This window comes from Populus trichocarpa, chromosome 15, assembly GCF_000002775.5.
Source record: "Populus trichocarpa isolate Nisqually-1 chromosome 15, P.trichocarpa_v4.1, whole genome shotgun sequence".
NCBI classification, from domain to species: domain Eukaryota; kingdom Viridiplantae; phylum Streptophyta; class Magnoliopsida; order Malpighiales; family Salicaceae; genus Populus; species Populus trichocarpa.
The window spans coordinates 4,289,117-4,393,206 of NC_037299.2; the positions used below are offsets into that span (position 1 = coordinate 4,289,117).

Here is a 104,090-nt window from a genome sequence, read left to right on the forward strand (position 1 = left end):
ATACTTTATTATATATATATACACACTAAATAATTTTCAATTTATTTTTCATTATACAACTAAATATATCAATAGATTTTACTTAAAAATACTTAACAGGGATATATGTCTATAATGTTATACTTAAATTATTAATATTATATGACCATATGATATAATAAAAACAATTTAACCATTACACTTTTTATATTTCATTCTTTTATTGTAAGATGTCAAATAGTTACATTTAGTGTTATGATAGATAAACTTGAAAAAATATATTAAAATATTAATAAATAATTCTTCAACTTATTTCTCATGTGATAGCTAAATATTGAAAAAACATTTCTAACTATTTTCATAACATTATAAAATATAAAAAATTAATCACTTTTTAATAAATTTTTTTTTAAAAAAGTACTTTATAATAAACGAACAAGGCATTGCTTACCTAATAATAATAAAAAAATCTTTCCCGCATAAGTAGACATGTACATGTTCAACAAAAAAAAAAAAAAAACAGAAATATTAAAAAGCTTACATGTTTCGATGTAGACATGCACATGTTAATCTCCGAGCACTCGTGTTCGATGCTCGGTTCCTATATAAGAAATGGTCCAGAGGGTCTCTTTTGGGCTTGTGTTGAGGTTCTTTCATTTTGGAAAACTGGTCAAAGAGCATTTAATTAACAAGCTGGTTTGTTGGATTGAGAACTATGTATAACCGCAACAACAAAAAAACAGCTAACAAATTAAGGTTTGTACTTTGACTGTTTTGGAACGCCATCCAATTCTTGTTTTTAAAATTATTTTTTTAAAAAAATAAATATTTTTTTAGTGTTTTTGGATCGTTTTGATACGCTGATATTAAAAATAATTTTTTAGAAATAAAAAAAATTATTTTAATATATTTCTGAGTGAAAAATACTTTAAAAAATAACCACAACCACACTCCCAAACACACATCTTGCAGCTAGATTGCCAATCTTATCAACCAAAAGAAAGAATATTAATTATAGTTGAAACGAAATATTACTATACAAAATAATATTTTTAACGAGGTTCATTCATTATTCCATGAAATTTTCTTTTTTTTCAATTGCCGAAATCTTTGATCCAATAAGTAAAATATTTTACTCAATTTATTCATTTTATCTAGAGTTCAATGTTTAAGAAATTATCAAGTATAAAACTAAAAGGTGTGAGATTGAAAGAAGAGGAACCAAAATGAAAAAGATATCAAATATGGATGGCGTACCATAAGTTTCGTAAAAGATACATTTTGATCCTCGAACTTAAAAAATAACACCGATTATACAATTTCAGTACCTCAATATTTTTTAAATTCAATTTTAGTATAAAATTTCATTTTTATTTTTTTTTAGTCCCTGGTTGAGAGAGAGAGAGAGAGCTGAATTCCAATGGTAGAGAGAGAAACATGTAGTTGGCATCGATATAGACTACCAAAACAGATGATATTTGTGTCAAATAGTTTCATTTGACGAGGAAAGTTCATATTAGGTGTTTTTTTACCTTTAAAGTTCATGAAAAAAAAAAGATTTGAGCTTGGGTTGATTTTGGTTTTTGGAACGGTTTTTTGAGGTCATATATAGATTTATCACGATTTCTAAGATGTTTTGGGTTAAAATTGGGTTGAAAAACAAGTTTTGGGGTAAAAAAACTTAAATCTTGATTTTCCGGACACCATAATCTAGGCAAATTAGATGACGTGTTGCCTGATTTTTTTTTTCAAAAAAATTTTGGGCGGAATAAAAAAGAAGGCCCCGGTCGCACATGCCCTAACAAAATAGGCCAAGCGCCAGGCCCATCAGCGTCTGGTTTTTTTTCTATATTCTTTTATATAGTTTTTTCTCTAAATTCTTTTAATTTATATTTACATTAGTACACATTCTCTCTTTCATTTTGTTTAGAGAACCTTTTTTAAATATCATTTTTTTTTGTTATGCATTTAAATTTAAAGAGTTTTTTGTTTTAAATCTTTTGTATGAATGAACTTTATTTGTCTTATTTTTTTAGATTAAAAATCTTGATTTACACTTATCTCTTGATTTTTCAAGTTTTATTTTTAAGTATTGTTAATGATGTTTTATTTATTTATTCATATACATAGTTCTTCATTTATTTGATTACATGTATGCATAAAATTTTTGATGTGAACTTAAATTTCTTAAACTATAGAAATGCATTGAAAAAAACCTGCATATACAATTTGTTTTATAGAGAATAAAAATATTTGACCTATGGCAGAGTACAAGTCACATAACTAGTAAAATATACTAAAACACATAGATAAAATATTGTAGCCATCCACAATAACCCAATTTATTTTTATTTTCATCCTTCAACATATTTTTTTTTTCAAGTACAACTTTCTATGTTATAAATTAATGTCCAATTTATTAAAAATTATCAAGGAAAGAAAAAAATTCAAAAAAGAAAGATTAAAGTGTAAAACAAAGAGAAATTCTATGACCAATCTCAAATTTGCTAAAGAAAAGTTAACAGTGAAATACTAATATCATGTCTGGAACCTCTGAATTGAATTTAATTTAGAAGTTTTAATGAAATTATAAGTTTGAACCATTCTAAGTGTCAAGAATAAAATTCCAAATGGATTCAATCTCTAAAAATGGTAAAAAAATAAATCAAAGGCCAACCCCTTTGATCTACTACACTAAAAGAAGAAATTAATGTTAAAACTAGCTTCCTTAAAATACTCATTTTTTTTAAAAAAAGATCTTTAAATAAATAAGATGAAAGTAAAAAGGGTAATATAGAAAAAAAAATGAATTCAATTCTATCTCTTTCAAATATGTAAATTTTATTTATTTATTAATTAAATTTAAATAAAATACTATAATTGAATTTAATTATAGGAGAGGATTAATTATATATAGTATTTCATCTCTCTTAAGTTTTGTTAATAATGATGACGGAACATTTAAAGGTAAAGGTGACCTTGAATGAAGAAAAATGGAGAAAAATGTCAATGCTAGTACAATGGATTCATAATAGATTTGCACTAATTATTTGACCCACGATTCCAAGTAGGTTAGATTTTTTTTTTTTGATAAAAAATAAAATAAAATACATAAGCTTTTTCAATGTTTGTTTTATAAAAAATCCTGATAATAAATCAAAAAATATATATATAAATAGAAAATTATCTATGTTAATAAATACAAAAAAATATTAATCTGTCTAATCAACTTGTCTCATTATGAGTCAAATAATTGTTTTTTAATACAAAATAAATAAATATGTAGGTGTTAATAAAATGTTTTTTAACATTGAATAAAAAATATAATTGTGAGTCAAAAAGTCAATGCTTACTTATAATAAAATAAAATGAAGATTATATGCATTAATAAAAACATATAAGATCTCAAGTTAATTTTTAACATAGTAGAAAAATAAAATTATATTACAATTGCTTTAGTGAAACACCATTTTGTTTTATTCTTTGTATAATAATTTTTTTTTAAAAAAAATGTAAAGAAACAAAAGAAAGAAATTACAAAAGAATGAAGATAAGAACAAAAGAAACGGTTTAAATAGACTAAATATAGTGTGATAAATATTCCAAGCGTAAAGAATAAATAATAATAATTTTTTCAAAAAAAATGTAAAAAAAAAAGATTATAAAAATTACAAAATAATAAAGATAATATCAAAACAAATGGTGATAAATACACTAAGTATAAAGAGAAAGAATCCAAGCAATTTTTTAAAATAATTAAAGATTTGCCACCATTATAAATAAAATTTACAATAATACAATTTTTTCACGAAAACACAGTTTTTAGTTTTGTTTTAACAGTAAGCTATCTTTGAGGCAATTTTTGTATATTAAAACTAAATTAACATAAATAATAAATTCTATTTACCATTTATTTGAAAAATAAATAAAAAAAGCATCATCGTATATCACAAGCCTCCAATATCTCGATATGGAATAGAGCTATACTTGCATCTTAACATTTATATTTATTGATATGATATGGTTAGTACATCACATATTAACTATCTATCAACAAAACATGTTAATATAAAATATTACTAATTATTATTAAATTTTAAAGAATAATTTAATTGTTCAGATTTTATTTTTAATTCCTAAAAATTATGAGTTTAAATATCTTCAGGGCTACTAAAAACCTACATGGTCGTTAATTTTAGAATCCGTAAAATTAGTCAAAATACACATAAACTAATTTGAATATCAATATTAATAAAAATAAAAAAATTACTAATTACTATATATCAACATATCTTTCAATATATTTGTTAATGTGTTACTCAAGAGAGATTATTAATAAAATTGATATCTTTATTATTTTTAATAGATTTGGATGTTATTTTCTCTTTTACTAAATAAATATAAATATTATTCATTGACTATTTTAAAATATCTAAGGGGAAAAAAAGAAGAGGAAAGGGAATGTGGAATAGGCGAAGCCAAGCTGAGCGCAGAGCCGCAGACAGTGTAGGGTTGTCGCTGCAGTAAACTAAAAACAACAGAGATGAGAAACCCTGAAATCTAAAACCCTAAAGCAAGAAGAGAGGAAGGAAAAATGATGAGAAGATTTCTACCAAGAAATGTCACTCTCTACACTCGCCATCTCCTTCAGTCTTCTCCCCACCCCAACCCCACAATCCCCAACCCCTCCCTCGCTGCTTCAACACACCCCAGACTCAGGTTCTACTCCGACTCGTCCAACAATACCCCTCCTGAACCACTCCCTGAATCTTCAGCTCTAGCGGAACTGAGAAAGAAAGATGATTCTGATGAAGTTAAGGATGTGAGTAACAAAGGTAAACGCGAAAAAAATGATTTTTTAGTGAATTTTGTTGTTGTCTGTTTGGGCGCTTGGTTACTGAGAAAATGAATGGAAAATGGAAGTTTTTGTTCTTGTATTGGTGTTTTGGATTTTTTTTTGGGTTTGAATTAGTTAGGGACCTCAGTTTAAAAAAATTCAGATTTTGTAGAATAATTTAGATTCCTTACCCATGTTTTCTCAGAAATCAAAAGTTTTTTTTTTGCTTGTTAATGTGTGAATGATGGGATAACATAGCATCCTAATTGGGGGCTTTTAGAGATAAATCATTATGATTTTGCATGATTTTGATAAATTGTTGGGAGATATATGAATTAGTGAATTTTTTTCAAGATCAGATTTTTGTTTTTTGTTATGTTCATTCATTTATATGTTATTTACTTGGCTGGTTTCTTTATGGCAGAGCTAAGAGAGATGATGGATAAGTACTTCAAGGGCGACGGGGAAGTGCTGCCTTCGATAATGGAAGCAGTTTTACAGAGAAAGTTATCGCGGAAGCATGAGGAGACTGATGATGAGTTGATGGAAGAACTTCGAATGAAGCCATTGAGTGATGTGGATGCTGAAGAGTTTCAATCGGATTTCGATGAACTGTACGAGACTGATAAGGAGCTCAATGATTTGTGTGATGCTAAAGAATATGTGGCGAAGAAAATGATGCAGGATCAATACTTCAATATGGATGACAAGAAGTGGGATGAGATGGTAAAGGAGGCGATGGACCATGGATTTATAAAGGATACAAAGGAGTGTGAGGAAATTCTGGAGGACATGCTTAGCTGGGATAAGCTTCTTCCAGGTATGATGGTTTTACAATTTGCTTCTTTCTTTTTTCTACATCTTGTGAATTTTGTTATGGAGTTTGTTTGTTATTTCATTCTGGTAGTAATTTATTTGTTTTATTATGTGCAGCAAACTGCAGCCATTGTATTTTTTCTTTTTGGGTTTTCAGTTGTCATCAGTTGCATGATGCTTTCTAGATTCGATCATAATTTCTCTCTGTTTAATTGATTAGAATTTTGAAATTAGATTCTTAGTGCTTCAAAATTATTACTAAGAACGGTTATACCTACAGTCTTTAAGTATTTTATGCATTAATTTGCAACTGCTTATGGTTCCATGCTGCTATTATTTGTTAATCATGCTTGTGCAATCATAAGTTAATTGATACAATCAATAGCCATGGACATTACCTGATGACATATTTGTTGGCAATAGTCATTGGTTTGCTTATGGACTAGTTAAGTTATGTATCTGTATCTGTGAATAAGATTTTTATTATAATTATCCTTTCTTTGGAAGAAGAAAAATGAGAATAGCATTTGGGCGGATCTGTTTTGCTCTGCTCAGCTCAACTTAGTCATTTGGAGCATGTCTTAGGTAAGTTGAGTTAAGACATATCTGATGAAAAACTTATGGAATCATATTATTTGGACTGTTCTGGGATTTTCCTTTGCTAGCACTACGGATATTGAAAGTCTTTTTTTTTCATTAACTAAAAAGCTCCTTAGAGTTTGCTAAATTTGCTATTGGACAAAATTATCAGAACAATAGAACTAATGAGGATCTACTACATATTTTGGGAAAAAAAGGATTAGATGCTGTTGGATTGTCATTTTTTGTTAAAAAACCTCTATCGTTGGAAGGTTACAGGTTGATGCTGTTAAGAACTCTTTCTTTTAATGGGTTTCCTTGTTTTTGCTCCCCTAGCCTTTTCACCTTTGCCTACTTTCAGACCCCTTGCCCATCTACTTCCGTAATCTTCCCCCAAAGCTGATCCAAGACTTCAGCAATTAGAGTTAGAGTTATCTTCCTTCATTCTGCGACTACTGAGTGTTTTTTCTCATCCCATAGTGTAGCTCAAAAGTCCATTTAGACTTTCCTCAAGTGGAAGGCATGGAGAAGTGACCTAGAATTCAAAGTATCGTTTAATTCTTTGATAACTCAAAATTCAAAAATAAAATAAAATATGCTCTGTGATTTCTGAAGCCTGTAGTTGATGAGACATGTTAGCCTTCTGTTCCAGGAACATTTCTTTTGCTGTGTTTGAATGTCACAATATGTATTCAAGTACTTTTTCTGAATGTCATATAAGAATGTAGGGACTAACACAAAGGTGATACACACTTTCAGCAGGGTTAATGAACATTTCCCATGTACATGTTATAAATTTGCAATAACCTTATGGTGGTTTTTTTATTAATGGTTTTGCTGTCGAGTTTCTTCTGCTTGGTTGCTGAAACTAGTATATTTGAGTTATTTTGGAAAATTTGTAGTATACCCAACAGAAAATTTGTAAGAAGCCAGAATTTTATTTTGATATGAATGATCTCTCTAGCCTCATATAATATGGCTAGAATTCTGTGCTGGGATGGTATTGTCAAGAGAGGTACACCATAAACTTTACATTCAGATGAGCAGCTACAATTGTTGCTGAGCATAGGAGCAGTACTTTGGGTCGTGACCAGTTGCCAATGAGATGAAATAAGAGGATGCTATCTGGACTTACGATTTAATAGCAACAGTGGAAACTAATGAAAGTTTTTAAATTTATGGACCTTTCTTCTGTGTCATGACCATTTTGCCAATGAGACGAAATAAGTGTGTTTTATTGCACATGTTGATGATCAACTTTATAAGCATGATTGAATTCTCACTCTCATATGATGTGGTTTTGATATGGACTATTTTGCTACAAATATATGTATTTTCTGGAAAATACCTTACTCTTGTAATTCAGAGTAAGAGTATGGTGTGCTGATAGCAATTTCTTGCATCAGCACGGAAAAAGCCCATTAAATCCAAGCCTCCTTCTTCTAAGCAAGTTTTCCCTAAATAGGTTAAGAAAACCCCCTGATCAGATGTTGGTGGATTGTGTAATCAAGTTCCCATTTCCTCAAAGTCTCCTTCTATTCAGAAAGATCCCTCTTTACACCTCCCCTAATTGGAAGACCCACCTATTCGCAAATCAATCAACTTGACCCCCCACCCTTGCAAACATAGAAGACTCATGGAGGTCCGCCCATCCCATCGAGGGTGTTTGGCATTGCGGCCAAAACGCTGTTTGCCCAAAATTTGATTTTTTTTTGCTTAAAATTATTTTTTTTAGTGTTTTTGGATTGTTTTGATGTATTGATGTCAAAAATGAATTTAAAAAAAATAAAAAAATATTATTTTGATGCATTTCTAAACGAAAAACACTTTGAAAAGCAACCGCTGCTGCAATACCAAACGAGCTTATCTGCTCCACTACAGAGTCCACTTCCACTACAAGCCCTCTTCCATTACCATATGTTAGCTATAATTTAAATGGTGGTGAATATTTGCAACTTCAATCATATTTTAGGAAAAAAGCCTATCAAGAAAGCTAGGAGTTTTACCTGTTGAACTGTTGCTGTCTCTGCCCAAAGATTTGCAATGTCTATATGAGCTATATAATTTCGTAATTGTCATGGTGTCATTTTCCAATCTCAGTGGTTGATGTCTATGGGTGTTTACAGCATTTTTTTCTGAACATCCATGATATTGTAATTACTCAGTTCAAATTTTCCTGCCATCTGTTGCTATCTTTGAATTCTTGTTGTTTTTATTAGATGACATAAAAGAGAAGGTGGAAAAGAAATTCAATGAACTGGGGGATATGTGCGAAAGAGGAGAGATTGAGGCTGAAGAAGCTTACGAGCTGTTCAAGAAATTTGAGGATGAGTTGGTCATGGATTATGTAAAGAAAATGGAAGCTGAAGGCCCACCACAGTTTGATGAGGCTACTGTTCCAGACAAGAAAAAGCACTTAGATGACCCACCAGGTGTGGGGCCAATTATTAGGTGGCAAACACGGGTAGTCTTTGCTCCAGGTGGTGATGCATGGCATCCCAAAAACCGAAAAGTGAAAATGTCTGTTACTGTCAAAGAACTTGGGCTTTCAAAACCTCAATTTAGACGGTTGAGGGAACTGGTTGGAAAAAGGTACCATCCTGGAAGAGATGAACTTACAATCACCAGTGAGAGGTAAAGCCAACAAACAATTACATATTTTGATTTTCTATATTTTATTGATTGCTAGATTTTCAATATATAGATTTTATAGGGTCCCATGTATTCTGTCAAGTGCTTGTTTTCATTTTGCTTTGACTTATTTTTCTTGAATCTTCTTTCAATCTTGGGAAAAAAAAAAAAAAACAGAGAGAGAGAGAGAGAGAATTAAAGAGGAGAGGCTTTGCACTTTTAAGCTTTTTTCGGTCCCATAATCAGCTGATTATGATTTTCTCATGTAATTTCCTTTCCTCTTGAGGTAATAATATGCCTGTGTTAAAAGTCTTCTTCCTTTCCATCTTCCAGCTCCCCTGTCCTATAGAATAGAACTTTCCACTTTGTGAAAATATGTGCAGTCGCTGAGAGGTCCGTTATTATGTACACAACCAGAATTATATTTAATTATGTGGTTGTGTTTTGGTGTTTTCAAGGCTGTGGATGCAGGCTCACTTCTGATTTTGCTTCCTCTTTTCATTAACTATGCACCGGATGCACTCCTTGTGACTCAAAAAATATAAATGATTTCCCTTCTACAGGTTTGAACACCGAGAGGAAAACAGAAAAGATTGCCTTAGGACTCTCTTTGCACTCATCGAAGAAGCTGGGAAAGCTACCAAATTGGCAGAAGAAGCTCGAGTTTCATATTGCAAGGACAGACTTAGAGCCAATCCAGCTTTCATGGTGAGGTTGCATTCCAAGATCACTGGGCAAGGATCTAACACCATTTCTGCTTGAGAATTCAATTACCAACCCCAGGCTTATACAAGAATGAAATTTGGGGTTAGGAAAACAAATCTTGGGTATCCATACGAGCATAGAACTTTACAAAGAGCTACTTGCAGGTCATCACAAATTTAGGGGAAAACATGCGTGGTTGATTGATTCCACCAATCGACAAAATGCCATATTACTGAGAAAATTCACCAATGTTATTTTAGTTGTCTTTTTAATTTATTGCCAGCGGTTCTATGATTTTTGTTACTTTTTGAACAGAGTTAATAAATTTTGTTGTTGTCCATGATGCAATATCCTATTAGATGAATGGATAGACGATGTCGCATGCCAACTCTTTCAACATTTATATTTTGCTACTTTGCTGCTTGAAACGGTTTGGAATTATATTCCACTTCTGTTAAAAACTGATGATTCTCGTCTGATGTTCTTCCATATTTCTCTTGAAATATTCTTAAACGTTCAGTTATCTTGCATCCTTTCAAAACAAGTTATTAGAGGATAGTTATGTTGATTGGTCCTGTCCTCCTTTCAAAATCTACTTCTCTCTTGTAACCTTAATTTTAATTTGAATAAGAATATCTCTGTTGTGGTAGGCTGTCTTAGACGCCAATGCTGAATTTAGACAATTCATTGCAACTCTTCCCCATGATGAAATAAGAGTAAAGGAGGTAAATTTAGTTAGTTTAAGAAGAAGAAGGGGAATTTTAGTCGGGGAGGATCTTCTGCGGGGTCATTTCAGAGTACAGTTGGGGGATTGACTGGGGATAGTTAAGTTAGAAAGTTAGTTTTAGTGGACGAACTTCGGAGCCGAAAACTAATGTATACCCTAGTGTGCTTGCTACGAGCAGAGACACCCTTAAAATTGTTCTGTATCGCTAATTTGATGCTATGTGTAGACATGAAGGGCACAGGTGGAGAGAGTGTTTTATCTGAGTCGTGATGCCATTATTATGGAGAGAAAGGACATGTGAAGAGAGAATGACACAGAGCCAGTGGCAATTTGTCACCATGGACAGACCTACCAGGCCAGCTTAGTCTGGAGCTAATGGCTACCGGAGATGACCCAGGACTCATGGAGATAGGACACAGGGTAGGGTATTTCACATTATGGGGATGTCAGAGCTACCCCAAACATAGTGGCATTAATTGACCCCGATGCCACAGTGAGTTGTAGCAAATGAAATAATAGAGAAACTTGGGAGAGCTCCTAGTAAGGTAGAAAAGGGATTTATAATAAGTATTTCTTTAGAATCAATAAATATTGATTACGTGTATAAAAAGGTAAGGGCTAGTATAAAGGGGGTTGACATGGGAGTAGATTTAATACTATTGGAATCACATGATTTTGATGGATACTCTTTGAGTACTGTGTGACAGAAGAGGAACATTTAGGAGAGAAAGAAATGTCATATTAAATTGTATAATTTTGGTAATGATCGCTAGGAAATTAATGGGAAAAGGGTGTGAAACTTATCTTACTTGTATAATAGACACCATGAGTGATAATATTGAGCTATCAAAACTTTTGATAGTAAAAGAATTTCTAGAGATGTTTCTAGAGGAGCTACAGGGATTATCTCTAGAAAGAGAAGTTGAGGTTTCCATCGATTTATTGCCCGGTATCACTTCTATAGCTCAATCACCATATAGGATGACTCCCATAAAGTTGGCTGAATTGAAGATTAAACTACATGAATTATTTGGTAAGGGGTTTATATGCTTGAGCAATTCACCATAAGGAGCATTGATACTATTGTAAAGAAGAAGGACAACACCCTTAGACTTTGTATCGATTGCAGACAGTTAAATAAGATGACGGTAAAAAACAAGTATCCATTATAAAGGATAGATGACTTGTTTAATCAATTAAAAGGAGAAAAAGTGTTTTTAAAGATAGACTTAAGGACATGGTACTACCAGTTGAGGATAAAGGAGCAAGACATCCAAAAAATCATATTTAGAACTTGTTATGAGCACCATAAGTTTTTAGTGATGCTATTTGGACCGACTAATGCTCCAACAATGTTCATGGATTTGATGAACAAGGTATTTCAAGCCTATTTGGACATGTTTGTTGCGGTGTTCATTGATGACATCTTAGTGCATTAGAGTTCATTCTTGGAACTGTTCCCCTTCCTACTGGCACTGTTCATGATGTTCATTACACACGAATATACGTATAAGTTATGTCCGTTGGTATATTCCAGAGGTAATGAGAACTGTTCCCTTTCTCTCTGGCACTGTTCATAGTGTTCATTACACAGGTATACTGATGGGCTGTGTCTGTCGGTATATTATGGAGGCGATGAGAATCGTTCCCCTTCCCAAGACATTGATTCCAATTAATGATTTTATTTTTCCAACAAAATCACCGACGGAACGCGCTGACAATTAATGCACTTACTGACTGAGGTACATGTTGTTTTACAGATTTCCCAACAAAATCACCGTTGGAATCAGAATTCCAACATGCTGGTAATTAATGCATTTCTGACCGTTGACTGTGTTCTCTATTACCGAGAGAATTAAAAAAACTGGAGGAGTTTTTGAAATATTTAGTGTGAATTGAAAATTTCAATTTAACTTTACAGATGAAATCATCGACAAAATTTTTAAAAATAATAATATTTAATTGTCCGTTAGGAATTCCGCCTGTAAAACCTAATATAAAAGCTACATGGGCACAACAAACCTTCAATTTGTTCTCTCTTCTTCTCTCATCTTGAAAACTCAGTTCTTCTCTCTTATTTTCTGTGGTCTTCTCTTCTCCTTTGTCTCTCAAACATCAAAGCTAGAAATCAAGCTTTCTTTTTCTCAACACAATCAACATGTATTTATGGGTTAACTTTTTTTTTTAAAAGTATTTTCTTCTTATTTTTTGGGTTTATTAACAATGTATTTTCATTTATTTTGGTTTTTTTTGTATCACACCCAGTTCAACTTCGAAACTAAGCACGCCATTAAAGTAAGAATTGTTCATTCCTTATCCATTATTTTTTCTTTTTTTTTTGTCTTTGTTTTTGTTCAATTATTTGCTCTTAATAATTTTATGAATTAATAGTTGTGATGAATTTTAGTTGTTATTGAAATAAGTTTTCATTATTTTATTGAATTTTAGTTACTTTTTTCAAATTTATTGTTCAATTTCAATTAAATGTATATGATTAAATTTAATTATTATTTTGTATTGTGTTCCATTTAGAATATGTTTTTTGTGAATTTAGGATCACAAGTATTACCACTTAGAAATAATTGTGTTGAATTGTAGTTGTTATTGAAATAATTTTTTCATTATTTTGTTGAATTTTAGTTATTTTCTTTGTTTATTTTTGTTTTTAATATTTAATTAAATGTGTAGGATTAATTTTAATTATTATATTGTATGTATTCCATTTAAAATAAATTCTTGTAAATTTAGGATTAAAAATATTATCACGTAGAAAATGAGAATTTTCTATGAAATTGAATTATTCAAAATTATTGGTAGAAATTAAATAAAATCAACTGATTTGTGACATATATATTGTGTATTTACAAGATTAAAAAAATTATGCAGCTTCCCATTCAGGAGAGGTGCTGTCGATTTTTTTTTAAAATAGAAATGGTTTATTTTTTTTTCCATAAAGTTGTGTAGATGCCTAAGAAAAAATCAATTGCACGTCGTGAGGACAAGATTGTTGATAGTTCTTCTAGCAGCGATAATGACAACCACGAGTCATTAGGTGTTGACTTAGAAGAGACACTTTAGGTACAAGCATCAACTCACGTCGCTACCTCATTGAGTGCGATGCCACAACATAGAGGGGGGGTCCTTTCACAATGGGGTCCATTCACCTGCAAGTATGAGGCGCAGTGGAAGAATAACCTTTCAATGTAAGTTTGTTTTGGTTCACAATGACATGTTTAATAATTTTTGAAAAAAAAATAATATTTCTTTAAATTTATCCAATTTCAGGTTTATAAATATTGAGGTTGCCCGAACAATCACATCGGCATTTAAATCATCAATGAAAATTCCATTATTTCAATGGAGCCAAGTTTCCAAACATCTTGAATGGAAACCGCATGTCGATGTATGGTTTTCAAGGTTTAAGGTTAGTATTAACTTATTTTTTTATTATATTAATTTGTTTACTTTATTGAAATTACTAATTTTTTTTTATAAATTTTTATTGCAAGAGAAAATTTGAATGTGATAGAGCTAATGATAATGCTACGAGGAGGGTTTGAGAGAATCACGTTGCAACTAGGTAACATCAAAATCAGGATAATTGTTTTTCCAAATATTAAAATTTCATTTGTCATTTACTTATAGATAATTTGTTTGTACCATATAGGTTGCATGATTTTTGTACGAGACACAAAACGAATCCAAAAAATATGCGAAAGAAAGTGATCTACCAGGCTGAAATGACATGGCAGTTTGGAAGAATTTTAGACCGCCATACATCTCGGAGACTACATGAGCAGAATACATTCATCACATGATGTCCACACGTTTCACGCAACGTTCACAGTTCGATGCGGGGAACTAGAGCTGGAAAATTCACGGTTCTGTGACCACGCACACTGGTGGCTCCGTTTCGTTTGTTTTGCATGCGAAATAGATGGTAAGATTTTTCTTAATTACATCCATTTTTTTAATTTGTTGTTGTTTATAAAATATATTTAATTGACAATATTTCTATCCTGATGGCTATGGTTCTTGGACGTGAGCCAAACCTAATGGAGCTTTTTGTGGAAATGCACATTCGGAGTGATGATCACCAAAAAGGAGTGCATCAGTTCGTGGATAGTCGAGCTCAATAGTTTATGGTATGTTAGTTTTCAACCATTTTTTTCTTAAGTTATTATTTACTTAAATTTGATGAATTTATTTTTTATTTCCAGGAGACATATAATAGCCAGTTGAAGGAGAGATACGCGGACGATCCTTCGACCCACCCGAATATCGATTTGGATTTGTGGTTAGAGGCAGGATCGTTCGGTGGACCTGATAGAAATAAGGTGTACAGACTTTCTAATACTACGATCGAGAACTTGCGGATGACCCATAGTGTTTTGACCGTTGGATGCTCGCAATCAATCTCGAGCACTCAATCTTTGGAGTTCGCGACCTTGTTAGATCAAGGAATACAAGAACATACGTCCCATCTTAATGAAAAATATGACCCACTCTCTGTGAATTATGGAGAACTTTGCCTAGTGGTAATGAAGATGAGATTACAGAGGGGTGGTATATGTGCACCCTCTTAGTGGCCCACGGTCCTGGGAACGACTAGTCTCCTTCTTCTCCTCCAGCGCCACCTCTATTCTAGTTTTATTGTATTTGAACGTACAAATATTTAAATTTGTAATAAATATTTGATTAATATTAAGATAACTTATTTTTAAATATTTGAATATTCTAGAGAGTTGGAAAAGAATTACAACAAATATCAATGCTACTGTTAACTCACCGACAAAATTAGTCCGTCGGTATATTACAGAGAGTTGGAAAAGAATTACTGCAAATGTCATTGCAACTATTAACTCACTGACAGAATTACATACGGTTCTCCTGTCGGTAATATGTTAAATCGTACCGAGGGAATTACCAACGAAAGGAAGCAGATAATTTTTTTTTGCCGCGCATGTTTTGTCTGTAAAGCCTTCAGGAAATTTAGTAACGATGGACTTACTGATATACCATAAATTACCGATGAGCGTTTTTCCAACATATATTTTTCGTTCATAATCTCGTCGGTAAAATAATCACAGACTGTTAGTGTAAATACCGACAAAAATTTCTGTTAGTTAAACTATTAAATCTAGTAATAATGTGTAACCAACTAATTGACTACAGAGCATTTTAAACTAATATAGATAGCATGTGAAAAGTATTCCAAGGCATATTCCAACACAGGATAAAAAGAAGGAAAGAAAGAAATGAAGGTCTAAAGGAAGGAAAAAAGAAGAAAGTAAACTACCAAAGAAAGTAGGTTGATGATAAGGTTTAAAAAGATCAATGGCTTAGGTATCTCTTTATTGAGTTGTACTATTTTCCGATACAAAGCAGTAAAATATCATCGAAAGCTAGGTTTTCTTTCTGATCTCCTTCAAGAAGAAGCAAATACGAAAAGCAAACGAAATGGAGGGAAGGGTTTTGTACTTCCACTTCTTCTTCTTGCTTTTTCCCTGGGAGAAAAGATTCAAAATGTCATCATGAAGCTATAGAGTTTGCTTGCAGTACATGTTTATTCTGTGTTTCTTGCCCACTTTCTATTGTTTGGTGTTGCATCATGTTGCCTTGCAAGATTGGATGTAAAGCTGCTGGGCAAGCAAGGAAGCGGCTTACCTGTTGTCGTCATTGTGGATCAGAGAAGAAAATCTACTCATCATTTTCGGACATAGATGATTCAGATTGTCGGCCAAGTCGTCACAAACACTCTTTTGGGCCATCAAGAAGTAGGATGTCACACAAGGGCAAGGCTAATGATTTGCAATCTAGAAGGTCTGAGAAAAACCTGAAATTTTTGTATATGTTACCTCGGCCAGCTTGCTGATGATCTCTACTTCAAATTAAGTTGCTTTCTCACAAACTTTGATGGTTATTTTCTGCTTATTGAGTGCTAATATTGTTTAGAATCTGGTTCTGTCGAATGCTTTGCTTATTGATTGACATCTTGTGGCTGATTTGGATGTCTTCTGAGGGATCAGCATCGTATCTAGCAATTTTTTTTTTTAAAATCTTTTTGAATTGTCTATTATATAAACAATTTTGACAATTAAATTAATATTCCTTTCATTTAAAAATAAATTATTTTTCATTTTACAAAAACATCTATCTATATTTTTAAAAGACAACTCTATTTTGAAACATGTTTTTTAAAGAGATTATATTTTTCATTCATCCTAACAATCACTTACATAAATAGAAATTATTTGATTAAAATAAATTACAAAGTAGACATAGGAAAAGAAAAGACAACAAGAATGAAATTTCTTAGTATTGGGTGATGTAACCTTTGATTTTGAATATCCTTCAGTAAAAGCTATCAAATTCACTCGACTTAAAAGGGAAGATGATTCAATAAACTATTTAGCTTTTTATGTGTATCTAGAAAATAGAGATCATCCAATTTCTCTTTCTATAATTTTGATTCTTATGATTGTGGCTATTTTGATCTCAAATACATTTTGGATTCTATAAGTGTTCTAGAAAATTTAATATTTTTTTTAAATTCTCATAGAAGTGGCCTTATTTGACACTCATTTAGGTGATTTCTTATTAATAATATCCTGCAATACTCCATTTGAGTTTCTGAAGATATAAGAATAATTTTAAAAGGTTCACTTATTTTGGTTTTAACTACAAGAATCATTTATCAAATGAATATATAAGAGTGTTACAATTAAATTGACATATGATTTGGTTGTTTCTTTAAACCCAGGTCTTATAATCTCTAGTAATCTTGGTTGAGTTGGCAACTTGGTAATTCTTTAAATATGAGCTTCGTCCCCCTCAATGATTTATCAACTTGCTCTCTTATAATTAAGTCTTTTATAAGCGAATCCCACTACTAAAAAATTGATAAACATTAACAAAATATTCTGTCAATGTTTATGCTTGACATTCATTGACATTTTAATTACCGATGATATTGTTGATGGATTCATGTAGTTGGTTAGCTTATCATTGGGGATTTAATGTGTGTTGATGAATTAAAATACTAATAAGATATTCACACATTTTTTTTATCGACCAGTGGTCCTTGACAAATCTATCAGTATAATAATAATTGATTAAATATTTATTAATTTTTTTTATTTTTCTTCTGTCAACAATTCCACCGGAAATTACCTGTGAAACATGTTTCATTGCTATTTCCATTAAAAATATCCAACACAAATGTTCTATCACTATTTTCATCGGACATTACCAACAAAATATTTTTTGTCGATAATTCTATTGCTATCTATTAATTTTTTAGTAGTGTCCATAATATTATTCTTTGACTTTATATAGTTAATATAGATAATCTTATTTAAGAGCAATTGTTTTAAGTTATTGTGTATTCAATGAATGTGTCAAGATTTACCATATTATATAATTTCACGCTCTATCAATAGCAAATTGCCTATCACAATGTGTGTGCTTGCGTGTGTATGACACAAGTTTTGACCAACTTGAAATATCCTTTAAAAAGTTGCAAATCTACTTTATTTTTTCTATGACTTTGTTTAAAGTTATAAACTCAAACTCTAGTGGAACTAGCTATACATAGTTCTATTCCAACCTGTATTTTCATGTATTTATAGAATGATCTTCTACTATTCTATAAATCACATAGTGTCTTGTCTTATTTTTTATGAGTCATTTTATTCATAATATAATTTTGTAATGAAATAGCCTCTAATGATCAATCCTTTAGTCTCAAAACAGTTTAGAAAAATTACATCCAGTACATATAATTTGATTTTTTTTCGTGTTGCTTTTATATTTTAAAAAATTACATTTTGCATTATCGATAAATTTAAAATTTAAAATAATATAAAAAGATAGATTTACTCTTATATATAATACAACATAAATATATAGATGCCATGTCAAATTTTTTTTTCAATCTTTTCCCATTTTTCTCTCCCTTCTCTCATTACTTCCCTTCTCAATTAGAGTTCTGTAACCAATGAAAATGAATTTGGGTTTTTTCTCTGGGTCTTAAAAAATCCCATGACAACACATAATTTTCATTGAAACAACCAAACCTACCAAGAAAATCACTCTCAAAACCTTCAGACGACCAGATCTTTGAAGTAGAAGAATCTGTAGACATGGAATTTGCGACGGTGAAATCGTTCTTTGAAGACTAACCATCATCAACCGACATTGTGCCCTTCTCTAATGTGTCAGCCAAGCCATTGTCCCAAGTTATTGAGTTATGCAATGAACAAACCAAGTATACAGCAAACCCAGATGAAGCAGAGAAGAAAAAGCCCAACACAGAGTTTGCCAGAGAAAAGACTAACGAAGATTTATTTAGTGGAGATGATTCACGTGGCTAACTATTTAGAGATTTAAAGATTTGTTTGATGTGCTTAACCAAGCTATTGCTGAGAGGATTCAGAACAAGAGCGTTGAATATGTGAGAAACGTTTTTTCAAGAAGAGGTTGATCTTTGTCAAAGAACCATCTCAACCCAATAGCTTAAGCTGTTAGGTGAGGTCCCAGGATATGATTTATATTATTCTCTAACACACCCCCTCAAGTAAAAGCCCTTTGGGCTTGAAACTTGCACAGGCCCACATTACCTTGTGCTTAATTTTTATCAAATAAATGGGGATTGTGAGATTCGAACTCGTGACCGCTTGGTCATCAAGGCTCTGATACCATGTCAAAGAACCATCTCAACCCAATAGCTTAAGCTGTTAGGTGAGGTCCCAGGATATGATTTATATTATTCTCTAACAATTTTCATGAAGAACATGCTTGGGCTTTTGAAGATTTTGATGCAGACTAATAAATCAAAAGCATTATAAAAGAAATTAGGGAAAATTTATGTTGTTTTTTTATCAGATTTTTAAGATGAATAAATAAATATATTTGTCAGTTGATGTTTCAAATTTTTGTTGGGTTTGAGCATGGTAGAGAATGGTGGCTAGAATTATATTTGGCAAAAGAAGAAGAAGAAGAGAGTGATAATTTTATTCTTTTAATAAATCAAAGATTTTTTTGTCATTAATTGAAATAAAATGGAAATTATATAAACTTTGTTGCTTTTTTTTTTATAGATGTAAAGTATAATTTTTTAAAATATAAAGACAAAATAAAAAATCAATAAAATTACGAGTTACTTAATTTGACAAGAGAAAGAGTAAAATAAAAAAGGTTTTAATAGCCAAGAATTGATGTGAATATTAAAAACATTTTGTATTTGTCTATTTATATATAAATTTCTGAAAATTAATTTAACATTCATTTTATTTTTTTATTTAACAAACACATTTATTTGTTTTAAAAAGATATAACTCTATTTTAAAACAATTTTTTTAACACAAGCAATTTCTTATTCACCCTAATATGTCCAAGCATCAATATTACTACGTGTGTTTGATATTATGGTAGCTATTGTGGTTGTGGTTTGAAAAAAGTTGTTTTATAAAAGTATTTTTAGTTGAGATTGATTTGGAAAAATATATGTTTGGTTAAAATTGTGGTTAAAATTGAGGTTGAACAAAAAATAGTTTAATGTATTTGGTTAAGAATGCTTTTCAAATTAAGGTTATAAAATAACAAAAAAAGACATATATTAATATTGATAGTTTTTAATTGAAATGTTGTACATTTAACTACTGTTATTACATCATGAAATAAACAATACTTTATATAAAGTATTTTTTATTGTTCCATTAAATTATTTGCAATTCCATCACATAGGAAATCCATCCGACAAGAACTACAGTTTTCATGGCTTCCTGAGCGTGCACAACATCAGGTAAAATATCATCAGAAATAAAATTGGGATTGCGATCAAATTCTGCAAATGTTACGTCATCATGCGATCTCCTTTTAATATAATTATGTAGTGTCATTAAATAATAATAAACATTAGTTTTTCAAATAAAACACAATATCTGAGAAATGTTTTTAGATTTTTTTTATTTTACTGGGTTGGACCTAGACACGGGCATTTAGGTTTGGGCCGGACCCGGTCCGGCCATGAATAGTGGAGCATACAAAAGGAGAAGGGGAAGGGGAAGGAGAAGGAGAAGGGAAGAGGAAGAACAGTGGCTGGCGGTGAAAACGACGGAGGCCGGTGGTGAGCTGCTCTTCACTGTTCACATTTCACGTGAACAGTGGAGAATGCAGAAGACGAAGGAGAAAATGAAGGGGAAGGAGAAGGGGAAGGGGAAGGGGAAGGGGAAGAGAAGTGGCTGGCGGTGAGCTAAGGGAGCTGCTCTCCACTATGCTCTGTTTATGTTCCAGCCACCTTCTTCTTCTTCTTCTTCTTCTTCGGTGCCTTTGTAAAATATTGTGTTTATAAACACAGTTGCAATAAACAGGAAACGTAACATTGCGAAAAGCATGCAGTTTCTGCTTCAATAAAACTGAGTTTTGAACGCAGATAATGGTGGGGCCCATGCATGAAAATTGCGGCTCGTTTTGTAACCAAACGATATGTTGCAACTATTAAAAAAAAAACGTTGCCACAAACACTGAGCCAAACGAGCTCTTAGAAGGATGCGGATTGATGACGAGATTGTTGAATTTATTATTATTATTATTATACTTTTCTTTCGTTTTTTCTTACGAACAAAATGTTTGCCAATTTTGATAAAACAATAATAAGAAGTGATTAGAATTGGGATGTGGTTATAGATCCAAATGTTATAAATATCAATTTTTTGTAGGTGTAATTAAAAGGTTGTGTGGTAAGAATAATTGATCTTTCCGTAAGGGAAAAGAAGAAGAAGGAGAAATTCTAAACTTTAGTCGACTAGCCTAAGAAATTCACGTGAAGGGGAAAAATAGGAAAAATATATTGTCAAGAATGGGATTCGAACCCATGCCCTTTCGGACCAGTACCTGAAACTGGCGCCTTAGACCAACTCGGCCATCTTGACATTATTGTTTATAGTTCGATTATACTTGAATATATATAATATATAATTAACATAAAGCTACCGCCGAGTTTGGATGAAAAATAAGCCTCCATTCTCATGAATTGTATTCAAAATCAATGCACAACTTTTTTTTTTTTTATTTAACACTACATTGATAATTTTGTTGGTTAAGGTTTTGGAAGTGGAGTAGTGATTAATTTTTGTTTGAAAATATATTAAAATATTTTTTTTATTAATTTTTAAAAATTATTTTTAATATTAGTATATATAAATAATTTAAAAAATAATTTTAAATAAAAAAATTCAAAATTTACCCAATATGTGTTTGGAACGCTATACCAATTCTTTGGGTATAACTTTTACCTCTGAGCAGAAAAATTCAAAAGTACCAATTATTGATTAAAGCTACTATAAATGGACTTCAACATTCTTTTCCATGATTGGTGGGATATCTCTGTAACATCGCCAAGACAACGAACAACTGTTGCTTTGAATTTCTGAACATAGCCCAGTCGATCAATTGACCACTACAGTGTACAAAAGCTGCAAGGTTTTCTAGGTTTAATTGCGGTATGAGAAAACAGAAGTAAGAACTGTCATCCACCACAGGCGGCTGCACCACATCCAGCAGCACACCCTCCACCATAAATGGCCGAATCAGCTTCAGATGATTTGTTCTTTGATGCACCATCTGCACAAGAGAAGACTATGGCTGAAAGTAGACAAAGGGTTAGCAAAACTGCTCGCAAGAGCACTACTAGCTAGACATGAACCATCAATGCCACCACTTCCATCCTCTGTGAGCACCTCTGTCAAAGGCCTCGCCGTCGATCTCTCAATTCCTAGCTATATGGGGTACTGTATATATGTCTTTTGGAGTGGGAAGTGGGAATCAAGCACAGCGCCAAGAGGAATACTTTGTGTTGCACATGCTCCCACTCTTTGTTCTCATTAAGATCGATGAATTTGCTGAAGAACTATAACATCACAGCCAATTTACCACATAATTTGTGACAGCTAAATCCTGATCGTGCAGTCATAGTGAGGTCTGTGGCCTCCACTTGCCCTCTTCAAATTGGGCATCAACTTTCACTAGCTAAATCCTGATCGATTAATTTTTTTTTTTTATAAAAATCAAATCAAATCGAATTGAAAATGATATTAGTTGGTTCTCAAGCATTAAATAATTTGGATCATTTCCTAGCTACTATTATGTTGATTAATGCATTTTTCAAGCATTAGCATGCATCTTGTTAATTAGTTGGGATTTTTGAGTTCAAACGTTTTTGTTTTAGCATTTTGATACATACCTTTTGTCCCTTTTGAATGAAAATATCGTGAAAAATCCAAGAAAAAATCAGAAAACATAAAAACATGGAAATAAAAAAAAATAGAAAACCAAGAAAAACAAATTGTATTTGTAAAACCAAGCCTTGTAAATAGAAATATGCTCATGCCAATGAAATAGGTTAATTTTGCAGGATGATTTTCTAAGTTTTTCAACTTGCTGGTTTTTCAAGTTTTTGTTAAGTTCTTCAAATTAATTTTTTAATTTTTATTATTTTAAAAATTAATTTTTTTTTGGTCTAGCAATCTTTTTCACGAGCAATAAAATTTACTTCTGGAAAAAAAAAAAACGAATATACAAATACTTATGAGAATGAACAATTAAAAGAAAAAAAGAGAAATCCCAACTTTTTATTGCTGTTCATATTTACATCACACAAGGAACCAGCTTTGCAAATCTATGATAACAAACTTCCACAAGCATACATATAAATTAAACGAAGCACCTTTTTATTTACACATTTTCATCTTCGGTGGAAAGAAATGGCATTTCATCTGGTTTTCTTCTCTTTCGCAGGCCCTCTTGGTATCTTGTTAAGAACACTGGAATCAAACCTCTTAAACATTTTCTTAGCTCGTCGAATCAATTTCCCAGCATACCTGTCAACCTCATCCTCATATTTATTATAGAGAAATGGCAGAGTTTGCAAGCAAACAAAACCTTGACACACAAGAAATCAACTCGTTAGTCCTACAATTTGCATGGATGGGGCAAGTATATGTTTGATTAAGAAGGCAGTTGCCAGAAATTTCTTACTCACATAGATACAGGAAATTCAAGAAGGTGAAATAGTTTCCAATCACAGATAATATATAGAGAAAGAATATTGCCTGATAACAGATACACGAGAGATAAAAAAAAAACAAAGATTAATGTTAGTCATGTGCCAGTAATTGATCAAGAATTTGTTTCAAATTAGAATGATTGCTGTTAATGAATGGCAAGTATACCATGAAGAAGAGTGCTGGTTCTTTTCCACGTGCGATGTCCATGAACTTTGACAAGGCCTGATTGGATCTTCCATGGAGGGTTGAAGCGAATTCCTGGAATGTAGATTTGTCTAAAATACTTGTTGGGAGTTCGGGATGACTCCTGAAAAGTAGTTTATGATTCAATCCAATTAATGCAGTGGCTAGGAATTAAGTAAGAACATGTAAAGATATTATTGACTGGGATTTAGGACTGCAACTTTGTGATCAAGAAAATAATATAATTCTGCTGGTAAATATAAGCAAAATCATATATACGGGCGATTAATTATTTACCAATTGAAGAAATCTGCGGTGGTAAACCATATGAATACAATGAGCATTGTAGCGATGGAGATGTGACTGAAGAGAGTCACAAGATTGTACTCCGCAACCTCGAAAAGAAGCCACAATACAGTCATTCCAACAGAAAGTGCCGCTGATACTTTTTTGTTTTCCCATAATAATACATCAGCAACTGCAAATTCCAAGAGCAAAGTTTAAGAAACATGATATATATATGCCGATTTTGCAATGAAACAATGAAGCTGAGAATATAATCTAACATGAGTATGTTTGTCTTACTACGTACTATAGCTAGATTGGACACATAAAAACATGCTGTTACCTTGTCCTCCTCCTAGAACAGAACGTATCGGTCTTTGCCTCCCAAAAAGCTTTGTCCGCGGCGTTGTTTCATTTTCCGAATCCGATGAATAAATAATCGGCATGATTACGATCCTTAGGACTGAATATAAGAACTCCCCCTTTTGTTTCTATAAAGAGGTAAGATGATTAATGAATCTGTGCTGGTAAGATTTGCACCAGCTGCTTATATATAGATGCGCATGCATGATCGAAAGGGTTCTAAGCTTTGTGGTAAAGTAAGGTATGGACGTAAACAAGCAAGGCATGGCTTGGGGCTTGGCCTTGAAGGTTGCTTTGCATGGCCGCTACTGCTATATATTAACAAGAAATTTGTTTTTAATCTTATCATGTTATTTGATTGTGCTTTACCTTACAAAGAAGAATCCAGTTCCTGGCTGCCAGGGCATTCAACTACGAGAGCCACATCATTTTCTACCCAAATTTCAAGAACTGATAAGCATCTGCCAGCCATATTCTGCATGATGGAACTCAAAATAGACCACATATGCACGCACCTGTTTGCAAAATAATTGGTTTTTTTTTTTTTTAAGAATAATATAAATTATATCTTGAGATTTAATTTAATATTTTAAATTATGAGGCTAAGATGATTTTTTGACATGATATCAGAGCTTTAATAACCAAGCGGTCACGAGTTCAAATCTCACCATCTCCATTTATTTGATAAAAATTAAGTATAAGATAATATGAGTTTGTGTAAGTTTCAAGCCCAAAAATTTTTAACTTGAGGGGATTTGTTAGAGAATAATATAAATTATATATTAAAATCTAACATAACAGCTTAAACTATTAGGTTAAAATGATTTTTTAACAAGCTTCAATTTATTATTTTATTATTATTATTTAGTGCAAAGTTTAAATCTAAGATGCGTAAGAAATAGAGCATATCTTCAATAGTGATTTGATTATTGATTGTTGTAAAATAAGTTTATAATTTATTAAATTTAGAGAGTTAATTTATGAATTATAAATTAGAAGGATTAAAGTGAAATACTTACTTAACTACGAAGACTTAAAAAGAATTTTATCCAACAGGAAATGAAAACAAACAGATGAAACAAAAACACATGAAGAAACAACAAAATAAAAAAAAAATTATCTTGAATTAAAAACACTTTAAAGTTACAGTAAATTTCATCCTCCCACTTCGATTTCATATTCCAATTAAAAGTTTAATTTTTAAAATATTATTTTAAATTCATTAAAATAATATTTTTTATTTTTTTAAATTTATTTTTAATATAAATCCATTAAAACAATTTAAAAATACTAAATACAAAAATCAACCAAATAATTATTTTTTTAGTTTAACGTGGGTGTCCGGACCAGCTTGCGCGCACCTCGACTAATCCCACGAGCCCTGAAGTTAACAACCATGTAAGCCTCAAGTGGCCATTATATGAGCAACCACAGGGCTCGAATCTGAGACCACAAAGGGAGCAAACTTCTTGGTCCCAAGGTCTTATCACTAGACCACCACCTAAATGGTTAAATCAACCTTATTTTATTTTAAAAAAACACTTTATTATAATAATAATAAAAAAAAAAAAACCAACCACGCTAAAACCCCAATTCTCAAAACCCCAAATCAGTACTAAATGCTTTCAATGGGGTCTCTCCATCTCTCCCTTAAAACCCCTCCAAAACCCTCGAAACCTCCAGATCCCATTTGCAAGATTTATGCAACAAAAGCAATGGCTGGATCAAAACCCACAAAAGTTTCAAGCTTTCATTTTAGGGACTTGACGGAGAGTTTTGCCATGGATGTTAAGAGGGCAGAGAATAGACCATTGATTGCACCTTTTTACAATAGCCTCATCGAGGCTTGATAAAGTAGAAAATGTGGCAATTAGGATTGATTTGAGCGATGGTTGTGTGGGGTGGGGTGAGGCACCGATGTTGCCATTTGTTACTGCAGAGGATCAGTCCACTGCAATGGTTAAGGCTAGCGAGGCCTGTGAGTTGCTGAAGGACAGTCCATCGATGACGCTGGGCTTGGTTTTGGACATTCTTCCCGGACACGAGTTTGCTTCGGTGTGTAGAATTGAGGGTTTTAGTTGTTTTTTTGGTATTCGGGATTTGAATTACTTGAATTACTTGTGGTTTTTGTTATTGGTTATTTATGGTTTTGTTAATTTGGTGATTGCATGTTTTATTGAGTCTTTTAATTAGGAAGTGGACTATTTGGTTTATTGATTTTCTTAGATTGGATTTTTATGATGCCTGTGTTACTATATATATATATATGTATATAAAATCTTTTGTCTACATGCTTTGATGATGCTAAAATACAAATATCTGGTTAATTTTTGGGACTGAAATGATGCTAAGGTTTTTGGTGTAACTTCATGAGTATTTTTATGTATTATCTTGAACTGGAAATATTTAACATTTGTGAAAAGTAGTAGAGGATCGAACTGTCGCACATAAGAAGCGTTGCAATATGATCTGGTAAACCTGCTTCTGCTGATAGCCTTTAGTTCCTGATGTTTAATTATAATTCTGATAAAACATATAAAAATAGTTGTTTACTGGTATTAAGTTTGATTCAACATCCATTGGATATGTGATACTCGCGTGCAAACTACATGTGGTAACAATGTGGTGGAAACGTGCCATTCTTAATCTGTTTTTTTCTGTTAGAATCTTCACCTTTCAAGTAAAAGGGGTTTCTAGTGCTCATTGAACTTTTTTCTGCATTTGAAGATTAGGGAAGGAGTTGAGATGACATTAACTGATGCAGTGGCTAAAAGCATTGGTGTACCTTTGTGGCGATTGTTTGATGCAGCTTCTGATAGCAAAACAACTAAATAACAGTTCAGTGCATTCTTGGTGATTCTCTTATTATTTTGGTTATTGATAATTTTATCCTTTTTCTTTCTGTGTTTTAATATACATTTGTCCTGCAAAAGCAACTCGGGGCTATCTGAAAAGTGGGGAAGGGTGTGTTTTGTCTCTTTCTCCACATTCTCTGTTTTACCAGGTGTGGTGTGAAAAAAAGTGGTTTTTGTTGTTTCCCTGTGTGTGCAACACAGCTTTTTGCTGCATTATGTCCATTTTGGAGCACATGCCAAATTGATTCGAACTGCAATTTGTGGTTTTGGCATACTGAATGCATTGGCTATGAAATGTGGCCTCATTCATACTACTTACATATGCAGATTCCAATCGTATCTCCTGCAGAAGCTGCTGAATTGAGAATTGGCTTCAAAGTACCCAAAACAAGGATTCAAAACTTTAAAGTTGAAGGTGGGAAAGAACCCGAGGGAGGACGTAGAGGTTCTTCAAGCTATTCGTGCGGTTCATCCTGATTGCTTATTTATCTTGGATGCTAATGAGGGTTATAAACCTGTAAGCTATTGAAGTTTTTGAAAAATTGCACGGTAATTACTCATTGATGTTGGCTTCAGCTTATCAACTGACTTGATATGAAGAGGGGATTCATGGATTGTATCTGAATCCCTCTCTAACACCCCCAGCCCACCCCTCTTTCCAATAAAATTGCATTCAATTTCAAGAATTTAGGCTTTTCTGATCACTGAAACTAATTTAAATTGACTTGTTTCTTTCAGAAATGGGTCCAAGTCCAATTTTTTTGTTGAATAACCAGTTCATAGAGATGATTGGGAAGGACTTGGTCATGTTACCCATATTGCGAAAGGCAAATATGGGGTATCTGTTGCAGCAGATGAGAGTTGTCATAGTTTAGTTGATGCGAAGAGAATAATAACAGGAAATCTTGCAGATGTCATTAACATTAAGCTTGCCAAAGTTGGCATTGTTGGGGGACTTGAAATTATTGAGGAGGCAAGGACATCAGGATTGGATCCGATGATTGGTGGAATGGTTGAGACCAGACTAGCCATGGGCTTTACTGGTCATCTTGCTGCTGGATTTGGCTGTTTCAAGTAAGAATTGTGATGTTATGGTCCTTTGTTGAAAAACTTTACATAATTAGTTTAGAGACCATCTAGATTAAGTCATTTCCTGCTTTTTATTTAGCTGCAGATGCATTGTAATATCAGTGAATCATGTTAAAAGGATGATGGTCGCTTATCCTTGTCTTCAATTTTACCATTGTCTCTGATATTCATGAGTTACATATGAGCATTTTGCTAAATCTATTGGAATATGGATAGTTTTAGTTCCATCAACTACTTTTGCTTAGAAGCAAGTGCAGGTGTATGACTTAGATTCCTACATCACCCAGATTACTGAAAAATCACTTAAATCTGTTTCTCCTAAAAATAAAGAATAAAACAACAAACAGCATGTTATTGCAAACTAGATTCTCTTAACGGTTGCAATGCTAAAATCACTTCTTCTTTTTCTTGATCTCTTTGGCATCTAGCGTTGCCCTCTCATAAGTTGCATGATGCCTTTTTATCTCCGAGCAATACTGCCTCTGCAACAAAATGTGTGTATGTGTGCTGTGGGAAGCATCACAAGCTTTCTTGGATCATAATACTAGTTAGCTGTATGTAAGGGCACGCATTCTGTTAATTCATTTCAGCTTTGATTTATTTGGTTCATTTTGAAAATCTCAGCATTGCTCATTTACAGAACTGGACCAAACAATGGGAAAGAGAACAGAATTGATCGAAGCAGTTTGGTGTTCGGTTTCTCATAAAAGAACAAAAAGTTAGTTGAATATTTAGAATCTCACATCTGCCCTTGAATGTAATGAGTCACCTCCACAATACTCTTTGCAAATGTTTTACTATGTTGCTTTAGTGGACAAATTGCAGAGAAAACTACATCTCATAAAGAAAATGATAAAACCTGATTTACACCTTCAGATCACGATATATGCCTAATCTCTTTTGCTATATTTCTTCCTTTCCGGGTTTGGGGTTTAAATGTGTGTAATTGTTATTACTTAGGACTTGATCTAAATATGACATTACTAATTATCAAATGCAAGGAACAAATTGTGCATTGCTTTGAAATAGAAATTTTCCTAATGTCGGACTTAAAATAGAATATCCATTTCTTCCAAGATTGCTCTCATGCACATCAAACCATATAACATGAGAGATGGAATGAAATTCTCTGCTCTTTCTATCTGAACAGACCGAAGCTAGACTAGATTCTTTGAGTGCTAATCAAAGAGAATTGAAGAAAATACGAGGAAACTGCACACGTAGTGTAATTTCATTCAACTTAAATCTACCTTCAAGGATGAAGATGGAACAAATAATTTCACTAAATGAAAAAGGTTGAAGTACAAATACAAAAGAGGTTCTTTCTCAGAATTCCAAAGCCATATCTAATCAAATTCACAAATTTTCTTAGCTTTTTTGGTACAAAATCTTTTCCCTCTCTTGATGGGGCACACTCTGGCAGGACAAGAGTTTCTGCTTCCTTTGCTTTCATACTTGCAAGTTCTTGTGCTTACTAAAACACAATAGTTATCTATATGTAGGTGAGGCGTGCAAAAGTTTTATGGATAACTGGTAAAATTTCCTTTCACATCATAATGCATTTTTAATCCCTTAGCAAACCAAACATGCGTAAGAAATCCTATCTAGAGCTTGTAAAGATGGGCTGGTGATTAGCTTTCAGCAGTCAGCACATGAATACTTCACTTCAACTGATTCCTATTACATGCCGCCTCTATACAATTACAAAAGACGTCTTTTTTCATGGGTGTTGTTTTTGTTTTATTTCTAGTCTATTGTCATGTGTATTTACTCGTACATTGCTGTAGTCAACTGATGTCTCTCCTGTTTGTATACCTGATTTTAAATCAAGATAAACTTAGGCTAGAAGAACTATATTACTCTGGTGCACATATGACGAACTTTAAATCAAATGACGTGCAAGGATAAAAGTGTATGCTATTCTACGCTTGCATGTTACACACATGATTTGGTTTTTGTCTCCTATTGCTTTTGGTGTTGGTGTAGACGTTGTTGTGTTGGGGACCAGAAACTATTGATATTAGAAATGTGCTCTCTGTGAATTCTCCTAATGTTGTTTTTGTGAGGTGAAAACGATACTTCGTAGGACCACACCGAACCTTGCTTAGACCCTTGGCCAAGGTCCAGAGAATAGGAAATTCCATGGTTTTTGTGGTAGACAACTGTAAAATCCGTGGAATTTGTTAAAGTAAGCTAATCATTGTGAAATCCTTATCCTTATTCAGTAGAAATTTTTGACTGGAGTTAGAAATGATGTAAAGAGCTTTAGTGAACAGTGAACAAGCAAGCATGAAGATTGAAAGGGGAGTGCGTTATGATTTTTAAGGACCCACATAATGATTTCAAGCACTCTGATCCTTGACTCGGAGTGGACCTTGTAATCCTAGTAGGACCAGCGAGGATTCATTAACACCAATCTGTCACTCTCGTACTCTTAAACATGGTAATAGTATCATACTTCACTATAGAATTGAAAGGGATTATGAACATATTTTGGCACGCTTAGAAATGATTGAGCACAGGGTCCTTGTTGGTTATTGTTAATGCGTTTCGTCTTCTTTAAACTACTCTTATGTGATCATTCTACGGAGAAGGATAAATTACTACATTTGCAGGATTCATCATGTTTAGTTTAACGACTGTGCATTAACCTAAAGTATAATCATGGCAAAAATAGTTGCAGATGCAACTAAGGGTTGATTAAAGATTTGTCTAACTGTTTTTTACTGTCGTGTTTTTTTCAGATGGCTATCTGACATCATCCTGTCATGATTTTGTTTAGTAAGAACTCTTGAGTTAGGATTTGCTCAGGAACATCTTTTTCTACTAGTGGGCTTGACTCCATGCGTTGAGGTACTCTTTTTTTTTTTCTCTGGTAAAAAGATTAAGCATGCTTAACAAGACAAAAAAGGGGCCAAAAAAAAAGAGAGAGGTCATGACTGCCTTGGCCATGCCAATATGTTGCTCATCTCGGTCCGATAGCTGATAAGCCTGGTAATGAGGTGATAAGTGATTGGTGCAGTGAATTTTTGTTAAACCACTGCATTTAACCGAAATATTCAATGATTTCCGAAAGAAAGGTAGATGTGTAAGCGAGACACCTAAGGAATTATCCAGCTATTATTAGTACTGTATTTGTTCAGATGTTTGAATTTCTGAATACAGCCCCCCTTTCAATTGGTGATCTTATTTGGTGTAAACAAATTTTTAATTGGCATTGCTTGCTGACATCCTTTTCTACAAATGGGTTTGATTGAATTGTGAACCTTAACAAAGTACTCGCCCTCCAACATTTTAGGGTTTGTATGTGATTGCAATCAGCTATAAGGTTGATTACAATATATTATGAAGGGGATTGGTGAATCATTTTCTTTAGTAGTTGCAAAGATTTGCTTTTGTCTTCCACCGAAACATAGAAAACCCTTTATTCATTTCAAGAAATCTGAGATAAATCCTGTGTACCTCAGCTAAAAGGAAAGCTCAGTGGCAAAAGCAGGCGCCTACAAACGCCAAAGGGTGCATGCTTTACGCTTACTGATTTGCACTCCTTTTACAAAGCCTCGAGATTCTTATTGTTGACAATATTTCACCGTGGCTACTTCAGTTCTATCTATGCTTCTCGTCTGTTTTTTTTTTTACTCTGTTAAGTTCTCGACTTTTTTTTATATATATATATATTTTGACATAGATAAAACTTAGTTATAGCATGCAATCAGTGGTTAGGAATTCAATGAGTTATTGTTAGTAGCTAGTAGTTAATAGTTTGCAAGGTAGTGGAATCTTATTGCCAATAGGGATGGGTATTCATGTGTCGGATGTTTTGATATTCATATTTTATATAAATTATTCATTGGGTTTTGGGTTTTTATATGATTATTTATTATTTATTATTCAATAAAAAAATAAAATAGACATATATATATATATATATATATATATTAGAATTATTTATATGTGTATTAAATGATTAAATGATAATAGTATACATGTATAATATGTTTTATGTCAATATTGAGACATGTATATATCATATTATATATATAAAAAAATCTAAATGTTCTGCAAATATATCTATATAATATAAATATATATTTTGGGTTAAGTTCGAGCAGGTTTCAGGTCAGGTTTGACAATATCTATATCCTATCTATTATCCATCGGGTAAAGTAAATATCCAAAAAATACTTATTCATTTGGGTTGAATCGGTATTTATTGGGTTCAGATTAAATTGTCACTTCTAATTACCAAGATGGATTGAATTGTCTAATTCTGCAAAGATAAGGGGCTATTCTAGTCTATGTTTGTAATGGAATATTTTTTTAAAGTTCATTAGATAAGTGATTTTTTTGCTAGTTTAATTATTGAAAGTCACATTCAAAAATAAAAAAGATTGGGTTTGCCTCTTTACTCGGAAAAAGATTGGATTTGACCTTCTAATTGCAAGAAGATTGTGTAAAGATTTGGTTTTACCTATTAAAAAGACCCGGTGTATGATAGTGAAATTTTTGAATGGAAGTTCAAAGAAAGAAGTAGGTGATTTGATAAACCTTTATAAAACTTGGTGTATTTTTTCTAAACTTCGATTCTTTAATTATAGTATTTATATTGTTAATTGCTTGCTTGAATGTTTTGAATTGTATGTTATTAGATAAAAAAGAAAGAAAGTTGTAGCTTTACCTTGCATGTGTAATTCACCTCCTTTTAGGTTCACTTATGCCATCCCTCTCGGTTCTAATGAAAGCAGCATGGATTAGGAAAGTAGGTGGCAAAATGCGCATTTTGAATGTTGTTTTTGGAAGGAATCAAGTTAGACAAGCTTTTTGAAATAATCCATGCATATAAACAAGCAAGAGGCATGCTCTAAAAAGAAAGGAAAAGGGCATGAGCACGAAGCAACTTTCTGCCATGGTACCACAAAAAAAGAAGGAAACTTTGTGCTATAGCAAGCATACATGATGAAGTGTGATAACAATGATTGTTAGAGATAAAAACAATGGTTACTTGGACGTGGAATTCTAAGATCCAAGTCAAACAAATGATGAGAGCATGTGGCAGCGCAAGGAGATATGTGAAGAGGGACAAAAATTCTCGATCATCACAAGAGAAGAAAATGATGAATTACATTTACAATAATTGAAATGAAGCTGAAGATATATCTTTAACTACTAGCAAGGACATGCCTAGCTCAGTGCCTAAGTGCCATGACTTGAACACCAAAAACCACCGAAAGCCGAAAGGCAGAATTAAATGATTAGGTTTAATTGGATAGGTCCTCCATAATCACGCTTAAATGATTAGATTTTCTCAGCATGGATGGGTTAAATAAATAAATGAACCTGAGAAGTATAATTTAACTGGTTAGATTTTTGGTTTGTTTATTAAAGATTACCAGTTTGAGTATCGTAAATCTTATATAATTGTTAATTTCAAGATCTCGGAGAATTAATCGATATAGGTGTAAGCTGGTTTGGACATCCACGATTATAAAAAAAAAAAATGGAAAACTTATGCCATCCTCTCCTCCGACTTCTTTAAATAGAAGGCAGCCATGTTTATAGTATTTGTGTTGCATGAATCCCTCCATGTTTTTGAGAATCAGATACATGCACCACCATCGATCAACATGCCCATGCGTGTGATCTCATGCCAAAAAACCTCCTTTCACAGGGTCATTCTTTCTCGTCCTTGATGTAAATGGAGGAAAACCCATTAATATATTGCAGGCAGACAACATAATAAGCACAAGAAATGACCTTTGTAAAAGTCTTTGGTTTAAGCGGCTGATCCATTGGTGTTCATGATGATCTCTTGTTGAAAAGATATTGAACTTTACTACTACATGAATTTTGAAGTGATCTAGACCACCATCTATATATATGAACTTTATTAGTACATGAACTTTGAAGTAATCGATCCAGCTAATAAATGAATTAATTTAGTCTTCGTTTGGTATTGTTTCTGTCAATGCATTTTGGTCTAAAAATCAAAAGCAAAAGCAATACCAAGGAGGTAATTAGTCTCATAATAACATTTCTCTATTCTCAATAAGGGAAAAGAAAATAGGGTTTGAACTTGAAAAGAGAAGTATTTGGTATTGTTGGTGTTTGAATAATATATCTTATAGTCAATCAGTTGGTTATATATGGTATTATTATATTCATATAAATACATATTTAATATTAATAAAGACTTAATTTATCTTTAGTATTCATATAATATTAGATTAATGAATCTAATATTTGATTTATGAATCTAAAATATATATATAAAGCCCATGGGACAAAATTGTTTGAAAAAAAAATTATAAAGTTTTTCTAATTATGAGATTCCTATTGCATCAAAGTATTGTTCCTAAAATATTCTTATTTTATGCTCTCTTAAATACTAGACATTTATTAGAGTCATAGAGACTGATACATACTATGTGTTTTTCCCTTATAAAAAGAAGCAGTTGTTCTCATAAGTTGAGGTATAAGAGATACCTAGAACTAATATGTAGATGCTTGTCATAAGACATGTACAATGAACTGACCCGCATGATAATTTTATATGGAGATATCACTTATGTCTATGAAAAAGCTCACGTGACGGTTGTATAAGTGATCTTTAAATTTGAGAACACTAAGTTATTTTATATAGAGAGTGATATATTTTGATCATGTTATATGTTATCTTGGTTTAGGTAACAAATGGACAGATATTGGATATAACATAAACTATATAAATGTATTTGAGTGATTAAGAGAGGATTTGTCACTCTAGGTGAATTAAGAAAAATGTTCCACATGTTATAAACAGTATTGATTGTTAAATCCTTGCGCGAGGTGAAATGAGATTTGAAAAGAGTTTCAAATCTTATTCAAAGGATCAATGATTATAATGCTGCGATCAAATATAATTTGACATGACAGACACACTCCATACTAAAATGTTTAAATTGAAACATTATTGATGAAGAGATAATAATTACACTTAGAAATCAGTCATTGATCAAAGGTTAAGTCAAATCATTTATGACTTTCCTAATATTTGGGAGATCATGACACGTTGCTAGACGGTGCACTTGATCTTCAAATATAAATTAATCAATTATTGAATTGATAATAAATTAAATTGTTTGATTTATTTAATTCTATTTATTTAGAATTATAATTTATATTTGGGCCAACTTATTAGGAATCTAATGGGTCACACACATTAAGAACTATTAGTCAGAAATTAAATTTGGATAATTAATCAAGTGTGACTTGATTGAAAATAATTTTAGAAATTAAGCATTAAATGTATTTAATTCAGAGATTATAAATCTAGTTCTAGAATTATTAAGGAAGGACTTGATTGATTAAATTTTTAAAATTACACTTAAATAATATATGAATATTATTTAAGGGGAAAATAGATATTATGCTATTTATAGGGTTTTTAGAATTCCCTATAAATATAAAGCTTTGCCTCTTATTTTTTAATGAGGTTGTATGTTAGCAGAAAAAAAAATACACATAAGTCATAGAACATAGAGTTAACACTCTAGACATAATAATCTCTATTTTCTAAATAGAAATCATCTTTTCTAAATAGAGATTTAAAAATTTTAGTTCGTGTGGATTATCGTTAAATATTATTAAAATAATTTTATTTTATTTTTTATATTGTCTATATAATATCTAAGAACCCAACAATCGGTGTATAAATTATCCTTCGTTTTGACATCACGTCGACAGAGAAACTAGAAATTTGAATGGAGTTTATCAATTTAGAATCATCATTGATAAATCCTGCATCGGTGCGCTGCCCCACCACAAGACCAACATTATGATAAATTACTAATCTTTTATTAGATAACATGCTCTGTCTCTAATTATTGAAAAAAAAAAAACATTATGATAAAATACTCAATGATTTAAAACACAGAAATTGACAACAAGTGTGACGAAAAGCATCTTGGATACCCAATTCAAATGTTCACAATGGAAGTACAGAGAAATGGGAAAGTTTTGATGGACAAATCCTTCTTTCTTTTTTGTCATTAATGCTTTTTATTGAAATGACAGAACGTGTTTTCTTAATTAATTATTTCATATAAATCTGGCCACAAGGACATCATGGAATTCCTGTTTCAAAAGGGAAGCTTGACAGATTGACAGAGATGAAAAAAAAAAAAAAAACTTGTTTTTCTATCATCCAAAGAAAATTCCTGCTTCAAGATTCAACAATATGGAGCCAGCTGCAAACTTTTTTTTTTCCCTTCTTTAATTTACTTAATTTTAACCATGGAATCAATGCATCTAGTGTACAGCAGCTTATACGGGATACTGTATTGTACTGGATCTATCGGGGGGGGGGGGGGGGGGGGGGCTTTTGTCATTTTTCCCATGCTCAATTTGGCGCACTATTGTTTTAGGTTTTTCAGTGTTTCATGAGATTGAAAATCAGGAGACTATAATTAATAAATAGAGCAAAAATAAGGATTTATAAGAAGCAAAAAATAAAAAAGAACTATGGAATTCAAGGGAGAAGAGAAAGAAAAAAAACAAAGAAAACTAGTTATTAACACCACCTCGAGGATCAAACACTAGCATACACCGCCTACAATAAAAGTGTGGAGCCTGGAGGACTTCACATGCGCCACTAGAACAAGATACATCCTCTTATACACTAGGCATGTTCAACAAGCACCAACTATTTTTCTTCACTTTTAGTAAGTTTGGTCCGCATTTGTATAATAGACCTTCAAATAAGTTCAAAATCACATCTCATTTTAGTTTAAGTTTCTAATTATCTAATAACTCTTCAATTTAGAATTAAATTCAATCCAGCTCAAATTCAAAACAGGCCAACACATAAGGAAAAGAAAAACGAGATTTAACCACTCGAGTTAATGCATTTTGATCGTGATCGTTATCTAAGTCTTGATTTTAACTTTTAAGTTGGGTTGACTACGAATGATTTGCTTTGTGACCGCCTCAAAATTAAAACAAGAAACTAAATTTTTTTTTTAAAAAAACATTCAAATTAACCAGGTTGCTTTTAATCTCATCAAAATCAAATCAATTAGATGAACTTCCATACAATATAGTTTTGAAAGTCGGTATATGCAAACAATCAAGTCTAATGGTTCCAAAGCAAAGACTAATGACACGAAGAAGAGTCCCTCACGACTTGCTCAACTGTTTTACAAGAAAACAATGTGGATTAAGATTTTTGGCAGCTAAATTTATATGTATTCCTTTTTTTTTTTTTTTTTTTATAATTGTAGGTATCCGAGCCAGTTTATATATATCTTGATTAATCTCTTAAAATTCTGAAGTTAACGATTAGGTAAGTCTGTAGTGATCCTAAGATTTATACTACTGAACAAACTCAAAATCTGACCAGTTAAGTTATACCCACGATATTTTCAAAAAAATAAAATAAAACTTATGCCATGCTGTCCATGGCCATTAGTGCTGCACAGGTATTCAAACTAGAGACCACAGATCCCTCTTGGCCCCACCTTTTCACCAACTCAGCTCTCCGCTCACATTTGTTACTCTATAAATTGAGAGTGTGCCCAAGCGTAATACACTGCCAACCCACAACTCTCTCCCATTCAGTCATTCACACACACATACGAAGTTTTCAGATTTGAGCATACTTTTAGGTTCAAGTGAAAATGAAGACATCCTACATGGTAGCTTACACTCTATTGGTGCTTCTTCTGGCTCAAGAACATGTCAAAGTGTCTGCTGTGACATGCAGCCCAGCACAGCTGAGCTCATGTGTGAGTGCAATCACATCTTCCACCCCACCATCTAAACTATGCTGCAGCAAGATCAAGGAACAGAAGCCCTGCCTTTGCCAGTACCTCAAGAACCCGAACCTTCAGAAGTTTATCAACACACCAAATGCCAGGAAAGTTGCTAGCACCTGTGGAACTCCCTTCCCCAAATGCTAGATGATCTAGGAGAACCTTAAGTATATGATATAGATTTTCGTCTCTCACTTCTTCTGTATCCTGAATGAATCATGTGGGTTACTGCATGATAGAAGGGTGGCAGAGATTATGAGAGTCGGTGCTTTGCCTTAAAACCTGGTGTGGTATAATATTGTGTATGCTACTAGTAGTGGAGCACTAGTTAATGGAAATAATGTTGGGGTCATGGTCTCATTTCACCAATTTCTGTCTCTGGTGTGGTTTATTGTATACTAGTTGGAGATTTGGAAGGCATTTGCTGCAATATTTTGAAATTTGGAATCTATAATGGATCATTAGTTCATCACAAAATGTCCAAAGACTCCCGATTCTCTCTCTCTCTCTCTGAGCACAAACACACACGCATATTCACAGAAATTTTTTGTAAATGGCAATTCCAACACTCACACTTGGGATGGAACTTGGGAGAAATTAAGAAAGGGGAGCTACTTCAGCTGAGTAATCCAAGACAAGATGACCAAGGCCTCCCAAATTCACAAATAACGAAGGTACCACTCATTCTTCTTTCCCTTGAATTCTTTACAATTCAAGGGAAGTAAGCGAGACAATAAAATCATTACCAAATGATATATGGTTTCAAAATGTAAACCGGGTGTTCGAAGATTCAGTAGAAAGTTATCACAGTGTAGAAAAACAAAAGGAGCAGCTAGATTATATAATCTGGTTCTGGCTTTAGTGACAGCTGAAACCCAGAGTAGTAATACTGAGTTATCAAACATGGCAAGTGGAAAAAGGAGTCGTTTTTTTATTGGGTAGGAGTCGAAAGTGGAGGTGACATCAACACCAAGTAGAGAACAACAGTAAACGAATTGATGATTCTTTTTTATTGAAATATGAAGATGAAATAAATATCCCAAACCATCATCATCCACAGTGCGTTCAATTGATCACACCCCATAATAGAAAAGAATCTTGAATGCTTGGAGAGAAACTCCAAAATTCCTTTACAATGTACAGAAAGGGAAAATACTTGCAAATCAGAGAATTGTTTCTCACAAATGTAGAAGGTTGGAAATTGGGTTCCAGCCCATAATCCATGGTCTCTTATCTGTAGGCAGTGCAAAATTGAGTTCAAACATCTCCTTTGACATGTTTCCTCCTTCACAGAACCCTACAAGTTTTGCCACTATATCAGCACTCTCCTGTATATGCTTGACATCATGAGGATCTGTCCACAGTTTGTTAACAAACTGCAGCCTTCTCTGCTTCCCATCAAGTGGGACATTCCATTTGATGTATAATGCATCTCTCTCTTCCGTAGTCAGACGTGAGGCCAACCTTTTTGCAAGGAACTCCTTTTCACGTTTCAATGCTCTAATACTGCAAGCCAATATGAGACAAGAATTTTAAATATTCAATCACTTTGAAGATAAGGAAATGAGGGGAAATGCCTGTTCTAATAAACTCGGCAAGAGCAAGAGAGATAGAAAGAACCTTGATGACAGAGATATTGTAGACTCATCTCCAAAATGAGCTGGGCTTGCATTGCCGAGTTCTGCCAAATGCTTCTGCAACCAAGTCAAGCGTCTTAGCTCCACCTCCATGTATATTTGATCAGCAGGGTCACCACTGAATAACAAATAAAACTGTGTCCTATGGATGATGGACACATAGCACACATCCCACAACTCAATGATCAGCTGTCTTTGCTCCCTAAAAGTTACATGCCACGAAACTTGGGGCTCCTCTTGCTCATTTATATTATTCTCCTCCTCCTCCTCTATGTTATATCCAGCTGCTTCATTTGCTTCCAGCTCAAGCACCTAAAGGAATCATAAATACGGATGATTTGTGTTTCAATATATTGAAGGAAATCGGAAAAGAAGTGGCCGCAATATAATTTCAACGTATATGTAAATGAAAAGAATTGGTTGGTGCAGTGAAAATAAATTGGAAGCAGATGATAGAATAGGAATGTAATAACTGTTGTACCTGGCAAACAAGTAGCTGCTTTTGGTATTGCAATTTCGCCACACGTTCTTTAAGTTCAGTCACATAGGCTCTTATGTTTCTGACATTCTCCTCTGCTGCATTCTGAAACATCTTCTGCATTTTCTTCATGTTCACTGAACTTGAGCGCCGATAGCCAGGTGTCCCTTCTCTTGATGAGACATCCCCACCTTCTTCATTCTTTTTATGAGTCTCTTTCTCAGACTCTGGCAGGGTCTCACTGGCTACAATGTCATCATTGTACGGATCTCTATTCTCAATCTCTTTTTCCAAAATTTGCCGAGAAGTTGATAGAGGAGAGCAAGGAGACCTTATAAAATTCTGTCTGTTAGAGCCGTTACTTGAAGCCAAAGGAAGTATCTTTTTCTTCTTCTGTTGATTCTTAGCCTTGGGAGTTACTTCACAGTTTGATTGTGGATTATTGTTTGGGAGGGACATTACTAATTTGTCTATAGACTTCTGAACATTTTCGAGCTGCTCTTCAAGATCTGCTATAGTGCTGCCCTGTGAATGAAGCCTTGTTATTTCATCCTTGAGATTAGCACTGACACTCTTGTTAGGAGCTACGACACTTCCAGCTTCAACTTCTTTTGGAACTGGTTGGATAGTGCGCATTTCCCTGATTTCTGCTTGCAGTTTAGCAATTGTCTCAGCTGCATCTTGGTTACCCAGTCTATGACAAGCCACCTCCTTCTGTAGTACTTCCAGAGCTCGATTTGCTTCTTCTCCAAGTTGCTCCTGAAGGTGTTCAAGTTTGCGAATTTCATGCATCAACGTGAAAGGTGCAGTTGATGATTGCCTCATTGACTGCCTTAGCATCGTCTTCCTGGTTCTATCACTGCGGCTTGGCTCCTTGCTGTCGAGATTTGGCAAGGATGCATCAGAATAAGAGAGACACTTCTTCACCGATGGGCAGGGTGATTCCAATGTGCTCGAAGCCTGTCTATCCTCTTGAAGTTTTCTGCGCAATTCATCCACCTCAAATTGTGCAAGATCTCTTTGGCGTTTCAGCTCCTCCATTTCCATCTCCATCTAGACACGTTGAGATAATAAGATACAAAGGCAATGGATTCATTTGCATGGTTATAATTTTGAAGTCAAATGAAAGTTGTATGGAAGCTCACCTCCTGAATTTTCAAGTCCTTTTCCGTTGAAGGGTCAGGAGTGCGCAGCACTGCTTCCAGCCTGGCTACTTCCTTCTGCAGATGTTTCACAAGCTGCTTATCTGAAACTACCTAATATAGTTTTACATTAAAAAAAATAAAAAGTATCAGTATTTTCATGCTTTGTCATTTGAACTCAGAAGCAAATTCAATTAAACAGGTTGAGAAACAAAAGATCAATACCATGTTAACGTGGGCATTGTTAGTGACTTCCTTAGCTCGTGTGGCAAAGTAAAGGGTATTTCGGGATTGTTCAACATGGCTCAGAGCTGGGCTTAGAGTGCATATGATGGCAGTGCGTGCATTGCCACCAAGTGAGTGCTGCAATATGCGAGTAAGCTTCGAGTCTCTGTATGGTATATGTCCACTTCGTTTTCCAACACTATATAGATAAAAACAAAAATACAGTTAACCAATTCAAAAATGGAAATCAGTTCTATATTTCTATGAGAAAATGATAGATTTAAGGTACATCAAGTTTAATAAATGACTTTAGAAAAATCTTGACGAATGTGAGTCCATGTACTGCTATAACTGAGAAAGCATGCTAAGAATAAGAATCTGACCTGAGCTTTCTAATCACAGTTGTCAGAGTCATCAAACTAAGATTAATATGACAACCTTCTCTGAGTCTGGCACCATCTGCATGTGTCTGTGAAGCTCTTTCACTTCCAGCTAGATCTACAAAATTCTGCAAGTCATTGTAATCCAAGAGTTAGATTACATAAGACTTACTGCACTTTATATGGCGACTCATTGGGATGGAAAGATGGATGAGCGAAATAAGGCAGGAGTTTCTGATTTTTACCAGGCTTGCAACGAAAGATCTCACACAATCTGAATTTTCTCGAAGTGTACTCTCTATTGACTACATCCAATACCAAAAACAACTCCCATGTTAGCTTTCACAGAAAAACTGTTATAACTTGAAGAATAAATACATAATATGATTCATGAATCTTACCAGCCTTATAATTTGGTGTGACCGTGAACTAGTATCATTAAGGGCAGTTTCCCCAACTTGCCTTTGCGCTACAACACAAACAGAAATGAGTTAATCAACTGCCAATCAGCAATGTATTTGCAAAGGAAGAAGCTTCACCAAATTACCTTCACAAATACTGATTAAATGCCTTAAATGCTTATCATTACTTGCTGTCTCTTCTACCAACTTCTCAACCACAGTACCTTTCTGCAATTGGGAATCACAGGAAATACAGTAAATGAGAGAATCATTCAGAAAAGCATATGAAGTCATTTTTTACTGTAGAAAGAAAATCATAAATGCAATACCTCCGGGTCATCTAGAAGCTTGAGATTGCGACCAGATTCGGAATTTAATAGGTCCCTGACATTTTCATTATAGATTTCTAGTCCAGAAATCCTAATTGTAAAATCTCTTTCCGGAGTCTGCAGTTAATCCAAAAAAAAAGGACAAATTTGTAAGGAATATTTTTCTATAAACTCAATAAACTACACCAGGAATCAGAATCCGACTTTGCATTTTCAAAATCTATCAATAAAATTAAAAAAAGAAAAGAAAGAAGAAGTGAATATGGTCAGATTTTGATGAAGCTTACATTGATTATATGCTTATATATGTCATTAACAGCTTTCTCAGTTATCCCTCTCATCGTGTATGTCTTCCCACTGCTAGTTTGCCCATATGCAAATATGGTTGCTGTAATGTAAATATGAAAGAATTATTTACTTAGTTCAGATGCACTACCAGAACACATAGCCAGATTTACCAATAAGGGAATAGATAATATCACCGTTTATGCCCATCAAAGCAGACAAAGCAACATTTTTCACTCCATCTTCATACACAGCTTCAGTTATACTAGAAGGATCAAAAACTTTATCTGAAAGAAGAAAAACCTCAACAACTTAATTATGACATGAAATCACAACCAGCTATTATAATTCAAACAGCAAAAGCACAAAGAAAGAAAGCTGCAATTAAATTACCAAACACGAAAGAAGCCGGTTGAGCTGCTCGTTCTTGAGAGGGTGGCTTAAAGACAATAGTATGGTCATCAACACAGTCCCAAGCAACTTGGTCTTTAGCTAACTGTTCCTTCTTGTTTAAAGGCCTTAATCTTACAGTAACTACAATCTTCTCTTCTTTTGCTTTAGCCCCTCCTGGGGTTGTTGCTGGTGTCCTATCAATCTTAGAAGCTGGTGTTCCTGGGGTTCTTATTGTCATCTCTTTTTTTGGGTCAAAACCAGCCTCTCTTTAGAATGGAAATCACCAGCCTCAGCTTCTCTCACTGGAGAGACTAACAAAGAGGGACCACTCTTTCTTGGATGCAAAAGTTGTTTATACAAATAAGTAGCTGCAAAATCCAATATGAAAACAAGATCAGAGGTTGCATGAAAAAGACCCATTTCTTCTTCTCCAGGTCAATTTTTTTTCAGAAAATCAATTTTCTCTAAAAATGAAACAGCAGAAATTGAAAAAGGAAACAAAAAGGTGTCAACTTTTTTCCATTATCTGTTCACTTTCTGTTAGAAAAAAATTGATTGTTCATCAAAGAAAAAAAGATCCAAATGGATTGATCAAATGAAATGAAATGCTTTGATTGCGCTGTCAAATTTTAAATTTTCCTAAATAAAACTAATAACATCCTTTCCAAATTTATGCATTATCCTGTAAATGAACACAGATCAATCACAAAAAAAGAAGGTAACTTGCTATTTTTAAAATGAACACAGATCAATCATACAAGGACAGTTAATCAAAACCCTCCAAATGGTAACTAATTTAAGCTCTAAGTTCTAATATTTACCTTTAATAAACCTTAGGAATGTACAGATAATCGAGAAAAAACAGCATAACAGGCAAAATAATAGGACAAAAAGTAAATGAAACAAACACTTACATAAATCTCAAGCCGAGATAGGAGATCCAGCGAAGACGTGATGAAAAACTGAGGTTTTTTAGAGAGAGAAAGAGAGGTATTTCTTGCAGGGTTGCAAGAAAGAGAGTGATTGCTTTGTCTGCCTTCTTTATGATGAAATGAAAAGCTGTGCGGTCATTACATTTTGAATTTGATTTCTAACGGCTAGTTCGTTGTTTCTTTTCTAGGATTCTTATTTCTTCATTTTAAGGGCAAACTGCTAATATACTCTCTATCTATTGAGTATATTTCAATTTGGTCCTCTAATTTATTAAATGTTCCCATAATACCATTTATCTGTATAACATACCAAATTAGTTATAAAAGATTGAGTAATAAATTACTAAGTTAAAGCTCTATTCTAGTACCTTTTTCTTTATGAATGAAGTAAAAGCATGTAATAATAATACCTATCAAATTAGTGGCTGGCTGAAAATAGTCGAGAGACCCGAACAATCCTGTCATAGTATTGGTGCAACTAGTAGTAGAAGGACCAAATTGAAATTTATACAATAAATAGAGGACATGTTATCCATTTTTTTAAGGGGTCTTGAAAATGTGATGACATTGTAATTGTATTGGTTTTTAAAAGTTTTTTTATTTGAAAATGTATTAAAAAAATTTATTTTAAAAATTTATTTTTAATATCAATATATTAAAAAGATATAAAAAATTAATTTAAAATAAAAAATTTAATTTTTTTTTAAAATATTTTTAAAACATGAAAAGAGTTGTTGAAATCTTGATTTTAATTGCAGAGTCAAGCGGGTCCGGGTTCCAAAAGTTTTTATGTAACGGTTTATTTCCTGGTTTGATAATTAATCTTTGCAGACAAAAAGGACAAAAAGGAAAAAATACGAATTTGGTGAGGGCCCTTTCTAAGGATTTGGCATTATTAGGCTTCTAGACATCTAGTCATTTCTTTAATTTTAATTTATGTATAGTTACAACCATAGTTATCAGATTTAATATGAATATTGACCTAACAAGGAAGTTAGGTTTTGGATTTCACAAATTAACTTAAATTAATCTGAATTAACCCGGAAAAATAAAAAAAATATTTAAAATTTTAATATTTCATATGAAAAAATTTAAAAACAATCCATGTATATATAGGCTATACATGTTATAAATAATGAAGATTAAAAAATTATTTTAAAAGGTTTTTTTATCACACATTGAAAAAATATTACGTTAGTATGTCATTTTAAGTTGAAGTATTTAAACTAAAAATATTTTTTATCTCACAATGAAAAAATATAATTTTTTCTTGTGAACATAGAATATATATACTAAAAGATTTTAAATTTCACATTGAAAAAATAATTTTTTTCTTGTGAATATAGAGTATATATATTATAGGGTTTCAAATTTCACATTAAAAAAATAAAATATTTTTCTAGTATTTATATAGTGAATTTTGAAAAAGGTTAACAACCAACTAAAAAATATAGAAAAAGGGGATTTCTTGCTAGGAGAAAAAACACATTTGTAAAAAAAAAAAGGGGTCTCAACTAGGTTTTGTCGGGTCAACCGGATCTTGGGTCAACCTGGAGGGTCAATTGGGTTTTGTCGGGTTTTTGCCCATCCTGATCTTTTACCTTATCTAGACCGGTCCAACTACTAAATTGACCCATCGAGTCGGTCTGGATTTAATAACTATAGTTATGGTTAGAATTGCCTTACCTATGGATGGCTTTTCTTGACGTATTGCTTGATTGACAAAATAAAAAGTTAATTACAAAGAGATTTAAATAAAGTTTTCAAAAACATTGTTGATCTTCTCATGTATCTTTATGAATTGGAGTGATGATTTTTCATTTATTTAATTCTTGAAGTGTTTTTTCTCTGCTCATCAATTTTTTTTTAATTTCATCTTTAAATGTTGTGTTGATAATTCATTTTGATTTGTTTTTTATGAGGTTATTGTGGTATCAAAAAAATATTCCTATATTAGATTAATGCAAGCTTTTTTTTAAAACTATTCATCATGCACCATTTTAAAAAAACTTTGCCTCCATATTTCTCCAAGTATTAATTATTGTTTTCTAATAAAAAAAAATTATATACATAGTTAAAAAAATTCTAAGCAAAAATCAATAACTTTATGCATACATGTAATCAAATAAATCAAAAACTATGTATGTTAATAAATGAAAATAAAAAAGCATAAATAACTAAAAATAAAACTGGAAAAATTAAGAGACAAGTAGATCAAAATATTTAATATTGCAAGATGAGACATTTACATGGTTGTGTTTGCTAAATTTGTTTATTAAAATATTTTTTTTATTCAATCAAACAAAAACAGGTACACACATTAAATTGATTGAAAAAATAAAAGAAAAACAAATTATGCAAAACTTTCGAAATATTATTCGAAAATAATTATTTTTTATTTTAAAAATAAAATTCATTTATGCAAAAAATTAAAAATAATTATAGATAAATCAGAAAAATATCTTCAAAAATCAAATGAATATAAAATAACAAAAAATAATTGTCATTTAAAAGAGTTTTTCTAAACAAAATCAAAGAGAAAAAGGATATTAATCTAAATATAAATAAAAAAAATAATTTTGAAAAACAAAAAATATAAAAAACATTAATTTTAGTTCCCGCCACCATTGTAGTCTTGTATTGTTGCTCATTTGTTATATATATATATATATATATATATATATATATATATATATATATATATATATATGATACAGAAAATAGTGGAACTCTTGACATTTGCGGTTTCTTTAATTTTCTTCGTTCTTGGTAACTACATGGATGCGAGTTAGTATTATTTTGTATCATTGAACCAACTTGTGTATTCAATAAAACTAATTCCCTTCTCCAACGATTCTATGTAGATATGTGTTAAAAAATTAATAAATTCTTCTAAATATTGATTTCAATATTTGAACTTAGAAAATAAAAAATTAATAGAACAAACCTTTTTAACCATTAAACTAACCCAAGTTAATATTATTTTCCTTAAAACTAACATAAAGAAAAACTAAAACACATCTGTATTTCTTGTAGTATAAATTCATTCTTCATTCTCTCGTATTTTATTAATTATTTTTTTTTAATTTCATCTTCAAAATTTCTTTTCCTGTGATTGTATTTATTTTGGCTGAAAGCATCAACAATATTTTTCTTTCTTAACGTTGGAGTCTAGTAACCACTCTCTCTCCTCTCTTAAATTGATTTAATTTGGCCACCAAAATAGTTGATATTTGTGTGAAATGATTTCATTTGATGAGAGAAGTTCATATTAAATGATTGTTTTTACAATAAAAATAGATAAATGGATTATATTATTCTATTAATAACCATATATTTTTTTTAATTTTCTTTTTATAATGTTGCCTAGATCATTACCAATGCATATTGATCCATGAAGACTCATCTATGCATAATCATTGTTTGTAAAAAATTGGTAAAAAATAACTATCATTATTATTAATCATCATTATTCAAAAAGAAGAGAGAAATTTGCATGTAAATGGATTGACTAAATTATTACCCCTATAAACACCAAATGTTGCCTCTAATGGTTTCTTTACTTTCAAGTTATGATATGCAATGATAAAATGCATTAAAAATACTATCATGCAATCTGTCCATCAAAACAACAACATAACATGTTAGAGAGTATATCATATAGGTTGGGGTTTAAGTTCTAAGCAAGTACACAACTTGAACATCTTCTTAAACTAATATATAGAAATCCCATTACCCAAATTCAAACCTCAAATATAGCCTATTAAACAATATGGTAAATATTAGGGTTCAAGCTCTTTGAAACCCCGTAGAAAACACAAAGTTAAGAGACATCTTAACCTATTGAGAAACCTAATTAACAATCAACAACTAGCTAGGATGTTTAGCATCATGTAAGCTAGAAGCCAAACCATGTATCTCCGTAAAACAAATGGGAAAACACCTTGTGTCAAACACTAAACAATACAAGATAATTGACTGTGGGTTTTAACAGTACTGAGAAAACACTTTCAACATACATGCCTGTCAATATTAGGCTTCAAAACAACAGGAGCGCCAGAGAGTAATCTCTAGTCCCAGCCATTGAAAGCCAGGCAAACCAAGATAGGCCATGGAATTTCTAAGCTAGATATGGTTTCTTTAACCTTCACCTTAGTTCTTCTCTTACTATATATTTTTTCATCCACATACACATACCGACTTACGGATAAAAAAGTTCCCTGACAAGGGGACTTATTTTTCCAGGTCACCAATGAAGCCCATCGACCTAGCCATTGAAATTCTAATTTTTGTGTGAAGTCTTTCCACGACTTCATCATGTTTTGTTTTTTTTTTTTTGTTTTCCAATCTTATCTCTTCACAAGTTTCACACCCCTGATGGGTTTTTTTTTGTGTAGAAAGACCAATGTCAATAAACTCACCGGTTAGAGGATGGGTTATGTTAGCCTTTGAAAATCCAAAAGGATAATTGTTTTGTTTAAAGACTAAACCGAGAATTAAGATTTTGTTTGTTTGCTAAAATAGTTACTTTTTTTAGATATTGAATTTCTAAAAAGTAAATTGTTTTTTTGATACAGTGTCATGCAAAATAAAATGAAAAATATATTTTAGTATTTGGCTATGCCATGAAAAATCTAATTATATATTTAATATAAATATTTTAAATATAATATTATAGACATAAAATTTTTCTTGGTGTTTGAAGAGCATTGAAAATAAATTTCTTCTCCATGGTATCCTAATTTTATAATACAATTTATATGATTTAAAATGCATGATTTTTGTATATGATAAGTTTTGTATTCCAATGTATTTTCTAGAAATATTATCTAAATTAAAGTATTATATCCGCTAATATATCATATTAATATAATTTTATATTGTATATTAATATATCATTGTTATATATATATATATATATATATATATATATATATATATATATATATATATATATACCTAAAATCCAAAATGGTACAATACTTCATTTTATATATATATTTTGGATTTTAGGTCTTTCATAGAAATTGTTTTTTATAAAAAAATACTTTTCTCTATCTAAAACTCATATTTTTCAATGACCACAAAGTGAATTTCGTTGACTAGGTTTCTATAATATAGTTATTCATGAAAATTGTTTTTCAATTTTTTATACTTTTAAAAATACTTTTCTCTGTTTAAAGCTTCTAGTTATCATTGACCACAAAGTGAATTTCATTGATTAATTTTTTACAATGTATCAATATATAAAAACATAAAATAAATACATACTTTTATAAAACAAAAAATATTTTTCAACAAGCAAGTTCTAGAACAAATTACAATTATAATTGACACTCAATTCTAATTGTAAGATTAGTTTTTTCCAATATCATGTGTACCAAGTACAATACTTTTTCATTGAAAAGCTATATTTCAAGGATTTTTTGAGAAGGACGAAATTACATATAATTTTGAGAAGGTAATGGCACCCAAATTACAATAGTAGCTCTATTTCAAGGATTTTTTTTTTTTCATTCTAAATATGCATTTTTGCCCTCAAAAAGCATACTTTTGTATTCTAAAACACTTTCTTATTGCTCCATCGATCTTATTCTATATCCATCTATCTATTTTTACTGTAAGCCCCTCTAACTATAAGATGAGCTCAACCACTGGTTTAAAAGAAATATCTGGTGCCAAGTGCGAGAATTAGAAAACGACAGAAAGTGTTCGATGAAATTATAGGAGAATAGTATATTTTTTATGGTTTCTTTTTGGGAACGGAACCTGTGTTTATAATTCTAAGCTCATGCCCTGCCTGCCTCGTGCAATGAAACCTTTTTTGACCTTGCCTGAGTCGTCTTCTATAACTCAACTTGATGATGAGAAAAGCATATGATATTGCACCTCATCGTGCAGCCTCTTGAATTCCGCAGCCCTAACTGGACCATATTACGGTGTTATCTGATACAGTGGAAAGTCGTGGAAAAATATTACAATTTCAGAGATATACTCTTTATTTTTCTGCCCTTTTCATCATTGAAGGGCATAAGGTTTCTGAGCTGCCTTGCCTCCTAAGATTTCAAACACAATTATATGTAAAAGTTCACTATAAAAAAAGAAATTACTTAATTAACCAAATAATTTCTTTATGTGCTTGCATTAAAAATAAAAGTAATCACAGAACCAAACAATCACCAGTGATGCCTAACGCTCCCAGGTATCTCTCTTTTGCAGCCCTCCTGTAGCTCTCTTGTGCACCAAGGACAGTCCAAAAATGTTTCGACTGCCAACTTGGAAGTCAATGGTCAACTTTGATTTCTTTCTTAATTACAATCCTTAATATATATATTGCTTTTGTCTGTGTCAAAACAAGTAAGGGTCCCTTTATTTACAAGACATGGCACATAGCATCGACCTTCCTCTCTCTTTCATTTCCTACAAAATGATGGAACAATCTATGGGTTGAGCCACCAGTTAAATCCCCTTCTCCTCGTTAAAGACTCCTCTCTTCACGTTTTCAAAAAAATAAATAAAAATAAATGGTTGCCCGTCTATCTCTCTATCAACACCACCCCATTATCACAACCGTCTTCTCTGTCCTAATAATCCTTGTATCAACCTCCTATGGTGATGATGATAAGGATTACACAGATTGCGAAAAGCCCTTTAGTTGTGGACTCTTGCCGGAACTTTCTTACCCTTTTTGGGGAGGTGATCGACCTGAAGTTTGTGGACACAAGGCGTTCCAGCTCAGGTGTGAAGAAGGTCAGCTCCCTATAATAGCCAGCGACACGCTTGAATTCCGCTTATTGAATCTAAAGCAATCTTCCAGGTGGATGGCTCTTCAGCTAGTGAATTTCGAGGAGTACATTTGTCCTACTCAAATAAGAACCAATTCAAGCAGTGGCAGCGACATCCATATCTTCGGTTATGACCTGAGCCTTCAAAACCTCAACTTACTCTACAATTGCTCTATATCTAGCTCGGAAGTATTGTCTAAAAACACAATTTCGTTTTGTAATGGATATACTGGGAGCTCATTCTATGGAAATTATGATATCTTGGTAAACAGCAGTGGGCTAGACGTAATGCAATGTAGCATGAGGATTAGAATTCCCATTGCTAAGTCTTTTGGTGAGCTACTTGTGGGTGATAGAGCAGAATTGGAGGAGGTTTTAGGAGAAGGGTTCAATGTGTCGTACGAGTATGATCAAGGTCCTTCAATTTGCGAGGGATGTATGGCTTCAAGAGGAATATGTGGAACTAACATGACCCATCCGGATAAAGAGTTCATGTGCCTTTGCCGTGACCAACCTTATGCTTTTGTGTGTCAAGGTAAGCTCGGCATGCCTCGCTGATCTCTCTTGTTAATTATTAGTACCTATTCTATCTATTGTGTTTCATGTTATTTGCCAGGGAAATGAAGTTGGTGGGGGGAAATTAGGGTTGATAATTAGGAACAAAAGTACTTGGGGGCTCTGTTCTTAATCAAAATTTTATAAGGACGTTGACCAGTTGCTGGAAGGTTCTCAAAAATTTTTTTTTGACATAATATAAAAAATATAATATAAACTTGAATAGTAAAATTATATGTAATTTTTGTAACTAATTATATATTGATAATTCTAATAAGAAAATTAAATTATATTAAAATCTGATAAAATGAGTTAACAATATCATAATCAATTAGTGATCTAAATAAAACGAGAGAGATAGATATTATAAATTAATAAATTAATGACATGGAGAAATAAAAAGTCTCAGAACAAAGTTTTCAATATAGAGGAATCACTGAAAGTTAGGAAGCACATATAAACCTAGTAACAACCTAGTTGTTCCTATCACAATAAGTCTTGACATACCTTTTTAGGTTGCAAGATAATGAGTTTAAATTAGTAATTAAGTAACATAAATTTAATAATGAAATAAACCCCTAAACAATATCTAATGCACTAGAAAAAATTCAAATTAAAAATAATTATTTAAAATTAAATAAATAAATAAAATTAAATAATAAAAAAATCTTCATCTTAAATGTAACAGTCCATGTACGAGTTTTTGCCGTGATGGGCCTCGTCTCAAATCTTGTGAAGCTGGTAACTCTTCATCAAATATTCTTTATGATTAATGGTGTTGGTTTCTTTCAGCATCATGCGTTCTTTATTTGATTACTCATTTTTCTCTGTTGCTGCAATATGTAGGAAACACTGCAACACTTTTAAATCATGTTGTTTTCGAAATAAGTATCCAGAGTATATATATTTATGGTTTCCTTTTTCCCATGCTGGTAACTCTTCATCAAATATTTCGTTTATCCCATCATCCTTGCTATGCAGTTTTTCTATTTCCTAACATGGTCAAATTCTCGGGAAGGACAGGTTAATTTCTTGATTAGTCCATGAATTTACATAGACAACCAACCTTTAAACAATGATGCTAATCCCTGACATATTGACATGAAAAGGCACCTGTACTGTATGAAAAGTTCAATGCTTGGATGGAGTTGTGCTTGCATCAGAGTATTTGCCTGCTTAGAACCATGATTCATTCGTTCTTTTTTTCCCTCCTTCCTTCCATATTTTTTATATGCTGCTTTGTATGGAATGCTAGATGCTTCTATTTATTGGATTGATCTCTTCAACAGCACAAGTACTAAAGCTGTGATCTTGCAGAAGTCTAAAATTTCAATTTTTTTTTGTTTTAACTTTTTTCATGAGAATATTAACACCTCATTGCTTTGAATTATTCTATCCAGGAACTAGTTTGAATGTGGGCCGGAAGGTTGCCATAGGTAAGATCTCTGTCTATCGTTTATTTTTGTGTCTGTGCTTTGGTACTCACTTCAATTTCATGTCTAAATGTTGTAGAAATTCTCTCACCAAACTGTTACTGAAAAGGCTAACCAATTTCTATATTCTGCTTTTTAAGGTCTTGGGGCATCTCTTGGTACATTAGTCACAATGCTCATAGCCTTCTTCTTCTGGTACCGCCGCAAGAAAAGGCAATATGAATCCATTTTCTCTAGAAGCATCAAATCGGTTCCGTCTTCAAAGGCACATACGGAGAAGCGAAGTAGCTACAATGGTGCTCATCTATTCTCTTATGAAGAACTTGAAGAGGCCACTAACAATTTTGATAAGACCAGAGAGCTTGGAAATGGAGGCTTCGGGACAGTATATTACGGTAAAGAAATAATAATCACTGTCTTTTGTGTTGTGTTTGAAGGAACAATTTGTTGAAAAATTTGCTTCTCCTTGTGTTCTTTCATCAGGAAAACTTCCAGATGGGCTTGAAGTTGCAGTCAAGCGCTCATATGAGAACAATTATAAGAGGCTTGAGCAGTTCTTGAATGAAGTTGATATTCTAACTCGCTTGCGCCATCAAAACCTTGTCTTACTGCATGGATGCACCTCTCGGGACAGCCGTGAACTCCTACTAGTATATCAGTACATTCCCAATGGTACACTTGCTGATCATCTTCATGGTGAAAGAGCAAAGCCTGGTGCACTCCCTTGGTCTACTCGAATGAACATTGCTGTAGAGACTGCATATGCACTGGCATATCTTCATGCTTCTGTTATTGTGCACCGTGACGTGAAAACCACCAATATTCTCCTTGACAACAATTTCTGTGTTAAAGTTGCAGATTTTGGCCTATCTCGACTCTTTCCTACAGATGTCACCCATGTTTCAACTGCTCCACAAGGGACTCCTGGTTATGTTGATCCAGAATATCATCAATGCTACCAGCTGACCGATAAGAGTGATGTCTATAGCTTTGGGGTGGTCTTGATTGAGCTTATATCATCAATGCCTGCTGTTGATATCTCTAGACACCGGCATGAAATTAATTTGTCTACCATGGCAATCAATAAAATCCAAAGCAATTCATTGAATGAACTTGTTGACCCCAGTCTGGGGTTTGAATCAGATTACGCAGCGAGAAAAATGATTAGGGCTGTGGCTGAGTTGGCTTTTCAATGTCTGCAGAATGCAAAGGAGTTGAGACCATCTATGGAAGAAGTGTTGCAGATTCTAAAAGAAATACAAAGCAGAGACTACAATGCGGAAAAGGCAGAGGATATAAATAGTCCTTCAGATGATGTTGGGATGTTAAAGAGTGGTCCGATACCGCCTTCACCTGATACTGTCACTGTTACATGGATTAGCACGTCCTCGACACCTCATGCCAGTGTTTAATTGTTTCACTAAATTCTCAATTACATAGAGAAGAGAGGCAGGGGACCTATGTGCACTGAATAATGTGATAGTGCCGCCACTCTCTATTTATTTGCCGTTGATTAGCATTTGTATTTTAGCCAGATGTACAGAAATTGTTTGTATTTGCAAATATAGATGTTACCGTGTGTGTGAGACCATATTTTGACCGTGTAATCATGAGTTTGAATTTCACGAGAGCTTCAACAGGGCATTTGCCAGTTTGTTGCATGTTAGTAGGACCAGAGCAACTATCTTGATGTTAGCAACTGCATTTGTAAATTCCAAGGGAGAAAAAAAGACTGATGATCAAGTTCATCCTTTTCTCCCTCCGTGAACCAGGTGCAGCTGGAATGCTGTTCCTATTGGCTGCAGATGTACTATGAAAACGCTACTGGAAAGGATTGTTCTTAAGTAATAGAAGGGACGATACTGAATTTCACAGCAGAAATTGTTAAATGTAAGTTGCCAATCTGTTCCGCATATAAGAAATTTCAGGAAAAGCCATTTCACATCAGTATGTTTAAAGCATGAGAACAATTCTTGACCCAGTAACTGTCACAAATATCAAATTTCAATGTAAAATTGTTTTGTGTTTTCATTGATTTCTGAAGGAAGAATTCAGTCTTCTAAATACATGTAATAATCCCTAATTTACTGTCTCTAATCCCTAATTTGTAGTCTATAATAAATACAATAAATACAAGATATTCTGTTACAATTTGGTTGCCATATATTGTTGATATTCTTGCCATAATATACACTGACATCCCCCTTCAAATTGAAGCTGGCCGATCAAGAAGCATCAATTTGTCAATGATGAGTTGATGTCGAGGCCGAGACAAGGCCTTCGTAAAGACATCAGCTGTCTGATGCTCGGTGGAAATATGAGGCAGTGTAAGAATATTATGATCAAGAGCTTCACGAATGTAGTGACAATCAACTTCAATATGTATGGTGCGTTCATGAAACACAGGATTAGTAGCAATCTGAATAGCACTTGTGTTATCAGCATGAAGAGGTGTAGGAGTGTGCTGAGGAAAACCAAGTTCACGTAGCAAACCCTGGAGCCACACAATTTCAGAACATGCAGAGGACATAGCTCGATACTCAGATTCTGTGGAAGATTTTGAGATTCGGTCTTGCTTTTTGCTTTTCCATGAAATTATAGCATTTCCAAGAAACATACACCACCTAGTAACAGACCGACGTGTATTCATGCACCCTGCCCAATCTGCATCACTATAACCTGTTAATTGTAATGAATTATCAGCAGGAAAAAATAATCCTCGCCTAGATGTGCCTTTAAGATAGCAAAGAATTCTTCGGACAACAGCTAAATGAGGTTGACGAGGAGCCTGTAAAAACTGACTGACTTATTGTACTGCAAAAGAAATATCTGGCCGAGTAATGGTTAAATAATTCAAACTGCCCACCAATTGCCTGTATATGGAGGGATCAGGTAACAGGTCACCATCATTCTGACAAAGTTTTAAATTAATCTCGAGAGGTGTAAGAACGCTATTCCCTGATTCAAGACTGCCCAAGATAAGAATCTCTTGGGTGTATTTGTTCTGATGTAGAGAAATCCCATTGGACATAGAGTGCACCTGTAGACCAAGGAAATAGTGAAGGTGTCCCAGATTCTTCATATGAAATTCACTGTTAAGAGAACGCTGTAAATCCTCAATGAGTGGAATGTCAGATCCTGTAATGATAATATCATCCATATATACCAGAAGAGCAACAATACCAGTAGTAGTTTGCTGAAGAAACAGAGAGGAATCATATTGGCTCTGAATAAATTTAAGTTTCAGATGAGTAGTGCGAAATTTTTCAAACCATGCCCGTGGTGCCTGTTTTAGACCATACAGGGACCGTTTCAACCAGCAGATTTTATCATATGGGTGAGTAAACATACCAGGAGGAGGAGCCATATAAATATTCTCTTTCAGGTCTCCATGTAAAAATGCATTTTTTACATCCATTTGACAAAGTGGCCATCTCTTGGAAGCAGCAATTGCCATAATGGTTCGTATGGTAGTCATTTTAGCCATAGGTGCAAATGTCTCCTCATAATTAATACCATATGCCTGACAATTTCCAAGAGCCACCAACCGTGCTTTATATCGTTCCACAGATCCATCAAGTTGGAATTTAATAGTGTATACCTATTTGCAGCCAATAGGTTTAATTCCGATAGGACAAGAAACAATATCCCATGTGTGATTATCCTGAAGAGCCTGGAGTTCCTCTTTCATGACCTGTTGCCAACAGTCTTGGGTAGAAGCCTGGGCATAAGTCTTAGGCATAAAAGTACTATCAATAGTAGTTGCTGAGTATCCATACCTGTTTGGGGCATCTGAAACTCGAGTTGATCATCTTAGTTTAGGGGAATGATCAGATGTCGGTTCCGTGTCCGGAAGGGGCAAGTGGATGGTGGATGACGTCTTTGATATACAATTCCTGGCTTAAAACGTTCAAAGATATAAGATGGACTATCATCATCAAATGTGGGAAGCTGGATAGGAGTGGATTCTGTAGAGGGATAAGAAGGGAAAAAATTTCTGATTTTCAAAGAAAATCACATTTCGAGAGATACGAATTTTATGAGCATTTGCATCATAACACACAAACCCTTTATGAGAATTACTGTATCCTAGAAAAGCACAACAAGCAGCTTGGGCTGAAAGTTTATTACATTCAGTAAATGGTAAGTGAACAAAACAAACACACCCAAAAACATGGAGAGAATCATACTCAGGAATAACACCAAATAAAATAGAGTATGGAGATGCAAAGTTTAGAACTTGAGAAGGCAAACGATTAATTAGATGAACGGCTGTTGACAGAGCTTCTACCCAAAATCGAGTAGATACCGAAGAATCAATTAATAAGGTGCGAACAACATCTAAAAGATGACGATTCTTACGCTCAGCAACTCCATTTTGTTGAGGAGTGTAAGGACAAGATCTTTGAGAGAGAATCCCTTTATTTTTGAGATATTCCTGAAATTCTTTGGACACATATTCCCCCCCCGGAGTCAAAACGAAGTATTTTAATATGAGCAGAAAATTGATTTTCAATAAATACAATGAAAGCCTGAAATGTTGAGAATACATCAGCCTTAGATCAGAGAAAATATATCCAAGTGAAATGACTGAAACCATCAATAAACGTGACAAAATATTTATACTGAGCATGAGAGATAACAGGGCTTACGCCCCATACATCAGTATGAATAATTTCAAAACATTTAGAAGCACAACTACCATGTGAAGGAAATGATAATGCTTTGCTTTTACCCAATTTGCAAGAACTACAATCCAAAAATTCTGTTGAAAAAGAATTTTTATTCCCCAAATATCCATGTTTCATAAGATGAGTCAATACATTAGAATTGGGATGCCCCAATTTCTTATGCCAAAAATGAGGATTTTTAATGACAGTAGAATAAACACAAGAATTAATACTAGGAATAGAAAATTGTATTGTAAATAAACATCCCACTTTAGGCCCCTTCGCGATCACCTTCCCCGACACTTGATCCTGCACACAACAACCATGACGATCAAAGTGAATTTCACAGTCATTTTCTACCATTTGACCAACAGAGAGTAAACTTGTGGATAATTTTGGTGACACAAAAATATTTTTGAAATAAGACCCCAAATTACCAATCGATAAAATCGGCAGATTATCACCATTTGTTACCTGTATAAGCTGATTACCCATGTATTTTTGCACATTATACAACCCATTTTCACTGCTGGTCATGTGATTCGACGCTGCCGAATCCATTAACCATTGTTTATTATGTGCCGAATCCAAGGGAAAGTTAAGTTTATTTTTCTTACCAGAAATCCCGAGTGCAGAGAAGACAGATATTATCATCTGCTGCACCATCTTGGGAGTGAGAGTGCTCGACGAAGAGCTCACCGACGCTGAAGATTCTGGTGTCAACGGTGAGGACATGGCTGCGGCAGCCATAGAAGCAGCCCCTAATTTCGTCTGTATAGTAAACCCATATCAATTCTATGGTCGCAGACGACATTCCTTGATTACATGCCCCTCTTTCTTACAATAATCACAGAATTTCTTGCTGCAATTTCTAGCAATGTGCCCTAATTCTTTGCAATTAAAACACTGCACACTCACACCCCTCTGTCGTCCCCTTCCTTGAGCCATGTAAACCACATTCATCTCTGTGACAGTGTCCTGAGTCCAACTCGTGTTGAGTGGCGAGTCGTTGTTCTTCCCATAACAATTCCCCCAAACATTCATCCAAAGTGGGTACTGGACTTCGGTTGATCAAGCTAGTTCTCACGGCCTCAAATTCTGGCCGGAGCTTCATCAAGAACTGGTCCCTCTGGCTCTCGGCATAAACAAGGTATAGTGCTTCTAAACTCTCCTTCGGTATTTTAGAGTAAATTATGCCAGTATATTCACTCCATAGGTTTAGAAATCCAGCATAGAATTGTTCAATTGAGAGATTACCTTGTTTGTAATTGGCAATACCCATTTCGACTTGAAATGTTTTAGCCGAATTGTTTTGGGAATAGATGCGTCTGAAGTAGTCCCAAATCTCCTTCCCTGTGCCAAACGATCGAAGATTGTTGATCATATGAGGTTCAACAGACCCCAGTATCCAAGAGACAATTTTCGCATCCTTGGTAGTCCATATACTCAGCTCCTGTGGATCGGTTGGTGCTGGTGAAGATCCATCGAGATGCCCCTATAATTCCTTCCCTTTAACAAACATATGAAACTGAAACTCCCAACTAGCATAGTTTTTGCTATTGAATCGAGTAAGAAAAGCCTCTCCAGACATCCTAGGAATCCAAAAAAAATTACCAAATACTGACGAATTCAGTCTGTAGACTAAAGAGAAGAACAAAGATCTAGATCAGAATAATTGGCTCTGATACCATGTCACAAATATCAAATTTCAATGTAAAATTGTTCTGTGTTTTCATTGATTTCTGAAGGAAGAATTCAGTCCTCTAAATACATGTAATAATCTCTAATTTACTGTCTCTAATCCCTGATTTGTAGTCTATAATAAATACAAGATACTCTGTTATAATTTGGTTGCCATATATTGTTGATATTCTTGCCATAATATACACTGACAGTAACTAGTTCAAACCTGTAGCTAGGAGATGGGCAATGCAGTTGCCAATCTGTTCATTACACGTATAAATAAAGCTGAATCTAGTTTTATTCTCGTGAATACATCAGAAAATCACATGAGCCACTCAGTTGATTGATGTGAAACATTCCATTATCTTCATACGATATTGTGATACAAGTTCATGCTAATGATGTAGTAGATGAATATGAAAGTAATATTGGAGGAGAATACAGGCGAGGCTTCGGTGGAATCTTCAATGCTCCAAGAGGTCCTTCCAACATTTCTATCACTTTTCTCATGGATGGTCTATCAGATGGATTTGTGAGGATGCACCAAAAGCCAACTATTGCTATTTGCCTCACAATATCAGATTGTTCTGCATTTGTCGTGCCATTCAATTCACACTCATCAACTAGCTCAAGATGCTTGTAAATCCAGTCTGGAAAATATTTTTCGCTACTGGAACTCATTTCAGCTTCATGATTCTTTCGTCCTCCAACAATTTCTAGAGCCATCATTCCATAATTATAGACATCGGACTTGTGTGAAACTTGTCCACAGTTTCTACTGAACACTTCTGGTGCTATATATCCAATGGTTCCTCTTGCCTCCAATAGCGATACATTGATCTCCTTCCTAGCGCATGGCTTCGCAAGTCCAAAGTCGGATATTGTTGAATTCATGTCTCAGAAGCTGCTGACAAAGAAGCTGCTGATGAAGAAACAGCTGATGTGGAATCTGCTGATGTGGAAGCTGTTATGAGTTTTAGTTTTAATAAAACACTAGCTATTTGAATTAGTCAATTTCTGTTAGGATTGATATAATCCTTTTGTTTAATTATTATCCTTTGAATTCTGTTACGTAACAGCAAGAGATTATGTTGCTGTTACTTGCTTTTAAAGCTTTACTTTTCAATGTTTTCCAAAAAGCTGTATAATCAATAAAACAGAGATCAAGAAGTCGATATTCATTCTCTTTTGCATTTTCATTTGTTAAAATCCAACAAATTGGTATCAGAGCCGATTTTTTTCTTGAGAGATCTGTGAGACAAAGAGAGCCTAAACACTTACCCTAAACACTTACCATTCTTCTAAAAAACCAATCAAAACAAAATGAATTCAGAAGCCTCCGTAAATTTAATGGCACCACCAATATTTGATGGAACAAACTATCAAGTTTGGGCTGTTCGAATGGAAGCTTATCTTGATGCAAATGATCAGTGGAAGCCGTTGAAAACACATATGAGGTTCCTCTTTTGCTTGACAATCCAACTATAGCTCAAATGAAAAATCATAAGGAGAGTAAGCAAAAGAAATCAAAGGCAAAAGCTAGCCTATTTGCAGCTGTCTCATCTTCAATCTTCACCAGAATCATGACTCTGAAGACAGCAAATGAGATATGGAACTTTCTAAAAAAGGAATATGAAGGGAATGAACGAGTGAAGGGCATGCAAGTTTTAAATCTCATCAGAGAATTTGAGATGCAAAGAATGAATGAATCAGAAACCATCAAGGATTACTCTGACAGACTTCTTGACATTGTAAACAAAGTAAGACTTCTTGGTACTGAATTTACTGATTCTAGAATTGTTCAGAAAATTCTTGTTACAGTCCCTGAAAAATTTGAAGCTACAATATCATCAATAGAAAACTCAAAGGATGTATCAAGCATCACTTTGGCAGAGCTAATGAATGCACTGCAGGCTCAAGAACAAAGAAGACTCATGAGGCAAGCAGGTTCTGTGGAAGGTGCTTTTTTTGCAAAATCACAGAACAACATACAACAAAGAAACAGAAATTACAGCAACAGCAACACAACATTTCCATTGTGTTCTTACTGCAAAAAATCCAACCATCCACAGAGCAGATGTTGGTGGAGGCCGGATATAAAATGTCACAAATATGGACAGCTAGGACACATTGGAAGGGTATGCAAATCTCAACAACAACAGCAGCAGCAAGGAGAAGTCAAAACTGTTGTTGAACAACCTGAAGAAGAACAACTGTTTGTAGCATCATGTTTTGTTGCCAATAACTCAACAGAGAGCTGGCTTATAGACAATGGTTGTACCAGCCACATGACCTATGATAAAGAGCTTTTCAAAAGGCTCGACAGAACAGTTATTTCCAAAGTGAGAATTGGAAATGGGGCATGTCTTGCAGTAAAGGGTAAAGGAACGGTGGCAATCAAAGGCAACACAGGTTTAAAATTAATTTCTGATGTCTTATATGTTCCTAAAATTAATCAAATTCTTTTAAGTGTTGGTCAGCTGCTTGAGAAAGGATATAAGGTGCTGTTTGAAGACAAGTTTTGCTTGATGACTGATGCACAAAACAAAGAAATATTTAAAATTCAGATGCAAAGTAAAAGCTTTGCCTTGAATTTTACAGAAGAAGAACAAGCAGCAGTACATGAAGAAAATAGCAGTACAATGCTTTGGCATAGAAGATTGGGGCATTTTCATCATACAGCTATACTCTTTATGAAAAACAACAATCTTGTGAAGGCCTACCTGATTTAGAAGAAGATCTTCCATTGTGTGCAGCCTGTCAGTATGGGAAGCAGACAAGACTCCCATTTCCACACAATAAAAGCTGGAGAGCTACACAGAAACTACAACTAGTGCACACTGATGTGGGAGGACCTCTGAAAATATCATCATTAAACGGCAGTAAGTATTACATTACTTTCATTGATGATCATACAAGAATGTGCTGGATTTATTTCATGAAGTATAAATCTGAAGTTGCTGATATCTTCTGGAAGTTCAAAGCTTGGGTGGAAAAACAAAGCACACACAAAATGCAGGTGGTCAGATTAGACAATGGAACAAAATATACCTCAGAAAAATTCAACAAGTTCTGTGAAAAGGAAGGCATTGAACATCAGCTGACAGCACCTTATACCCCTCAGCAAAATGGGGTTGTTGAGAGAAAAAACAGAACACTCATGGAGATGACAAGGTGTTTATTACATGACAAAGGATTGCCAAAGAATTTATGGGCTGAGGCTGCAAATACAACAGTGTTTCTTTTGAACAGATTGCCAACAAAAGCTCTGTAACAGAAAACTCCATTTGAGGCATGGTATGGCTATAAACCAAAGTTGCAAAATTTAAAAACTTTCGGTTGTCTTTGTTTCTCTTACATTCCACAGGTCAAAAGAGACAAACTTGATAAAAAGGCAGAACCTGGAATCTTTGTAGGCTACAGCTTAGTATCCAAAGCCTACAAGATTTATCTTCCACAAGACAACAAAGTGATTGTGAGCAGAAACATCCAATTCTTTGAGTCAGAAAGCTGGAACTGGGAGAAAAATAAGCTTGAATTTCAAGAGGAGAATGCTGATGTTGATGATGAATCTGTTACAAAAATCAGATTGCTTTCTGATATCTATCAGAGTTGCAATGTGGCATTAATTGAACCTGCAGGATATGAAGAAGCTGCTGCAGATCAACATTGGATGGCTGCAATGAAGGAGGAGCTTATGATGATTGAGAAGAATCAGACTTGGTTGCTTGTGAACAGACCTGCACATAAAAAGGCCATAGGAGTCAAATGGGTTTATAGAACCAAGTTCAATGCTGACGGTTCTATAAATAAACACAAAGCAAGACTTGTTGTCAAGGGATATGCTCAGATGTTTGGGGTGGATTTTTCTGAAACCTTTGCTCCGGTTGCTAGGCTTGATACTATAAGAATGCTGCTTGCTTTTGCTGCTCAAAATGGTTGGACTATACATCAAATGGATGTCAAATCTGCTTTTTTAAATGGATATTTGGAGGAGGAAATATTCGTGGAGCAGCCTAAAGGTTTTGTTGTTCAAGGAGAAGAGGAGAAAGTATATTTGCTGAAAAAGGCTCTCTATGGTTTAAAGCAAGCACGAAGGGCTTGGTACAGCAGGATTGATGCTCATTTGTTAGACTTAGGCTTTACAAAAAGTCTAAGTGAATTTACACTCTATCTCAGAAAAATCAATGATGAATTGCTTGTGGTTTCTCTTTATGTGGATGACTTACTTGTGACAGGAAGTAACATGGAGCAGATTGATGTGTTCAAAAGAGAAATGAAGAAAGTCTTTGAAATGACTGACTTGGGAAAGATGACATTCTTTCTCGACATGGAAGTTCAACAAAAGCAGAATGAAATCTTCATATGTCAGCAAAAATATGCCAAAGAGATTTTAAAGAAGTTCAACATGGAAGAGTGCAGATCAACAGCAACACCAATGAATCAAAAGGAGAAATTTTGCAAAGAAGATGGAGCTGCAAAGATTGATGAAACACTCTATAGAACCTTAATAGGATGCTTGATGTATCTTACTGCAACAAGACCCGACATTATGAATGCTACAAGTATACTTTCAAGGTATATGCATTGTGCAAGTGAAATTCATTTTCAGGCAGCAAAAAGAATTGTCAGATATATTAAGGGAACAATTGACTATGGATTGAAGTTCTGTCAAGTCAAAAACTCTATACTCCATGGTTATTCTGACAGTGATTGGGCCAACTGTGTTGATGATATGAGAAGCACTTCAGGTTATTGTTTTAGTTTTGGTTCTGCCATTTTTTCGTGGAGTTCAAAGAAGCAAGAAGTCATTGCTCAATCCACAGCTGAGGCAAAGTATGTTGCTGCTACTGCTGCTGTGAATCAGGCTATTTGGATTAGAAAGTTAATGGCTGATCTGCAGATGGAGCAAAAGGAAAGCACACAAATACTTGTAGACAATCAAGCTGCAATTGTAATTGCAAAAAATCCTGTGTTTCATGGCAAAACGAAACATTTCAAACTGAAACTCTATTTCCTAAGAGAAGTTCAAAGAGAAGGTGAAATACAGCTAATCTATTGCAAAACAGAAAATCAAAATGCTGATATTCTGACCAAGCCGCTTCCTCAAGCAAAGTATGAATTCTTTAGGCAGAGACTTGGAGTCTGCAGCTTCAGAGCCAAAGAGGAGTGTTGAATTCATGTCTCAGAAGCTGCTGATAAAGAAACAGCTGATGTGGAATCTGCTGATGTGGAAGCTGTTATGAGTTTTAGTTTTAATAAAACACTAGCTATTTGAATTAGTCAATTTCTGTTAGGATTGATATAATCCTTTTGTTTAATTATTATCCTTTGAATTCTGTTACGTAACAGCATGAGATTATGTTGCTGTTACTTGCTTTTAAAGCTTTACTTTTCAATGTTTTCCAAAAAGCTGTATAATCAATAAAACAGAGATCAAGAAGTCGATATTCATTCTCTTTTGCATTTTCATTTGTTAAAATCCAACACATATCTTAGGGGGAAAATCTGCATCAAGAAGAATGTTACGAGGGTTAATGTCAAAATGCACAATCCTTGTATTGCACCCTCGATGCAAATACTCAAGCCCTCGAGCAACGCCAATTAAAATCTGGTACAATTTAATCCATCCCAGCTGTTGATTGGCTTGCAAAGCATTTTCATGATTTATGAACTTTTCAAGCGATCCATTGACCATGAAGTCATAAATGAGAACTCTTTTGTCACCCTCCAAACAAAATCCCAGTAGAGTGACAATATTGACATGGGAAGTTTTACTAATGCTTGCAACCTCATTTATGAATTCTTCCCCGTCCCCTTTTGAAGCTTGCATGACCTTCACTGCCACCAGATGGCCATCCTGTAGCTTTCCTTTGTAAACAATTCCATAGCCTCCTTGACCAAGTTTATCTTTGAAAAAATTGGTCATTTTCTTAACATCCGACAGATTGTATCTTTTCAGAGCTAGTGGTCGGTGGTTTCTTATGAAAACCTCAAGATCTTGATTATGTTTCTTCTTTAGAAAAATAGGTGTGGTAGTTGATGAGGCCTTCCTTCTGGAATAAAGAATCACGCAGATGAATAAAATTCCTGCTGATCCAAAGAGAACACCTCCCAGTTGAGGAGGCTGATGAGTTACTTGGGGACTGACATTGTCATGATACAAAAACAGCAGCAGAAACAGAAAAATGTTCTCTTGATTCAGCAGGAACAAGGAAAGCTTTCAAAAAATAAATTCAGACAAGTAATGAATTTGCTGAGGAGGAGACAGACCAAGCATAAATAGTGCCAAAGTGTTGTTTACTTAAATATTTTGTGTAGCCAAACCAGTCTGAACAAAGCAGAGCTAAATTGCAAGGGAAAAAAATAAAATTAAATCACCAACTCTCTCTGTTGAAAGATGAATATGATCCCCTAATTTAAAATTAAAGATCTACAGTTGTTGAGTGTGGAGACGAACTCCCACAATCCTAGCTTTGATGAGATGTAAACAAGGCTTGAAGAGAGGCTGAAATGGAGGATTTGAAATGGGCTGAAATCATGGCTAATTGTCTGCCATTGATGCTAGGATTGGGGACAGAAATGGGAATGTTCGTCCCGCCCATTTCCACTATAAATAGAGCCAATACAAGTACCAATACTAGCAGTAGCAAGAGAAAGAAGCTGCCATGGGCAGCAGCAGCAGTAGCATAGAGTAGGAGAGATGTGATACACGAGTGGGGGTAGAGTAGAGGGAGTTCCTCCTCCTCCATTGTTGTATCTTTGTAATTTCTCTCTATATAATGATATTGGCTGCCCGGTTGACAAAGGTGAGTTGCCGAACCACGTCAAATTGTGTTTAGGATCCGGGCAAAGTTCAACCAATCATAACAACAGTGACTTCTATTTGTTGGCGTAGAAAAATCACCAGCCAGATGGTTTCAGTATAAACACGAATTCAATTATTTGCACCAGAATTTGAATCACACACATCATCATGATTATACTGAAATAGCTATACAGAGAAGGCGAGGGACTGATGAACATTCTGAATTCCAGCTCAGTTAGAACGATAATGAAGAGGAAAAGGCACACAGCACTCAGTAAGGATCAAAGCAGGAAGAGGTCAGGGGACTATCTTACCAATAATAATAATAATAATAATAATCTCCCGTCCGACATTAAGACTTGAGCCTGCGGAACAATTCAAGTGGAGTAATGCATTAGTGTGAGATGGGAGCAGCTTTACATGTAGAAGAAAATCTGAACAAAACGTATTCTTTCATATCCTGAAATCTTATGATATTATAGAAGTGATAAACAGAGAAAATGACGAGGAAAAATGAAACCATAAATATATATACTCCGGATACTTATTTCGAAAACAACATGATTTAAAAGCGTTGCAGTGTTTCCTACATATTGCAGCAACAGAGGAAAATGAGTAATCAAATAAAGAACGCATGACGCTGAAAGAAACCAACACCATTAATCATAAAGAATATTTGATGAAGAGTTACCAGCATCGCAAGATTTGAGACGAGGCCCATCACGGCAAAAACAATTGAATTCATTATTCTCAAATCCACAACGCCCACCACTTCTCTCACAAGTGCTACAATCATGAGCAGTCCAGTTCATAAGGAACCCCATCTTCAAAACCTCACGATAATTTTCTCCAAGCAGACTACCAATATCTTCAAAACCTCACGATAATTTTCTCCAAGCAGACTACCAATATCTTCACCAGTGTGGATAGGAGCATTAGCAAAATCCTGGCATGAATTCAATAAGTAAATGTTGGGCATCTCTGTTTCTTCCAAGTGAAAACCGGCAATAGAATAATGTGTAGAATTTGTGGCACAACTTAATGCATAGAGAGTGTAGTAATCTTCGGGCTTTAATGTACAATTGTAGAAGAAGGAGAAATTAGTATAGCCAGGACTAATAGTAAGGGGTGTTCTATCAAGGCTAATGTTATGCAAAAGAGGTGGACAGGTTTCCTCATACACAGCAGCATTAGCCACGCGCATAGAATTAGTGGCGTAAGAGATATCTTTAAGATATAAACATCATTGGAAATTGTGAGTGCTGGCCTTCTGTCACTGCAGGTGAGCATAAAATTTGGATGGCCACAAAAGGGTTCTTGTTCTTGAGATAGCCAAAAAGGGCAGCTTATGTTAGGGCCAGCACCACAGTTTTTTGGTTCACAAGACTTAAACTTTGGATGCTGTGATACAGTTTGGGTGGCCAAGTATGTGAAAAGAAAGATACAGTTGTAGATAGAAAGAAGCTTTTTGAATGCGAAGGAGTTATTGGGATCCATTTGGAGAACTCAAAAACAGATGAAGAAAGGGGAGACAGAAGGATTTGAAACAAAGTTCCTACGTAGATGGTAAGACTTGGTTTGAAGAGTCTCTGTATGGCTTGATTGAAAAAGGAGGGAAAGGACAAAAACAATCCAATTTGTCCAAGCAGAAGCAAGTTGCTTGCTATTTCATCGACCTGGGAAAGTCTATAATAGTCATGTGTGGTGGCTACGAGTCTTGTAATAACTAGATTTTAACCCTCTATTTAAAAAAAAAATCCAAAAAAATATCTTTTCAGCATTTTTAGTTATTTATTTATTTTGTGTGTTAAAAAATCTTAAAATTTATATAAAAAAATTAATACAAAATACAAAAATAAAATAAATCTAAAAATAATTGAGCATCACGGGCGAAGATAGAGATTGAGAATTTAGAGGTCATAATTGAGGCCTGAATTAAAAAGAAAATTGAAAATAGATTAACTTGATTTAATTTCTCTATGAGTAAAAGAAATTTGAAGTTTAATAATAATTATGAAACAAATAGCTAGATTACAAATCATTGAAGAGTTTAATTAAAAAAAATCAAAATTGAAAATTAGATTGGTTAAAATTACATGATTTTAAGGATAAGGATAAATTTGCAACAAATAATTAAATTTTAAGATCTATATTGATTTCATTATAGATACAATTGAAAAGGATAAATTGAATGAGATTGTAAAACTTCATGCAATTGAAAAGGGTAAATTGAATGAGATTGTAAAAATTCAAAATCCAAGCACTTCAATGAGAATAATAAAAGCTTGTTTGAATGTTTATTTCAGTCCATTTAATTCAATCCAGTCCAAATTAATTCATTGATTTCATTCATGTTAGTCCAATTAAACTAATTTGATTCAATTCAGTCTCAAGTTAATTCAATGTCAATTAATTAATATCAATCTAGTCCTATTGTGTTCAATTCATTCATTTTTAGCCCAGAATCCATATAATCAAGCAATCTCCGGCTATTAATCCCAGATTTCAAATTTTCCGATTGAAGATTTCAATCCTATATTTTGAGCTCCCAAAATCCAGCAATCAATATCCCAATCCCATGATTATAGCCCAAATCTGCAGTCAATTCCCAAATCAAATCCCAAATCATTCTAAAAGACACAGGAACAATCGAACACGGGAGGATGAGCATTCAGCATTTTTCCAGCTCTCAACACAATAAAAAAACCAGAGAAAAAAATTCCATTCCTCACGGCCATAATCATACACTGCCAAGACCAAAAAATACAATACTTTTCATAGATCAAGTAGTTATGGAAATGAACGAAATTAGATATAATTTTAAGAAGGTAATGGCACCCAAATTTTTAGATTTTTTTTTTAAGTTGTAGCTCTATTTTAAGGATTTTTTTTTCATTCTAAATATGCATTTTCCCCTCAAAAAGTATCCTTTTTTGACCTTGCCTGAGTCGTCTTCTATAACTCAACTTGATGATGAGAAAAGCATATGATATTGCACCTCATCGTGCAGCCTCTTGAATTCCGCAGCCCTAACTGGACCATATTACGGTGTTATCTGATACAGTGGAAAGTCGTCGAAAAATATTACAATTTCAGAGATATACTCTTTATTTTTCTGCCCTTTTCAACATTGAAGGGCATAAGGTTTCTGACCTACTAAAATTTCAAACAAAATAATTTCTTTATGTGCTTGCATTAAAAATAAAAGTAATCACAGAACCAAACAATCACCAGTGATGCCTAACGCTCCCAGGTATCTCTCTTGTGCACCCCTCCTGTAGCTCTCTTGTGCACCAAGCACAGTCCAAAAATGTTTCGACTGCCAACTTGGAGGTCAATGGTCAACTTTGATCTTATATATATATATATATATATATATATGTATTTTGTCTGTGTCAAAACAAGTAAGGGTCCCTTTGTTTACAATACATGGCACAAAGCATCGACCTTCCTCTCTCTTTCATTTCCTACAAAATGATGGAACAATCTATGGGTTGAGCCACCAGTTAAATCCCCTTCTCCTCGTTAAAGAGAGTCTCTTCACGTTTTCAAAAAAAAAAAAAAATGGTTGCCCGTCTCTCTCTCTATCAACACCACCCCATTATCACAACCGTCTTCTCTGTCCTAATAATCCTTGTATCAACCTCCTATGGAGATGATGATAAGGATTACACAGATTGCGATAAGCCCTTTAGTTGTGGACTCTTGCCGGAACTTTCTTACCCTTTTTGGGGAGGTGATCGACCTGAAGTTTGTGGACACAAGGGGTTCAAGCTCAAGTGTGAAGAAGGTCAGCTCCCTATAATAGCCAGCGACACGCTTGAATTTCGCTTATTGAATCTAAAGCAATCTTCCAGGTTGATGGCTCTTCAGCTAGTGAATTTCGAGGAGTACATTTGTCCTACTCAAATAAGAACCAATTCAAGCAGTGGCAGCGACATCCATATTTTCGGTTATGACCTGAGCCTTCAAAACCTCAACTTACTCTACAATTGCTCTATGTCTAGCTCGACAGTTAACAGAATTTCGTTTTGTAATGGATATACTGGGAGCTCATTCTATGGAAATGATGATATCTTGGCAAACAGTAGTGGGCTAGACGTACGTAATGCAATGTAGCATGAGGATTAGAATTCCCATTGCTAAGTCTTTTGGTGAGCTACTTGTGGGTGATAGACCAGAATTGGAGGAGGTTTTAGGAGAAGGGTACAATGTGTCGTACGAGTATGATCAAGGTCCTTCAATTTGCGAGAGGGATGTATGGCTTCAAGAGGAATATGTGGAACTAACATGACCCATCCGGATAAAGAGTTCATGTGCCTTTGCCGTGACCAACCTTATGCTTTTGTGTGTCAAGGTAAGCTCGGCATGCCTCACTCTCTCTCCTTTTTTCCCCTTGTTAATTACTAGTACCTATTCAACCTATTGCGTTTCATGTTATTTGCCAGGGTAATGAAGTTAGTGAGGGGAAATTAGGGTTGATAATTAGGATAAAAGTACTTGGGGGCTCTGTTCTTAATCAAAATTTTATAAGGACGTCGTAGTAATAGGACACAATCACAAGAGCAAACAGCCAGGTGTATATGGAACATTTGGTAGATTTTGGTATGCCTGAAAATATTGATTCTACTGGATTGGACAAATAATTATTTTGTTTTGTATTTGGTGTGATTTGCATTGGATTGGATAATTTGTTTTATTTTATGTTTGCTAGACATTAGACTGGACTTGACCAGCTTAAGGTTTAGACCGTTCCAAGTTTTTTTAAAAATAGAAGAATGATTGATCCGACATGATCCGATCAAAAACTCGGGTCAACCTATGACCTAGTCTACTCGGGATAAAACACAGGTAAAAAATCCATTGACTTTTTTTATATATAGTCGAAATGAGGTTGCACGTTGATTTTTTTAAAAAAATTTAGGTTAACCCATGTTGACCCTCCCAAGCCGTGACTTAGGTCTTACCCAAGTCGAACTCATTATGATAATAACAATTATTATTTTTATGTTGCTTTGGGTCAACCTAGGTTGACCATCCTAAACCATAGCTTGAACCTTGTCCTAGGTCGACCTCTTAGTTGAGTTTTAAAATTATGATAATAATCATTTTTATCTTTACATTGATTCAGATCAATGTCAACTTGACCCATGACCCAAGTCTAGCCCCGGGTCAACCTCTTAGTTGAGTTTTAAAATTATGATAATAATTATTTTTATCCTTACATTGATTAGGGTTAATGGTCAACCTGACTCATGACCCAAGCCTAGCCTCGGGTCGATCCTCAATTAGGATTTTAAAACTATAATAACAATCATTTTATTTTTATGTTGATTCGAGTCAATGATCAAACTAGCCCGTGACTCGAGCCTGGCCCCAAGTTGACTCCCGAATCGGTTTAAAGATTATGGTAATAATAATTTGTATCCTTATATTGACTCGAGTAAATAATCATCCCGACCTGTGACCCAAACATATTCAGCCCGGACCTGCTCCCAAGTTGAGTTTTAGAACTCTAATAATTATTATTTTATCTTTACATTAATACGAGTCAATAGTCACCCTGATTTGTGACCTGGACTTGATCACAAGTCTATCTCCAAATTAAATTTTAAAACTATAATAATAATTATTTTTATTTTTATATTTATCCAAGTAATTCCTTAAAGTATTATAATGTCTAGTTTATCATGGTGTTCATTAGAAACACTTCCTTAGGGAATTCCCCAAGGTAAAACCCTAACTAAACCAAATTCTCTGGTTAATTAGAACACAGTAGAAATCAATTAATTCTGAGTTTTGTCTTGGAGTCTATATATATATATATACGAGATTACTTGCCCGCGCGCTGCCGCGGGCTTATAAAACAAATGCACTTGATAGTGTTATAATTGTGAACCAGTGCTAAATAAGTAATAGAAATTAAAGGTATGATGGAGCAAATATTTCATGACGGAAAAAGAAGTTGGGCTGGTGATCAAAAACTTAGAGACTGAATAAAATGATTTGTAGCAATCTACAGTGTTTTGTGAGGAAAGATACAGTGATTTCGCCACATGATTTAGCTTTTGAGTTAATAAAAAGCAAAAAAAAAAAATACAAAGCTAAATTCTCTACCAACTTAATATTAAAAAAAAACCAACAAAGATAATTTTGGAAGGAAAAAAACCCATGAGAAAAGATGTTGCAGTAATTGACAATGTTTTGTGAGGAAAATTACAGCGTTTTTCCCAATAAAATAAACTAAAAAACTATTTAGAGAAATATTATAGCAATCCACAGTGTTTTGTGAGAAAAACTACAACGCTTTTCTCATATGATTTAACTTTATTGTAATTATAATTCTTAATCAACTCAATATTAAAAAAAAAATCGACAAAGATAATTTTGGAAAAAATCATAAAAAAATCACATGGAAAAACACTACAACAATTCACAGTGTTTTAAATAAAAAAAATAACAAAGCTAAATTCTTAATCGGCTCAATATTAAAAAAAAAATCAACATAGATAATTTTAGGAAAAAAAAAAACAAACACCAAAAAAAGGGGGAAAAATCATGTTGGAAACACTGTAGCAATTCACAGTGTTTTGTGATGAAAGCTACAGTGCTTCCCCACATGATTTAGCCTTATTTGTAATGACTTGTAATTGTAATTCACAAACAACTCAATATCAAAAAAATAAAATTGAAAAAGATAATTTGAAAAAAATTATAACAAAAAAAACTATGCGGAGAGACACTATAGCAATCCACAATGTTTTATGAGCAAAGCTACAATACTTTCCCCACATGATTAAGCTTTATTACAAAGTTAAATTTTAACCAACTCAATATTTAAAAAAATAAAATCGACGAAAATAATTTTGGAAAAAAATATTACAAAAAAAGAAAACACAAAAGAAACTGGAAAAAAACTATGTGAGGAAAAACTGTATCAATCCATAGTGTTCTTTGAGGAAAAACTTGTATTTACTTGTAATTACAATTCTTAACCAGCTTAATATTTAAAAAATAAAATTGACAAAGATAATTTTAGGGAAAAACATAACGAAAACAGAAAAAAAACCATGTGGGAAAAAACACTGTAGCAACCAACAGTAATTTTCGAGGAAAGTTAAAGTGCTTTCCTCACATATTGTAACTGTAATTTTTAACCAGCTCAATATTAAAAAATAAAATAAAAAAAGATAATTTTAGAGAAAATCATAAAAAAAATCATGCAGAGAAACACTGTAGCAATAAACAATGTTTTAAAGAAAAAAATTACAAAACTAAATTCTCAATCAGCTTCATATTAAAAAAAATTGAAAAATATAATTTTTTAAAATAAAGAAATAAAATAGAAAAACTATGTGGAAAAACATCGCATCAATCCACAGTATTTTCAAGAAAAAAATTACAAAGCAAAAATTTTAACCAGGTCAATATTTAAAAAGTAAAATCAACAAAAATAATTTTGAAAAAAACAAAAGAAAAAATAAATGAAAAAAAATTAGGAAAGTTGAAAAAAAAAATAATTTTGAAAAACAAATTTGAAAAAAAAACGAAAAAAAAAGGGAAAAGTAAAAAAAAAAAATAGAAAAAAATCACTGTAGATTACTATTGTAATCCACAGTGAAATGTGTGTGGGGGAACAGACACGGTTTAGTATATGTGTTAATTTGTGGCTAGTTAACAATGGTTTCTATTTTCTTCTTGACAGTAATGTTTTCTTATAATAAACTTCAGCTTGGTTTCCTTAACAAAGGCCAGACCCAAAACTTCCTTGAGCCTGACCAAAACTCATGGGCTCAGTCCAGTCCTCTCCTAAGGCAACACCACAGCTCAATTCTTAGGTATCTAGCGGATCATTTCTCAAAGGGAGTTGCAAAAGAGCTGTCCACTTCCGGTTCAACTAACCACTCCTGACTTAAAAGTCAACCACTCAAACCTTCAATTTCAATATTAATTGCTTGATGTTTATTATTTTTAATTATTTTTTAAGATTTTTTTTATTTAAAAATATATTAAAATATGTTTTTCTTTTTAAAATTTAATTTTGATATTAACATATCAAAACAATTAAAAAATACAAAATAAAATTTTAATTTGAAACTAAAAGCAAAATATTTTAAGAAATTAAAAAAAGACAGTTGTATCGCAATGTTAATCACGAGATTCACTGCATTCTCAAAATAGATTTTTATCATCTTATTGGTAATTCTAATGAGCATTCTTATTAGAATTGAGTTTCAACATGGTTATTTTTTGTTAAAATTTGATTTTTTAAAATTAATTTTTTAGTGTTTTTAGATTGTTTTGATGTGTTAATTTCAAAAATAAATTTTAAAAAATAAAAAAAAATATATTTTAAAATAAAAAATATTTTAAAAAATACTAATACTATTAAATTTTTGTCATTTTTACGTATCAAAACTCCTTGTATATCCTCTGAAACCTGGGAAAACTATTGACGAATTCTATAAAATAAAAAGAAAAGTCATTGTCTTTTCCATCAAAATATCCTATCCTCTGACATTGAAAGCAGAATTGATATTGAAGAGTCGGCCAATCCGCGTCGCAAGTCGTTTAACGACTACACTAGAATTCTGATGTCTGGTAATATTATTATTTACCCCATGCCATGATTAGGCACCACCCAAGACTGGACCAGTCGTCATTTAGACTCATTGCTCATAGCAACCACACAAGATTTTGTGGACTTTTCTAGGTTGATGAAATAGCAAGCAACTTGCTTTTGCTTTTGCTTCCACAAAATGGTTTGTTTCTGTCCTTCCTTCCTTTTTCAATCACGAATAAACGAAAGCAACAACGTTAGCCAATTCAAAGACTCTTAAAGCCAAGTCTTACCAACTACATAGGAACTTTGTTTCAAACCCTTATGTCTCCCCTTTCTTCCTCTGTTTTTGAGCACTCCAAATGGATCCCAATAACTCCTTCGCATTCAGAAAGCTTCTTCCTATCTACAACTGTATCTTTCTTTTCACATACTTGGCCAACCAAACTGTATCACAGCATCCAAAGTTCAAGTCTTGTGAACCAAAAAACTGTGGTGGTGCTGGCCCTAACATAAGCTACCCTTTTTGGCTATCTCAAGAACAAGAATCCTTTTGTGGCTATCCAAATTTTATGCTCAACTGCAGTGACAAAGGGCCAGTACTCGCAATTTCCAATGATGTTTATATCATTAAAAGTATCTCTTATGCCAATAATTCTTTGCTTGTGGCTAATGCTGCTGTGTATGAGGAAACCTGTCCAACTCCTTTGCATAACATTAACCTTGATAGAACACCCTTTACTATTAGTCCTGGCTATACTAATCTCTCCTTCTTCTACAGTTGTACCTCAAAGCCCAAAGATTACAACTATCTCTATAATTTAAGCTGTGCCACAAATTCTACACATTATTCTTTTGCCGGTTTTCACTTCGAAGAAATAGAGAAGCACAGCAATTACTCATTGAAGTCATGCCATGATTTTGTTATTGCTCCTATCCACACTGGTGAAGATAATGGTAGTCTGCTTGGAGAAAATTATCGTGAGGTTTTGAAGATGGGGTTCCTTATGAATTGGACTGCTCCTAATTGTAGCACTTGTGAGAGCAGTGGTGGGCGTTGTGGGTTTGAGAATCATGAATGCATTTGTTTTTGCCGTGATCGGCCTCGTCTCAAATCTTGTGATGCTGGTAACTCTTCATCAAATATTTCGTTTATCCCATCATCCTTGCTATGTATTTTTTCTATTTCCTAACAATGGCAAATTCTCGGGGAGGACTAGCCATTTCTGATTCGGTTAGATTGAGAATTTGGACAGGTTAATTTCTTGATTAGTCCATGAATTTACATAGACAACCAAACTTTAAACAATGATGCCAATCCCTGACATATTGACATGAAAAGGCACTTGTACTGTATGAAAAGTTCAATGCTTGGATGGAGTTGTGCTTGCATCAGAGTATTTGTCTGTTTAGAACCATGATTCTTTCTTTTCTCTCTCTTTCCTTCCATATTTTTTATATGCTGCTTTGTATGGAATGCTAGATGCTTCTACTTATTGGATCGATCTCTTCAACAGCACAAGTACTATGCATACATCGCATTTGCAGTTTTAGAAAGGTTCAGTTTTGTATATAAAGCTGTTCTGATCTCGCAGAAGTCTAAAATTTCAAATTTTTTTGTTTTAACTTTTTTCATGAGAATATTAACACCTCATTGCTTTGAATTATTCTATCCAGGAACTAGTTTGAATGTGGGCCGGAAGGTTGCCATAGGTAAGATCTCTGTCTACCGTTTATTTATGTTTCTGTGCTTTGTTACTCACTTCAATTTCATGTCTAAATGTTGTAGAAATTCTCTCACCAAACTGTTACTGAAAAGGCTAACCAATTTCTATATTCTGCTTTTAAGGTCTTGGGGCATCTCTTGGTACATTAGTCACAATGCTCATAGCCTTCTTCTTCTGGTACCGCCGCAAGAAAAGGCAATATGAATCCATTTTCTCTAGAAGCATCAAATCGCTACCGTCTTCAAAGGCACATACGGAGATGCGAAGTAGCTACAATGGTGCTCATCTATTCTCTTATGAAGAACTTGAAGAGGCCACTAACAATTTTGATAAGACCAGAGAGCTTGGAGATGGAGGCTTCGGGACAGTATATTACGGTAAAGAAATAATAATCACTGTCTTTTGTGTTGTGTTTTAAGGAACAATTTGTTGAAAAATTTGCTTCTCCTTGTGTTGTTTCATCAGGAAAACTTCCAGATGGGCTTGAAGTTGCAGTCAAGCGCTTATACGAGAACAATTTTAAGAGGCTTGAGCAGTTCTTGAATGAAGTTGATATTCTAACTCCCTTGCGCCATCAAAACCTTGTCCTACTGCATGGATGCACCTCTCGGGACAGCCGTGAACTCCTACTAGTATATCAGTACATTCCCAATGGTACACTTGCTGATCATCTTCATGGTGAAAGAGCAAAGCCTGGTGCACTCCCTTGGTCTACTCGAATGAACATTGCTGTGGAGACTGCATGTGCACTGGCATATCTTCATGCTTCTGTTATAGTGCACCGTGACGTGAAAACCAGCAATATTCTCCTTGACAACAATTTCTGTGTTAAAGTTGCAGATTTTGGCCTATCTCGACTCTTTCCCACAGATGTCACCCATGTTTCAACTGCTCCACAAGGGACTCCTGGTTATGTTGATCCAGAATATCATGAATGCTACCAGCTGACCGATAAGAGTGATGTCTATAGCTTTGGGGTGGTCTTGATTGAGCTTATTTCATCAATGCCTGCTGTTGATATCTCTAGACACCGGCATGAAATTAATTTGTCTACCATGGCAATCAATAAAATCCAAAGCGATTCATTGAATGAACTTGTTGACCCCAGTCTGGGGTTTGAATCAGATTACGCAGCGAGAAAAATGATTAGGGCTGTGGCTGAGCTGGCTTTTCAATGTCTGCAGAATGCAAAGGAGTTGAGACCATCTATGGAAAAAGTGTTCCATATTCTAAAAGAAATACAAAGCAGAGACTACAATGCGGAAAAGGCAGAGAATATAAATAGTCCTTCAGATGATGTTGTGTTGTTAAAGAGTGGTCCGATTCCGCCTTCACCTGATACTGTCACTGTTACATGGATGAGCACGTCCTCGACACCTCATGCCAGTGTTTAATTGTTTCACTAAATTCTCAATTACGTAGTGAAGAGAGGCAGGGACCTATGTGCACTGAAGCATGTGATAGTGCCACTCTCTATTTATTTGCCGTTGATTGGCATTTGTATTTTAGCCAGATGTACAAAAATTGTTAGTATTTGCAAATATAAATGTTACCGCGTGTGGACCGTATATTGAGGCTTTACATTTACATTGAGCAAGTGTTCATGAGTTTGAATTTCACAAGAGCTTCAACAGGACGTTGGCCAGTTTGGTGCATGTTAGTAGGACCAGAGCAACTATCTTGATGTCAGCAACTGCATTTGTAAATTCAGAGGGAGAAAAAAAGATTTCAAGTTCATCCTTTTCTCCCTACTTGAACCAGGTGCAGCTGGAATGCTGTTCCTATTGGCTGCAGATGTACTATGAAAACGCTACTGGAAAGGATTGTTCTTAATTAATAGAAGGGACGATACTGAATTTCGCAGCAGAAATTGTTAGATGTAAGCATGTTCCGCAAATAAGAAATTTCAGGAAAAGCCATTTGATCACATCAATATGTTTAAAGCATGAGTACAATTCGTGACCCAGTAGCTAGTTCCATGTTCAAACCTGTAGCTAGGAGATGGGCAATGCAGTTGCCGTATAAATGAAGCTGAATCTAGTTTTATTCTCGTTAATACATCAGAAAATCACATGAGCCACTCAGTTGATTGATGTGAAACAGTCCATTATCTTCATACAACAGTGTGATACAAGTTCATGTTAATGATGTAGTAGATGAATATGAAAGTAATCTTGGAGGAGAATACAGGCGAGGCTTCGGTGGAATCTTCAATGCTCCAAGAGGTCCTTCCAACATTTCTATCACTTTTCTCATGGATGGTCTATCAGATGGATTTGTGAGGATGCACCACAAGCCAACTATTGCTATTTGCCTCATAATGTCAGATTGTTCTGCATTTGTCACGCCATTCAATTCAAACTCATCATCTAGCTCAAGATGCCTATAAATCCAGTCTGGAAAATATTTTTCGCTACTGGAACTCATTTCAGCTTCATGATTCTTTCGTCCTCCAACAATTTCTAGAGCCATCATTCCATAACTATAGACATCGGACTTGTGTGAAACTTGTCCAAAGTTTCTACTGAACACTTCTGGTGCTATATATCCAATGGTTCCTCTTGCCTCCAATAGCGATACATTGCTCTCCTTCCTAGTGCATGGCTTCGCAAGTCCAAAGTCGGATATCTTAGGGGAAAAATCTGCATCAAGAAGAATGTTATGAGGCTTAATGTCAAAATGCACGATCCTTGTATTGCACCCTCGATGCAAATACTCAAGCCCTCGAGCAACGCCAACTAAAATCTGGTACAATTTATTCCATCCCAGCTGTTGATTGGCTTGCAAAGCATTTTCATGATTTATGAACTTTTCAAGCGATCCATTGACCATGAAGTCATAAATGAGAACTCTTTTGTCACCCTCCAAACAAAATCCCAGTAGAGTGACAATATTGACATGGGAAGTTCTACTGATGCTTGCAACCTCATTTATGAATTCTTCCCCATCCCCTTTTGAAGCTTGCATGACCTTCACTGCCACCAGATGGCCATCCTGTAGCTTTCCTTTGTAAACAATTCCATAGCCTCCTTGACCAAGTTTATCTTTGAAAAAATTGGTCATTTTCTTAACATCCGACAGATTATATCTTTTCAGTGCTAGTGGTCCGTGGTTTCTTATGAAAACCTCAAGATGTTGATTATGTTTCTTCTTTAGAAAAATAGGAGTGGTAGTTGATGAGGCCTTCCTTCTGGAATAAAGAATCACGCAGATGAATAAAATTCCTGCTGATCCAGAGACAACACCTGCCAGTTGAGGAGGCTGATGCGTTACTTGGGAACTGACATTGTCATGATACAAAAACAGCAGCAGAAACAGAAAAATGTTCTCTTGATTCAGGAGGAACAGGGAAAGCTTTCAAAAACTAAATTCAGACAAGTAATGAATTTTCTGAGGAGGAGACAGACCAAGCATAAATAGTGCCAAAGTGTTATTTACTTGAATATTTTGTGTAGCCAAACCAGTCTGAACAAAGCAGAGCTAAATTGCAAGGGAAAAAAATAAATTAAATCACCAACTCTCTTTGTTGAAAGATGAATATGATCCCCTAATTAAAAATTAAAGATCTACAGTTGTTGAGTGTGGAGACGAACTCCCACAATCCTAGCTTTGATAAGATGTAAGCAAGGCTTGAAGAGAGGCTGCAATGGAGGATTTGAAATGGGCTGAAATCATGGCTAATTGTCTGCCATTGATGCTAGGATTGGGGACAGAAATGGGGATGTCTGTCCCACCCATTTCCACTATAAATAGAGCCAATACTAGCAGTAGCAGGAGAGGGAGAAAGAAGCTGCCATGGGTAGCAGCAGCAGCAGCAGAGAGTAAGAGAGATGTGATACACGAGTGGGGGTAGAGTAGAGGGAGTTCCTCCTCCTCCATTGTTGTATGTTTGTAATTTCTCTCTATATAATGATATTGGCTGCCCGGTTGACAAAGGTGAGTTGCCGAACCACGTCAAATTGTGTTTAGGATCCGGGCAAAGTTCAACCAATCATAACAACAGTGACTTCTATTTGTTGGAGTAGAAAAATCATCAGCCAAATGGTTTCAGTATAAACACGAATTGAATTATTTGCACCAGAATTTGAATCACACACATCATCATGATTATACTTAAATAGCTACACAGAGAAGGGGAGGGACTGATGAACATTCCAGCTCAGTTAGAAAGATAATGAAGAGGAAGAGGCACACAGCACTCAGTAAGGATCAAAGCAGGAAGAGGTCAGGGGACTATCTTACCAATAATAATAATAATCTTCCGTCTGACATTAAGACTAGAACCTGCGGAACAATTCAAGTGGAGTAATGCATTAGTGTGAGATGGGAGCAGCTTTACATGTAGAAGAAAATGTAAACAAAACATAGCATTGATTGGGAGTATAGTTATGGTTGTTTTTTAAAATATTTTTTATTTGAAAGTGTATTAAAATAATATTTTTTTTATTTTTAAAAATTTATTTTTAACATCAGCATATTAAAATGATCTAAAAACACTAAAAAAATATTAATTTAAAACAAAGAAAAAAATAAAAATAAAATAATATTTAAATTTTTTTTAAAAAAAATTTAAATATAAAAATAAATAAAATCCTTTATATCCGTTAAACATCTTACCAAAACACAACCAGAACCAATATTTATGTTCCTCTCTTGGTAACCAAAACATATTTATCCCTTCTTACGACGTCAAGTAACATCATTTCCAACACTCATATGCTTTGATTATTAGCATAATTTAGTGAAAGATAACATCATACATGGGAGACTCCTCATTTGTAGGATCAAAAGTTCATGTGGATTTGGCTGATATTGACAAGACTTGACTCTTCAGGCTAAGTTTAGCTTTAAAATAACTGAATCTGAACTAATCAAGAAATTAACCTTTCCAAATTCTCAACCTAACCAAATCAGAAATGGCTAGTCCTCCCCGAGAATTTGACTATGTTAGGAAATAGAAAAAATACATAGCAAGGATGACGGGATAAACGAAATATTTGATGAACAGTTACCAGCATCACAAGATTTGAGACGAGGCCGATCACGGCAAAAACAAATGAATTCATTATTCTCAAATCCACAACGCCCACCACTGCTCTCACAAGTGCTACAATTATGAGCAGTCCAATTCATAAGGAACCCCATCTTCAAAACCTCAATATAATTTTCTCCAAGCAGACTACCAATATCTTCACCAGTGTGGATAGGAGCATTAGCAAAATCGTGGCATGAATTCAATGAGTAATTGCTGCGCATCTCTATTTCTTCCAAGTGAAAACCGGCAATAGAATAATGTGTAGAATTTGTGGCACAACTTATTGCATAGAGAGTGTAGTAATCTTCGGGCTTTAAGGTACAATTGTAGAAGAAGGAGAAATTAGTATAGCCAGGACTAATAGTAAGGGGTGTTCTATCAAGGCTAATGTTATGCAAAAGAGGTGGACAGGTTTCCTCATACACAGCAGCATTAGCCACGCGCATAGAATTAGTGGCGTAAGAGATATCTTTAATGATATAAACATCATTGGAAATTGTGAGTGCTGGCCTTTTGTCACTGCAGGTGAGCATAAAATTTGGATGGCCACAAAAGGGTTCTTGTTCTTGAGATAGCCAAAAAGGGTAGCTTATGTTAGGGCCAGCACCACAGTTTTTTAGTTCACAAGACTTAAACTTTGGATGCTGTGATACAGTTTGGGTGGCCAAGTATGTGAAAAGAAAGATACAGTTGTAGATAGAAAGAAGCTTTCTGAATGCGAAGGACTTATTGGGATCCATTTGGAGTGCTTAAAAACAGAGGAAGAAAGGGGAGACAGAGGATTTGAAACAAAGTTCCTAAGTAGATGGTAAGACTTGGCTTCAAGAGTCTCTGATTTGCTTGATTGAAAAAAGTGGGAAAGGATAAAAACAATCCAATTTGTCCAAGCAGAAGCAAGTTGCTTGCTATTCCATTGACCTAGGAAAGTCTATAATAGCTTGTGTGGTGGCTACGAGACTTGTAATAACTTAGATTTTGACCCTTTTATTTTTTTGAAAAAAAATTCAAAATAATATCTTTTCAACATTTTTAATTTTTATTTAATTTTTTTGTGTTAAAAAATCTTAAAAATTATATATAAAAAATTAATACTAAATGCAAAAAATATAAAAAATAATTGAGCATCACAGAAAAAATAAAGTTTGAGAATTTTTGAGTTATAATTAAGATTTGAATTGAAGAAAAATTTGAGAAAGAAATTAAAATAAATTCAAAGTTTAATGACGATTTCAAAAGAAATAGTTAGATTAGAAATCAATGAAGAGTTTAATTAAAAAAATTAAAAATTAAATCAATTAAAATTGTATGATTTTAAGGATAAGGATAAATTTACAATAAATAATTAAATTTAAAGATTTATATTGATTGAATTAAAGATATAATTAAATTGAAAATTTGATTGGTTAAAATTATATGATTTCAAGGATAAGGATAAATTTGCAACAAATAATTAAATTTTAAGATCTATATTAATTCAGTTAGAGATACAATTGAAAAGGATAAATTGAATGAGATTGTAAAATTCAAAATCCAAGCACTTCAATGAGAATAAGAAAAGCTTGTCTGAATGTTCTATTTCAGTCCATTTAATTCAATCTAATCCAAATTAATTCATTGATTGCATTCATGTTAGTCCAATTAAATTAATTTGATTCAATTCAGTCTCAAGTTAATTCAATGTCAATTAATTAATATCAATCTAGTCCTATTGTGTTCAATTCATTCATTTTTAGCCCAGAATCCATTTAATCAAGCAATCTCCGGCGAGTAATCCTAAATTTCAAATTTTCCGATTGAAGATTTCAATCCTATATTTTGAGCTCCCAAAATCCAGCAATCAATATCCCAATCCCAAGATTATAGCCCAAATCTGCAGTCAATTCCCCAAATCAAATCCCAAATCATTCTAAAAGACACAGGAACAATCGAACACGAGAGGATGAGCATTCAGCATTTTTCCAGCTCTCAACACAATCAAAAAACCAGAGAAAAAAATTCTATTCCTCACGGCCATAATCATACACTGCCAAGACCAAAAAAAAAAACCCCAGCCCATCTCAAGCCTCCCACGAAGAACATCAAGGAGTTCTGGAAATTTTTCCAGACTTCAATCTTCCCTACCCCAACACCACCTCTCACCCACCCACGGCTGAGAAAACACCAACCTTCAACCGTGATCCGTGGCCAGCCTCTCCCATTTTTCTAGACCACCAAATCAATCCCTTCCTGAACCCACCCATCCTCCTTGCGTCCCATTTCCAGTTTATCTTCCTCCCCAAGCAGCCATCATCTTCCCCATCACTGCCAAACCAACATGTGATAGTCACGCCAAAACAAACCAGCCTCCCTCATCCCACAACCAAAACACCAGCACAGGAACAAAAATTGCCCCACCTCCATCGCTGTCAACACCCAGCCACAGTCAAAACCACCAAACCAGTTTCTTGTCTATCCGATTAGCACACCAACTTACCTTCATCATCGATCAATGACCTTCCTTCTCCAACTATACCACCATTGTCTAGCCTAGAAAAATCACAGCCCCTCCATATCGTTTTAAAAAAAAAAACCAGGTCCACTGATCTCCCGAATCAGCAGCTAAACCACAATGTATTCTCCTCTCTCCTGCATGCACTGTGTGACTAGCCTTCTCCTCATCACCAAGGATCAGCCCTCATACCCTAAAAAAAAAAAGATACCACCAGCCGCCCCCCCTGCCTTTTTTTTTTAACCCAAAACCCCATCACCGACCGTGTCATCGAGCTCCTCAACGTTTATATATTTTACCCTTAAAATATACTGGTGTCCAGCTGCTTCTTCTGTTTTTTCCTTATCTCCCTCTTACTGTTGATATTTTTCCTTTAAAATATACTAGTGTCCAGCTTATATATTTTATAAAAACAATTATATATATTATTAATTTTACATTAAATGTTAAAATTAATAATAATATAATAATTTTAGTTATAAAACCAAATCAATTTAATTAATTGACTCAAAAATCAATTGATCCAGATTTAAATAAAATATAATTGATTTAATCTCAATTGATCATCTACTTGTTATAAAATTATATCAAAACCTAAGTAAAATATCCTTTGATTTTTTTTAATATTTTTTATCATTATTTTTATTTAGAAAGAGAGTGTTTAGAAAAGTTTTGATGATGGCCGGAAGAACTTATGCTCTTTAAAATACTCTCATGTCAAGATTCTCTTGTCCATTTCTTACAAAAAGTTTATTCTCGTTTATATATATTATTAAGAATGAAACATTGAGTAAGACAAAGAAATAATATTGCAATCATAATCATAACCAGAGAGTAAACAATGAATTGTTTTAAGGTCAAATGAATGATTATTGCCTGAACTATTTTTCAAGTTTGTTTTCTATCAATAAATACTGGTAATTTATATTCATGTTTTAATTATATCTTGCAAAAAACCAAATCCATAAGAGGAAAGCAAGCAGGAAAAACCGCATGATATCTTAATACCATAATTGTCAAACTCCAGGGATTTCCTATGTAGCTTCTCTCACTTTCTATTGCTTAAATATTTACATTAGTGCACTTCCATGGAAAGTGCGGGATAGTTTTAGCTGCTGGGGCATCGGAGATATTGTGTGAGAACAATATTGACTAGTTATTTCACACACCATTGCCATATTATCATTTTACAAACTGAGGCATCCGAGTAGATTCTTAATTATGTTTTCTGCATCTTAGCTAATGCTCGATCGATCGATCCACTCTATCGATCGCCATTGATGTAGGACTTGGATGTTATTTCACCATCTGATGACGACTCCGAGATGCTATACTGGATTCCCTGTTCAACTGCTGCGCCATGATAGTAATTTGAAGTTATTTTCCAGTTGTTGTATGCATTGCTTGGCACGTTCCCCATCTCAAGGTATCTATTATGATCAGTTGAATACCCAAGTGGTGGAAATGATTTCACAGTCGTCTGATGCTGATTCAGGTACTGATCCACTGGCTCACCTATTTATTTGTTTTTAACCAATTCTATGTTAGTAGAGGGAGAGAGTTCATAATGAGCATTTTTTTTTATTAATAAGAGAATTAACTATATATACCTTGAGTGAGCAGAGGAGTACTGTCACTTGGAACTCCAGCAACCTCCTCCAAAGAGTTCCATTCTGCATACGCGTGTCTCACCAAAGTCTCGATATAACCCTGTGCGAAAAAATTATGATAAGAAACATATATGCTCGCGCGCGAGCGCAAAAATAACATAATTATATACTTGAAATATGTGCCTAGATGATTCCTTACCCTTATGCTTGCAAGCTCCTTGTTGGAGTATGAATTCCCATCGATCATGGCGTGCACGATTTGACATATAGGGTTTAAGGTGATGGTGCAATTGGGGCGGCGAAAAATAAAATGATTGTTCCCCAGATCACAAGTCCTCGCATGTTTTATTGTAACTTCCCACATTTTCTCAGACATCCCAGGGCCTAAAATCTGTTCAAGTAACAGCAACCAGTTAAGTTAGTTTCCATATATTTGGCGGCATTAATCAATTATAAATTGTCGGAAGGTAAAATGTTAATTTACATACCCTCCTGAGTTTCTGTCGGTCGACAACAGACAACTTCAAGAAGTCTTGCACGGTGTTAATACCCTCGGCGGTTAGCTTTCTGTGGAAAGCTCCATCTTTCCCTATCTTCTCAAGTCGCCAAACTTCGTCTTGTAGCATTGGTGGATGATGCTTCTTGTACACTGCATGGAAAAAAAAAGATGTCATGGCCGCTTGTTCATTAATTGTTAAAGAAAATGAATCCAATAACCAAACAAAACACATTAAGCATATACCTCTCTGTTTGTATTTATTGGGACTATTCATGTAATTAGGATCAGTCGCATTCTCAGTTGGCATGCAAAGAATTTAACTTATTTCATCGACCACAGCGGCCGGGTGGATATGAAAGATCATGAAAGGAATAGAGTCAATAATAATAATAAATAAAAAAGGCCACTTGCTTGTAGAGTCTCAGCATTTAATTCTCTTTACTTGATCGAATCAAGGTTCATCACCAGTATGTGTAGTAAAAAATAATGATTTTATTACAACGAGAATATTGGGTATTAAAAAACATGTAATAGTTGCAAAATCTTAGATGTTTGATGACTGAAATTTGCTGGTCCTCCTGATTGAAAAGGATTTTTCTGAATGGATCCAAATGGTCCCCGTTGAATTGTAGTTCTTAATTTTCAAAGATATATATTGTTTCTTCAAAAACTCTACAGCTGATATTTTTAGAAAGTGATTTATGAAAGAGATCTTTTAGTAAAATTAGTGTTATTCTAAAAAGAATTATGGACTGGGACCCGCTCGCTCTAGCAGTTGATAGAAAATAAATAAATAAATAAATAAAAATGTGAGGTATTTACGCCGGCATCTAGCTATGTTTGTGTTTCGATCCTCTAAGAACAAGCATGGTGTAGTATGGTAAATTAACGAGTTTTTTAATTTGTTGTGTGACGAAAGCTGTTGAGTTATTCTATGTATTAGGTAGAGGGATAGCTCTTTCCCCTTTTGATTTCGGAAAGAAAAAATAAATAATAAAAACATGTATCCCTTAATTCCCACTTCCAGGCAGTGTTCTTCGTTCAACCTCAAGCCCTTCCTTGCGGGGAAAGAAATTAAATTAAAATTCCATTTTAAAATCATATCCATGTTCACATCATGATCTACTACGCTAGGTGCTATCATAAGCAAAGGTGATCGAACCTAAATAAGCAGAGGATAAAATAACTGATGAGGGCAAACTAAGCAAATTAAGATCGAAGAACATATAAATATATAGTATGGTAAGATGTTTTGTTCAGTGGTTTGACTTAATTGCTAGCTAGATTCACGGTTTTATATGGTAATCTACAACATTGAGAAAGATTATAAGATCATTTTTAATTTTATGCCCAGCTCGCCAACTCACTTTAGCTAGACAGAGAGAATATTGAATGAATATTTAATAAAGCAAATTGATCCTATAATATTTTCGAAGATTAATTATTCGGTTTGGTGAGATTCGCATCCATTTGATTATTATTCACTTAGTTATGTCTACCACATTAAACTAATGATCATAGCATTATACTAGATACTCAAACATTAATTAAATACCACGAGCTAGATAATTGTGGAATGTTTTCAAAAAATGGCAAGTTTACATGTATCATGCTAGAATATTTAAGAAAGAAAGGTAGAAGAAGCTTACATTCTCCACGGTGATCTTTGACAACAAAAGCTTCGGTGATTGCTTCACGGATTTTAACCCCTTGGTAGCTCCCCGGAGCTACTCTTGCACCGAGCCTGAATTTCCTGCTCCTGATCCAGCTCGAGTTGTCCGTGAACTCAATCTCTCCAATGGGTGCAAATCCATCCCGTAGAGTGACCGTTAAGCAATCTCCGGCGAGCAAAGGTCGCTTGCCTGTTCTCTCCTTCACAATATTGCTGTCGAATTCTTCACTTGTCCACTTGCTGCTACCATTCGAAGGGAAATCTCCATCGAGAACCACAACTTCAATCTTGAGCGGGTGAGGGAGATATGTCGGCACCATTTGATCACCCCTCGTGTCTACAAGAAGGATTTGCAGGGGAGAACTATCAAGATCAACTATTTTGCTCCCTGTGAATATAGGGAGCAGGAGACTCTTGCTATACATTAGTTGTAGACTAGATGCTTCAAGGGCTTTGATTTGCAACGACGATGATCTAGTCAAAGAGCATGTTGAACGCCTTAAACTGCCCTCCACCTCTTCATTCACCTAATAAAACATATAACAACGCTTCTTAGTTGTTTGTGTGCTTTATTCTTGCTAGGGTTTCTATTTGCCGGCAAGTTGTCCGGAAGATAAAATTAGTGCAAACCCTAAAATATTGAAAGACGCGCAGGGATATGGAGATTATATTCTATCAAATTATTATAAGTATATCCACAAGTAATTAAAACGAGGTATATATATATATATATATACACTTAATTAAATCCTTTCCTTGTATCGTTGCTATATATTTGATAGAATGAACATGCACAAGCTAGTAACATATGTAGCAACTTACCACTCTCCTGATCATTGGCTCTAAGGAAAAACATAAATTCTTTAAGGAATTCATCATTACTGCTTCTCCAATCACCCTGTCAAGAAATTATACAAATGAGATATATACAGTACTATTCTGATGTGCACCAGCTACAAGTGCAATTTCTTTGCTTAATTTCTCACATAGAATTTAAAAGGCCAGCCCCCAGAAAAGCTAATGGCGTGTTTCAGCATCAAGCTCAAGTTTCATGAATCAAAACAACAGAAATGAAGAAGAAATTAGCTCAGAAATACAAACATACGAAGCGAAGGAAGGTCTAGTTCTCATTCGTTTCTGATCCACTGGCTGATCCAAGTCCGAATCCTGTTCATCAAGAAAACGTTTGGCCGCCATGAAATTTAAGGATGTGAAGAGCAGAAACTAAAAATAATTAGGAGATGAAATGGTGAAGCAAGGAGTTTGAGTTCAGGGCTCAGTAGTGCTAGGGTTCTTCATCTACAAGTGGTATATATAAGGGTACAAAAACAGCTAGAAAAATAATAATAACAAAAGGCAGCTTCTGGGAATCATAAAGGAAACAACTTGGTAGGTGAATAGCGGAGTGACCAAGAGGTATATGATGTAACGACTTTGACGTCGACTTTTCCCCAAGTCAACCCCAATCAAGCACCATTGATTTTTCTCATTGGAGATTTGCTTCTCATATCAACGGCTATGATCAATCAACCGATTAGATGGTACAGATGTTTGTGTCTAAGCAGATTTGTTGGGTTGCTTTTAATGGAAAATTCTGGCCGTCTGACAACCTTAAATATTTCATGTGAAAATGGTCAGACAGTAGCTTCATTTCTGAGAAGGATCTGGCTTTTGTTGGTAGGTGGGTCCCAAACTCATTTTTAGACATTTCATCGAAGCAATGAGATATAAATATGAATTACTAGTGGGCCCATGACTGAATATCGTAGAAGGATGTTATGCTCACGTCAATGAAGAAATCATTATGATTTACCTTTTTTTTCTTTTTTTAGGCAATGAGAAAATGATATACTGATGCTTGTCAATGTCGATTTTTGTGTAGATGGTTTTTTTCTTTCTTTCTTTTTAATTTTTTATATATCATCCTATCAGTTTTTATGTTTTTATATTTTAATTAAATAAATGCCATTGATAAGAAATTCATGAAATTTTATTTTTTTTAATCTACCATGCATTAACAAAAACCTAAAAAAACTTAGTTTTTTTAATTAAAAACTAAGACACAAAACATTCTAAACAATGAAATAATATTTTTATCATTCTAAAAAAATTATTTAATTTTTTATCGAGGGTAATATAGTTTTTTCTTCATGATCCAATAATCATTATCAAATTAACTAGGGATAAATTAGTCTTTTCATTTTTTTTCATAGTAAAATGACTTAATTGTGTTTAAAAGCAAAATATATATATATTAAACTAGAATCCAAGAGCATTTTTATCTAATTTTTAAACATAGTAAAATGACTTAATTACTATATATATATATATATATATATATATATATATATAGGATGGCGTCCAACGGTTTTTTCTGTATTTTTATCCTTGTTCTTTATTTTCTATAATCTACTTTAATAAGGTGGGATTTGATATTTTAACAAATATAAAATATTATTTTAAAAAAATATCATTCAATTTTTTTATTTGTCATATTTTTTTTATTATTTTTATTACTATTTGTTTTATTTGTGATAATTTTTAAAATTGAATTTTTTTTAACAATTTCATCCTCTATTTTTTTTTCTTGTCATTTTAACCTCATTCTTTTTATTGTTATTTTTTTACTTTGAAATATTTTTAAAACTAATTTTTTTTTTAATTTTATTATTCAACACTAAATTATTCATGGTATAGAATTTGCTACCAATTTAATAAACTCTAAAGGATAACTAGTTCATATCCAATAATAAAATTCCGAAATTTCAACTAAAGTTTATGGCCTTAATTTTCAATATAAAAAATAGCTTGGATTTATTAAAGATAATAAATTATTTTCTTAATTAACACGCTGGAATTAGTTCCCAATCGTGGGATATATCATTATTCTCAGCCACGCTTTTTCACAACAAATAATCCATGAATTGATAATCATTATGTTCAGCACAAATTCTACCTTTTTCCCTCTACAATGGCCACCAACATCGTTTCCTCAAATTCACCCCTTTTGAACTATGTTCCTCATTAAATTAAATTAGGGTTTCATCAAATTATTAACAGAAATGCTGGGACTCAATCAAACAAACAAACAAAAATAGCATAGGAAGCAATAAAAATAATTAAAAGAGGTCATGGAAAAATAATTTATCAGTAGTAAATTTAGCAGTAGTAAATGAGATTTCATACGATTTAACTTTTTGTTTTTGTTTTTTCTGGCACAGGATTCTCTTGAGTCACTGGGTCACTGTTCTTCAGCATGATCACGCCACTCCCAGCATGTTTGTCCCGACACCAATTTTGATATTAGATAATAATCTCTAGTTGTCGCAGAAGGTTCCTCAACATTGTTCGGAAATTTGGCAGCGTTTTCAGTTTTCACCAGGAGAGCTGGACCACTCCACAGTGTGGGTGTGCGCAAGCCTATCAGTAAGCCTATAGTTCTGAAAATCATGCTCATACGTACTTTCCTCTTTTATTAAATTCCTGATAGCTACTCGCCTGACTTTGGTTTCATGCTTGCTTGTGACATAACCTAATTTTTTATTTTATTTTATTAATATTTTATAAAAATCTAAAAAAGCTAAAACATAAAAAAACATTTTTGATGTATTTTGGTGATTCACACTTTTTTTTGGATTTTTTTTATTATTTTTCTTTGTTAATGCCTTTTTAAAAAATTCAAATTCAAAGAATATGTTTTTTACTTCAACACATCCATATTGTAATTCTAGTAAAATCAAACTTAACTCATGTAAAATCAGTAAATTTGGTCTGATTTTATAAATTTACTAAATTTATGATATAAATCAAGTCAGGTTTAAATTTGGCCTTAAAATATTTGCTAATCAATTTTAAGAGATTGCGCATATCGTTCAAATCGTATATTGGATAGAGCTGCAATTTAAAGGGTAATATTAGACAAATGAAAATATATTATGTGAAATTGTCAGGTCAAATGAAGTTCGGGAACATAATATTTCAAATGGTCAAAGTTAGTAGACGAATCTTGTCAAACTAAACCTTCGTGTACTGTTTTGGGACATATCTGAAGCTACCAGTGGAATTTTATTGTGATTAAAGTTGGGCTAGAAACTAGACATCTAAAGCTTTCCAACCATATATCGTAGGCCCAGTAATTCATCCACGTTAGAGAGAACGACATGTTTGACATCAAGATTCAAATCTGCCAAGAATATGCGAAAATTGAAGGTTTGGGTTACATGGAGGAATTTTAATGTGAAGACTTTTTTTATTATTCTATTTTATTTATTTATTTATTTTTGAATAATTATTTTTAATTTGAATTTTTTCTAGCGCATTAGACATTGTTTAGGGGGTTTATTTCATTATTGAATTTATGTTAGTTAATTATTAGTTTAGGCTTATTACTCTACCAAAAATTCAATGAATACCAACGGAATTACCAGCAAAAAAATTTTGTCGGTAATTTGCGGTGATATTTACCAACCGATTTAAATCCGTCATTAACACCATCGGTATATACCGACAGAATTCCAGACGAAATATAAAGAATTTCAAAAAAACAAAGCAGTGTGATGATGTGGAAGTTTTCGTGGGCGATTTTACCGACGTAATTATAGAGGGATTCAAACCGGGATCTCCGTAGAGTGACGTGTCCATTTCACTAGCAGAATTGTCATCGGCATCACAGACAAAAATATTTCATCGGTGATTCCATTGATAAACGTTAATATATCACCACACTATCAACCCTCCCCTCCCCTATTTCTCCTTCTTCTTCCCCATCCTTACACCTAAACAAACTCCCCCCCCCCAAAAAAAAAAAAAAAAAACTTCAAAAAACCACCCCTCAAAACATCCCTCACTTCTCAACACAAAATCATCATTCTTTATTTTTTATAGTCACAACATTCGTGTCCTAATTTATTGTCACTACAAGATTTCACAGTTTTACCGACGACAATATTCCTTCGGTAAGTGATTAAGATTTCGTCAGTAATTTATTTACCGACGTCCTCACCGACAGAATACGTTCGTCGGCTTTCTTTTCGTCAGTAATACCAGAGTTCGTCGCTATATCTGTCGGAAAATAAAAAAACATTTGTCGATGGTTTTACAGATGGAAATTGCGCGGCAAAAACAAAAGTTTCCCCCTTGAAATATATCGACGGATTTATCCCATCGGTGATTGTGACATACCGATGGATTCATACCGTCGGTAAAATTGTCGGTGAGTGTTTGGAATACCGACCGAAGATATCCGTTTGTACATTCGTCGATCGTTGTGGCAGGTACTGTTAAATACCGACGGACTTAATCCGTCGGTAAAGTTGTCAGTGAGTGTGAAATACCGACCGAATATATCCGTCTATAAATTCGTCGGTGATTGTGGCAGCTACTGTCAAATGCCGATGAATATATTTCGTCGGTAAAACCCTCTGTGATTATTTTTAAATATGTTTTTAAAAAATTATTTAGAATACATAATATAAAATTATATAAATTAATGGTACTAAAAACCAATTATGCAAATAAAATTTTTATTAAACATCAAAAACAAAAGAAATAAAGTTAAATAATATTCATTACAAACTGAATGTGTTTAAAAAAATATATTAAATTAACTATTAAAGTTAAATAATATTCATTACAAATTAACATAATGGTAGAGCTGGAGGAGGAGGAGGAGGCTGGTTGTTATACGACCAAAAAGGAGGAGGCGCACATGTATCACCACTCTGTGATGCCATGTTCATGACAAATTCACGAAGCTGTTCATGCTCCGCTTTTTGTTGTGCATACCGTTGTGCATCCTCCGTTTTTCTTTTTGTTGTGCATATCATTGTGCATCCTCCGCTTTTTGTTGTGCATCCTCCGCTTTGAAGTGTGCATACGCCGCTGATAGGTGGTCGTATTTTTCGGTGAGTTGAGCCGTATGTTGCTGCAAGGCCACAAACTCCTTAGATTGGGTGCTCGATACTGATTGGGAACTCCCAACAGTTGAAACACTACGGCCCCCCTGCAAGTTCTCAGCCGTAGTGTTGGAGAGCCCATAAACCCGATTTTTATCGGGTCCACCAGACGATCTAACCTCCATCCACAAATCTCTCCCTCAACCGGCTATTACAGGTCTCCTGAAAATAAAAAAAGTAATCATCATATTCAATTCAATAAAAATAATAACTTACAAAATAAAATGGTTGAACAAACATACCACGAAGTGTTGAGCACGGTTGTCAACGAACTGTTGCGCCCCCTTTTGGCGGTCTTGACTTCGCACGTGTGTCTCCACAAACAGCTGCATCGAGCTCGGCTCACGTCCAAGAGACGTAGCCTATAATAAAAAAAGATTAATTAACAACAAATTAATTTAACGATATATTTCATTTAAATTAATTTTACCATCCGTTTCGCATGTGCAGCAAACGGAACGAAACCGCCGGTGTGCGTTGTCACCGATCCATGAATTGGTCGATTTCGGTTGCCAGCACCGGATTGTGAGTGTCGTGTGAACCGCTCAGACATCACGTGCCCAAGATAGTGTGGCCATATATCTTCCAGGATGTATATCGGTTTGAAATCCCTCCAAACCGCCACATCGTTCCAGCCTTGGAGACCCCTATCTCTCGTGGTTTTTTTGCCTTTTTTTGTGATTCATACAAAAAAATCACGCAACCTATTTTCATAGCGAGAAATTAGAAGTTGAAACATAAATTTTTTCCTAAAAAATCTTGTATTGTTTTCGATGTAGTTGCCGCGTGATTTTCCCACACCCTCCTCACAACTTTGTCATGCGCCCTGTCCCAGGCGAATTTGTGCTGTGTATAAATAATTAGATAAATAAAAATAATAATTTATTTACAATTATATTAATAAATATTTGAAATAAGCTGGAAATTAAAAATTAGCACCAACCTCAAATCTGTTAAACCATGGATCTATTTGAAGTATCCATTTAGGATGTCTGGATACTCGACTCCATTGAAATAATGGAATCTCCGTTGATGATTTAAATGCCGATGATATTACTCGGGCGGCCTCAATGTTTGTGAACCTGAAAATAAATTAAATTCATGAAATATTGATTAGTTGTTCATAAATTATGTTATAATTTAAAAGAAAAAACTAAAACCTTAACAAACTTACATTGAAAGGTCGTCCTTCCACTGTGCCTCATACTTGCGTGTGAATTGATTCCGCTGCGAAGGCACGCCACCTCTGTGCTGTGAACCCGCGCTAGAAGAGGCAGCATCAGTTAACGGCGCAGGTGGCGTAGGTGCCTCTTCTTGAGAGGCACCTAAGGATACGTCATCCTCGCTACTACAAGAACTAGTTGCGACCATACGTGAGCGACGAGCTGTGGTTTTCGTTCGACGCATCTACACAATTATATACGAATAATTATATAATTAAATTTGAATGTTAAAAAAAAAATTGATAGCACCTCCCCTATATTGGATACTACCGAAATCCACAAACCTGCAAATATTGACAAAAGCCACAACCAATTGACTCCATCTATACTAATATTGTATATATAACATAACATCTATACATATAACATTCATACTAATTACAAGGTAAATTCAACATTAACAACATATTCAACATTATATAAATACAAACAATAAAAAATATTCAATAAATTCAAAAAAAACTCTAGACTAACAATTAAAAGTAATGCAAATAATTAAACACAAATCATGCAATAATGCAGTAAAATTACTAATTATTCCAACGTATTCAATTACTTATTCTAAGGTAAATTCAACATTAACAATTATAATTTAACAAATTATTCAATTATTATGCCAATACAACAATAAAATATATTCAAAAAATTCAAAAAAAAACTTTAGACTAACAATTAAAATCAATGGAAATAATTAAACACAAATCATGCAATAATAGAGTAAAATTACTAATTATTCCAACATATTCAATTACTAATTCTAAGGTAAATTCAATATTAACCATTACAATTCAACAAATTATTCAATAATTATGCCAATACAACAATAAAATATATTCAAAAAATTCAAAACAAAAAACTATAGACTTTACGAATGAAATATGCTTACCTTAATAATGTGTTTATTTAAAGACTTTATCTACATTATAAAAATACACCAAAACAAAAAAACATAACAAAAATAAAAATAGCTAAAATAAAAAAAATCCTTAAAGTAAAATGAAATAGAGGAAACACATACCTTTTAATTTGATGAAGATTCAAAAATAAAACTAGTAATCTTTGCAGAAATCTTGAAGGAAATGAGAGGGAAAAAATCAAAGAAGAGGGGAAATTAAGATCGGAGAAATGAAAAAATGAACTGAAGGGCGGTCGCTGGGATTTATAGGGCAGTTTTACCGACGGAAATAAAAAAAATATTATTTTAATTTATTCCGTTGGTGACGCTTTGAAAATCCGTCGGTAATTTTTGAATTTCGCACAAACCTTTTGTATTACCCTCCATAATTTTTACGGTCCGTCGGTAATTCCGTCGGCAAAATGACGCGGTCAGAGATGCATTTAATGCACCACCCTTTGGAATTCGCATAGTCCGTCGGTGATTTTGTCGGTAATATTGACCCGCCGACAACTTACCGATGAAATTGAATCTGTCGGCAACATAGTCGGTGATTGTGGCATTTTAAGTAATTATTTTCGAACTCTCTGTGAAATGCCGACGGAGCTTATTCCATCAGTATGGACGTCGGTAATTGTGGCATTTGAAGTAAATATTTTCGAACTTTTTGTGAAATGCCGACGGATCTTATTCCGTCAGTATAGTCATCGGTAATTGTGGCATTGAAAGTAATTATTTTTGAACTCTCTGTGAAATGCTGACGGACCTTATTCCATCGGTATGGACGTCGGTAATTGTGGCATTGTACAGGAAAGATTATCTTCGTATTGCCCATTTACCTTCCTGCAAACACTTAAATGATAAACTGTAAATCGCATAAAACAATAACAACAATCCTTAAACAACACAGAAACTTATAAAATAAATATTTCATGTTACAAAATATATAATCCCTAATATATATTACATGAAAAAAATGTTTTACAAAGGGTTTCATTCTGATAGTTAGTCCGAATTTTCTTCTTCTTCGTCGTCAATTGAATAGTCATTACCTTCATCACAATCTTCAATATGCATATCATCATCTTCATCGACATTTTCTTGTCCGTTAGAGCTCAAAACAACATTCAACTCCTCTGCGTCAACATCAACAAGACTATCATCGAAAACACGAAAATTTGAATTTTCTTCCAAGTCAATCGAATTAGCAACTCGATACGGTTCAACCAACTCACTAACTTGAAAAACTTCATCTCACATATTTGTGTCTTCGTTCTCATCCTGAACAAGCTCGACACGACCCATGGGTTTCGTTTTTAAAACGGACAACCAATCCACTCTTGATCGATCCTTTCTAAAAGAAGGGGTGTATGTGCAATAAACTTGTTGACATTGCTTTGCAAAAACAAAGACATCGTTTACGTTGCGGAGTCTAGCTTTTGAGTTAATTTCGACCAGACCAAAGTGCAAATCAACTCTGATTCCTCTGTCAGTCGTGTCATATCAATAACATTTGAATAAAAACACTCTATTCTGCTCGCTATGATATTGCAGTTCGACGACCTCTTCTAATCTACCATAGTAGTCAACTTCTAACTCACTACTAGTCGATCCCTTAACACAAACACCGCTGTTGTATGTCTTTCTTCCATGCCCGTATTCTTCAGTATGGAAAACATATCCATTGATAAAATACCCGTTGTAGCACTTAACTTTTCTTTCAGGACCCAGGCTTAGTGAAGACAATGACTTAGCAACACTTCTTCTCATTTGATAAACCTTGTATATAATGTATATCAATGAACAGTAAACGAGAATCACGTAATGACATGTATACAATAATTTTGCAAGTGAGAATGAGTTTGTGATAGTGCTTACATGTTTTCTGAACCATGTGGCAAATTATTCATCTTGTAATTGAAAGATCTGGGATTCGGTCAGCTGTGAGTTATTAGACAGCAAATATTGTCGATGTTCCCTACAAGTGGTAATGAGTGTATTATATTACAATATATAATTAACAATATATTATTGACAAAGTTTAATTAGTATTACACATATATACACTTACTGAATAAAAGGTCTCAGCTCATCACAGTTAAATAGAACATAATTGTGTGCTTGTTTGAACTCCATTTCTGACAAATATCTTCCTCTTACGACATTTTTAGGTGTGGTTCGTTCAGGATTGGAGAATATTGACAAGTTCCCACTGGAAGACACTTCACCACTATCATTATGTCGTGGAACGCGATTGATTCTCGTTCTTAGATTAGGTTCGAAATAGTACGAGATAAATGTTGAGATCTCCTTAACAATATAGGCCTCACATATCGAAGCCTCAACATGCGCCTTGTTCTTAACCTTTTTCTTGAGATTGAACAAGTACCTGCATTGAATTAATCAAATATTTTCAATGAAGAAAAACAAAGAAAATACTTTTATATATGAATTATATTGCAACTGTAATATCTAACCGTTTGAATGTGTATATCCATCTATACTGGACCGGTCCTCCAACTTTTGCGTCGAACGGTAGATGTATGGGGAGATGCTACATTGAGTCATAAAATGATGGAAGGAATATCATCTCAAGTTTGCATAGTGTCTCGACGATATTCATTTCAAGCCTCTCAATGTGATCAACATTCAACTTGTTGGAGTATAAATCTCTAAAGAAATTACTGATCTCCGTGAGTGCATCCCATATCCCCTTTGGCAACAAATCACGAAAAGCTAATGGGATGAGTGTTTGCATAAACACGTGGCAGTCATGACTCTTCATTCCATACAATCTGCATTCCTCCATATTAACCAGCCTTAATATGTTCGAGGCATGTCCATCCAGAAAACGCATACTCTTAAGCCATTTATAGACTAGTAATTGTGCGTTTTTCTCTAACACGAAGCTTGCTCTTGGTTTTGCGACCCGTGACTCATTATAAACCAACTTCATATTTTGACGGTTACAGAACAAAGCTACATCCAATCTAGCCTTGATGTTTTCCTTTGTCTTCCCCTTCACATCTATGACGGTGTTGAAACTGTTCTCAAACACGTTCTTTTCAATGTGCATCACGTCAAGGTTATGGCGGAGAAGATTGGTCTTCCAATAAGGAAGCTCCCAAAAGATACTTCGCTTTACCCAATTATGGGTCAAACCAAAACCAGGAAACTTCTGCTTACCTGATTGGAGACCAAACACAATGTCACCGTACTCTGATACAATATCATGCAATTCTTCACTAGAAAGACGCGAGGGTGCAACATCCTTTTCAACTCTGCCAACAAAGAAATCTTTTCTGTTCTTTCTGTACCTGTGATTATGTGGCATGAAACGACAGTGATAGTCAAAAAAGAAGCTTTACCTCCGTTTGTTAGCGTGAATGCCTTGTTGTTTTCCATGCAGTATGGACATGCTAGTTTTCCATGCGTGCTCCAACCAGAAAGCATTCCATAAGATGGAAAATTATTGATAGTCCACATTAAAGCCGCCCTCATAAGGAAATTTTGTTTCCTCGATATATCATAAGTCAAAGCTCTGGAGGACCACAACTGCGACAACTCATCAATCAATGATCGAAGACAAACATCTATATTCCGGACCGGGCTGCTCGGACCTGGTATGACCATAGATAAAAACATGAACTTCCGGCCTCATACACATCCCCGGTGGCAAGTTATAAACTGTTAGTATGATCGGCCAATAAGAATAAGGAGCACCAAATGACTCGAATGGGTTGAATCCGTCTGTACACAACCCAAGACGCACGTTCCTTGATTCAGCTGAAAAGTGAGGATGCACACTATTAAAGTGTTTCCATGCTTCGCCGTCAGAAGGATGCACCATCACTCCATCAACCGCATCATGTGATTGGTGTCATGTCATGTACTCAGCAGTCCTTGGTGACATGAATAACCTCTATAGTGTAGATGTGATTGGGAAGTATCTAAGTTTTTTATATGCCACTAGAGTCTTTCTCCTACCAGTTCTAGGTTTGTAACGAGAATGCCCGCATGTCATGCACTCGGTCATCTCAGCATTTTCAAGGTAGTATAACATGCAGAAGTTAGGGTATATGTCAATTTTCTAGTATCCTAAACCGAGGGGTTTTATCATGGACTTCGCAGCATAGAAGTTCTCTTTCAGCCTGTTCTCTTCAGGTAAAATGCTTCTCGCCCATTCAATAATCTTTTCATACCCAGCCTCACTCAACCCGTGATCTGACTTACTGGTGAACACCTGTGCTACGACCGATAATTTACTATGGTTCGTGCAGCCATCCCATAATGGTTCGTCAGAATCTTTCAACAAATCAAAAAACCTAGCTGCATCTGCATTAGGTTCTTCTTCTACAATTGGAAATTGACTAACATTACCTTGATTCATTCTTATTGCATCCATAACCATATTCCTCTAAGGATTAGTGTTGTCATTTGCCGCTTCATGCACGTTACTAGCACTAGAAGTTGACCCAACCATCCTTTCTTCCATTCTCCTCTTACTAACAAATACTTCTCCGTGTGCATACCAACACTAGTAATTCTCCATAAACCCTTTGTGTAGAAGATGTATCATTACAACATCTGGATGCAGATACTTTTTATTTTAACACTTCCTGCATGGACACCTAATACCGCCTCCAGTAAAATTTATGGGAATAGATGTTGTGAAATTAATAAAACCCTGAACCCCGTTACAATAATCCATCCTCCGCAATCCTTGGGGTGAATCTCGATACATCGATGAACGATCATCCATGACTTCTATCGAATCTCTATAAAATTATGATGACAACATGTATTAATTAACTATGTTAGGTAAATAAATTTGCAAAAATATTGGTTTACCTCGAGATTATCCAACAAACCAATTACAACTTCTCATAAATATAAAATATTCATTATCAATTATCAACGTCCATACAAATTAATACATATATATCAATTTACAAAAATTACAACTCCGCAATACCATTGATGATAAACATTAAAACGAACTCATTAAACAAGCTATTAATTATTTCAAAACAACACATGTAATTCGGTAAATCAATAAAGTTTCAACAATTTACAAACAAATACAATCTTACAAAATCTAAAACAAACCATAACAAGTATAAAATTATACATTCATATACTACAAGTTTGTTTGAGACATAACAATAAAACATGTACATCTACTAACAAAATACATATACTAAAAAAACAATAAAAACCATGATATTTAAATGTTAAAATTTAAAAAGATAGAATTACTTACAAAAAATGATAAAAATCCGTCGGTAAATCAGAACACGGATGCTGTGACAAGAAGACTTCAAGATATATAACTTATTGTGCTGAGAAGAGGGAAATTGTTTTTGGGAGGGGGGGCTGGTTGTTTGCAGTTGGGGAGAGTTGAGATGAGGAAGAAGAAGGAGAAAATAGGGGAGGATAGGTTCGAGTGCGAGGGGATATATTAACTTTTGCCGATGGTTTCATCGACGGACTATTCCGTCTGTGATTTCGTCGGCTAATCTGTCAGCAAACAAGGCACGTCACTGTATGGTGCAGCCGTTTTGAATCCATCGGTGATTCCAGTCGGCATTTTCATCGGTGAATCGGTCACGTCACCGTACGGAGCTAACGTTTTGAATCCATCGATGATTCCGTCGGTAAAAAAACCCGCAATAACCTTCACGTCAGCGAACCGCGCTATTTTTTTAAATCTTCAAGAATCCATTGGTAATTTCGTCGGTATATACCGATAGATTTTTGCCGTCGGTATCTACCGATGAAATTACCGACGAATTAAATTCTGTCGGTAATGGCGACCCTAAATTACCGACAGAATTATTCCGTCGGCAATTCCGTCGGTATTAAGCAAATTTCTGGTAGTGTGTGGATTTTGTCATTTTTTATAAGTAAATCTATCTTTTTTAATTTTAACATTAAAATGTCAATTTTATTATTATTGAATGTTTTTTAATATATGTATTTTGTTAGGGTATATATATGTTTTATTATTTTTTCTCAAACAAACTTGTAGTATAAATGTAGAATTTTGTACTTATTATGGTTTGTTTTAGATTTTGTAAAATTGTATTTGTTTGTAAATTATTGAAACTTATGTCGAATTACCAAATTAGATGTGTTGTGATGAAATAAATAATAGCTATTTTAACGGGTCCGTTTTAATTTTTATCAATGTTATTGCTGAGTTGTAATTTTCATAAATTTATGTATATAAATTTGTATGGACGTTGATAATTGATAATAAATATTTAAAAGAAGTTTTAAAGTAAGTTGGATAATCTTGAGCTAAACCAATATTTTTGCAATTTTATTTACTTAATGTAGTTAATTAATACATGTTGTCATCATTATTTTATAAAGGTTCGATAGAAGTCATGGATGATCATTCATGATGTATCGAGATTCACCCCAAGGATTACAGAGGATAAATTATTGTAATGGGGTTTAGGGTTTTATTAATTTCACAACATCTATTCCGAGAAATTTTAGTGGAGGCGGTATTAAGTGTCCATGCAGGAAATGTAAAAATAAAAAGTTTATGCATCTAGATGTTATAACGATACATCTTCTACACAAAGGGTTCATGGAGGATTACCTATGTTGGTATACATACGGAGAACTATTTGTTAGTAATGAGAGCATGGTAGAAAGTATGGTTGGGTCAACTTCTAATGCTAGCAACGTGCATGGAGTTGTAAATGACAACAATAATCCTTATAGAAATATGATTATGGATGCAATGAGAATGAATCAAGGTAATGTTAGTCAATGTCCAATCATAGAAGAAGAACCTAATGCAGACGTGACCAGGTTTTTTTATCTGTTGAAAGATTTTGATGAATTATTATGGAATGGCTGCACGAATCACAGTAAATTATCAGTCATTGCACATATCAATTCGGATTATGGATTGAGTGAAGCCAGTTATAACAGAATTATCAAATGGACGATAAGCATTTTACCTAAATGAAACAGGCTAAAAGAGAACTTTTATACTGCTAAATCCATGATGAAACCCCTCGGTTTAGGATACTAGAAAATTGATATGCGCCCTAACTTCTGTATGTTGTACTACCTTAAAAATACTAAGCTAACTGAGTGCATGACATGTGGGCATTCCCGTTACAAACTCAAAATTGGCAAGGGAAAGACTCTCGTGGCATATAAAAAACTTAGATACTTCTCAATCACACCTAGACTGCAGAGGTTATTTATGTCACCAAAAACTGTTGAGCACATGACATGGCATCAATCAAATAAAATAGATGTGTATATGGTTTGTTATATTTTTGTTGAATTATATTCATGATCAGTAATGTGATGGTAAAAGTCTAGGATGGTAGGACCCTGAAATGTTTAGAATGCTTCTGGATTGTTGATATTGACACTTGGGATCATTTAATTTTTACGGGAGACACTGTAAAATTTTTATTAAATCGAGAAAGTTTTCATTTGAAAGTAATATGTCGAGATAAAGTGCAAGCCTTAAATCTTTTTGAAAATGAGTAAAAAAATAGTGTGAAAGATAATAGCATTGTCTATATTAAAAGGAAATGAAATGATGAACCATGATGATGATGAATACAAAATGCGTCAAATTAAACTGGGCAAATAATCGCACAAAAAGCTAAAACAATAAAATATATGTTAGAAGAACATGAATGTGCATATGAAATAAATCACAAAAGGGAGCCATAATGGTATATAATGAATTAAAATAACATGAGTTTTGATTATAACAAACAGGATACTCGAGAAGCTAAAAAGGCATAAACATATTTATAAAACAAAAGGTATCGTAAATTAAATGTGTTGGGGATTGAAACAATGATGTGAACCAGAGATGATTGTGAGATATATATACAATCATACAAGTTAAGTGTATTTGAGAAAGTGAATTGAAGTATGAGTCAAGCATGTTGTGAACAAGAGTTGCTATGATGTGACTATGATTATTAAACAAGTACCATGATGAAATAAAAGTTCACCAATAATTGATGAAAATGTATTAAATTTGAATCTAGCATATTAAAAGTCTTATTAATATCCTAAACTATCTTAAGATAAATTAAATAAAATATTTTGGCTTGAAAACTCTCTTTACTTTAGAAAAGTCATTTTTTTAAAGATTATTTAATTAAACATTTTAACTAAATCCTAATCTTATTAGGATATAACAAAACTAAAAAATTTTAAATTAAACATTTTAATTCAATCCTAATCCAATTAGAAAAATTAATTCTATAAATAATTTCATTTAGGGCTTCAATTTTAATATAAAATTATTATTTTATATATGGAGGGCTAAAATTATATTCAACCCTAAATATTTCTAGTTATAAGTTTCAGGGGTAGAATTGTAATTTTAT

General features: G+C 33.9%; 9 protein-coding genes, 1 non-coding gene and 1 pseudogene across 11 annotated transcripts; 5 read left to right on the forward strand and 6 right to left on the reverse strand.

The window, feature by feature from the left end:
* The first annotated feature begins 4,428 nt into the window (after nt 1–4,428).
* LOC7475651 (uncharacterized) lies at nt 4,429–9,890 on the forward strand. The gene is made up of 4 exons (XM_002322033.4): nt 4,429–4,814; nt 5,241–5,636; nt 8,431–8,845; nt 9,406–9,890. Exons 1-4 carry the CDS (start codon nt 4,574–4,576, stop codon nt 9,602–9,604), a joined length of 1,251 nt encoding a protein of 416 aa, XP_002322069.3. The 5' UTR covers nt 4,429–4,573; the 3' UTR covers nt 9,605–9,890.
* Nucleotides 9,891–21,127: 11,237 nt separating this feature from the next.
* TRNAL-CAG (transfer RNA leucine (anticodon CAG)) lies at nt 21,128–21,208 on the reverse strand. The gene has a single exon. It is a non-coding gene; the product is annotated as a tRNA-Leu (tRNA).
* A 1,675-nt stretch (nt 21,209–22,883) lies between these two features.
* Nucleotides 22,884–24,326, reverse strand: LOC7453887 (reticulon-like protein B9). Its single transcript, XM_002321455.4, has 5 exons — nt 24,153–24,326; nt 23,822–24,002; nt 23,507–23,648; nt 23,317–23,386; nt 22,884–23,216 (listed from the first exon to the last, which is right to left on the reverse strand). Exons 1-5 carry the CDS (start codon nt 24,253–24,255, stop codon nt 23,047–23,049), a joined length of 666 nt encoding a protein of 221 aa, XP_002321491.3. The 5' UTR covers nt 24,256–24,326; the 3' UTR covers nt 22,884–23,046.
* Nucleotides 24,327–25,755: 1,429 nt separating this feature from the next.
* On the forward strand, nt 25,756–28,357 carry LOC18105547 (L-Ala-D/L-amino acid epimerase-like; annotated as a pseudogene).
* Nucleotides 28,358–37,668: 9,311 nt separating this feature from the next.
* LOC7475650 (non-specific lipid-transfer protein 2) lies at nt 37,669–38,381 on the forward strand. Its single transcript, XM_002322032.4, has one exon. The coding sequence runs from the start codon at nt 37,770–37,772 to the stop codon at nt 38,049–38,051; it is 282 nt and encodes a 93-aa protein (XP_002322068.3). The 5' UTR covers nt 37,669–37,769; the 3' UTR covers nt 38,052–38,381.
* A 510-nt stretch (nt 38,382–38,891) lies between these two features.
* On the reverse strand, nt 38,892–44,253 carry LOC7453885 (kinesin-like protein NACK1). Its single transcript, XM_002321454.4, has 14 exons — nt 44,089–44,253; nt 43,175–43,542; nt 42,979–43,068; nt 42,784–42,884; nt 42,497–42,613; nt 42,314–42,395; nt 42,168–42,235; nt 42,012–42,071; nt 41,770–41,894; nt 41,387–41,585; nt 41,165–41,275; nt 40,023–41,072; nt 39,525–39,853; nt 38,892–39,410 (listed from the first exon to the last, which is right to left on the reverse strand). The coding sequence occupies exons 2-14, from the start codon at nt 43,410–43,412 to the stop codon at nt 39,083–39,085; spliced, it is 2,898 nt and encodes a 965-aa protein (XP_002321490.3). The 5' UTR covers nt 43,413–43,542; nt 44,089–44,253; the 3' UTR covers nt 38,892–39,082.
* Nucleotides 44,254–50,479: 6,226 nt separating this feature from the next.
* Nucleotides 50,480–77,895, forward strand: LOC18109772 (LEAF RUST 10 DISEASE-RESISTANCE LOCUS RECEPTOR-LIKE PROTEIN KINASE-like 1.2). 2 transcript variants are annotated; one of them, XM_052447456.1, is made up of 5 exons: nt 50,480–51,426; nt 52,847–52,882; nt 53,020–53,274; nt 53,363–54,274; nt 77,705–77,895. In XM_052447456.1, the coding sequence occupies exons 1-5, from the start codon at nt 50,631–50,633 to the stop codon at nt 77,719–77,721; spliced, it is 2,016 nt and encodes a 671-aa protein (XP_052303416.1). In that variant the 5' UTR covers nt 50,480–50,630; the 3' UTR covers nt 77,722–77,895. The 2 variants fall into 2 exon arrangements, with proteins under 2 accessions (XP_052303416.1, XP_024442041.1); XM_024586273.2 differs by lacking the exon at nt 77,705–77,895 and having other exon boundaries at nt 50,481–51,426; nt 53,363–54,523.
* LOC18110242 (LEAF RUST 10 DISEASE-RESISTANCE LOCUS RECEPTOR-LIKE PROTEIN KINASE-like 1.2) lies at nt 66,682–67,607 on the reverse strand. Its single transcript, XM_024586847.2, has 2 exons — nt 66,918–67,607; nt 66,682–66,873 (listed from the first exon to the last, which is right to left on the reverse strand). The coding sequence occupies exons 1-2, from the start codon at nt 67,242–67,244 to the stop codon at nt 66,700–66,702; spliced, it is 501 nt and encodes a 166-aa protein (XP_024442615.1). The 5' UTR covers nt 67,245–67,607; the 3' UTR covers nt 66,682–66,699.
* On the forward strand, nt 74,572–77,895 carry LOC18110241 (LEAF RUST 10 DISEASE-RESISTANCE LOCUS RECEPTOR-LIKE PROTEIN KINASE-like 1.2). Its single transcript, XM_006388489.3, has 4 exons — nt 74,572–75,728; nt 76,278–76,313; nt 76,450–76,704; nt 76,793–77,895. The coding sequence occupies exons 1-4, from the start codon at nt 74,963–74,965 to the stop codon at nt 77,719–77,721; spliced, it is 1,986 nt and encodes a 661-aa protein (XP_006388551.2). The 5' UTR covers nt 74,572–74,962; the 3' UTR covers nt 77,722–77,895.
* Nucleotides 77,896–78,231: 336 nt separating this feature from the next.
* On the reverse strand, nt 78,232–82,164 carry LOC7475645 (LEAF RUST 10 DISEASE-RESISTANCE LOCUS RECEPTOR-LIKE PROTEIN KINASE-like 2.1). The gene is made up of 3 exons (XM_002321450.4): nt 81,340–82,164; nt 80,570–80,611; nt 78,232–79,572 (listed from the first exon to the last, which is right to left on the reverse strand). Exons 1-3 carry the CDS (start codon nt 82,100–82,102, stop codon nt 78,464–78,466), a joined length of 1,914 nt encoding a protein of 637 aa, XP_002321486.3. The 5' UTR covers nt 82,103–82,164; the 3' UTR covers nt 78,232–78,463.
* A 2,664-nt stretch (nt 82,165–84,828) lies between these two features.
* Nucleotides 84,829–88,924, reverse strand: LOC7475643 (protein SAR DEFICIENT 1). The gene is made up of 7 exons (XM_002321448.4): nt 88,737–88,924; nt 88,454–88,529; nt 87,609–88,158; nt 85,949–86,109; nt 85,660–85,851; nt 85,461–85,560; nt 84,829–85,365 (listed from the first exon to the last, which is right to left on the reverse strand). Exons 1-7 carry the CDS (start codon nt 88,826–88,828, stop codon nt 85,115–85,117), a joined length of 1,422 nt encoding a protein of 473 aa, XP_002321484.3. The 5' UTR covers nt 88,829–88,924; the 3' UTR covers nt 84,829–85,114.
* Between the last annotated feature and the right edge of the window lie 15,166 nt (nt 88,925–104,090).

Bases quoted from the DNA above. Each gene is read 5' to 3' on its own strand.
- LOC7475651 (XM_002322033.4), top strand. From the start codon at position 4,574: ATGATGAGAAGATTTCTACCAAGAAATGTCACTCTCTACACTCGCCAT. The intron at 4,815-5,240 runs GTAAACGCGAAA...TCTTTATGGCAG, and splicing joins TAAGGATGTGAGTAACAAAG to AGCTAAGAGAGATGATGGAT. The intron at 5,637-8,430 runs GTATGATGGTTT...TGTTTTTATTAG, and splicing joins CTGGGATAAGCTTCTTCCAG to ATGACATAAAAGAGAAGGTG.
- LOC18110242 (XM_024586847.2), bottom strand. From the start codon at position 67,244: ATGCGCGTGGCTAATGCTGCTGTGTATGAGGAAACCTGTCCACCTCTT. The intron at 66,874-66,917 runs GTTTTGAAGATA...AATTATCGTGAG, and splicing joins TTGGAGAAAATTATCGTGAG to GTTTTGAAGATGGGGTTCCT.
- LOC7475650 (XM_002322032.4), top strand. From the start codon at position 37,770: ATGAAGACATCCTACATGGTAGCTTACACTCTATTGGTGCTTCTTCTG.
- LOC7475643 (XM_002321448.4), bottom strand. From the start codon at position 88,828: ATGGCGGCCAAACGTTTTCTTGATGAACAGGATTCGGACTTGGATCAG. The intron at 86,110-87,608 runs GTAAGCTTCTTC...TTTTCCATGCAG, and splicing joins CAAAGATCACCGTGGAGAAT to TGTACAAGAAGCATCATCCA. The intron at 85,852-85,948 runs GTATGTAAATTA...TTACTTGAACAG, and splicing joins ACCGACAGAAACTCAGGAGG to ATTTTAGGCCCTGGGATGTC.
- LOC7453885 (XM_002321454.4), bottom strand. From the start codon at position 43,412: ATGACAATAAGAACCCCAGGAACACCAGCTTCTAAGATTGATAGGACA. The intron at 43,069-43,174 runs GTAATTTAATTG...TTCTTCTTTCAG, and splicing joins ACCGGCTTCTTTCGTGTTTG to ATAAAGTTTTTGATCCTTCT. The intron at 41,073-41,164 runs GTGAGCTTCCAT...CAACGTGTCTAG, and splicing joins AGGACTTGAAAATTCAGGAG to ATGGAGATGGAAATGGAGGA.
- LOC7475645 (XM_002321450.4), bottom strand. From the start codon at position 82,102: ATGGATCCCAATAAGTCCTTCGCATTCAGAAAGCTTCTTTCTATCTAC. The intron at 80,612-81,339 runs GTAACTGTTCAT...ATTGTTCCGCAG, and splicing joins TCTCAAATCTTGTGATGCTG to GTTCTAGTCTTAATGTCAGA. The intron at 79,573-80,569 runs GTAAGATAGTCC...CTCAACTGGCAG, and splicing joins GAAGATTATTATTATTATTG to GTGTTGTCTCTGGATCAGCA.
- LOC18110241 (XM_006388489.3), top strand. From the start codon at position 74,963: ATGGATCCCAATAACTCCTTCGCATTCAGAAAGCTTCTTCCTATCTAC. The intron at 75,729-76,277 runs GTAACTCTTCAT...TATTCTATCCAG, and splicing joins TCTCAAATCTTGTGATGCTG to GAACTAGTTTGAATGTGGGC. The intron at 76,314-76,449 runs GTAAGATCTCTG...TCTGCTTTTAAG, and splicing joins GGGCCGGAAGGTTGCCATAG to GTCTTGGGGCATCTCTTGGT.
- LOC7453887 (XM_002321455.4), bottom strand. From the start codon at position 24,255: ATGCCGATTATTTATTCATCGGATTCGGAAAATGAAACAACGCCGCGG. The intron at 24,003-24,152 runs GTAACAGCATGT...TGGAATTTGCAG, and splicing joins TGTTCTAGGAGGAGGACAAG to TTGCTGATGTATTATTATGG. The intron at 23,649-23,821 runs GTAAATAATTAA...ACTACTTTTCAG, and splicing joins ACCGCAGATTTCTTCAATTG to GAGTCATCCCGAACTCCCAA.
- LOC18109772 (XM_052447456.1), top strand. From the start codon at position 50,631: ATGGTTGCCCGTCTATCTCTCTATCAACACCACCCCATTATCACAACC. The intron at 51,427-52,846 runs GTAAGCTCGGCA...TATTCTATCCAG, and splicing joins TTATGCTTTTGTGTGTCAAG to GAACTAGTTTGAATGTGGGC. The intron at 52,883-53,019 runs GTAAGATCTCTG...CTGCTTTTTAAG, and splicing joins GGGCCGGAAGGTTGCCATAG to GTCTTGGGGCATCTCTTGGT.